At 43.2% G+C, this 109719-nt stretch overlaps 1 protein-coding gene across 11 annotated transcripts; it reads left to right on the forward strand.

Annotated features, from left to right (window-relative positions):
* Positions 1-3789: 3789 nt before the first annotated feature.
* On the forward strand, positions 3790-75958 carry N4bp2 (NEDD4 binding protein 2). Of its 11 annotated transcripts, XM_052735013.1 has the most exons (22): positions 4458-4580; positions 11064-11127; positions 15609-15686; positions 24494-24562; positions 26352-26700; positions 30783-31033; positions 31136-31941; positions 34872-34996; positions 36206-36294; positions 42245-42321; positions 43630-43719; positions 46826-46981; positions 49180-51503; positions 52113-52198; positions 52510-52555; positions 54447-54634; positions 57158-57276; positions 59421-59559; positions 63256-63444; positions 65468-65636; positions 71180-71303; positions 72600-75958. In XM_052735013.1, exons 5-22 carry the CDS (start codon positions 26472-26474, stop codon positions 72643-72645), a joined length of 5253 nt encoding a protein of 1750 aa, XP_052590973.1. In that variant the 5' UTR covers positions 4458-4580; positions 11064-11127; positions 15609-15686; positions 24494-24562; positions 26352-26471; the 3' UTR covers positions 72646-75958. The 11 variants fall into 11 exon arrangements, with proteins under 11 accessions (XP_052590970.1, XP_052590973.1, XP_052590967.1 ...); XM_052735010.1 differs by lacking the exon at positions 4458-4580 and adding an exon at positions 3790-3808 and having other exon boundaries at positions 30783-31941; XM_052735007.1 differs by having other exon boundaries at positions 30783-31941.
* The last annotated feature ends 33761 nt before the right edge of the window (positions 75959-109719 follow it).

The following is a 109719-nucleotide window of genomic DNA, read 5'->3' on the forward strand; positions in this document are numbered from 1 at the left end:
AAGAAAATAAACAAGAAAACAAAAATCTCTTCCGGTAGATGCCCGTGGTGCTCAGTCCTTCACGTGGGACATTTTTTCTTTTCTTGCATTGTATGAGGGAGTGTGTGTGGTGGGCACGTGTATACACAGGACCAAAACTGACCTTGATCCCTCTCACTCTATTTAACAAGGCTCTTGAACCCAGAACTCAGTTGGGCTAGTCTGGCCTGCTGAGTACTGGGATCACAGAGGGATGCCACATCTACCCAGTTTTTATGTAGGTTTTGGGAACCTGAACTCTGTTCTTCTTTTTTTTTTTTTTTTTTGGTTTTTTTCGAGACAGGGTTTCTCTGTGTAGCTTTGCGCCTGTCCTGGAACTCGCTTTGGAGACCAGGCTGGCCTCGAACTCACAGAGATCCGCCTGGCTCTGCCTCCCGAGTGCTGGGATTAAAGGCGTGCGCCACCACCGCCCGGCTAAACTCTGTTCTTTATGCTGGCAGAGCAAGCACTTTATCCACTCAGCCATCTTTAGCCCGTTTACTGACTTTCCAAAGTTAATTTTGTAGGTGAGGATATAAAGTAATGGGATTCATCATGCTCTTTTCTGATTTGCATGTGGCCTCGTGTGCATGTTCACAGTTGTGTGGGTGCATGCGTGTTTGCAGCTAGACGCCGACAGGAGGCATCTTCATTCCTCTGCACTGCATGTATTCCAGGATCTCTCACTTGAACCTAAAGCTCGCTGATGTGGCTATTTACAGAAGGGAACATAGCTCCACCTTCCAAATGATCTGATTATAAGGAGGCTGCCACACCCACCATTTATCTACGTCCCGGGGATCTGAACTCTGGCCCTGACACTTTCATGGCAAACACTTTACCCACTGAGCCATATGTGTCCCCAACCTCTGACAGCTTTACGTGATTCTACCTGCCTTTTTTTTGGAAACAGCTTTCTCTATGTAACAGCTCTGGCTGTCCTAGAATTCGCTCTGTAAACTAGGCTGGCCCCAAACTCACAGAGATCCGCCTGTCTCTGCCTCCCGAGGGCTGGGATTAAAGGCGTGTGCCACCACTGCCTGACGAACTCTACCTGCCTTTTATAGATTAAATAATTGTAGAAAATTATACCTTCTTCATGACTGAGCCCACTCATAACTTCTAACGTGTTCATTATTTAATCAATCAAAGAGTAGATACTATGAGTGTCATCTGAAAGATGAGGAAACTGAGTTTGGAGAACTGAAGCAATTCTCCAAGGTCCCAGAACTACCATCGTCCGAGTGTGGTGCGGAAGTCTGACACAAATCCACTAAAACTCATTTACTTTAGATAACAGCAGTAGCATCTTCTATCCTGTTTCCACAGGACTTGTTTAATTTCTGTAGTGCCGAGGCTTCACACACTAAGCAAGAGCAGGGTGTTTGTCACTGAACTACAACCCCAGCCCTTCTGAGACCTGAAATAAGACACAGGCTTTCTGTGTATGCTCTACTTTCTCTTAATAACATCCTAGCAACAATTCCAAGTGTAATTGGGAATGAAAACAATTGATCAGCTATCATGTAAGAAAAAACCCCAGACATATTTTCCTTTGGTTTACCATCTGCTGTCATAGGGCACGCTTACTCCAGCTTTCACTCGGCACACTGCTTATTTTGTACAAGTATCTGGGTTTGGCAGTGAGGAATATAAGGCCGGGCGGGGAACAACCTATCTTCCAGGAATTGATAATCAGGGAAATCACATATATATAAATAGCTAGAATTAGCCAGAATGCTGTAGATCAGAACCAAAGGCAGAGGAATATTAAGGTGCCACAGATTACTTTTGTTGGAATGAAATCATACTTAGATTCTAAATGCAAATATAAACAAGCAGGTTTAGAATTTATCCGTTACATATGTTCAAAATAGCTCTAGATAAGTAACAGATTTGTGATGCCTTGGCAATTTTATTCACAAAAACCGATGTCATTTTGGCAAAACATTTACAAATTTTCACTATTTCCTTAAAGGTTAGTTTCTTATCTAAAATTTGAGGACTTACCTCATTAATAAAAAGATAGTAGGCATTTTGCCAATCTTCACATTCACCCGGTATTTTAAAGAAATATTACTTTCACATAATTGATTATAACCAATTATACTATAGTCAACTGGAAGACTTTAGAAGGTGTGTATGTCATGAGGAGTAGCATCCATCAATAATTCTTACATTTCTTCTTTGAAATGACAGGACACACGAGCTTGGAAGAGAACGTGATAAACAATCCATTTATTCCAATGCTGTCTCCCCCTTTGAAAGATGTGTTGTACTTTTCCTATTGGCTTAGAATGTGAACCAATAAGGAACCAGGAGCCTTGTAACTGTTCATCAAGCCAGCCTGGCATTGTGAACGCTGGTAGAGATTGCTTTGTTCTTTGCCTCTGACTTTCAGCATTTTATGGGGTTGACATTTTTTCTTTTGAAATAGTAAGCAAAAATAATTCAGCTTGGGTGGTGTTTGCCTTGAAATATATTCTCTAATGTTAATTCCTTTTTTATTGTTCAGACTTAAGATGTGATAAATCCTTAACAGATGTTCAAAAGAAAATCAAGAACTTAAATACAAGTTTTTATTATCGTGTTGAACATACTTCAGGTGAACAAAATTAATATAGGTTTGCTAGATTTGTTTGAAGTTTATAATTACTAAGGTTCTTTCATTTCAAAAGTGGCATATATTAGTTAGTTATTAGCCTCCTAATAGCTGCCTAGAAGCAGAGTTAATGTTAGGTTCTCAGCAATAGCTATTTATGCTTGGGATTCTGGATTATTACATTTTTTGTTTATGATATTTAGAAAAAGCCTTAATAAAGGCGTTTGCGTAGTAATTTTTTTAAACACTGAAACTCAACATCTCTAAAAAGACAAAAAATTTCCTTTTATATTCTTTTCTGTGTGGGAGATTTTTCAGAAAATTTACCACCCTACGGTCTCTGCTTAAATGTACTAGTTTCTAAAACAAAAACAAAAACAAAAAACAAAAAAACCACTAGACCATTTTCTCAGAGTGTGAGAGTGTTTCAAACCAGACCCGAAGGAAGGGAAACATTTTTTCACTTGTATTCTCTCCAAATCTACATTCAGTTTAAGTAATTGCCGTAACAGCACTGACAGTTAATCTGTCTCTTTGATGTAGGCGAATACTTTATCACGAGGTTATTTTACTGCGGCGGGGGGTTGGGGGGGTGGGGCAGTGAAAGAATACAAAGTAATTACAAAGAGAGAGCAAACTCCCGAAGAAGACAGAAAAGAAAAAAAGAAAAGGCGCACCGTCCAGTATCATCATTCATCAGAAGGCTAGCGTGAGACACTTTTGTACTCTGAAAAGCACCGATCATTAAACAGGGAAGTCAGAGTCCAGCACGAAAAACATGGAGCGGGCTTAGGGGACGGGCTAATACTCCGGGATCCTCAGAGGGAAGGGAACACTGTTGCTTTTTCTTGGCACCTGGAAACTCCCGCTCCGCGGGGGCAAAGGCCGCAGCTGCCCTGGGCTCGGGCCAGCGTGTTCCGACCGCACGTTGGCGGCGCGGGCCGGGTAGCGGCCGGCAGCCTCCGCCCGGGTCGCTGCGGCCGCGGGCCCTTTGTTTCCCCGCGGGGGCGCCTCCGCCTGCCTGCCCCGAGCGAGCGGGGGGCCCCCGTGGGGCCCCCGCGGGCCCCATCGCCTCGCCCCGCCGACCTCGCAGCTGCAGCCCGGCCCGCCCCAGCTCCCAGTTCCTCCCTCGCCGCCCGGGCCAAAAAAAACGACCTTGTTTGTGCTTTTGCGGGTTCGGGGAGAGAGGTGAGGGCTTTGACCCGGTCGCGGCGCCCCGGGACCAGCACTAAGCGGGCCCCGCGGTCCCGCCAAAGGGACCCGCGCCCGCCTTTTTTTTTTTGCCCAGAGCCCGAGGGGACGAGGGAAGCGCGCCGCAAGCTTCCGGGAGAGCCCCGGGGCGCGGGGACCCTCCGCGGGTCCCAGGCTGCTCCGCCCGCCCCTCCGCCCGCCGGGCCCGGGACTCGCTTCCCTTAAGGGAGCCCGCGAGTGGCCAGCACCGGTGGGCTCGGGTCGCCGGGCCGGTCCTTGGGGCGTGCGTGGGCCGACGCACCCTGGAGGGAGCCCGGGGGTAGGGTGGGGTGGGGTGGGGGACGGAGTGACCGAGGTCACGGCCCCGAGCCGGGGCGGGGGCGGAGGGCGGCGATCCACCTGGCTACGTGGCAGCCATTGCGGCGGCCGCGAGACCCCTCCCCACGCGGCCGCCCACCCGCCCTCTCGCGGCGGCGGCGGCGGCGGCGGGCTCCGGAGAGGCTGCTGCTCTTCCCGGGTCGGACGGAGAGCGGCAGTGTGTCCCCGCTCCGCACGCTCGTTCCCTCGCTCGCTGCGTCTCTTCTCCCCCCCCCCCGCCACACCGCCCTCCCTCCCCGCGGCCACAGCTGCTCGCCAGCCCCGCGCCGCGCCGCGCCGGAGAGCGCAGCAGCAGCAGCAGCAGCGGCGGGAAAGGGTTGCGGACCCGCGGCGCTCCCTCGACGACGCGGCCCCCCCCCCGGGGCCCTCGACGGCCCGCTCCCCGGAGCAGGTAAAGACGGAGAGTTGTTGCGGCGGCGGCGGGGGGCCGGGGGGGGGGCAGGAGAAGCAGGCGACGGGACCCGGGGAGAAGGGGGAGCCAAGCGAGGAAGAAGAGGATGGAGAGGTTGCGCGCGCGGGGTTGGAGTGTGTGTGTGTGTGTGGGGGGGGGAGATCCCGGGAACGCGGAGCCCCGGAGGAGAGGGCCGGAGGCGGGCGGGCGGGCGGGCGGGCGGCGAGCGACGCGGAGACCCGGGCAAGCGCGGGCCGGGCGCCGGGCGGAAGGGGAGTGAGGCGTCGCGGGAGGCGGGCCCTGGCGCGCGGCCCGGGGGAGCCGGGGGAAGGCGGGCGGGCGGGCGGGCGCCGCGGCCGCGGCTTCCCGGGCCTCCAGCGCCTGGCGGGCCTCCAGGCCGCGACACACCCCTCCCGCCCCCGGGGCTCTCCCGGTGCCTCCTCGCCCCGACTTGACCTCGCGCCCCCGCGAGCCTTCCGCCGTTTTCCCAGGCCGAGCCTTCTGGGAACTTGGGCCGCCTGCCCGGGCACGTAGTGCTAGTAGAGGTGTTTATTTACTACCCTTCCAAACCACACACACACACACACACACACACACACACACACGCACACGCACGCACGCTCGCTCGCTCGCTCGCTCTACCCCCGGCACGCTTGCCTCCCTCCGGGCGTGTGCGCCTGCCACCCTGGCCCCTTTCCCACCCCTAACTTTCCTTCCCGCTCTCCCGGACCCAGTGCGAGCTCTCTGGATACCGGGCTGCGAGAGAATGAGTCATACCGAGGGCAGAGTTTATCCCGTATGCGCTTTTGGTTACGACACTTCGATTCCCCCAGAAAAGAGAGCCCGAGGGGTTTTTTTTTTTTAAGTCGAAGCCACCTCTGAGCTAGGGGGCCCCGCTGGCTTTAGAGATTCCTTCCGCAACTATCTTTAGGGGTAGCAGCCGAGATTCGCGGCACCGACAGGTTTGTACACATTCTTGCCATGCAGTGGTTGTAATGTCTCCATAGCACAGTTCTGACTTGGGGAAGGATTGGCTGCTTTTTCTACTCGATCCCTCCGAGCCAATCAGGAAGCGCGGCTTGCCTGGAGACTGGTTAACTCAGAAAAGGTGGGGATTGGTTGAGCTCCGAGGAGAAAATCCCGCAGATAACCTGGCCTTTTAGAAAACAATGACTGATTTGCCGCCGCCTCTCCGTTCCCACTTATTTATTTATTTCAATACGTTGTCCTTTGATAACAATGACCGCCTTTTCAGCCCTTTAAAAAAGATCACTTCCACTGTTGTCTTTCACATTAGCTCTCGAACTGCAACTCCTTTGAACTCCTGTGGTTCAGTTTCCGCAGAGATAATTCTTACGTATTTTAAGAAATACGAACATGCGTTTTGTGCCTTGACAGGTGTGGTTCAGTTTTCTTTCAGCCGATCTTTGTTGTTGTTGTTCTTAAGGGTCAGAAATGAAGTCTATTTTCCGTTACTATGCCAACGCATTATTTAAATGTTCTCTGAGGATGGGGGGCTACAGTGGTGGCGATGGGGGCAAGAATGAGAAAGAAATGGCTGCTGCTTCTCTGCAGAGAGATCGCGATTTAGTTAACGAGGAAAACAACAACAACAAACAACAAACAGCAACAACAAAGCAACCCATCCTGAAAAGGCTTAGTAGACCTGCCTTTCCTGCAAATCAGCACACAGTACTGTACTCAGCGGGTCTGTGCACCTGTTGGCTTTAGTCGCCGTGAAGGGGAAACAGTGGCAGTACTGAACTTCATAGAAAAACAGCATGTTGTGGTAAAGGCGTGTATCTTGTACACAATTAGAGGCTAACTACTATCATTGTAGATGTATTTTTTTAAATGTCTCTTTTTAAACCTTCATTATTAATCCTGATTATCCTTGCCTTTTGATATACAAAGGAAGCTTCATTTTATTTTTTGAGATAGGGTCTCCATCTATAACCTTGGCTGGCCTGGAACTTCCTACAGGTTGGCCTCCTACATGTCATTGATTGTAGGGTCAAATGCCAACATGTGCAAATATGTCTTATGTGGATGAAATAAGATGTACTGGAGCCTCACCTGGACATTTTTCCCTCTGACATTTTCGTTTCCCATGTATAAGGATACATATTTTTAAATGGTTAAGGATTTTGGTTATTGGATTTAGTTGTATCCTCCTGCCTGTCCTCACAGAGGTCTTCAGCCTAGGGTAGGTTTTGCGGTGGTTAGAAGGAAGGCCTTATGAAAGCTGGGAGTACTTTCCTCCTTGTCCCAGAGCTCAGAGCTCATTGCCTTCTAGTGATGATTAGTACACCTAGACTACAGTTAATCGATTCTATCTGAACACATAGAACTTAACAGATTAAAAGAGTACTTCATTGATTTCTTTGAGACATTAAATTGATGAGTCAGCTGGATTTTCATGACTACTAATCAATGAATAACTAGTCAGAAATTCCACATTGTTGCTCCTACTGAAGCTGGTTAGTGTGGGCCAGGTTCACTAAAACTTCCTAGGCTGGGGGTCGACAGGTCATTGTTTTAAGTATGGCTTGTTGGTTTCTACCCTTTTATTTTTTTGACACAGTGTTGTGTAGCCTTGACTGACCTTGAATTTAGTATGTGGCTGAGGATGGTCTTGGGTCTTATTCTTGTTAAAGCTGCTTTGTATTAAATGTGGACCTGCCAAAGCCCCAATAGATGATAAAAAGAACCACAGTGAGAAGTCTAAAGTCTAGAAAGAATTCTTTCAGAACTTAAATGTAATTAAAATAGGACTTCTAAACCAGAAATAAGCCAAGAGTGGTGGTTCTCACCTGTCATCTCAGGACTTGGGAAGCTGAGGCAGGAAGACTGCCACAAATAAGTTCAGGGTTAGCCTGGGCTACATAATGAGTTCCAGGCCAGTCTGAGCTAGAAATCCTACCTCAAAAAGCCAGAAAAGGACGTTGGAGAGATAGCTCAGCAGTTAAGAGCACTGGCTCCTCTTCCAGAGGACCTGGGTTTGATTCCCAGCACCCACATGGCTGCTCAGCAGTCTGTAACTCTAGTCCCAGGAGACCTGACATCTTCCTTTCGCCTCCATAGGTACCAAGTATACATGTGGTGTGCAGACATACACACAGGCGAGACATCCACATACATTTAAAAAAAGAGAACAATGAGGAGAGGGCTTGAGGAAGAAAGGCAGTAAGCTGGTTATTAAATTTTATCTTATTATTTTTTGAGACTGTCTCTCTCTACATAGCCCCCGGCTGTCCTGGAACTCAGCTGTCCAGGTGGCCTCAAGTTCACAAAGATTCCCCTGCCTCTGCCTCCCATGTGCTAGGATTAAAGACATGCACCACCATGCCTGATCCCCAATCCATATCTTTTAAATAAGATATTTAATAAGTGCTTTCTGTTAATTAAATTGAGGAATGAGTTTGGGAGATTGATATGAATAGTACTTGGTTTTTTGCTGTTATTTCAAAGTGGGCACTAAAAATTCCTCTTCTAGATGGGCAAGGTCTCTAGTCTGTTATCCTAGAACTGGGGAGACAGAGGCAGGGGGTCACTGCAAGTTCAAGGCCAGCCTGGTTTGCACAGTGATTTTGAGGTTAGCTAGGGCTGTATAGTGAGATCCTATCTCAAAAACAAAACAAAACAAAAACCCCAAACAGCAACAATAACCCTTCGTTTCCACCCCCCTCCCCCATTCTGCTGACACAGCTTTGGGATGTAGATGGTATTTACGGTAAAGTTATCTTCATTTCCGCCCCACACTACTGTACTGAGTAACAGTCCTCCGTAGACTAGAGAGTGCTGGAAGGCTGGCATTGAATCTTAGTATTTTGGGCTTAATACCATTCCCAACACCCTAGATCAGTGGTTCTCAACCTTCCTAATGCTGTGACCCTTTAATGCAGTATTTATGTTATGGTGACCTGCCCCCCTCCAAGCATAAATTTTTTTTTTTTTAGACCAGGTTTCTCTGTAACTTTGGAGCCTATCCTGGACTAGCTCTGTAGACCAGGCTGGCCTCGAACTCACAGAGATCCACCTGCCTCTGCCTCCCGAGTGCTGGGATTACAGGCGTGCGCCGCCGCCGCCGCCGCCGCCGCCGCCGCCGCCGCCGCCGCCGCCACCACCACCCAGCGCATAAAATTATTTTGTTGCTACTTCATAACTGTAATTTTGCTACTGTTATGAATTTTAATGTAAATATCTAATATGTAGGGTATTTTATATGCGACCTACAGGTTGAGAACCACTGCCCTAAAAAGAATGTGGGTATTACAGCACTCGGGAGGCAGAGCCAGGCGGATCTCTGTGAGTTCGAGGCCAGCCTGGGCTACCAGGTGAGTTCCAGGAAAGACGCAAAGCTACACAGAGAAACCCTGTCTCGAAAAACCAAAAAAAAAAAAAAAGAGAAAAAAAAAAAGAATGTGGGTATTAAATAACTTTTAGTATGAATGACAGATACTTTTTTTTTTTGTTTGTTTAATTCCCCAGACAGAGTTTCTCTGTGTAGCAGCCCTGGCTGTCCTGGAACTCACTTTGTAGACCAGACTGACTTCAAACTCACAGAGATATGCCTGCCTCTGCCTCCCAAGTGCTGGGATTAAAGACGTGCTCCATCACCATCTGGCCAGGATTTTCTGCTTTTACCTTGTATGTACTGATAATTGTGTAACTCTTTACCCAGAGCTCTTTTCCGGTAACTGGACATCTGTCTTAGTGACATGCCCATTGGCTATTCTTTCAGGTGATTCATACTCTGCATATTCCAAAGCTGTAGTCATCAGCAGCTGTCCCATCTTCAGACCAAACTGTCCCTTTTCCATCTCATCTCTCTGGGAAGATTAAACTAGGTAGTGCATAGGTGTGTACACTCCTTGGCAGAAAGAGAAGCTCTTCCTTGCATTCCTTTTCATTTTACTTGTGATCCATTGCCGAGCCTCATTAGATTACTTCTCCGATAATCTCTTGGATATATTATCCTTAATGTTACAGTTGTGTTCTCCGGTTAGCATCATCTCAGCCTGAGTGCTTTAATGGCTTCTTCACTGGCCTTCCGTTGGTTTTTGTGTGTTTACACTGTAGCCAGAGTTGTCGTTCTGACACATTTGAGCTGAGCAGGTAACTTGGTTGTGGGATTTTTTTGTTTTGTTTTTAGTTTTTGTTTTTTTGGAGATGGGTTTCTCTGTGTAGCATTGGCTGTCCTGGAACTCACTCTGTAGACCAGGCTGGCCTCGAACTCAGAGATCTGCCTGCCTCTGCCTCCTGAGGGCTGAGAATAGAGGTGTGCGCCACCACTGCCTTGCTGGTTGTGGGGTTTATTTTATTTTATTTTATTTTTTCTTCAAGACAGGGTTTCTCTGTGTAGCTTTGCGCCTTTTCTGGAACTCGCTTTGGAGATCAGGCTGGCCTTGAACTCACAGAGATCCGCCTGCCTCTGCCTCCCGAGTGCTGGGATTAAAGGCGTGTGACACCACCGCCCGGCTGGTTGTGGGATTTTTTACTTTTTCCTCTTCAATGCTCGTGAGCTAGATTTGACTTTCAGGATCCTTAGGATTTGACTTCAGAATCACTTCCTCCTCCTGTGCCTTCCCTTCCCCTCAGTGAGCGAGGCAGACTCTCACTTTTCCTTCACCACGCTGAGTTCTTTAAATCTAGGCATTGTTCCAGAAGCCTGTGTCTGTCTTGAATGTCTCCTTACTTCCCTGGTTACCTCCACTTTGGTTTGCTAAGTCAGACTTGTCTGCCCTGTCTCAGTGTGGGCGATAGTCTACTGAGGATCTCTTTGACACAGACTGGGTAACACAAGCCCGTGTTTCCTCGGTACTCCGTGTTCTCTCAGTCACACTGTAATTGCTTGTTTACTTGTCATCTCACCATGCACTGGTTTAAGGTATAACAAAATGTCTAAAAAAATAGGATCTGAGTTGCATTGAAATATAATAAAAAAGCAATTAAATAGTAATTTGGGAGCTCACTTAGTAGAGAAAGAACAGAGACATTGGTTCTGATAGATGAACATTTTCTAAGCCTGAATGTAAAATATTCTTTGACATCTAATTTCCATCTATTCGGTTTTTTGTTATTCGTTAGGCATTTTGGAGTTCAAATTCTGGAAGTGGCCTGTGGGGGTGGGTGTTATTGGCTTATATGACAATATAATAGAAATTGTCTGATGAAGGTGGCCATAAGGGTGGGGACTTGACCGTAGCTGGGCCTTTCCTGTACTTAAAATGCCTGTGGGCTTCATTTCGCCTTGTGCTAAGGATGGACCTGGTTCCTATCTGCACAGGCTTGTTTACTTAGAGTCTCATGTTAGTGGCGCTCTGTGTGATTTGATGACACTTACATAGCCTGTGTTCTCTGACAGGAAGCTGACCCCCGATAGAGTAGGGGATGAGGAAGGAGTTCTGGGCAGATGTAAAGAATGTCCGTTGCCATTCTTAGTTCCTTGTCTCATTATGAATTGTGAATTTGTTTTTGTAGGTGCTTTATTTGTCGGAAAGAGATGCTCTGTATTATGGACCTGAGTATTCCAGGTGCTGAAATGGTAAGTCTACTGTTTTAAAGGAACTAGCAGTGTTTTTGGCTTATACTAGCATATAGGATATTTATGGAGTTTTTGTTTGCTAAATAATACACATATCTGCTTTCATAATAATAGTCTAAAGTAAATACAAAGGTGTCAAGGTAAAGGTGTGCCTAGGATGCAGTGGGAGTTGAGTTGAACTCAGAGTGGATGACTTTTCTGAAAGAAAGTTAATTGAGGAGCTGGAGAGATGGCTCAGAGGTTAAGAGCACTGGCTGTTCTTGCAGAGGTCCTGAGTTCAATTCCCAGCAACCACATGGTGGCTCACAACCATCTGTAGTGAGATCTGACACCCTCTTCTGGCATACAGGCAGAACACTGTATACATAATAAATAAATCTTAAAAAAAAAAAAGAAAGTTAATTGAGCTAGGAAGTATTGCTTTGGTGGGGTGATGTAGAGGGACCTCTGGGTTGAGCATGTCTGAGGCAGAGGTACGTGGTACTGGCTCACCTCCTGATAGAAGCAAGTGTGCAGATACAGATGGAATAGAGAATACGTGAACTGGGGGAAGAGATGCCTTGTTAAGGTGAGGGGCCGGGTCATAAAAGTCCTTGAATGCATTACCAAGGAAGTGGAACTTGATGTTGAAAGCCATAGAATCGTGAAAAATCTTTTACGTTGAAGTACCCATAGAATATTCATGTGGTAATTAACTATAGCATTTGAGAGAGAATTCCTTAATAGAGTCAGTTATAGCTGTTGAAGCTGTGAGCTTGGATGAACCTAGACAGAGTGAGTGGTAGAACAGAAGGCTGGTGATGTGACACAACCCAGGAGGAACAGTGGCAGGAGACCTGTGAGCAGGAGAGAAGTCTGTGAATGAGACTGAGTGCTAGCTAAAGAAACAAGTGGAGCAATCCCATCATGCACTGGGGAAACCTCAGATCATACCAACCTGTGGATGTGTTATGTTTATTAAAAGGTCCCATGCACAAAGCACTCTTCTGATGTTTTGTTGTATATAAAATATCATCTCAAAGTCTAATTGGGGAATAAATAATGGATGAATAAGAAGAAAGGGACCAGCAAGATGGTTTAGGGGGTGAAGGCGCTTCTGTCGAGGCTGATGACTTGAGTTTAGTACCCAGATCTTATATGATGGGAAAAGAGAATAGATTGCTGTAAGATTGTACAGCATGGAATGCATACACCCACATCCATGCATCATATGTGCACATGAAATAAACAAAAATAGGAAAAAACCTTAAAAGAAGGACAGGAGAAAGCAAGAAGTTGGAGATGTGGTTTGAGGCGGAAGAAATCAGAGTACGTCTGTACGAGAGAGGGTAACGTTAGATGACGGCTTCAAAGAGGGTCACAGTCCTGAAAGTGAGGAACCGCAGGGTGGCAGGTACCGCTTAGGCCTTTAATCCCAGCACTCTGGAGGTGGAGGCCAGCCTGGTCTGCAGGGCTAGTCCCGGGACAGCCATGGCTACACAAAGAAAAAAAAAAAGAAATCAAGGGTTATTTTTGCTAACTAGAAGGCTTGAGCAATTGGGGAGTGGAAGTACTTTATGAGATTGAGAATATTCCTGAAGGCAGAGGTGTAAACAATGCATTGTGAAACATAAACTCTGAGATGTAGTACATTAGGAATCTGACCAGAGGCAGGGCCTTATGACATGCGTGTGGAATCCCTTCTAGCACTTGCGAGGTGGAGGCAGGAAGAGCCTGTCTGCTACTTAGCAAGTTTTAGGCCAGCCTGAACTACATAAAACTTTGTCAGAGAGGGAGACGGAGAGGGAACAAGAGTACATATCTAAGTTCCAGGTTCAGTCCTCAGTACCACTACAAATAAAAATACATAAACAAAAGCCTGAGTGGAAGTATAACTACAGATACCCATGTAGAAATAATACATATTGTTCAAGAAAAAAAGCCTTGGACTGGAGGTCTGGCCCTGGTAGAATACTTCCTAGCATGTCTTCTTATGTATAGACATACCTACAATAAAGTGTAATTTATGAATTAGGCACAGCAAGAGATGAACAACAACAGTGAATAATAAAATAGACAATGGTAGAACTATTCTGAAATTCTGAACAATATACTGGAATAAAAGGTATATGAGGCCAGCCTGGTCTACAGAGAAAGTTCCAGGATGGTCAGGATTACACAGAGAAACCTTGTCTTGAAAAACCAAAAAAAAAAAAAAAAAAAAAAAGAAAAAGAAAAAGGTATATGAATGTGGTCTTTCAAATTATAATGTTGGGGCTGGAAAGATGGCTCAGTGGTTAAGAATATTGGCTACTCTTCCAGAGGACCTAGGTTCAATTACCAGAACCCACACAGCGGCTTATAACCATCTATGACTCCAGTTCCAGGAGATCCAGTGCCCTCTTTGGGTCTCTGTGGGCATCAGACATTCCTGTGGTACATAGACATGCATATAGACAAAACACTCATACACATAAAAAACCCAAACGATTGAAGGCTCACACTGGACTACTTCTTGTGATAGAGGGTCACACAGTGCCTCATGAGAGGAGATGAAGTCAGGTGAGAGCAGTCGGCACTCTTGAGGCGGCAGTGGGCTGCCTCTGTGTGGAAGAGCTCTCTTTAATAAAAGTTTCTGGAGATAGGGTCTGACTATGTAGCCCCCTGGCTTGTCTAGGACTCTTTCGAGCATTTTGGCTTCAAACTTGCAGTGATCCTCTTGCCTCTGTCTCTGAGTGCCTGGATTACAGATGTATAGTGTGTCTGGCTTCCAGAGGACCATTGGGAATAGGGAGGAAGGATTTATTATGTTTGGCTTGTGGTTTCCAAGGTTTTAGCTGGCCCAGTTGCTGTGGCCTATGATGAGACCCGGCATAAGGTGGCTGCAGTATGGGGCCAAACATAGTTGCTCACTTCATATCAGTCAGGAGGCAGAAAGAGATGGAGAGGCGCCTAGAGACAAGATACCCTTCATGTCTCCAGTAACCTGCTTCCTAAAGTTTCTACCACCTCCCCAAAATAGCACCAGCTGGGGACCAGCCCTTCAACATGTGAGCCCATGGGGGATATTTTCTATTCAAAACCCTGGTACTCCTAAGTTTTTTGAGTTTTGTGGTAATGGAGATCAAACACAGGCCTTGTACATGCTAGGTAAACACTACCACTGAGCCACTTGAAAGAACGTTATGATAAATAGTGCCTAAAATGAAATGTATCATTCTGTCATTTTAACACCTCTCCTCCTTTTTTGTGGATAAAGATTGAGATAGTCTCACTCTGTAGCCCAGGCTGGTCTAAACTTGCTATGAACTCTGCCTTCATCTCTTGTGTGCTGTGATTACAGGCGTGGACCACCACACCTGGCTGTACAAGGTCAAGTTCTATCAGCCTTTCACCTAACAATGGGTTTTAGTATTGATTAGTGAATTTTTCTTTTAGGTTTTTTTTTTTTTTAATTTATCTTGCAGAGGACCTAGGTTCTGTTTACAGCACTCACACAGCAGCTCACAACAATCTGTAACTCCAGTTTCAGGGGATCTGATGCCCTCTTCTAGTCTCTGTGGGCCACAGGCATTCATGTGGTAGACAGACATACATGCAGGAAAAACACTCACACACATAAAAATGAAACTAAAGGCAAAATTAATTTTTTAAAGTGAAAACTGCCACACATTAAAAAAATTGATTTTTTTTTTCTCATTTTGTTTTCAGTGTCTTGACTAATGTAAAGACAGTAGTCAGGGGTAGGCCTGGGGGCAGGCTGGACAGTGGCTAGCCAGAGCGAGGATAGACGAGCAGCCAGAGAAGGGAAGCTAAGTCCTTGGATTAGGGATGGGGAAAGGGCAGTCAAGACCATTACCTGATCCAAGGACTATTCAGCTCAAACTAAAACAAGCAGAGTGAATCCCTGACTGCTGTTTGCTCTTCACTGATAATCTGGGAGAGTATTCTACTTAGAGGAATAAATGCTTAGTTCTTTCTCTTTATAAAAATATTGTCAAAGTGTCATAGTCACTTCCAGTGGTGTCAAGTGAGGTCTTTATGTTTTCTATAGCTTTCTATTGACAATATCATGTACTTCTAAATGTTCGATCTCTTTTGGATTTTTTTTCCGGAGTGGGGGGCCTGCCTGCTTTCTCGGTGTAACAAACAGCTCTGGCCGTCCTGTAACTCACTCTGTAGCCCAGGCTGGCCTCAGACTCAGAGATCTGCCTGCCTCTGCCTCCCAAGTGCTGGGATTAAAGGCGTGCACCACCACCGCCCTGTTCTTTTTTGGATTTTTATTCATTTAAAATTATAATTGAATGCTGGGCATGGTGGCACACACATGCTTTTAATCCCAGCACTTGGGAGACAGAGGCAGATGGATCTCTGAATTCCAGGACAGCCTAGAATAAGTTTGGGAGCTATATAGTGATACCCCATGCCCCCCAAAAGATTGTAATTTGATATGAATGTGCCTTTTAAGTATATTTAACATTTCATTTTATTATATTTTCTAGTAAGAAGACAGCTTTAGAGTTGCAGATGTCGACTGTGGCCTTCCTAAGCACATTGGTATTGTCAGTGCCAGCCAGACAGTAAGTACTACTAAAACCATAGGGGATGAATATTTACATGTGAGTTTTCAAGCTTCCATTTACTTATTTGAGCCATTAAGAGAAAAATCATGAGAAAGCAGATATCAGAAATTTTTGTTACTAGACTATATGGAAGAGCTGGTGTTGTTGATGTTGTAAAACAGTGTTGACTTTGACAACTGTATTATGCCCCCAGTTTTTCCATTTAATGAGTGTTTTAGTCTCTCTATCCCTAAAATTTCTCGTCTTGATCTTTCATATTTTACTCATTGTTAGCCATCTACACATATCTTTCATATGTCTGTCTTATGTACGGAACCATGTTAAGAGCTTTAGGTCATGATCCATGTTCTCAAAAAAAATATGCTCATCAGGAAGATCAGCATCTCCAGATGAAACTGAAAGTCACTTTTGGTGTGGATACCCTGGTCAATCAATTTCTCCAGGTTCCGTCGAAGGTGGTGTAGGGAGCATAGTGCTCTGTGTGACGTGCTACAGTGCCTTCCCAGTGTTGAAGATGAAAATGAGCTTTTTGTGGGTCAGCACTGTGGATTCTGCGGGACAGTGACGGAGAAGACGGATCATGTCTAAAACATGTTTAAAAATATTACAGCAAATACAAGTTAGTGAACTAACAGTGGAGAGCCCTGAAACAGGCAAGATGAATATTGCAGTAGGAAAGGAGTGCAGGAAGCGTTGGAGGGTTGTAGAGAGGTATACCTTGCCTGTTCCTGGAACGAGGGCCGAATGCTGCCCAGCCCCTGGCTCAGCCATAACGGGGTGTCTCCAGAATACTCTATTTTTAATTGCTGTGTAATACTTAGTGGGTATTGTTGCCATAATTTAACCATTCTGTCTTCTGCTGATAGTCAGGATGTCTTCAGTTATCAGTTATTGTAGTTTTTATGATAGGGAGGTGCATGTTAAAGGTAATTGGTTTTATTTTCTATAAATTTTGTCTGTTTTGGTGACATACCCTTGGTATTTCCATGAGACTTTAGTATCTACCTTATCCTTAATCGTATTGTACACATATTTTTTAGAAAGGATTTACTAAGTAGCCCAGGTTGGATTTGAGTTCACAATCCTTTCTGCCTAAGCTTTGAGTGCTGGCATTACAAGTATATGCCGTATAGAATGCTTGAAATCATCTTTTAGGTGACATAATCTTAAGGAAAGAATGTATTTGGTTTTTTTTTGTCCCCTCCTCCCCTGCCAGACAGGGTCTCACTATGTAGATCTGGCTGTCCTGGAACTGGCTCTGTAGACCAGGCTGTCCAAGAACTCAGAGAGATCTGCCTGCCTCTGTCTCTGGAAGGCCTGGACTAAAGACATGTACTACCATGCCCAGTGAACTTCTGATGCTCCTGGCTCTGCCTCCCTAGTGCTGGGATTACAGGCATGTGCCACCACACCCAGTTTTGTGTAGTGCAGGCATCAAGCCCAGAGTTGTGTGTACGTTAGGTGAGTACTCTGTCAGCAAGTCCCAGTACTTTAGCTCTTTCAAATCATTTAAAAACGGGGCATTTAGGACTCTGGTATAGGATGATGAAAGTTCAAGGCCAGCTTAGTCTACATAGTAAGTTCAAGGCTAACCTACATAGTGAAGCCCTGTGATACACAAAGATTGTCCGATTAAAATTGAATATTAAGGTTGAAGTTTTGGGTACATATATATGAAATTTATGTTTATAGTGTTATTAATAATTGTTTTGCTTTTTGTTTTTTCAAGACAGAGTTTCTTTGTGTGACAGCTCTGGCTGTCCTGGAACTCGCTTTGTAGACCAGGCTGGCCTAGAACTCACAGAGATCCACCTGCCTCTGTCTCCTGAGTGCTGGGATTAAAGGCGTGCACCACCACCACCACCACCACCACCACCACCACCACCACCACCACCACCACCGCCCAACAATTGTTTATTTGAAAAAGCCAATCTTTTCACATTTCCCCATAGCACATCAAACCTTATCTATCCTTATTTCTGTATCTTTTTAGAATATATTCTCTTATTTAAGACAGGTCTGTTTGTGAACAAACTACAACTTTCTTCAACTCATGTCTTTAAAAGGCTCTCATGGAGAAAGGAAGACAAGACGTATGAGGTTAGATACTAATTAGTGAAATATAAGTCACTTACAGTACAATAAATGAGACTGATGTAAATTGGATACATAAAGTAAAGCGGATAGTTGAGATATTCTGCTGTATTTTTATTTATCAGAATTTCCCAATTGTACATTCAGTCTTCTTACATGATGATGTTTTTCCATATATCTGGACACGAAAAAGGAAAAGAGATATTTGTAAGCTGGATAAGTATAGAGGGAAGATAAGATTTACATTTGTATGAGATGATAGTAACCCCCAGTCTGAAAAAATTCATGTATTATATTATATTTGGAAAACGTAAAAGTAGTACATAACAAAGTAATGTATAAAATATAGGATCACTTATAATCCTTTGCCCTTTTTGATTCTCATTCTAATCCCGTTTTATTTGGGTGGCTATATAGATTATTTTTAGTTTGTGTCTTATTTTCTTTTTTAACATTGTAATTTTAAAAAACAAAACAAAAAACCTCCCTTAAATATTATCTAAAATCTTGACTTCAGCATCTTGGGTGGCCAAAGCAGGAGAATTGGAAGTTCAAGGCCTCCCTCTACTTGAGTGATTTTAAGACCAGCTTGGGAAACTTAATGATGTTCTGTCTCAAAATAAGAAAAATAAAAAGAGGCCTGAGAATATAGTTCAGTAGTAGAGCATTTGTCTAGCGTGCGTGAGGCCCTAGGTTTAACTCCTAGTGCTACAATAAACAAATAAACAAACAAACAAACAAATCCAAAGTATAGTCTTTAATTTTTTTCCCCTCTGTGTAGCCCTGGCTTTCCTGGAACTCTGTATACCAGGCTGGCCTTGAATGCAGAGCTGTCTTCCTGCCTCTGCCTTCCCAGTGCTGAGATTAAAGGTATGTGCCACTACCACCTCTCTTATTCTTTAAATTAATTTCTTGCTGTGTAGCCCATACTGGTCTTGAACTTTTGTACTTGAGTAATTCTTGTGCTTTGTGTCCACAGTAATCTGGACTATAGCTATCCTCTCGTACATTCATCTCAAAACATAGTTTTTAGTGACTGCCTGTCTTAGTCACTGTCCTGTTGGTGTAAGTAAACAGCATGACCAAGGCAACTCTTATACAAGAAACCATTTAATCGGGAACTTGACAGTTTCAGAGGCTTAGTTCATTATCATGGCAGGGAGCATGGCTTTGGGCAGGGTGGTGATGGAGAAGCAGCTGAGAGTTACGTCCTAATCTGCCAGCAGGGAGGGAGAGGGGCTGAGGTGGGGATAGAAACAGCCTGCTGGGCCCAGTCTACACCTCCTAACCCTCTAATCCTTTTCAGATCGGGCCACTCCCTAGTGACTACAGCATTCAAATATTTGAGCCTGTGCAGGTGCATTCTTATTCAGACCACCACATTGCCTAAAATTCTCTCTTACTGAGTAGAATGAGGAACCTTGTTTCTGCTTAGCAGTAAAACAACTCAATTTTTTTTTTTTTTTTTTGGTTTTTCGAGACAGGGTTTCTCTGTGTAGCTTTGTGCCTTTTCCTGGAACTCGCTTGGTAGTCCAGGCTGGCCTCGAACTCACAGAGATCCGCCTGGCTCTGCCTCCCGAGTGCTGGGATTAAAGGCGTGCGCCACCACCGCCCGGCAAAACAACTCAATTTTAAAAGGAGCAAGCTCCCAGCACTCGGGAGGCAGAGGCAGGCGGATCTCTGTGAGTTCCAGGCCAGCCTGGGCTACGGAGTGAGTTCTAGGAAAGGGGCAAAGCTACACAGAGAAACCCTGTCTCAAAAAACCAAAAAAAAAAAAAAAAAAAAAAAAAGAGGATCAAGTAATGCAAATGGACGTTGCTTCAAAGAAGATCCACAATCGGTAATGTACATATAACCTTGAACACATTAAGCCAGACTAGGTAAATCTAAATAAAATTGCTGTAGTTGAAAAGAAGAGCAGTAACGGGTCCTGGTGAGAGTGTAGTGAAGTTGGAGCCCTTGGACATTGCCAGGGGATGGCAGTGACGCACCTCCAGGAAAAATAGTCCAGTGGTTCCTCAAAGGGCACTTACCATCTGACTCAGAATTCCATTTTCAGAAATATGAAAACATGTAACTACAAAACTAGTATTCAGGAAGGTTTAGAAGGGGGCTGGAGAGATGGCTCAGTGGTTAAAAGCACTGGCTGCTCTTCCAGAGGACTCAGATTAATCCAAGCACCTACATGTTGGCTAACAACTGTCTCTAATTCCAGTTACTGGGACTTCTAGCCTCCTTGGGCACTGTACACATGTGGTACACTTACGAACTTGCAGGCAAACACCCATGCACATAAAATAAATATTTAAAAAAGAATGCTTAGAGTAAGAATATGTATTATAATCAAAAAGGTATTCAAATATCCATCCTTTGGAAAGTTGTTAAATAAGATACAGTGTGTTTGGACCATAGCCTGTTGCTTAGCAACAAAGTCAATGAAGTGCTGCTGTCATAGGCTATAACTTGGGTGAAGTTTGAAAATGTAAAGCGAAACAGCACGCAAACGTGATGAAAAGCCATACTGCGTGGCTCCATTTACACAGTGTCCCTGAGTGGCAGTCTCCATAAACAGATTTGTGGTTGACAGGGGTGAGTGGGGAATGGGATGGAGTGCTCATGGGTGAGGCTATGTTAGGAATGTTCTGGAATTAGGTTGTCGTGGCAATTGTACAGTTCCGTAAATATACTGAAAAACCTGAATTGTGTGCTTCCAATTCCAATGGTAAATTTTAGACTAGTGGAGTTGCTGAGTGGTAGAGCACCTGCCTAGTATATGTGAGGCCCTGGGTTTAATCCTTTGCACCACAAACACCAAAAACCCAAGCAATAAATTAGAAAGAAGAAAGAGGCTACAGAGGTGTATCTCAGCAGTTACCAGTACTTGCTGCTCTTGCAGAGACTCTGGGTTTGGCTCCCAGCACTATTCTGTGCAGTTTACAACCACCTCTATCTCTAGTTTAAGGAGTTCTGACACACTCTTCTGGCTTCTGAGGGCACCTGCACATGTGTGGTACACACATAGACAACTAAGCGCAAACACACACTCACAGGTGTAAACAGAAAGAAAAATACCCCTAAATTAGTGGTTCTCAACCCATGGATCATGACCCCCTTGGAGATCGAATGACCTTTTCCGACGGACCATTGGAAAACACAGATATTTACATTAAGATTCATAACAGTAGCAAAATTACAGTTATGAGGTAGCAACAAAATAATTTTATGGTTGGGGTCACCACAACATGAAGAACTGTATTAAAGTGTCATAGCATTAGGAAGGTTGAGAACCACTAGCTAGTGAATTTTATGATACATATATTATGTTTTAATAAAGATGATATAATAATAGGTAATTGGGAGCCCACACACTTAAAAGTATGTCCAGATAAGAGGGTGCTATCTTTAATCCAGGTGGAGATAATGAGAATTGGTTGGATTACCAAATGTACCTTTTCTTTTTTACATGTTTTTTCGAGATAGGGTCTCACTATGTAGCCCTGGCTGTCCTGGAACTCACTACGTAGACCAGGCTGGCCTCAAACTCACAGATACCCCTGCCTCTGCCTCCTGAGTACTGGGATCAAAGGTGTTAGCCATTGTGCCCAGCTACCAAACATATTTTGAATTTTGAATTAGCAGGTTTTGCAAAGTGCTTGAGATATGAATTGTGAGGGAAAAGGGAGTCAGGAGCTGCTCGTGTGGTACCAGCTTCCAGTCCCAGCACTCTGCTAGGAGGAAGCCAGTTGGGCCTGTGGAGTAAGATACTGTCTTAAAACAACAACAAAATGACTATTACATTTTGTTTTCAGCAACTGGCATTATACTTAGCTGAGATTTACACATGCCTGGCTTGGATGTTTATTGAATACTGTGTATCTCTGAACTAGAGGAGAGAGTTTAAGGGAGGAAGGATTTCTGCTGCTCCTTGTTTCAGAGGTTTCTATCAGCACACTGGCTCTTTTGCTTGTGGGCGCTCGGGTGAGGCACAAAACCATGGCTGGAGCATGTGGAGAGCAGAGCAGTTTTCTCCCTGGAGTTGGGTGAATCAGATAGGGAGACAGGAAGAACCAGGGCCAGACAGACTCTTTATGTTACACCTGGTGGAGTGACCTACTTCTGCTTCCTCCAAACAAGTTCCACCTCCAGGCCCACTGTCCAATTGTTCATCCATCCGTGTGTTGGTCTTGATTAGGTCAGAGCTCTTGTGATCTCATCACATCTCAACCATCAGATCTACCAGCTGAGGATCAAACTCAGGGGAGAGTTTGATGTCAGAGCCAGGAAGAGTTGCTTGTTAAATTAGAGCATGGTAATTTGTTAGCATGTTGCTTGGGTTTTAGGCAATTAGGTTGAATGAATCCACCTAAGAGTAGATGAGGCAGACAAAAAGAGGTCTGAAGAAGCCTTGGCCACTCCATTGTTTCAAGGGGAGAGATAAGAAAACCCCGAGAGTGGTAGTGTCCTCTAGGAGACTGATCTCAGGATGAGTGGATCAGCTGTGAAAAGGTAAGGACTGAGAAATGAACTTGAGATCTAGATTTTCCTGACTTTTCCTCTCCCTCTGCTCGCTGCTTCTCCTCCCCGCTTTGATACTTGGGATAGAACCCAGAGCAGCCTCATGAACCACTGAGCTATATTCCTAGCTAAATCCTCTTTCTACTGGTTGCTAACATACAGAAATATAGGTGGAGCATTGTTCTGCAAGCCTGAAGGTCTGAATTGGATCTGTGGAACTCATGTAAGGTGGAGGGAGATAAACTAACTCCACATGTGGACCGTGGCACACCCACCCCTACCCCCACGTCTCAAGCACACATGATAGTAACAACAACAATGTAGTTATCAAAACATGCCATCAACCTTGCTAAATTACCTGATGAATTCAGTGCTCTATAATGATAGTTCTGTATACGTATTTCTTTTCCTTAGAACATTTTAATTTTTTCCTGGCTTTTTGAGACATAGCCTAGCTGTCCTGGAATTCACTATGTAGACCAGGCTGGCCTGGAACTCACAGAGATCTGGCCTGTCACACCTGGCTTTTTCCCCCAAGAACTTTTATTTCCTTTCCAGCCTGCATGCTGCCTGTGACCTCTGGTACAGTGTAGTAAGGAAGTGAGCGTAGCAAGCATCTGCTTTTCTGTTTGCAGAAGGAAAGTGTCAGCAGTTTACAGCTCAGTGGAGGCATTGTAAGTGCCCTCATCAGTTCCTTCTACTTCCGGTTTGTTCGAGTTAGTGTGAGCACCTGTGGGTGTTTTTTTCAGGTCGGTGCTCTGTGCACAGTGAGTTGATTGTGTCATTTTTTCCCTTTGTTTTGTTAATACCAGAATGGTATTGATTGAATTTTCAAACATTAAAAGAGTCATAGTAATAAATTGGTGCCTTGCATTTGTATGTCACTAATGTAACTGAAGTGGTTGAAGTTTGCATATAAAGTGTTCAGAGGGCTCTCGTGTTAAAGGCCTCGTCCCTAGCTGGTGGACATGGACTTAGAGAGGTGATTGCATCACAACAGCTTTGATGTAGTCAATGGATCTGTTCACTGGTCAATTCATAATTTGGCATTAATTAAAAAGGGTGGAAACCAGGAAGTGGGTCCTGGTTGGAGGAAGTAGGTGCTGAGCAGGGAGGCAGCATCCCTGTGAAGGTTGTCCCCGCACTTCTCACCTTCTCCTCCAGGAGCTGGCAGGAAGCAGCCTCCCTGTCACTGTCATGCCTCTCTGATCTGCCTCATCCTAGGGGCCATAGCTATGGAGCCATTCGACAGAAGCTAAACCCCGACACCATGACTCAAAATAAATAATTTCTCTCTCAGTTTATTGCAAGTATTTTGTCACAGTGACCAAAAAGAGCAGCGTATCTGTTACTGTCTCTATATGTTTGCTTTAGTGAGATAATCCTATAATTTACTAGTGTAGTGTCTTTGCGGGTTTCATTTTCATGGCTTGGCTCACTGGCCAGTGAGCCCCAGGGCGCTCTCTTCTCTTTCCTTCTCTGCTCTGGGATTTTAAGCAACTATACTATGCCTAGCTTTTTATGGGGTTCTGGGGACTGAAGTCAGGTCCTTATGCTGGTGCCTCAAGCTTTTTTCAGATTGAACTATCTTCCCCAGCTCCAGGACTTGGTCTTGTTGACTTATTGATCAGTTAAAAAAGCATGTTGTTCAGGTTCCAAGTGTTTGAAGGTTCTCCTGTTGTCTTTCGTACTGATTTCTGGTTTGTTTCTTTGCAGTTAGAGAGCATACAGACTCTCAGTTCTTTGAAGCTCGTTAAGACTTGTTATGTCTTGTAGGTTATGGTTTATCGTGGTAAACTTCTGTGTGTGTTTGAAGGAATGTCTGTTCTGCCACTGTGGAGAGGAATGTTCCATGAATGTTGTTGACTAGATCCCTAATTGTCTGTGGTGTTGGGCTCTGTATTCTTGGGTACTGTCTAGTTGTTCTACAGACTTCTGATAGTGTGGTACTGAGATCTTGACTAATGTGAAACTTGTTTTCCTTTTAGTTCTGTCAGTTTTTATCTTTGCTGTTTGTAGTTACGTTTTTGATGCATACACATTTAGTGTTGTTATATTTTTTCTGGTGGATTAGTCCTGATTATTACACAATGACCTCTTTTTTGCCCTCTGATAATCTTTGCTCTAAATTCTACTTATATCTGATATAATATATAAAAAGTAATTTTCTTTAATTTTAATTAATTTAAATTTAGGCACATGTGGCTGGTGGCTGTCATATTACTGGAAGGTGGAGGCAGCTATGACACAAATTTAATGAAAAGGTAAATTTTATAGTATGTTAAAGATGTCAAGGGCAGTGAGTTGGTTAGCTGGAAAGGGGAGATTGAGACAGACGGACGGACGGAGTGGGATAGTTGGCTTTGAATTGGATAGTCAGGAAAGAGATTCTTGAATATGACACCTGAAAAGAGAACACACATTTTAGAGTGAGAATCACCAATGCTTATATCTTATGGGAAGAATATTTCAAGGCTGGCAGGGAGGCAGGCCATTGAATGAACTTGAGCTTTTACTCTGAATGTAAAATCCTGATCCACGCTGACTGGGTTTTGTGAAGATTACTGTGGCTGATATGTTGAAAATAGACTCTAGGGACTGTGCTGCAGTGGGGACAAGTGGGGAGAGGAATGTGGGAGCAAGCTAGGGTAGATTTTGGGGAAAATATCAAGGCATTTAGTTTCGGAGGTTTTAAAGAGATGATTAATTTTAGAGATGATATGTTGGAGCTGTTTATTAGACATATCCAAGCAGAGAAAACAAGTAGACTGTGGATGTATTCCAGATCCACAAGTCCCTCCCCTTGTGGAACTTAATCCTACGGGATAGGATAGTAGACACATTGGTAAATAAACGCAGTAAGCGAATAACATACTGGAAGATAACAAACACGTAGGAAGAAAATCCAAGGAAGAAATGAAGTATGGTTTTAAGGGGAGTGCGGATGCAGCTCAGTTAGTAGAGTGTTTGCCTAGCATACACAAAGCCCCGGGGTTTGATCCTGGCACCACATAAAACTGGAGGTGGAGGCAGGAGGATCAGAGGTTCAAAGTCATTCTTGGATGTATAGGGAGTTCAGGGTCACCTGGGCTACATGAAAAGATTTGTTGTACTGAATTCACAATATGGTCACATTTGCGTACTAATAAGGTGGTGAGAAAACCCATTTATAGATACCTGGTAGAAAAGTGGGTAGAGGGAGCCGGAGGGTAAAGGGTCCCAGGTCGGAGCATGGCTGAAACGTTTGAAGAGGAGCAAAAGAGCCAGGAGGCTGAATGTGCTTCAGGTGGCAAGTCAGGGGCGGTTAGGGGATGGGGGACCCTGATGGCAAGGGTCTGCATGATGGACTCCTTTAGTGGCGCTCCATCCTGAGTGAGCTGGGAAGTCAGGGACAGTTAGCAGAAGGAAGGTGTCACCCAGCCTGTGAATTAGCTGTCACTGCCAGTGTTAAGTCGATTGAAAGAAAAAGAACGGAAGCGGAGTGATTGGTTAGTCTGGTAGTGTGATCTAGTGGAAAGGCTATGATGTTAAGTCTGGGGTGACAGCAGTGGGTGGAGGGGGAGCACATTTGAGGAACTGCATTGCCAGGTTGTCTTTCCACCTGGACGAGCGGCAAGGGTTATTCCAAGATTTTGGAAGCATCTAGAAGGTTAGAGTTACACTCACTGAGATGGAAGAACCAGGAGAGCCGATTTGAAGGGGTGATTGGGGGCTCAGTCTCGGACAGGTCGAGTTTAGGATACCTATTAGATATCTGAGTAGAGGTGTTCAATGGGTGTACTGGTCATGTTTATGGGCCCTTTTATGCCTAAGAGATTAAATAATGATATTAAAACAGTACATTATTATTTAAAACTGTTAGGCTATATTGTGATTTTAGTTTTTAGCGTGTCCAACCCTGACAAAACTGGAGTGCTTTGGGGATAAACTGGCGTGTTTTGGCCTTGCTGCCAGAGTCAGTGGTACTTAAGAGTTACACAGAGATGTCATTCCATCTTAGAAGTGGAAATATAACTATGTAGTCTGAGTATTTTTACTTGCTTTCTATTTTAGGTCCTATTACTACTGGATTTGCAAGATTTTTAATACAATTTTTTCTTTGAATTATGATTTAAATGTCAAAAACCTTTAAATTTTTTTAAAAAGGGCAATATTTTAGTTTTGGAAGTCAGAATGCCAAGGAAAAGGAAAAATCTTGGGGGCAATCCTTTTCGGAAGACTGCAAACTCTCAGGAAATTGTCGTATCCCGTGTTGCTAGTCATGAGGAGCCAACCACTACTCTTCCTTCCAAGTGTGAGACAAAAATTGATCAGGAAGAACTCTTCACCAGTATCTCAGAGATGTTTTCTGCTCTGGATCCTGATGTAGTGTATTTGATGCTTTCTGAATGTGATTTTAAAGGTGAGAAAAGTTTAGTTTGAATCCTTTGCATCTTATAAGAAGACTTCATGTTCTATACCATGATGAATAGCAATGCAGAAAAATGATATTTTGTTTATCGTATGTTAAGTATCTCCCATAGACAAAGGTATTAAGTTTGGTATCACTGGAGACATGAAAAATAAAGATGCTTTCCACTGTAAAGAAATGTACTGTTGTAAGAGGTACGAATACAAGTAGAATCTACACTTCATTCTCTCTTATCTCTAGACAGGTTGGTGCTATTATCATCTTTGAGTTTGTTTGCCTTATTTGTTAATGAGAAATAATAGTATGTATCATATAGGGTAGGACTTTTTTGGTGAGGATTAAAGGTTTATTTTGTTGTTTGGTTTTGGTAAAGACTTCAGTATAGTGTACTATAAATACCTGTAATAAATTGTTTAGAAGTATGTTTGTAGGCCTGAGTGGATAAAAGTTAATATTGGTTTTGGCTATGGTTATTATAAGATAAGATCATTCTAGATTTGAAGGTCTTGCTAATGCCTGGTAAACTGACATTCTACATCTTTGTGTGAGCTGCGATGTGAGCATGTCTCTCCTGTTATGTTGTGTACCAAAACCCAGGGTTCATTTGGTGCTCAGAAATGATAGCAGGTAGTGTGCTGTAACTAATATACTTATTTCCTAATTTTGTTGTCTTTAAATTTTATCTGTAGAACATACATGTATAAGGCAGTGGGGAATTACAACCATATTATTCTATGTCCTAACAGACTCATTTCTCTCGTTCAGGATCTCCTGTAGACCTTCTTTGTAAACACTTGATGTTATGAATACTTTGAATAATAGCATTGGCATTTTATAGTCTGCCTTTTAAAACTTAGTATAAAGAGAGAGTTTTCAGTGCTCTTATACATTTCTCTATAACAAGCTTTATATGTCTCTTTGGGTGGCTTCCCAGTGCTCCAGTGAGTTGTATTCTAATTTATTTATTTCTATCTAAGTTTCTCATGAATCGTATTACAAAGAACATTTCAGTGAAAGTGTCCTTTTGTTTCCTTTCACTTCTCTTCTTAGACCCAAAGCTTTATTTCTGGCACCACAGGTTAAGAATAATTTTCTGGCCAGGTGGTGGTGCTGCACGCCTTTAATCCCAGCACTCTGGAGGCAGAGCCAGGCGGATCTCTGTGAGTTCGAGGCCAGCCTGGTCTACAGAGCGAGATCAAGGACAGTCAGGACTACACAGAGAAACCCTGTCTCGAAAAACCAAAAAAAAAAAAAAAGTTTTCTGGGGCTAGAGAGATGGCTCTGTGGTTAAGAACTCTGACTGCTCTTCCAGAGGACCTGGGTTCAATTCCTAGCACCCACATGGCAGCTCACAACTGTCGGTAACCCCAGTTCCAGGGAACCTGATACCCATGGCAAAACACCAATGTACTTAAAATAAAAATTAATATATTAAAAAAAAGAATAGTTTTCTGGTCTTGGAAATATACTGCTAAATACCTACCAGTGAGGTATGCCGGTATGTAACACCACCACAGCCTTCTCAGCATTGTGAATAATTATTTTAAGGTCTTCATAGGAATAAAATTGTGCCTTTTCTTAATTTTTAAAATAAAGAATAATGTTGAATATTTTTATATTTGAGGTTTTCTCATATTTTATATAAATTATTCATTTAGTTTTTAAGATTGTTTTTATATCATAGTTTTAGATTTTCTAGCAGTCTGTTTAAGACTTCTTTCTAATGATAATTACCTCTTGGTATCTTGGTATTGTACTTTATACTGCTGTTCTATATAAATATGCTAGTTCTCTGGTTGGTCATTTTTGGTTTATCTGCTGTGTAGGGTTTTGGCTTTTCTTCCGTTTGCTTTTTCAACCCTGTACTTTGTTCCGGTGTTTCGGCTTCTTGTCTTTGCAGTTTTGCTCTGTGCTCCTAACTGACCTCTCCGCCAGGCTTGCCCTCCAACCCTCTTTGTTTTCTCTTAAGGGAACATTAATTGGGTGCTTGCTAGGTGCCAGTCCTTGGGCACGGCACTTTTCATGGATTATCTCATTTAACCCCACAACAACCCATGAGGTAGGTGTTTTTATTGTCCCCGCATTACAAACAAGGTCAGCTTAGGGAGGTTAGCCAGCTTGTTTGAAGGGTCATACCGAGCACGTAGAGATTGAATGATGGTGTTCTGACTCCACAACAGAGCTGGGTCCTGTGTACTATGCTTTTTCCATGTTTATCTTCTTTTAGACAAAACAGTACAAAAGGGAAACAAAATGAAAAAGACCTCCAAATTTCACTTAAAGATTACTTTTTTCTTTTCTTTTCTTTTTTTACTTTGAGACAGGGTTTCTCTGTGTAGCTTTGGAACCTGTCCTGGAACTCACTCTGTAGCCCAGGCTGGCCTCGAACTCACAGAGATCCGCCTGCCCCTGCCTCCCGAGTGCTAGGATTAAAGGTGTGCGCCACCACCACCACCGGGCAAGATTCCTTTGTTCTTGTGGTGCCTGTTGTCAAACCCGGGGCCTCAAGCACTCTGACCAGCGCTCTGCTGCTGAGCAGCATCCCTAGCTCTCCGTGTGGAAACCTTACAGCGCTCCGACTGTCTTACAGCAAGAGCTCAGCACTGGAGTCAGACCCCGCGGCCTGCTCTGTTGCCCTGTCACTGCGTCCCTTGGGTCCAGTTCCTAATGCTTCGTTGAGCCTCAGTTCCTTTATGCTTTCTAGGATGATAGGTCTTCAGTGTTAATGGAAGACTCAGTGAGGTGATCTGTAACGCTCCGTGCCCAAATGCTGTGGCTGGTAGTTTTCCTTCCTACATTCCCTTAGAAAACCAAGTGTGCCATCCAGGACCCTCTCAGTTCTACTCAGTCTCCTCCAGTTTTTTCTCCCTCCTTTATCCACTGCACAGAACCCTGGGAGCTAACTCTCCGCCCAACTTCTGCGAGTACTTGAAACAGGTTTTATATTTTCTTTTTGAGACAAGGTCTCACTGTGTAGCCCTCTGCTGTCCTGGATCTCTCTATGTAGACCAGGCTGGCTCACAGAGATCCGCCTGCCTCTGCCTTCCGAGTGCTGGGACTAAAGGTGGTTTTGTATTTTCAAGCTTGGCTTTAACTTTTGCCCTGTTTGGCAATTTGATTTTTAATCTTCTAAGTGCCAGATCATATATTACTTTATGTGAAATCTTTCCTGTTCTCCTGTCACTATAATATTTCTACGTTATTAGAAGTATACACTGCTTAATTTATATTATGATATATTTTAATGTACATGTCTTTATAGTCCATTTGAATTTTATAAAGTCCTTTGTATTAAAAATATGTCTTCATTTTTGTGCAAAGTTTTTCTGATGCATATTTTTTTTTTTTTTTTTTTTTTTGGTTTTTCGAGACAGGGTTTCTCTGTGTAGCTTTGCGCCTTTCCTGGTACTCGCTTTGGAGACCAGGCTGGCCTCGAACTCACAGAGATCCACCTGGCTCTGCCTCCCGAGTGCTGGGATTAAAGGCGTGCGCCACCACCGCCCGGCGCGATGCATATATTTTTGTTGTTGTTGTTTGTTTTTCGAGACAGGGTTCTCTGTGTAGCTTTGCGCCTTTCCTGGAACTCGCTTTGTAGACCAGGCTGGCCTCGAACTCACAGAGATCCACCTGCCTCTGCCTCCCGAGTGCTGGGATTAAAGGTGTGCGCCACCACCGCCCGGCTTGCATATATTTTTTATATTGTGAAAAACATAGTGTGGACCATGTAAATTAATAGATTTACTAAGAGAATACATATTTAAAATATTTTATCCTTAATAGGACATCCAGTAGGTAAATAATTGTTGAATGAATCAGCTGACTTTAGGACCTTTATAAATGACCTTAATATATATAGTCTTTGTTTATACTCATTAAACTGATCAAAGATTTTTAGTTGATAGTAGTTTATTACAGTTTGAAAGAACACTATTCCATGACTCTGTCTCTGATACTTACCTAACATAGATTTTGATTTCCTAGAGTAGTGTTAATTTTCCAAAGATGACCTGGATACTGATACATTTTCAGTGTGTATATGCATTTTTGCTGTTACTCTCATTGTTCTCATGCAGTTGAAAATGCCATGGACTGTCTGTTAGAGTTATCTGCAGCGGATGCCAAGATGGAAGACTCCCCTTCACCAACGGCTGCTTGTGAGGACAAGCCAGGCGCGTCAGGCCGTGCGGTGATGGAGATGCAGCCTCCTGCAGGGGAGAGTGAAGACTCAAAACTGGATTCATTTTTGGATATGCAGCTAACTGAAGACTTGGATTCCTTAATACAGAATGCTTTTGAGAAATTGAATTCTTCCCCTGATGACCAAGTATATTCATTTTTGCCTTTGCAAGATGCTAAGAGTTTTAATGACCCTTCTACCTTTATGAATTCAGATTCAAGTGGTATGCCTTCCGTTCTTTCTGTACAGAATACGGGGTCAAACAGTGAAATTCTCCAGAGTTCGGCTGCTTCGCTAGGTTCAAACCCACTAACTTCGCCTTCAGTTTTGAAGGAGCCTGAAAGTTGTCCACAGGGGAGCACGCTGGCATTAGAAGGGAGCTTCCCCGAAGACTCTCCTCTCACTAGCTCTTTAAATCCAGCAAATGGCTCTGGTGGGGGTTGTGGCAATTTTAACCAAAGACCAAAAGACCTTTTAGAACCCGAGTGTCCTAGTGCACAGCGTTCTCAAGCCCTGGTAGATTTGGGTTCCAGTGAACCTCAGGTTCCTTCAAATCTTCCTCTGCAAAGTCCAGGGTGTGACTTACCAGGTGCAGATGGGGACCAAAAGTCTGCTTCTGTGCCTGATGTTTTTGTGCCCTCTGAAGGATTTGGTTTCAAGCCACACAAACATCCTGAACTGCCACCGAAGGGGAAGGACATGAATTACTGCCCAGTCCTCACCCCTCTCCCTTTGCTCCTCCCCCCTCCGCCGCCTCCACCTATCTGGAATCCCATGATTCCTGCTTTTGACCTCTTTCAAGGCAACCATGGCTTCGTAGCGCCTGTTGTGACCACAGCTGCACACTGGAGACCTGTCAACTACACGTTCCCACCCTCCATTATCTCCCACACTTCCCCCACGAAGGTGTGGAGGAACAGTGAGGGAGCCAGCGCTTACCAAGTGCAGGAGGCCCCCGTGGCCCAGCCCGCCAGGAAGAAGACCACGGCCTACGTGGGCTTAGTGCTCGTGCTTCTCAGAGGGCTACCCGGCTCGGGGAAGTCCTTTCTGGCAAGGTAGGAAGTTTGATTGGCATCTTCTCGAAAGAATAATGCATGAATTTGTACAGCTAATGTGAATATACAGAATACTTTGTAAACAGGTGGTTAATAACGCAAGTATTTTTTCGTTGCCATTTCTTCTAAGATAATATTCGTTAGCTGGGTAGTGGTGTTGCATGCCTGTGATCCCAGCACTTGGGAGGTAGAGGTAGACAGATAGACTCTGAGTTTGAGGCCAGCCTGATCTACATACTGAGTTCCAGGACAGCTAGGGATGTTACACAGAGAAATTCTGTCTTGAAAAACAAAACCAAAAAATACTCTTTTCTAAAAGTTGTTATTGAAATCTTTTCTCAGAACATCTTTGACAGACAAAAGAAAAAAATTAAAGATAGTTTTAAGATCCTGAGACTATGAAATACCTTTCTGTGGATGAGAGCTAATTTGAATGGGAGAAAGATGAGTTTAACTTTGTTTATGGGGTATAAAAGCCAGACTTGAAAACTAAGAAAAATTGTCAGGCGTGGCAGCGCACACCTTTAATCCTAGCACAAATTTCAATCCCAACACTCAGGAGGCAGAGACAGTAAGATACCTGGGTTCAAGGCCAGCCTGGTCTACAGAGCAAGTTCTATGCATAGAAACCCTGTCTCAAAAACAAAAACAAAACAAAAAAACAAACCAATAAAACAACAAAAATAAAATGCCTCACAAAAAACAAACGAAACATGATTATAAGGGAGAGAGATGAATAGTAGTTATCACACAACCCAAGGATTTTAAACTTTTTACTTTTGATTTTTGAGACAGGGTCTTACTCACTGTGTAGTCTTGACTAACCAGGATCTTAGTATACAGACCAGGCTGGCCTTGAACTCACAGAGTTCTGTCTCTGACTCCAGAGTGTTCAAATTAAAGCTTTATTTTGTTGGAAATACAATTCCTTTGCTGAAGTTTTCCTGCCAGTTTTGTAGTTTGCATAGGTTGCTAGTGCTTTGATGTGGGAGACCGGAATCGAGGTTAGAAATAGCCCTGTAATTATGGCTTCAAAGGTGGTCGTTAATAGTATTACTTCCTTAGTTCCTCTCCAGAGCCCTTGGCCCTTAAACTTTAAGATATATTTGCTTTTTTTCCTCCTGAATTGGAATTTATTTTTGTAGCCATTGACTTTTTTCTTTGATTTAGCAATAGCATGGGAGGGGTGTGTGTGTGTGTTTTGAGATAGAGGGTCTTGTATCCCAGTCTGTTCTCAAACTCACAGGTACTGTAGCCAAGGTCATGCATTTCTGTACTCCTGCCTCTAAACTCTCAAGGGCTGGGATTATAGGTGTGTGCCATCATAGCTGACTCATGTGGTAATAGGGATCAAACCCAGGACCCTGTGCATGGTAGGAAAGCATTCTACCAATTGAGCTACATCTCTAGCCCCAATAATAGCAATATAAAGTAATTTAATGTTACCTTTTTTCTTTCTTCGAGACAGGGTTTCTCTGTGAAACAGTCCTGGCTGTCCTAGAACTCACTCTGTAGACCAGGTTGGCCTTGAACTCACAGAGATCTTCCTGACTCTGCCTCCCAGGTGCTGGGTTTAAAGGCTGTGCCACCACCGCCCGGCTGTTACTTACATTTTGTATTAAAATATTAATATAAAGTCAGTTATGGCAGTTGTTTGTGAAATGAATGGGAATGAAAGTAGTACTTTGAAAGGTGATAGATCGTAGAGCTAGGTTTCAGGGTCAAAGCCAAAGTGTGGTTTTGAGAGAGGGAACAGAAGTTTTTGCCATAAAATAGGAGCTGTCTATCAGTTTATAGAAATAAGTAGGATTATGGTCCATAACATTAAGTTAGCATTAGCATGTGACATGAGGAGACCTGATGGAACAGCACGGTTTTTGGATTTATTGGAAAGGTCATGGATGGATATCTCTCTCTCTTTTTTTTTTTTAATGTAATTTCCTTATACTGTAAGTGTAGAAGACAGAGGCTAAGAATTGATTCTGGACGTTGAGAAAAGCTGAAAGGGACCCACAGTGTGGTTTCACCTTTTTTCTCTTAGGTATGTGTGTGTTTGCGTAAGTGTAGGTCTGTGTGTATTTGCAAGTACATGTGTGGGCATGTGTGGAAGCCCAAGGTTAATTTTGGGTGTCTTCCTTAATTGCGTTCCCCCTTTTTCATTGAGTCAGGGTCTCTCAGTTGAACCCAGAGCTTGCTGTGCAAGTCTGGCTAGCTAGCTTGCTCCAGGCATCTCCCGTCTCCATCTTCGCAGCCCTGGACTTACTGGGAGGCTGCCGTACCCACGCAGCACTTTTCCATAGGTCCTGGACATCTGAGCAGCCTTCATGCTGCGTGACCCGTAGTTCATACAGCTGTAGTCCAGAGAGCTCAGACCGTGCATGTTGCAAAGGAGAAGAGCACCACTGTGCTGACCATGCCTGCCGTCTCAGCACTGGCGAGGTGAAGGCTGCAAGATCAGGTGTTCAGGCTCACCCTTGGTTAGGTCGTAAGTTTGAGGCCAGCCTGGGATGCGTGAGACCTGTTTCATAAAACCAAACCAAACTGTATTCTGAGTAATTTGTATAAAGCAAAAAAGACCTATCTTGGCTTAGTTTTTTTTTTTCTTTCCAAGAGTTGAACTTTTTTTTTTGATTTTTCGAGACAGGGTTTCTCTGTGTAGCTTTGCGCCTTTTCCTGGAATTCACTTGGTAGCCCAGGCTGGCCTCGAACTCACAGAGATCCGCCTGGCTCTGCCTCCCGAGTGCTGGGATTAAAGGCGTGCGCCACCACCGCCCGGCGAGTTGAACTTTTGCTTAGAGAATTTCCAGTGTAATTTGTTTGAATTTATTGTTCCTTTAAATATTATTACTTAAATTTCTATTTGAAGTATGACCATAAAAGAGAATTTTGGAAGGAAAATTAATGAAAATAATCCCTTTTGTCATTCATAGGACTTTGCAAGAAGATAACCCAAGTGGAGTCATTCTTAGTACTGATGATTATTTTTATATAAATGGACAGTACCAGTTTGATGTAAAGTACTTAGGAGAAGCCCATGAATGGAACCAGAATCGAGGTAAGAGCAGGTGTTAGGGTCTGCATAATGTTAAAAGTAGGTTGTATAAAGAGAAAGTTTTCTTAGGATTGTTTTTTGAGAGACACAGCACTTTCAAAAACTTTGTTTCCTCATGACTTGTGGTATTTAACACAGGCCACACAAGTGTGCTGTCTCTGAGCTATGGCCAACCCCAGCCCTAAAGAATTTGTAATTAGCCAGGTGTGGTGGTGCATGCCTTCAATTCCAGCACTTCAGAGGTAGAGGTGGGAGGACCTCTGAGAGGCCAGCCTGGTCTACAGAGTGAGTTCCAGGGGCTACACAGAGAAACCCTGTCTCAAAAAAACCAAAAAAAAAAAAAACAAAACAAAAAACCCCAAAAAAAGAAACAATAAAATTTTGGGGCAGGAGGACATGTGTTCAATTCTCAGCCCCCACAGAAAAGTCAGCCCTGGCAGTGTGTGCTTGTCATCTTAGTGCTGGGGAGGTGGGGACGAGGAGGCCCGGGGGCTGGCTGGGCAGGCAGTCTAGCCAGATGGGTGGGTGCCAGGTTTATTGAGAGAGCCTGCCTCAAAAGTAAGGACAGCACCTGAGCTGGGCAGGGCTGACACATGCACTGGGAGGCAGAGCAGGTGGAGCTCTGTGAGTTCAAAGCCAGCCTGGGCTACAGGTCTACAGAGAGACCCATGTCAACCTCACACTCCTGTGTGACACACACACACACACACACACACGCACGCACGCACGCACGCACGCACGCGCACACACACACACACACACACACACACACACGCACGCACACACACACAGGTCTCCCTCTCTTCATTCCCCTCCATAAAGTAATAAATAAAGTTGAATTTTGTGGAGAGGATTGGAATGTTTAGGTTTCATGTAAGCAGTGGGGATCTTGTCGGAAATCCGTCTTCTCTTCTAGTGTCTCAGTAGTAAAGAAAATGACAAGTTGTCCATGCGTTCTGGTCTGCCCTCTTCCTCTAGGTTGTCTCCTCCCCACCCTCTGATCTCCACACAAGCTTTATTTGTCAGAACACAAACAAAGTATCACACAACACTGGCCATCTTGGAAATTGGTGACCTTTATTTTTATTACCTAGCCATGGCCCCTCTCTGTCTGTCTGCCTACCAGGAAGTCTAATGTCTAGACTTTCACCACCGTGCCCACTCTGTATTTAATATTATTACAATGACAACATTTTGTATTGTATTTTTCAGCAAAAGAAGCATTTGAGAAGAAGGTATCTCCAGTAATCATAGATAATACAAACCTCCAAGCATGGGAAATGAAGCCATATGTTGCTTTGGTTTGTACCATAATTTTGTAATACTGGGTTTGGAGTCACTGAAGGGGTGTTAATCTCGCCAGTGATTCTCAAGTACTTGAGACTATCTTGGTTTGCCCTGGTTTGGTCTTTGGTGAAATGAGGAGAGGAAGACAACCGGTTTGACTGAGCTTTTCTGTCCAGCTAGGTTCACCCAGCCTGAAAATTCCGATGTTCAAATGTTACCTTCCCTCCTTCCTCCCCTCCCTTCCATTGCATCTTCTAGGTGTGCCGCTGTGCTTGGTATACAGTAACTTTATTGACTACAGCTGATAAATGAAGCTTTTATTATAGTTCCTTTTTGGGGGGTGATGCAGTCCTCCATTACTAGCACATGCCTTGAACATGGAAGTGGAATTTATGCTTCCTTAGTTGAATGCATACTGCAGTTCCTTTTTACGTCCTTAACATCCAGGCTGTTGTTCATCTCATTTGTTTTGCTAACAAAAGGGTCTGCAGTCACTCAGAGATTCACCAGTCTGGCAGCTAATAGATTTGAACAAAAAGAGGCTTTATTAAGTAATAGCCAGGACCATGGATACTGGCCAGGTCTATATCTGAGACTCATGCTTAGAATGTGGCTCCAGATTACATTAGTCAGGGGTTTATAAAGGCAAAGCTCACAAGGGTACTTACTTCCTGCCTTCCTGTAGTCAGAGGTAAGACACATTCTTGTGTATTTCCTGCCTCTGTGTGATGAAGCACACATCTGTGCATTTGGGGCAACCATACTTGTTTACAGAAGTGAAAACAAGTGGCTTGATATCTTACATGAACAACAGCCCCCAGCATTTTAGAAAGTTATCTGTTCTTGGGCAAGTGGGGCTTACAGGTTAGACGCATTTTTGTTTTATAGATCTCTTAAACACAGTAATATAAACTTAAAATGTAACACTAGGCATCATGTTTAATGCACTTGAACTATTTTTTAAGTATAGTTCTTCACCTTTCAGGGAAAAAAAATGTCTTGAAAAAAAAAATCATAATTTTAGCTGGGTGGTGGTGGCGCACGCCTTTAATCCCAGCACTCGGGAGGCAGAGCCAGGCGGATCTCTGTGAGTTCGAGGCTAGCCTGGGCTACCAAGTGAGTCCCAGGAAAGGCGCAAAGCTACACAGAGAAACCCTGTCTTGAAAAACCAAAAAAAAAAAAAAAAATGTCTTGAAAGCTGTGCATGGTATTGCACACCTTTAATCCCAGAGCTAAGGGAGGCAGAGGCAGGTGGATCTCTGAGTTCAAGAGCAGCTTGGTCAACATAGGGAGTTCCAGGAGAGCCAGGGCTACATAGAGAGACCATGTGTCAAATGCCCCTGCCTCACCTTCCCCCTCCCCCAATGTATTTCACTATAGGAGCAGTAGATTTGATTTTAGTTCATTGGGAGTTGAAATATACTTTGCTTTTTAGCTGTTGACTAAAATACTCAGTGTTGGGGTAGGCTGTCTGAGTCTTACAAGACTCCTCTGTAGTCTTCCTGTATTTTCTGTTGTCCTCTTAGAAAGCTGGTGATACTGTCTTTTCTTACTTATTTGTTCATGTGCATCATCTGCGGGTAGCAGCCCGCAGAGTCCAGAAGAGGGTATTGGACCTCATGGCACTGGCGTGGCAAGTGGTTGTGAGCCACCATGTGGGCACTGAATTGAACCTGAGTCATCTACAAGACAGCCTGTTCTCGTAACTGCTGAGCCATTGATCCAGCCCTAACACTTAATTTTCTTAAGTAGAAAATAAAGGGTTCCCATTGCTTTGTTTCTGATATTCTAACTCTTTTGTCTTCTGTAATTTTTTTTTTTTATCACTTTGTAACCCAGGCAGCCTTGAACTCTTACTTTGTCTGTTCTAGCCTCTTAAGTGCTGGAAGTGCAGGTGTGCTCTGCTATACACAGCTTCCTTTTTTCTTTCTTTCTTTCTTGTTTATTTTTTAAATATGAAGTTTTTATTTATTTAAGATTTATTTATTTATTATGTATACAGTATTCTGCCTACATGTGTCCCTGCAGGCCAGAAGAGGGCACCAGATCTCATGACAGATGGTTGTGAGCCACCATGTGGTTGCTGGGGATTGAACTCAGGACCTTTGGAAGAGCAGTCGGTGCTCTTAACCACTGAGCCATCTCTCCAGCCTTTTTTTTTTTTTTTCTTTCAAGACAGGGTTTCCCTGTGTGGCCCTGGCTGTCCTGGATCACTCTCTGTAGCCCAGGCTGGCTTCAGACTCATAGATCTGCCTGCCTCTGCCTCCTGAGTGATGGGATTAAAGGTGTGCGCCACCACCGCCCTGCTTCCTTTTTTCTTATATGATTGAAAATATTAAAACACTTTTCCATATCAGGCGTTACACAGAGAAACCCTGTTTCAAAAAAACCAAACCCAAACCCAAACCCTACTTTTCCAGTATTGATTTCTTGGGTCTCCCTAACTGTACTCAGACGTATATAAGAGACCCTGCTTCTCACAGAGTGTCAAACTCATTTATTTCTTCATGAACACTTGGATACAAGGAGATCAGGCTAGGTCTAAAGTGTTAGATTGAAGACCAAGTCTCATGCACTGCATTTTTTTTTTTTTTTAGGTTTTTCGAGACAGGGTTTCTCTGTGTAGCTTTGCGCCTTTCCTGGAAATCACTTTGTAGTCCAGGCTGGTCTCGAACTCACAGAGATCCGCCTGGCTCTGCCTCCCGAGTGCTGGGATTAAAGGCGTGCGCCACTACCGCCCGGCAAGGCACTGCATTTTGAGTAGAGGTATGGATGAAAAGGAAGGTCTAGCATTACAAAACAAACTGAACAACCTGACGAGAATACCTGCCCGCTGGGTGGGGCAGACACAAGCGTGCGTGATGGAGAAAGAGCAGGGAAGCGGAGCGGTGCACTGACAGCCACAGCAGTGGGCGTCGGCATCGGCCAGTTTGTGGTGGGATGGCCGTCCGTTCGGGAGGGCTGGAGAGAGACTAAAGAAGAAACTGGTGAGTCTTGGAGACTTTCTGAGACAGGGTTTCTCTGTGTAGCCCTGGCTGTCTTGGAACTCACTGTGTAGACCAGGCAGACTTTGAACTCACAGAGATCTGCCTGCCTCTGCCTCCCAAGTGCTGGGATTAAAGGCGTGCGCCACCACCCCTTGGCCATAGACTTTTACAAAAGGAATCTGGTAACTAGCTGGTGCATGGAAAGTAGAAGATGAGACAGATAAGTGGATGGTATTTATATATCATGGAATGAAGTCAAAGGAAGAGAAAGATGCACAATGTCTGAGAGAAGAAGGAATGGGTCCAGTGTAAAAGTGCAGTGGTTGATGGGTGTACTATAACCACACTAGAGTGCTGAGACATGGGAGAAGCAGTTGTTGGCCACAGATTTTTTTTTTCCCTCTTTTTACTCCATGTGGTTGCTGGGAATTGAACTCAGGACCTTTGGAAGAGCAAGCAGTGCTCTTAACCTCTGAGCCATCTCTCCAGCCCTGGCCACAGGTTTTAAATTATAACAACACTGAATAAAAATGAGGATAGTATCGATCCGTGGTATGGTTGAGGAAAAGGTTTCATTGTAGATATGAGGAAGAGAACAGCCAGAGGCATCTGGAAGAGTCCAGACTGAACATGGCCAGCAGAATAGACCAGGGCCCTGAGAAGAGAAGAGAGGAAGAAAGAGGGGCATCTAGCCAAAATGGATGAGTTCATAGGAATTAGAAGGGAAGCCTGGCCTCTGGGTTGGAGAGGTTTAGGGTAGGGGGTGGGGTGAGAATTGCTGGGAGGAGCCACAGGTACTGAGTGAGTCTTGTCCTGGTTTCTTTGGTCTTTGATGGGTCAATGCATATCTGATAAATATCCAAACTTTAAAACAGTGCCTAAAGTCCCCTTTTCTAGAGAGAAGTACTTTTAATACTGTTTTTGAGAATCTTTCCAGGTGTTTTCTGTGCATGTACAAATGTGTGAATAATTCCTTTTTCTCCCAAAAGAAAATTGTTTGTTGCCGGGCAGTGGTGGCGTATGCCTTTAATCCCAGCACTCAGGAGGCAGAGGCAGGCGGATCTCTGTGAGTTCGAGGCCAGCCTGGTCTACAGAGCGAGATCCAGGAAAGGCACAAAGCTACACAGAGGAAACCCTGTCTTGAAAAACTAAAAAAAAAAAAAAAAAAAAAAAAAATTTGTCTTACTTCTCATCAGTTTAAAGGATGATTCTTTTTCTTTCATTTTAATATAGAATTTTAAAAGTGATGTTTTTGGGGATTGGAGAGGTGGCTCAGCGGTTAAGAGCACTTGACTGCTCTTTCAGAGGTCCTGAGTTCAATTCCCAACAACCACAGTATGGCTCACAACCATCTGTAAATGGGATCTGATTCCCTCTTCTGGTGTGTGTGAAGACATTATATATAAAATACATGAATAAACAAGTCTTTAAGATGACTTGGTGGTGGTACATGACACACCTTTAATCCCAGCACTTAGGAGCCAGAGACAGGCAGATCACTGAGTTATGAGGCCAGTCTGGTCTACAGAGTGAGTTCCAGGGCTACACATAGAGACCCTGTCTTCAAACAAACAAACAAACAACAAGAACCCCAAAAAGCATTAAACAAAAGTTTTTATTTTATGTGTATATCCTCATTTATTTAGATAAATTCATATTAATAGTCTGACCTTTCTGTTCTTTTGCTATTACAAATAATAGTCAACTAAAGTATCTTGGCATGCATATGTATTTGTTTATGTCTATCCATGTTTGTTCTCTTTATACAACTATCAGTAACGTAACATTTTGGAAGTAAATCGCTGGGTCAGGGAGACTGTAAAATTGCATTTCTTCTTATTCCAATTTATTCCAGTTTTTTAATTCTGACCTACTTTAGCTGTCTAGGGTAGTGTCTTAGTTAGAATTTCAATTGCTGTGAAAAGATACCATGACCACGGCAACTCTTACAAAGGAAAACTTGTAATTGAATTGATGGCTTACAGTTCAGAGGTTCAGTCCATTATCATCATGGTGTTGTGCGGGCAGACACAGTGCTGGAAAAGTAGCTGAGAGTCCTATATCTTGCAGGCAACAGGAAATGGATTGAGACACTGGGTGTTATCTTGAGCATATAAGAGATCTCAAAGCCCACTTCCACAGTGACACACTTCCTCATAAGATCACACCTACGCCAGCAAAGCCACCCCTCCTAATAGTGCCACTCCCTTTTCGGGCCATTTTCTTTCAAACCGCCACGGGTAACTTTAACTAGGGCTGTGAAGTGAGCCCGGAAGCCTGGGAAGAGGATCCGAGTTTAGATAGGACTCCTAGATTGAATTTTCGATGTTTGTTCTTGGTTTTTGTGACTGTGCTCGCTGATGTTTGCTAAGAAAAATGAATTATGACAAAGTAGAGGCTAGGAGCTGCTTCCAGCCCTGGTGAACCCCGCCTCCTACTCTTTCTTTAAGTAGAATCTTCTGCCTTTCAAAATGCATGTGTCCCCTTCTCAGGAAGAGCCAGTGTGAGGGTGCTTACTAGGAATTCCAGCTCTTCTACAAAGCAAATTCACGGCCAATCCAGGCTACTTGAGACTTTATCTCAAAACAAACACCCCCAAAACAGCAGGTTAGCGGGAGTACAAACCCTCCCAATAATCCTTGCCAGCTCTCTAAGGGAGCAGAGAGATTGTTTTTAAAGATTCACTTATTTTTTATATACACTGGGGTTTTGCCTGCACGTATGTCTGTGCACGGATACCAGATCCCCAGGAGTGAACTGCCATGGGGCTGCTGGGAATTGACCTCGGGTCCTTTGGAAGAGCAGCCAGTGCTCCTAACCACTGAGCCGTCTCTCCACCCCTAGCAGACAGATTCTTTATCTGCGGACCAGGTCGCCTGTGAGGGGCTTTCATTTCTAATGTGATACGATTTGCAAACATCGCATTTCATTTCATGGAAAAATTATTCACATGTTCTTTTGTCTTTTCTGTATGTAGTCTCAGAAGCATAAATATAAGGTCCTTTTCCGGGAACCAGACACGTGGTGGAAGTTCAAACCAAAGGAACTTGCAAGGTAAAACTTGAAGGTTTTCTGACATAGCTTTTTATTCCACAGCAGTGATTAAAAGTTTATCTAGATTTTTTTTCCTTTATAAATGATTGAGTAAAACAAAACTGATTAGGTTTTGACTTGTCTATTTGAAAATTGGTATCATTTTATGTTGTGTATGTTTTATCTCATTTCAAAATCATTATTTTAAAAATGTTTATTTGTGTGTGCGGGTGTGTATGTATGAATGAGTACAGGCACTCATATGTCATGTCACGTGTGAGAAGGTCGGAGGAGAACTTTGGGGTCAGTTCTCTTCTGTCCCAGGGGTAAACTCATACCCTCAGGCCTTCAAGCAAGCCTGTGCCCACTGAGCCAGCTTATGGGTCCTTACCCCTACTTTGATGATAAGTCGGGAGATTCACAATACATGGCTGAGAAATCTCCAGTTGTCTTGTGTGGTCGGCTGTGTATTTCCTTGTATAACATGCTAGTATCCAAAGCTAGGACAGCACCTGGGAGTTGGCACCCGTCAGCCATGTGCTGGAGCTTCTAGAACACTGGAAAGTGGGAGGGAAAGGCTGCAGTTATTTCTCTCCTGCCCCTGCCCTTTGGTTGCTTTTCTTGAATTTTATTTAAGAGATGAACATTCAGGCCGGTTGGTGGTGGTGCACGCCTTTAATCCCAGCACTCGGGAGGCAGAGGCAGGCAGGTGGATCTCTGTGAGTTCGAGGCCAGCCTGGTCTATAGAGTGAGTTCCAGGACAGTCAGAGCTGTTACACAGAGAAACCCTGTCTTGAAAAACCAAACCAAACCAACCAACCAACCAAACAAACAAACAAACAAAAAGATGAGCATTCATTGTTTTTTCCTTTATGATGTGTATTCTTTTAGAAGATTTAACTCAATTTCAGAATAGTTTCTTTGTAATAATTTCAATACTAACTAGAACAGTCTGACTTTAATATATTCACAGTGTTGTATGACCATCACCACTGTCTAATTTGGAAACATTTTTTTTTTTTCCACAAAGAAATGTACCCCAGCAGTTCCTTCTCCTTTGGCAACCCCTACTGCTTTCTCTCTGGGGGTTTTCCTCTTCTGGATCCTGTTACACATCTTACACTTACAGTGTTTGCACAGTTTATCATGTTGCAGCATGTCATACTCAATTTCTTTTTGTTGTCTTTTGATATGTAGTGGACCTGCTTTCCTGTGTTGTGTTTGGAATTTTTCCATCTGTGTAGATGAGTGGGGTTAACAATCAACTTTCCCCTCCCTGACCTGCCTTGCCTGGTTTTGGTACCATAAACTGAGTATTTCCTTTTTCAGTTGGAATTTCCTCTATCCTACCAGTCCTCGTGGCCCGGAACTGCGTGACTCTGCCCACCCCCCACCCCCTGCTGAGCTCTGGGGTTTGAGGTCTGTGTCCCCACAACCAGCCCCGTTGTCACTTCTTAAGTGCTCCACACTTGCTTCATGAGCATGTGCACTGGGGGCTTGTGAAAGGGCTCAGTGGGCAAAGGCACCTGCTCCCAAGCTTGAGGACTTGAATTTGATCCCCAGGGTTCGCACGGTGGAGGGAGAGAACCAGCTCCAGCAAGCTGTCCTCTGACCCCCACATGGGTGCAGTGGCGTGTGTGCACTCACACACATACAACACACATGCATGTGAAACCCCACAGTGTACTGGTCCTGCTCTGGTACTGTGGACTCAGCCTTCATTCCTGCTGTCATATAGATTGCTGTAGTGCTTGCTTTTCTCTTGGTTGCTCTGGTTGGGTAATTTTTGGCAATGGGTGGTGAACTCTTCTGATGTGAGATAGTGTGCTGAACTTCCTCTGTTATATTGTCCATCAGTTTCTCTCTGTCAACCCACCTGTGTTTGCTTTAGATATTTGGAGGGTAGTTGCTGAAATTCCTAAGAGCTTATCATTTTTGATGTTACTCTAACTAACTGGCTTTTATCCCTTCCCAGGGATTTTTTTCTTTTGTCTTTAAGATTTTCACACTTTTGCTGTGAAGTCTGGTTTCTACTTAATAAAGCTATACCAGCATCCTTTCAGTTAATATTTGAGAATTTTTTCTTTTTATACTTTTACTTTCAACATTTTGATATCCTTAATGTTTATGTATTTATTGTACCTAGCATGGCTGGGCTGTAAACTTTTTTCTCTGTCTACCTTGGCTTTTTCTTGTGTGTGTGTGTTGGGGGGGGGGTAGTGGTGGTGCACAGTGGTTTGGAGGGGGTCTTCTGTAGCCCAGGCTAGCCTTGAACTCCTGATCCTCCTGCCTCAACCTCTCAAGTGTTAGATTTCAGGCAAATACCGTAGTACTCAGTCCCATCTTGGCTCCAGATGATGAAACAGCTCTTTATGGATGTTTTGTTATTGGCCACCTTCTGTCTCAATGTGCTTTAGTTTGTTTTTTGAGACAAGGTCTCACTGTGGAGCCTTGGCTGACCTGGAACTCACTATGTAGACCAGGCTGGCCTTGAACTTAGAGATCCACCAGCTTCTGCCTGCCAAGTGATGGGATTAAAGCCTGTGCCACCATGCCCGGCTTCTATGATTGTTGTTATTTTTTAAAAAAGTTATCCATGTGGAGTTTTTCTCTCATCATGTTTTAGAAATTTGGATGAAATTTAAGTCTGTTTCCTTCTATAGTAATTTCTAAATTATATATGCTTTGTTGATATTCTTTTAGTGGCCACCTTACATGTTTCACTCTGCAAAGCTCAAGTCTAAGTTAAACCACTTTTCTTAGCCTTCCTCCTCACAAACACAAGGACTTATTTGAAAACACTTCCTGTGGTAGTGCCCATTAGCTTCCATGGTACCATCCTGCGGTTTATCCACGAGGGGTGGGTTTGCTCAAGTCTTTCCTTGTGCTTCGGTTCCCATTGCAGCATAGTTCTTTCTTTAATCGGAGTCTGTCTGCCAGTGTTTACCTTTAAACTTTTCTTTACAGTAAGGGTCTGTGTGTGTACAACTATTGCTTTTTAAATTTTCATTTGAAATCTTTTTATCATCCCCCTTCTTATAAGACATTTGCTATATATATTCTGGGGTATCAGCCAGTGTCTGTTATTGGCAGTAACATTTATGTTTTATTTCTATTACTACTGTTAAATCTTCTCATTCCAATCATTAGTTCCTGTTTTTATGACTAGCTTTTTCTTTAATTTTTAGCTTAATGTCTCTTCACTTTTCTTTGGTGAGTGACAATTTTAGCATATGTTTCTAGTTATGGATTTATCTTGTTTGACTCCTGAAATCGGGACATTTGTGTCATCAGTTCTAGAAAATTCTCAGCATTATCTTTAAATTGCTTTTGTTCATCCCTCTTCTCTTCTTCAGACTTGAATCAGTGGTGTATGAGACCAGTTGTTTGCTCTGGCCTCTATGTCTATGTTTCTTAACCTCTCTCATATTTTCTATCTCTTTGCTTCTCTGTGGTATGAAACCAGACAAGATCGAGGTAGGTAAATATGAAAGCCAGATTTACTCAAGAGGCAAACACTAATATTAGCCTTGAAATTCAGATATAAAGCCTTGAATCTAGACCAAGTTAAGAGAGTCACGACTGAGGTGTTTTCATTAAGAAACCAACTCAAGAGGGACCGAAGATAACACCCCACCTCCTGGCTGTGCAAATCCAGAAAGTACCCTCAGTTGAGACCAACGATTCCCATGTTAGGGTTAACCAACTGCGAATTCATTAACAAAAGCACTCCAGTATTCGAGCAAGACTGGAAACACAAATAATAAATTTCATATTTGGCCATCCAGAGACTTAATATGCTAGGAATTTAAAATATTGTTTGAACTTAAAATGTAATAAAATGTGTTTGTTTTGATTTAGCTGGGACATGGTTTTATTATAACAGGAAGGCACTTTGGGACATTTACTCAGAGTCACTATAGTGAGATTACTATTGCTCAGAGTTAATAATGACAGTCATTGTTTTATGAGACTTTTAAATTTATTTATTTATTTTTTGCAGAGCTTTAGAACAACTTCTTTTTAAGGTTATTGAAGCCTTCTTTCGCCTGAATTAGTAGAGGATACCTGGGACAAATTGTGTAGGATGATTGATAAAATGACAATTCAAGAGAGCCTGACTAGGCTGGGTGTGGTGGTGGAATCCCAACACCCAAAGTCTGAGGCAGGAGGATCCCAAGTTTCAGGTCAGCAGCCCAGGCTTCATAGCAAGACCACACCTTAAAATAAATGAACACAAACCTCCTGAAACAAAATGAGACTAAAAAAATTAGGACTAGATAGTACATATTAGGTAAGAAGTTTTGCTATTCTTATATCATCACACATTAGCAATGTGCCGTTAATGGTGCTAGGGATAGAGCTCTGTGGTCAAGTGTTTATATCGAATGCATAAGACCCTGAGTTCAATCCCCAGTGCCGAATAAAAAGAAATGTACTGTTCTCTTGGAGTTTGTGTGTTCTTTTTTTTCCCCCCCTTGGTTGCCAACATTCTTCCCACCTTTCTGTTCCCTGGAATTTTCAGGCGTAATATTCATGGAGTAAGCAAGGAGAAAATCGCGAGAATGCTGGAGCACTACCAGCGTTTTGTTTCGGTGCCCATAATCCTGAGTTCTTCAGACCCAGAGAAAATGGAGCGGATTGAGCTGTGTGCGTACTCTTGTGAGGACAGAAGCGCTGGGTAGGTGTTATAAATATATATATAAAGTGTGTTCTATAGAAAACATTCACTTTGAAGCTCTGCTTCGTTGTTTGTTTGGTTTTTTTTGGTTTTTCCAGACAGGGTTTCTCTGTGTAGTTTTACGCCTTTCCTAGAACTCACTTTGTAGTCCAGGCTGGCCTCGAACTCACAGAGATCCGCCTGCCTCTGCCACAACCTGCTTTGTTTTTTAATGATAACTTTGAAGACTTTTGAAATCCCTTCTATCCGAACAGTTTCACCTGGAGTCAGCAGGGGATGTTAGCAGGAGAAATAAAAATTCATGTGAAAGATGAAAGTTTTTTCCCTTTGAGCTGAGAGTTTGGATCTGTGGTTATACAACGAATACACCTGTATTTTTATTTTTATTTTATTTAGTATTTTCCTTTTTCTCTTAATTGTTTTTGTATATATCCATATTACTTTCATTTTTTTTTTTTAGGTTTTAGTGAACGTACTCTTACATTTCCCATAGAGAATTCCGTTAATGTTAGGTAAAGCTTAATAGGAGAGTTGGGACTTTGAGAATTCATAAGATAAAGGAAGATGAGCTGAAAAAAGAATAATTTTGGAAATTATTTTGGAATGACAAGGAAAAGTCATGGAAGTTGAGAGTGTCCAGAGTGTCCAAGATGATTCTTAAACATTTAACAGATGACATCTTTTTTTTTTTTTTTTTTTTTTTTTTGGTTTTTCGAGGCAGGGTTTCTCTGTGTAGCTTTGCGCCTTTCCTGGAACTCACTTGGTAGTCCAGGCTGGCCTCGAACTCACAGAGATCCGCCTGGCTCTGCCTCCTGAGTGCTGGGATTAAAGGCGTGCGCCACCACCGCCCGGCCCAACAGATGACATCTTAAATGAGAGCTTCCTTATATCATCTGTTTCTGTAATGCCATCACACCCAGCTTCTTTAGTTTTTCTTAATCACACAAATTATGTTGTATTACCGCTCTAGTTGGTGGAGTGAACCTGGGAGAGAGGAGCCTAAAAATGGGGAGACTAAAGTCTCTGCAATAGCCACCTTTGTCCAGGGCGTCAGAAGGTTGATATTCTGAGGACGTTCTGAGGGCTAAGCCAGGTCATGTGAGCAAAGTTTACTTTAGTTCAAGTTGGATACAGTTGCCAGGGCAAGGTCACATGAGTTTAGGCTGTACACAGTCAGGACAACCTATACTTGGAAACATCTGAATAATAATAGTAATATTATGGGTAATCTGAAGTAAACCCACTCTTATTTATTACACCTGGGAGGGCCTGACGCACATTCCAAGAACAGCCTGTGTTATGGAGAAACATAGGTTACAAGACTCTTGCCTTGTTTACTTGGTAATTTTTCACAAGATCTCAGAAATATGCTCACACAGCTTCATTCATGTTCTGACAGCGTTGGTTTTGTGACCCTGTAAATCAGTGGTTCTCAACCTTCCTAATGCTCAACTCTTTAATACAGTTCCTCATATTGTGGTGACCTCCCCAACCATAAAGTTATTTTCATTGCTACTTCATAACTGTAATTTTGCTATTGTTATGAATTGCAATATAAATGTCTGTGTTTTTCGATGATCTTAGGTGACCCCCGTGAAAAGGTGGTTTGACCCCCCAAAGGGGTCATGACCCACAGGTTGAGAAGCAGTTCTGTCAATGAAGCTTCCTCTAATAAATCCATAAATGACAGATGGACATAGGATAGATCTCTATGCTGCAAACTAATGCTAAGCTGTGGGTGTGAAGAAGCTAGTGTGGTAATGTCCTCTCATGTGAACACATCTAGAACCTTCCCCGTAATAATCAGCACAGCACTTTGACGACACCCCAGGTGACTGTCCAACTCAGGTTTGCTTTGTGTGTGCTGCTTGTAATGCCAGGTGCTGGCCCTGCGATAAAGGATTGTGGTTCTGATATTCTAGGGAAAGGTTAAGATTAGCTCTTCAACTGTTTCTTCCACTAGTCTGGGGATTGAAATCAAGGACTGGGGTCACATTTGTTGGGCAGGTGCCCTGCCTCTGAGCAGTACTACTGACTTATATCCCCATTCCAGCTTTTATAATTTTTGTGTAATTTACTTTTGAATATTTAGAATAAATGCTAAATGCTGTCTGGTTGCATGCTTCTTTAATTTAAATCACAATATTAATGGTACTGTGAAGAGACTTTCTTATCACACTTCAAAAAATGTCTTGTAGCCCAAGAGACAATGGAGCTCTTACCTCTGAAAAGGAAGAAAATGTCTTACCCACATCTGTGAAGCACTCAGAGTTAATGGAGGAGAAGACACTTGAAGCGGCCAAAGAAGCGATATTACCCGAGAGTGCTCCCCCCGTCCCTCAGGCCAGTTCCAGCCGAGGAAGAAAGGAGATGAGTGTTGTCGGTCATGGTGGACACAGCCCCTTCTTGCAGGAAACCCTAAACACCTGTTTTCCTCACTCTGAAAGCAAAGTTCAAGCCACAGACAAGAGTGAGAAAGAGCAAGAGACATGGAAAGGGCGTGTTGAAGCAGATGCTTGGAGCCCTGCAGAGGGAGCATCCCCAAGTAGTTACTGTGCTGAGGACAATCAAGAATCGGGTGAGCTTGCAAGTGCTGGGACCCTTCAGAGTGAGAACCCCCCACCTCCTGAAATACTGGAAGAAAGAACAGTGGGAAAGAAAAAGACCATTGGAAAACAAAAAAGCAAATCATCTTTGGAAAAGTTCCCAAAACATGAGCCATCAAATTTTGTTGGTGATTGGCCAGTTGATAAGACAATTAGTCAGAGGACCAAAAGGAACCGGAAAACTGAGAAAGGTTTATCTGTACAAGGTGACAAAAAATGTAATCGCCCTCAGTCGCACAAAGTATCAGATGCTAGGGTATCTATGAATACAGATCATATCCAGCAGCGAGGATCTCCACATGGAATCGATGATCTTTCAGAAGTGCCCAGTAGCTGTCATGATACTTACAAAGGTACTGAGCAAACCTCATTCAGCATTGTGGGTGACTGGCCCTCATCTGCTTCTTTAGCTCAGAGAGAGCACAGGTCGAGAATACCAAAAGCTGGCTTAAATGAAGCCAACTTAGAATTTGGAACTAATGGCAACATGAGTGAAATACCCCTGTATCCCACGCATGAGGCCTATTGGGGCACAAGCCCTGAAGAACTGAAGTCTCTTGGTTCCACTCTGCGAAGTTCTGAAATGCTGCCTAGTAAAACAGCTCATGAAGCTCAGACTTCCCTGAGTAAAACGGTTCCTAGCCAACACGCACTGCCCCTTCCCTTTTCCAGTAGTGCAGTAGCTCCGCCTGGAGTCATGGGGCCTCAGTCTCTAGCAGTCGGAGTGTCTCGGGTTGTCTCTGGGATAGATACAAGCGCATGTGCCCAGACTGAGCCCCAAGATTTTGCTCTCTTGTGGAAACTAGAAAAGAATAAAATCAGTGTTTCAGATTCTGTCAGAGTGCTAACAGGAAAATTAGATGGATTTAAGCCAAAAGATTTCACTATTAATACAAAATTAAATGTTCAAGAAGCAATTCCATACAGAGTCATGCATGATAAAAGTACATATGTTGAAGAAAGTGAGCTTACCAGTGCTGATGAGTCTGAAAATCTTAACATCCTTTGTAAACTATTTGGATCATTTTCCTTAGAAGCCCTGAAAGATTTATATGAGAGATGTAATAAAGATATTATTTGGGCCACAAGCCTTTTGTTGGATTCCGAGACTAAATTATGTGAGGATACTGAGGTTGAGAATCCCCCCAAATCGTATGATGAGTCACAAGTTGGGCCATTTTCTATGGGGTTGGATTTGAAGGAAATTATTAGCCACAGAGGAACTTCAGAAGATTTGAATTTTGTGTCAGAATTTAACCCTGGTATCAGGAACACTAATGCACAGTCTGCTGGTGAGACAGAAAAAGGGAACTCAAAGCAGGAAGAGATAAGAGCTACAAATCCTGAAAACCCTGAATTACTAAGCAGACTGTTTCCTAACGCTGCTATCAATGTAAAGAGCAATAATGCAATTGTTTCTAACCCTGGGACTGATTTGTCAGGCGCCCACAGCTTTAACGGGTCTTTTCCACTTACTCCAAAATCTAACGTCCTCAAAGATGTCAGTGAAGTGGAGAAAAATCTAGTAGCCACACAGACTGGAGGCAACATTCATTCTTTTTTAAATTTGTCTGATATCATAAACTCTGCAACAAGCACTTCAAATCCTGAATTAAATGAAGAAGTTTATCTTACTGGCTCTTTGGAAGTAAGGAAAAATGAGACTCTTCCTAAGGATTATGTGAAATTTGGAAACATGGAAGAATTTATCAATGAAGATAAACAGGAAATGGAGAAAATTCTAATGCCAGGAACTAGTTTGTCAGCTGGAGTTAGTGAAGAGGATAAAACCGAGGTATTGAATCCCCCACCAGTAATGGCCAAATCTCTGACCATAGACTGTCTGGAGCTGGCATTACCCCCTGAGCTGGCTTTCCAACTTAATGAATTATTTGGCCCAGTTGGTATTGATTCAGGTAAGGAAAAAGTAAATTATCTCTGTGTGTGTGTGTGTGTGTGTGTGTGTGTGTGTGTAAATAGCATATACAAGTTTCTGTTTCAGTTGCAAATTATTTCGTTTGCTGAATGTCAGTAATTTATGTCACATAATTTTACATAGTACCTTATTTTTGTCATGACACCTTTTTAAGGGATGTAAAACAATTAATTTGAAGTGGAGAATATTTACAAAGAATTTTATATCTCAATATATTCATGAATATGTTGAAAGTTTCTCTAGTTTTTACCTGACATTTGCAGACATGAACTATGTGTCTTTTGGTGTTATTTCAGATATATTTAAGGCAGGAAGTAATTTCCTAGAACACACTTATGGAAAGGAATGCACTGTTGTTAAGGCATGGAGATGCAAACAACTGAAATAGATTGTTATGAAGCTTTGCATGTTGCAGCAGCCAAGTATGAAAACCATGACATAGAACATAGAAACATTTCAAGGAATCAGAAATGTGTTCGTGACTAATGACAAAATGTAGTTTTATGCATATGATAGTTGAGTGCGTTCTCTGCAAATACATGATGAGTAATGATGATATTTTCTCTCTTTTTTTCCTTCCCTTCACAAGGGTCTCTAACAGTTGAAGATTGTGTGGTTCATATAGATCTGAATCTGGCTAAAGTGATTCATGAGAAATGGAGAGACTCTGTAATGGTTGGTAGCTTCCTTATATGAAGAGCTAGTTCCTGTGTGTGTTTTGCACATACCCACATGTAGACTTACACACATGCATGAAATTTTAAAAAATAATGAAAGTAAATCTTAAAAAATAGAACTTTGTAAGTTGGGAAAATATGTATAAATGTAGCTATCCTTAATAATTTCACTTACATAGTTTCACTTAATTTTAATAATGCTTTATAACTCACAAGAAGAGCTGATTTCTAGAGAGAACTGATAGAATTTTGTAGCTTTGTTCCCAGCACCCCGTCCTTTGCCAATCTTTGTTCTGCCTTTGTGTGCAGGAGCGACAGAGACAGGCCGAGGTGTCTTGCGGCAAGTGCAGTCAAGGTAAAGGATGCATTCTGACTCTCACTTTGTCCTGATGTTCAAACGGGCAGTGTGCATCTTTTTTTTTCCCTTCGGTTTTTCGAGACGGTTTCTCTGTGTAGCTCTGGCTGTCCTGGAACTCTTTTTAGACCAGACTGGCCTGGAACTCAGAGATCCCCTGCCTCTGTCTCCTGAGTGCTGGGATTAAAGGTGTGCTCCACCATCGCTGGCTTGAGTGTGCATGTCTTAACTCATTTTAAATGTACTTCACAAAATATGTTACCCAGCGATTTCTAAAATTACATAAGTGTGTGTGTGTGCATGCGTGTGTGAGTGCGCGCGGGCGCGCTTGTGTGTGAGTGAGGTGGTGTATATGTTCAGAGGACAGTGTAGGTGTCTCCACCATGTTGATCCTGGGGCTTGAACTCAGGTTGTCAGGTTTGGCAGTGGGTACCTTTACTCATGAGCCATGTCCCCAAGAATTTTGATTTGCAAATGAAAAAAATCCTTTTTTTAAACTTGTCTTTTTGTTTGTTTATTTATTGAGAAAGTCTTATTCTGTAGCCAAGGCTGGTCTCGAATCACAATGCTTTCTTCATAAGCCTTTTGATTGCTGGGATCACACCATGCCTAGCTACAAATAAAGGTTCTCTCAAAAAAAAAAAAAAATCCCGTTGCCTCTTGATGCGGAAGAGAAACTTAGAGGAAAATGAGACTGCACACTGTGTTTGTCATGACTGCTGTGGAGTGTGCGCTGATGCATGCTGTCAAAGTGCTCTTCAGAAGCCTTGACTCTGTATTGAGAACAACTACTTGGGTTCACTTTCTTGATACCATTGTAGGATTATTACTTGGCTGTTCAAATTTTTATTGCTATCAGTATCTTAGAGTAAAAGGTAAACCTGCTTTTATGGTAAATCCTGCCAACTTGAAGGTCCTTGATTCCAGATGACATCGTCTCCAGTGATTTCTGTCAGGACAGGTCTGGTGAGAAGGCCCCCCTCTTGTAAAGGAGCATTGATAATACTTCTTTTATGCACTCCACACTGCAGCCAAGGCAAGGACCTTCAGCTGAAGAGGCTTGGGCTCCACTTTATTTCAGACCTAGCCACACACCTAAGAGTGTGTAGGCAGCCCTCATAAGGATTGATGGGCTTAAAAAATGAAAGACAGGGGTTGGGGATTTAGCTCAGTGGTAGAGCGCTTGCCTAGCAAGCACAAGGTCCTGGGTTCGGTCCTCAGCTGGGGGTGGGGGAGACATACATTTTGGTCCATCTGGGATAGGGAGTGGGTCTGGGAGGAGATGGGAGAGGGAGATGAATATGATCAAAAATAATGTATGAAATTTTCAAAGAATGAATAAAAATATTTAAACAGAGATAAAGCTGGCTGAGGATAGAAGTGACTGGATCATGTTGTAGTTCTATAAATGCAAATGACTGCAGTGGCTGCCATTTCTTCACTCCCCCGGAGACAGGACTAGATCAGAATGTGCCTGTACCCCTTAGAGGTGTTGACTGCCATCACTTGAACTGTGTGGTTTGCCCCTTATTTTCAATATAGTTTACTCCGTATTTACAGCATGCCTCTGGTCTGTTAGTATTCGTCAGCACGGCGTTGATTAGTTGACACCTTGTTAGGAAGGGAAGTGGGTGGGGTCAAAGTTATAGGGAAGAGAGTGGGAAGCGCTGAGCTGATTGGTAGTTACACTAGGTCATTGCTCATTTGAAATAGTCCTGTGTTATCGTTTCTTCCTTGTAGTTATGTGAAGGGTTATTTTGAAGTTTCAAAGTCGTGTTATATTTACAAGCTGAAAAGCATTTTAAAATCCCATGTTTCTTTTGTCTTGTGACTAATTCTTAATTTGTACATCAATTGCTGAGTACATGACACTACTTTATTACTCCTATAGATCCTTCGATGGCTGGGACTGCTGTTCTTGATAATTCTGAACAAAAATCATCTCAGAAAACAGGCAAAAAATTATTGAAGACTTTACCAGCACCCGAGACACTGGATCCATGGAACACTCAAACAAAAAAAGTTTCACTGAGAGAAATAATGTCAGAAGAAATCGCCTTACAAGAGAAACATGATTTGGTATGGGTTGGCACAGATATTAGTCCGTGGTCTCCGACTGCGGTGTTGTTTAGCATGTGATTTTCATTTAATTCTGTGCATCCTGGTCTTGACTTCATACTTAACTTGTCTCAAGCCAATATTAAAACTGAAAAATGTTTTCAATAGCGTGTGGTTGAGGCTTTGCTTCTAGCTGCTTGGTACTCTGACATACATAGGTCATCTGTGTTAAGTATGTGTTTGTAAGCTGTATTGTTGTTGTTTTTGTTTTTTCGAGACAGGGTTTCTCTGTGTGTAGCCCTGGTGAGCCTGAAACTCACTCTGTAGACCGGGCCTGCCTCTGCCTCCCAAGTGCTGGGATTAAAGGCATGCGCCACCACCTCCTGGCTTGCATTTTTTTTTTCTATCAGTAATTTTCCCTTTCCTTTTTTTTTTTTTTTTTTTAAAAAAACAAATTGAGTAATAGAAGACAAGAGCTGGTTGGTGGTGCACACCTTTACTCCCTGAGCTCAGGAGGCAGAGGCAGGCAGATCTCCGAGTTTGAGGCCAACCTGGGCTACAGAGTGAGTTCCAGAACAGCCAGGGCTACACAAAGAAACCCTGTATCAAAAAACAAACAAACAAAAAAAAAAAAAAAAGAAAGAAAGAAAGTAGACAACTTGGTCCAGAGAATACTCTTTTTAAAAGCATCCATACTTTAAATGAAGCCTCAGTAAGAGAGTCTCTTGATGTTTCATTTTCATTGGTCCCAAAGGAGAGAAAAAAGCAGACTTCACATATACTAACCACTAAAGCGCAAACATGCATTGTAGGATGATAAGGTCTTGAGTTGATAGTCTGTCCGTGTTAGAATTCATAGTTTAGAAACGTGATGGCCTGTTGGGTCACTAGGAACTCAGTAGCACTGAGGATTGTTTTGGGGGTAGTGGTGTAAAGTCAGGCTATAGAGCATATGTGAAATATTTTATTCTTTGTTTTTTATTTTATTGTTATTCGAGATAAGGTTTCTCCATGTCGTTTTGGTGCCTGTCCGGGAACTTACTTTGTAGCCCAGGCTGGCCTCAGACTCACAGAGATCTGCCTGCCTCTGCTTCCCAAGTGCCGGGATTAAAGGCATGTGCCACTATTGCCTGGCTACTTTAAGAATCTTTATCCTAATCTTAGTTTAGAATTTGAAAGAATTCTAAGGACTAGGGAGATGGCTCAGGGAGTCAGAATACTTGCTGCCAAGCATGAGTACTTGAGTTCAAATCTCCCAACACCATCATAAAATGTTTTTTAAAAATTGGGTGGGCTACGACCTGAGCTTTTGGAGGTGGAGACAGGAAGATCACTGTGGAGAGCCTGTCTAAAAGTGGTAGAGATTCCACAGGGGGCATGCAGTGCATGCTACTAAGTGTCACGAAGATGGGGGTGGGTGGACAGAAAAAGGTTGTATTTTAGGAAAGTTCATTTAGTCTGACAGTTTGACTTTATTTACTTATTTAGTTAAATTTTAACTTTTTGTACTAGGATCTCAATTTATACCCCAGACTGCCCATATGCAACTCTGCCTGGCAGGAGTAGTAGTTCTGGATAGGTAGCTTTATGGATTGTGAAAAATATTAATACTCACATTGTTATTTTTGAGTAAATGTATTTGTGAAAAAAATTTAAGTAATTAGGAGTTCTAAGATTTCCGGTCCCCCTGAATTTGTGACATTTATACATTGTAGTTTCTGCCCATTGAGGAGAACATGTTTTTGAGGACGTTCACAGCATCACACACTGTCCCTTGATGAGTACTCAGGGGAGACGTTTCTCTCGGATTTCAGTCCCAGAGAAGCTAGACTGCTCCTGAGTGACTTGTTTGTTTTACATTTATGGACACTGAGGCACTTCCTCCCCCTTTGCTTTGGCCACTAAGGGCTCAGAACTTAATTGTAGCAACTGTACAGGATTCTGTGGCATGGACTTACATACTAATTTTACTTGCTGGTTTTATCCTGTATTCTTGCCTTTATTTTCTCTAATCTTTGACTTCATTTATTTATATCCCGTTTTTTAATAGACAGTTACATTGATTAAAGATGAACGATATCCCAAATAAAGCATCATTAGCTGATTTGTTGTGTGAATATCATAGTGTATTTACACCAGCCTAGTAGGGCTTACTGCACACCTAGGTAGGCTATATGGTACAGCATATACCAGTATATGTGTGGCTCCTCATTTTCTGAAACAGTGTTATGTGGTTCATGACTTTCTATGTCGCTTCATCCTTGTTAAACCATGTAATAGACTGTGTTGGGTTTGTATATGTGTATGTATATATGTGATTATATGTATTTATGAATTCCCTCAAATACTTGACAAAAATGGGATATAAATAAATAGTGTAAGAATACTTATATTACTAACCTCAGTCTTTGATCAGTGAGGAAAGTCTGTGATTGCTTATAAATCATTGGTCTTTTTGCAACAAAATAATTAGGCTTTTGTTCAGTATTGTCTGGCTTATAAATTTCTTCTTAAGGGTGATTTTTTTTTTCTGTTTCCTTTTAGAAAAGGGAGACACTTATGTTTGAAAAAGACTGTGCCACCAAACTAAAGGAGAAGCAGCTCTTTAAAATATTTCCAGCCATTAACCAAAATTTCCTGGTGGACATCTTCAAAGATCACAAGTGAGTGCTAGAAGGACTGGCTGGGATTTCCACTCCGATGTCACTGGTGGTGGTATATCCCAAACAATCTCTAGTGTTCATCTTTCTGATTAAATGTAATATAAATAATTAAATTTAGATTAAATATATATAATACAGAAAGTGAAATTTTCTAGCTTTGTATTATTCCATGTTACTTTTTTCTTTAATTTTTTTGTTACCTTTTTCCCATGAGAAACTAACAGGGCAGCTACCGTGGGGTGGAGGGGTAGACAGTGCTGTGCTTCCCTTTTTAAACCAGAACCTCATGGTGTTGAGTAGAGTTTGTTATAGTACAAATATCGACATGGAGGTGTTTATCTGCATTGGATTTTGGAAGGAAATTGAAACTATGTATAGATCCCAAAAAGACTTATGGGATATAGATGATGCAATTAAAAGAAACAGTGTAGCTAATATTCCTCAAATAAGGCCAGGAACTCAGCATGGAGGCTACAGGCATGCTGCAAGTTCTTGACCAGCAAGGCCTACATAGCCTGACTCCAAAATAAATAGTTAAAAGTATTAGAAATTGAGTTATCAGCATTACCTCCTACTACTACTTTGGTACTTACACGGATTGAACCCAGGACCCCACACTTTCTTGTTTTATTAAAATAAACTAATGGTCTCGTGTCCCAGGCTGTCCTTACACTTGCTGTGTAGCTAAGAATGACCTTGAACTTCTGACCTTTTTGCCTCAAGGGCTAGGATTACAGGTATCTGCCATCATGGCCAGTTCTATACAGTTCTGGGGATCAAACCCAGGCTTCCTGCATGTTAGACAAGCCCTCTACCAGCTGGGCCCCAGCCCCAGCCCAGTGAATTTTGACTGGTATGTAACACACAATTATGCATATTAATGAGTCATACAGTTTTGATGAGTGTGTACATTGTATAGTGTTCAATTAGGTTAAACGTGTTTTCCAGACACCTGAATTTTTCACTTGTTCGTTCGTTCACTTATTTATTATGTGTGCAGTCAGTAAGGTGTAAGTGTGCAGGTCAGAAGACAACATGTGAGACCTGGCTTTCCCTTTTCAACAAGTGGATCCTGGGGATCAAACTCAGGGCATCAGGTATGGCAGCAAGAACCTTTACCTGTTGAGCTGTTATACCTGCCCATGATGATGATGATGATGATGATGATGATGATTAAAAACCTTCAGAGTCTTAGACTAGAGAGGTGGCTGAGTGGGTCAGAGTGGAGGCCGAACTTCAGAGGACCAGAGTTAGATCCCTATCACCCACATGGAGGCCGCACTTCAGAGGACCAGAGTTAGATCCCTAACACCCACATGGAGGCCGCACTTCAGAGGACCAGAGTTAGATCCCTAACACCCACATGGAGGCCGCACTTCAGAGGACCAGAGTTAGATCCCTAACACCCGCATGGAGGCCGCACTTCAGAGGACCAGAGTTAGATCCCTAACACCCGCATGGAGGCCGCACTTCAGAGGACCAGAGTTAGATCACTAACACCCGCATGGGGGCTTACAGTTGTCGGCAGCTCCAGTTCCAGGAAGCCTGATGCCTCTTCTGGCATCCTCAGGTACCAGGCATGCGTGTGGTACACACACAGGCAGGTGAAACATCCATACATGGAAGACAGATCCTTAGTATTATTTAAAAAAAAAAGTTGTTTTGTTTTGTTTTGTTTTTTTGACTGCATTAAGGAGACAGAGACAGGCAGATGTCTGTGAGTTCAGGTCAGCCTGGTCTTTGTAGCAAGTTCCAAAGCAGCCAGGACTATATTGTGAGACCTATCTTAACAAAAAAAAAAAAAAAATTGAGACCCAATTACTCATTATTTTTCCTGAGATTTCCCAGAGGTCATTCTTGAATCTATCTTATACTTAAAATTTTTTTCAGTATTATTTTTTATTTTATGTATATGAGTGTTTGCCTACATGTATGTATGTATGTGCACCCCATGTGTGTCTGAGGCTCTCAGTAGGCAGAAGAGGGCATTAGATCCCTTGGAACCAAGAGTCACAGACTGTTGGGAAAACCTGGGTTCCCTGCAGAAACAGCCAGGGTCTCAACCACTGAGCCATCTCCACACTTAGAAATTGCTTGAATTTGTGCCACAGAACTTTCATTTTCTTAACGTTATGTTTAAACAGCTATTCACTGGAACACACAGTGCAGTTTCTAAACTGTGTTCTTGAAGGAGACCCCGTGAAAACAGTGGTAGCTCAGGAGTGTGTTCACCAAAATGAGAACATCACTTCTCATCCTGCACAGAAATCAAAAGAGAAAAAGGTACGGAGTGATTTGATCTTTTATTCTGTTGGCAAATAAATGTGTATAAAATATAGTTTGCTTATTGAGTATAATAGTTAAGTGATTGCTTTTCACCCTTTTGACTATGTTGAAAGTTTAATGACCAATAACATACTTGGTTTAGAATATCTGTGTACTCCAAAGAATGAATTTATACTTAATATGTTTTTGTTGAATATATTGATTCCATGATAAGCATTTAAATTCCTGTAGGTTATGTGTAGACTTTCCTAGGTAGACACAGTAAGTGTGAGGCCTACTTGAGTAGCTGTGGTTTTTATTGTACCCTAGATCTCAGAATCTAAATATGTGGGCAGAAACATTTAACCTTGAGTGCCAAACTTTTTCTTAAGTGGTTTCTCTATTTTACCTTGAAATTGTTTTATTTATGTTTGGATTACTCATAATAAATGATAGAAATATAATTGATTTTTACGTATTAATCTTGTATCAGTATTAAAACTTTTTGTTGTTGCTTTTTTATTTTTATTTTATGTATTTGGGTATTCTACCTGCATGTATATGTATGTGTGTGTGTGTGTGTGTATGTGTGTGTGTGTGTGTGTGTGTGTGTGTGTGTGTATATATATATATATATATATATATTTGTTCACCATGTATGTGCAGGGCTTCTAGTTACAAAAGGTGGTGAGCCTCCATGTGGGTGCCAGGAATCAAACCCCAGGGCCTTTGCGAGAGCATCAAGTCCTCTTAACCATTGAACCATCTCTACAGCACATTTTGTTTGTTTTCGAGACAGGGGTTTCTCTGTGTAGCCCTGGCTAGCCTGGACTCTCTATGTAGACCAGGCTGGCCTCAAACTCAGAGATCTGTCTCTGTCCCCCAAGTGCTGGGATTAAAGGCACGTCAGCCACTATGCCTGACTCATAATTAAGTTTTTTGAAGAGCATGGTGATGTCTATTATTTCAAGTCTCTACAGTCTCAGGATCTAAGCAAAGTATTAGTGAGGAAATTATGTAACCAACTGTTAATTTGTGTATTAGGTCAGTTTTTGTAAATCTTTCTTCCCTTATTTTTATCAATTAGAGATATATGTGTATTATATAGTACATATAATATTTTTATAGTATTACTGTAAATTAAATGATAGACTTTTAAGATTTTAAACCTATGTGTCATTAAAGATTAGAGTATATTATAAATGTAATTCTTGGTAATATTTCTAAGCAAAATGGTATTTTCCAGCTTGTTAAATTCTAGTAAGTAACCTCAATCAAGTAATTATATCAATAAAAGCATTTTTTAAAGTATTGAAAATTGCCGGGCGGTGGTGGCGCACGCCTTTAATCCCAGCACTCGGGAGGCAGAGGCGGGCGGATCTTTGTGAGTTCGAGGCCAGCCTGGTCTCCAAAGCGAGTTCCAGGAAAGGCGCAAAGCTACACAGAGAAACCCTGTCTCGAAAAAACCAAAAAAAAAAAAGTATTGAAAATTATGATTCTGTTTGGTTTTGGTTTTGAATACACATAAAATGTTTATTAAATTACGTAGTAGGACATGTGTGACTTACAATACTTTTAAGGTATCAAAGAAATTAATTGAAAACATACCTATTAAGATGAAGTTAAGATGATAAATAGTGGCACACATCTTTTTTTTTTTTTTTTTTTTGGTTTTTCGAGACAGGGTTTCTCTGTGTAGCTTTGCGCCTTTCCTGGAACTCACTTGGTAGTCCAGGCTGGCCTCGAACTCACAGAGATCCGCCTGGCTCTGCCTCCCGAGTGCTGGGATTAAAGGCGTGCGCCACCACCGCCCGGCATGGCACACATCTTTAATCCTAGCACTCAGGAAGCAGAGGCAGGAGGATCTCTGTGAGACAGAGGCCAGCCTGGGCTACAGAGCGAGTTCTAGGATGGTCAGGGATACACAGAGAATTCATGTCTTGAAAAACCAAAACAAGAAAAAAAAAAAAAAGATAAAGCTAAGACATAGATTGCTGTTTGCAAGCAGTTCTCTGCAAACAGTAACTTTGAAGAAGAGAATTAATGAAAGCTAGGTTGACTTAGAGATTACTATATTTCATTTTTTAAACATTAGCTTTTGATATTCTAAAGACATTTGGATATACTGTCTGAGACTATTATCTAAAAAATACAGTTTTCTTACTTAATGGAAAGCATATGGACAGTTTGCATAATTATCATTTATCTTTTGTTTTACATTAGAGAATTCTCTAAGAACATGTTTTAGATAATAATTATATCACATATACCTGTGGGTGCATACACACAAACACACTTTGTTGCTGTGTTTGGTTTCTGAGAGAGAATCTTGCCATGTAGCTTATACTGTTCTCAGTCAGATTGGTTGGCCTCCATGATACTGGGATTGTGAGGGACAGGGTTGATTCTAAAAGGTTACTGAATTTCTCTAACTGACCATGGTGGCTAATGGTAGGTTGAAACTGACCCATAAGTGTATTTATGATTTTTTTTTTTTTTTTTTTTTTTTTTTTTTTTTTTGGTTTTTCGAGACAGGGTTTCTCTGTGTAGCTTTGCGCCTGTCCTGGAACTCACTTGGCAGCCCAGGCTGGCCTCGAACTCACAGAGATCCACCTGGCTCTGCCTCCCGAGTGCTGGGATTAAAGGCGTGCGCCACCACCGCCCGGCTTGTATTTATGATTTTTACTATCAGCCATGATAACTACACGAGGTATTCTGTTGATTTTTAACTATTTGTTTTTCATTGGCTTTTAAAAACCATAAGTTGAAAATGCTCATTGTTACCACGAAACTTTTTGTTTGTTTGTTTAAAGCAAGACATTATATATCTCTGGCTGGCTTTATACTCCCTGTGTAAGCAAGAGTATATGCCTTGAACCTTGAAGAATGACCTGCCTCTGCCCTTGAGTACTGGGATGATAGGTGTGCAACACTATCCAAGGCGTGAAACTTTTGAATAGGCTTAACAACAAACCAAAACTTGGATTTCTGTGCTGAATACATTCATACTGCTCTCTGACTATCATACCTTCTATCTTTTGGCTTGATTTATGATCTGATTATATTTTAATGATTTTGAAGAATATTTCAGTGTCTCCTAAAAGTGGTTAAGGAAGGGGTAGTGTTACTAACTTGAAAAAGTGAATGGTAGTGCGTGCTTGACTTACAATGTAGACACCAAGGAAATCTCTTCTGAGAAGAAAGAGATGCATCTATTTCGTTGGCTTTTTCTTTTCTTTTTCTGGGTGTGTGTGTGTGTGTGTGTGTGTGTGTGTGTGTGTATGTTTTTTTTTTTTTTTTTTTTGAGACAGTGTTTCTCCGTGTAGTCCTGGCTGTCTTGAAACTCTCTGTAGACCAAGTTGGATTGTGTTGGCTTTGAACTCAGAGATTTGACTGTCTTTGCCTCCCAAGATTAAAGGTCTGCATGCAGCACCATTCCTGACTGATTTTTCCTTTTGTTTAGTCTTGTATGTCCAGACTGGCTTCCAGTTACTGTGTAGCCAAGGCTGTCCTGATTGTCCTTTCTGTTTATGATCATACCACCCTCAACACATCTGATTGTCTGATCTTCCTGCTTTTCTTTCTAGCTAAGTACCAGGATTACAGGCACATGCCACCACCCTGGCTCACAGACTGGTTTGTATATGCGTTTTCTGGTGGTAAGACATCCATTTTTCAATCTTTTTCTGTGTATTACATGCTGTGTTCTTCTAGGCAAAGAAATCAAGAGAGAGTGATGATCCCACAGGTGACGCGTCTTTCCAGGATTTTGAGTACCCTGAGTATGATGACTATAGGGCAGAGGCGTTCCTGCACCAGCAGAAGAGGATGGAGTGCTACAGCAAGGCCAAGGAGGCCTACCGCATGGGCAAGAAGAATGTGGCCACCTTCTACGCTCAGCAGGTGAAGTGGGGACTGATCACAGTTTGTTTATCAATTTAAGTAGTCTGAAGTACATGATGCTTACTTTGAGTTTTGGCTTAATGATTGTTTGGGGAGGAATTTAGAGATTATGTAGGTGACATAGAGAGTGGCCCAGTCTGAGAGAGTCCCATGACTGTGAGGACTTCGGCTGCTTTCTCGGCCGTCACTGCTTCTGTGTGTGTGTAGTTCACGAATTACAGTGTCTTGGATGTATTTTCCTTTAGAGTAAATCAAATCACCTAGTGGTCCCCTGAGTAGTCTATTGTTCAGTAGCATGTCTGAGCGGATAGAAGTTTCCTGGAGGAAGCCTGGCTGGCGGTGGTGGCGCACGCCTTTAATCCCAGCACTCGGGAGGCAGAGCCAGGCGGATCTCTGTGAGTTCGAGGCCAGCCTGGGCTACCAAGTGAGTTCCAGGAAAGGCGCAAAGCTACACAGAGAAACCCTGTCTCGAAAAACCAAAAAAAAAAAAAAAAAAAAAAAAAATTTCCTGGAGGAAAGAAAGCAGAAAAGTTTGTCTTAGACTGGAGTCTTACATTGTCTATAATGTTTGGATTTTTAATAAGGTGCTTTATTCATTTACGTGTGTGTGTGTGTGTGTGTGGTGTTTTGTGTGTGTATTTGGCACATGCACAGGAGTGTGGGAGTGCATGTCCTTGTGCACTCAGGCCAGAAGAATATAGCGGGTATCCTCCACTGTCACTTCCCATTTACTTCCGTAAGGCAGGCAGTGAGGAAATACTAAACCTGAAGCTCACCCTTTCAGCTTCCGGGGTCTACCTGTCTCTTCCCCTCATGCTGGGGTTAAGGCACATACAGGTATGCCCCGCTTTTTACATTGACATGAACTCAAGTCGGAAGCTTGCACAGCAGGTGTTCCTAACCACTGAGCCTCCAAGCATCACTTTTATGTTCACAAAGAAGAAAAGTTTATTACTATTTCTCAAGAGAATAAAATTTCTTGCTGGGCTCATTGTGCATGGTAATGTAAGAAGTACCCTTTTCGCTGGGCGGTGGTGGCGCACACCTTTAATCCCAGCACTCGGGAGGCAGAGCCAGGCGGATCTCTTTGAGTTCGAGGCCAGCCTGGACTACCAAGTGAGTTCCAGGAAAGGCGCAAAGCTACACAGAGAAACCCTATCTCGAAAAACCAAAAAAAAAAAAAAAAAAAAAAAAAGAAGTACCCTTTTCATTTTTGTGACCCCACACGCTCACTCTTTGGTTACTAACAGAAGTGTCCAACAGTACAGCTCTAGGAGACCCAACAACAGCCCTTGGGGTGGGTAACTAGAGAAGATGCTTGAAGAGATCGTCAAGCTGAGGCCCAGGATTATCAAAGAATACACTTGTATTAATCAAGCATTAAACCAGTTGGTTCTTGAGCCAAATATTATTGTTTCCTTTTATGATTTTTGTTAAAGAATTTTTTTTTTTTTTTTTTTTTTTTTTTTTGGTTTTTCGAGACAGGGTTTCTCTGTGTAGCTTTGCGCCTTTCCTGGAACTCGCTTTGGAGACCAGGCTGGCCTCGAACTCACAGAGATCCGCCTGGCTCTGCCTCCCAAGTGCTGGGATTAAAGGCGTGCGCCACCACCGCCCGGCGAATTTTTTATTTTTACTTTACAAACTATGATTGAGTAGTTTAAGAACAGTATTATTTAGTTACTGAAATTTCCCAAAGTTTGGTTCATCCTTGTCTTTTAGCTTGTTACATCAAGATGTTAGATGTAGTGTTCTGGCTTTTATTTAGGGCACTTTTGCTTCTTGATTGTCAGTAGCTCTCAACCTGTGGGTCGCAAATGGAGCCTGCATATCAGATCTCCTGCATATCAGATATTTACATTATGACTCCTGACAGTAGCAGAATTACGGTTCTGAGGTAGCAAAGAAATACATTTATGACGGGGTGAGGCGCTATAGTAAAGGGCCGCAGCACAGGGACGGCTGGGGACCACTGGACTAGGTGGCGACTATTGAAAGTGGCCGCTGTGTTGTCTTGTGGTTAAAGGGCAGTCTCCACGAGCAGAAGATGAAAGAGGCCAATCACCTGGCTGCCGTGGAGATCTTCGAGAAAGTCAACGCCTCTCTGCTGCCACAGAACGTCCTCGACCTCCATGGGCTGCATGTGGATGAAGCTATAGAGCATTTGACGACTGTTTTACAGCAGAAAACGGAAGGTAGGAGTGTGCTGATGACCTTGATATTGATGACCTTGCCAAATGCAGACTCTGCCTGCCTGTGCAGACTGAGCCTGTCTGCCTCATTTGTAGACCTTCCTGTGAGTCATTCTTCAAAGGATTTTCATGGGTGTGACATTAAGATTTCCTTACTGGAATTATTTGTATCTCTTTGTTCTGTCTGTTAAAGAATGAGGTACTGTGTCATGTGGGAGTCCTCTGTGACTTACAAAAGCGACTTGCCTAGAATATTGTCTCCAGTAGGTGTTTGCTCAGATACAAAAGTAAGTAAGGTGACAGGAGGTTTGCAGAACTGCTCCCAAGGCAGACTTCCTAGGTGCCTGCAGTGTGTCCTTGCTCTTCCTCCTGCTGGTACCTAGTCACATGGTCAGTAAGAAAGGTCACACCTGCAGTCTCCTAAATTCTGCATCTTCCCAGGACCTTCAGCTGGAGCTTTTTCTAGACTTCATTCAGTGTCATGCATTTCACATGCGTTAAGTGTCTTGTTGGTATAACGTCTTGCTTCATTTTCATCATCAATTGGTAGTGTTCCATAGAAAGGTCAACCTGTTTTCGTAATCTCAGACACTGATGCTGGAGGTCATCTGTTTGTTCTGACTGGAGAAGTTTGGAATTATAAAGATGCCCTGCCTTATCATTCTTATATATACATTTACCAATTCAGTTCATACCACTTGTGATGAAATAGGGCTGATATGTAAGGTTGAAAATTCATCTGCTTATTCTGAAACATTGCAACTATGTTGAAGAGGTTAAAGAATAATATAAAAAATGCCCATGGACCAGTGAATCCAGTAACAAAAGTGCAGACATTTTACTGTTTCTCAGTTTTAAAATGCTTCCCATTACACTTATCTCCAATCTCTCTCTTCCTTTCTTCTCTAATGGAAAGCAACGTCATAAAGTCTATTCTATATCCTTCCTGCCCATTAAAAATATCTTCACTGGTGGCGCACGCCTTTAATCCCAGCACTCGGGAGGCAGAGGCAGGTGGATCTCTGTGAGTTTGAGGCCAGCCTGGGCTACAGAGTGAGTTCCAGGACAGGTGCCAAAGCTACACAGAGAAACCCTGTCTTGAAAACAAACAAACAGTAATAATACTGTCTTCACTGTATATGCACATACTATATATGCACGTTCCTCTCTGTTCAGTATATGAGACTCCTTTTTGTTTCCTCTGCCTTATGTTTTGATGGGGGGGTCTCTTACTGAACCTGGACCTTGTTGACTTGATGGACTGACTGACCAGCAAACCTAGGGTCCCTCCTGTTCATCTTCCCAGTGCTGACGTGACAGTCAGGCACCACTCCTGAGCTTTACATGGATGCTGGGTATTGAGTTCAGGTCTTTGTGTTTGTGTGACAGGACTGTGTTTTATTTTTTAAAGATTTATATATTTTATGTGCATTGGTGTTTGCCTGCATGTATATGATATCTGGAACTGGAGTTGCAGACAGTTGTGAGCTGCCATGCGGGTGCTGGGAATTGAACCCAGGTCCTCTGGAAAAGCAGCCAGTACTGCTAAACCATTTCTCCAGCCCCAAAGCTTTTTTTTTGAGACAGAGTTTCTCTGTCTATCCCTGGCTGTCCTGGACACTCTATATAGACCAGGCTGTCCTCAAACTCACAGAGATCCACTTGTCTCTGCCTCTGAATGGAATGCTAGGATCAAAAGGTATATGCACCACACTTGGCAGTACCGGTACTTTAAAACAGTTATCTCCCCAGCCCCTGAAAAGTTGCTTTTTTGCTGAACCACTTGAAAATAAGTTGTAGATGTTGTGGTGATTTAATTCTAAATACCTCTGCAGGTATAACTCTTGAGGGTAGATTCATTCTCCTCTCTAGCCATTACTCTCTTATTTTGACGACCCTGAACATCAGTAGTGACATTTTGTCTAGCACACAGGCCATACTGTCTTACATAGCTGTGTCTTTCCTCTTTCTCTGTGGGATCTAGTCAGGTAGAGCATGTTTTAGTTGATTATCCTAAATACTTTGCTATAATATGAAATAGTTTGTTTTTTCTTACTTTTTTTTTTTTTTTTTCTCTCGAGACAGGGTTTCTCTGTGTAGCTTTGCGCCTTTCCTGGAACTCGCCATGGAGACCAGGCTGGCCTAGAACTCACAGAGATCAGTCTGACTCTGCCTCCCGAGTGCTGGGATTAAAGGTGTGTGCCACCATGCCCATCAAGTTATAATTTTTTTTTTGTTTTGTTTTTCGAGGCAGGGTTTCTCTGTGTAGCTTTGCACCTTTCCTGGAACTCACTTGGTAGCCCAGGCTGGCCTCGAACTCAAAGAGATCCGCCTGGCTCTGCCTCCCGAGTGCTGGGATTAAAGGCGTGCGCTACCACCGCCTGGCAAGTTATAATTTTTTTTAAAAATTATCTGAAATTGTTTTTACAGATCTTATTACCCCAGTACTTAAAATTTTTTAAATTTATTATATGTGTATGAATATTTTGCTTGCATGAATATCTATGTACTATTTGTTTGCCTGGTCAGAAGGGGACACTGGATCCCCTTGAGTTAGAATTATGGATGATTGTGAGCCTCTGTGTGTGGAGCCGAACTTGGGTCCTCTGTAAGAGCAGTGATTGCTTGTAACTGCTGAGCCATCTCTCCAGTTCAGTACCTCAGTACTTTTAAAAGCTAGACTCTTGGTGTCAGGAGATGATGTTGTGTGATACTGGGAGATAGAAACAAATGCTCAGTCCAGATAAAGAATCCATGACAGAAAAGCTGACACCACTGCAGGATAACTTGGTGAACTAGTGAGTTTATGGATGTGATGATTTGGATGAGAATGACCCCTATACGCTTATGTAGTTGAGTCTCCAGTTGGTGGAACTGTTTGGGAAGGATTAGGAGGTGTGGCCTTGTTGGAGGAGATGTGTCTGTGGGAGGGCTTTGAGGTTTCAGAAGCCCCGACCATTCCTAGTTAGCTCTCTGCCTCATACTGTTGGATAATGATATAAGCTCCAGGCTACTGCTCAGCACTGTGTCTGTGCTACCTGTCAGGATGGTCATGGACTGACTGTAACCTTCTGGAACTGTAAGCTCTCAATAAACATCCTTCCATAAGTTGCCATGGTTACAGTGTTTCTGTGCAGCAGTGGAAAAGTGACTAAGACAATGCATGGGTGAGGAGTTACTTTTTAGAGGAAAGCGGCCTGCACTGTAGGAAGGACTTACCACTTACACAGTGCAGCAGTGTTGACAGCTGCCATGCTGTGCTTTAGATCTCAGAACTTCATCCCACAGCTGAAAATGGATGCCTTGACCACATCATTCTATTTTACTGTCTTTACCACTTTACTGTCTTTCGATGAGTTTCACCTTTCAGATTCCACATGTGACATCATGTAATCTTTTCTTTCAGTCTGGCTAATTCCACTTAGCGGAATGCCTTCTAGGTTCAACCCTGTTTGTCCCTGGGTGTGTGTGCGCGTGCATACGTGCGTGCGTGCAGGCAGGCAGAATGTAGTAGATCTAATTAATGGGGTTTTACTTGTCCATGAAGATGGAGTTCTCATACATGGATGGACTTGCAAGAACGCTATATTTAGAAGAAGGCCACTACAGAAAGTGGCATTTATGTGAAATGTCCTTAGAGACAGAAAGTAGATAGTGATTGCTGGGGCTGGAACTGGTGATATGAAGTAAGTGCTGACAGGCACATGGTTCTTTTTGGGAGGAGGGAGTGCTGAGAGCAAGTGTTGATTGTGTAGCTGTGGCGCCAAAACAGCCAACACTACTAAATAGTAAGGATTTTTTGTTTTGAGACAAGATGTCACTAAGTTGCCCAGGCTGGTGTACTCCAGGTTGACCTTGTACTTGAGAGTATCCTGCCTCAGCCTCCCAAGTAACTGTGAGTAAGACTTTCATCACCAGGCTCAGCTGAACTGTAAATTTTTAAAATGGAGAATATTATGCTATGTGAACTTTATATTAATAAAAATTTATAGAAAAAAAGAATTCAGTAACTTGCCCAGGGTAGCATTTGTTCAGACCCAAGGTGCAAATGGTTTTCTGAAGCCAAAGCCATCGTGTGTATGCTTGTGGTAGCTGTCTTCCGCTTACCACCAGATGGCAGGAGTGCTGAATAGAAGTGTTTGGGGGAGGGGAGGAATCTGGGGGTATCCTTGCACTAGTTTTAGTCCTAACATAAAAGCACTCTCACAGCTGAGGATGACTAGAGATGTCTGGGTCCTGTGTGCCGTGGGAGTGAAGTGCATACGCCCCTGTGAAGTATTTCTGCCCTCAGATAAACGGGAGAGTCAAGAGTTTGGATGCAGTTAGTAATAGGGATTCACAGGGGATAGAGGGACAAGTTCAGTGTTATTACGAAGATACAATCAGCAAAATAAAGACTGAAAATCTAGGATATGTAGCTATTTTTAAGAAGTAGAAATAAAGAAAAATGAAGGAAAACCTTTGGATTTATAGCTGCCCAAAACATACATCAGACTGGCACAGTGGCCACACCTTTAATCCCAGCACTCAGAAGGCAGAGGCAGGTGGATCTCTGAGTTTGAGGATGCCTGGTCTACAGAGTGAGTTCCAGGACAGCCAGGGCTATATAGTAAGACCCTGTCTCAAAAATAAAACAAACAAATATATCAATCTCAGCACTTGGTAGGGTGAGATAGCAGAATCACTATGAGTTTAAGGCCAGTCGGGGGGCTGCAGAGTAAGACCCTATATGAAAAAAACAAAACAAAACAAAACAACAACAAAACAAGTAAATCAGCTGAATGAAATGTTATTTCAACTCCAATTTAAAAAAAAAAATCACTCCATAACCACGTTTCAGGTAATTGGGGAACTGTGATTAATAAGATGAAAATTGAGGGCTTTTTGTTTTTTTATTTTTCATTTTTGAGACAGAGTTTCTCTATGTAGCTCTGGGTGACCTGGAACTCACTAGGTAGATCAGGCTGGCTTTGAACTTACAGAGATCTGCTTGCCTCTACCTCCCAGGTGGTAGAGTTAAAGGTGTGCACTACTGCCTGGCTTGTTAGAATTTTTTAGAGAAGTCCTTTTTGAAAATCATTTGAGCATTTGTAGTTTAAAATTATTAGCAGTCTGGGATGTGTTTAATACTAAATTAAACAGTTGTTTCAAAGGTGATAAATACCAGGAGCTGTGTGTAATTTTAAACTTGTAGAGAAGGGAAATTGGTCTCCTAACTTGAGCCTTATTATTTCCGTTCCTGGTGCAGTCTCCCTACATACTGACTTCAAGCTCACCTTGTAACCCTGGCTGACTCCAAGTCTGCGTCCTTGTCTCTCAGCCTGCTACCAAGCCTGTGCTGCTAGGCCTAGTCCTTAAGTCTCTCAGTGGATAAATTGCTTTGAGGCTCTGTGTGCTTTCAAAACAACGTTTCCCTTTAGGGGAATCTAAATTTTAATTGTTTAAATCTCTAAAACACCATGAAAGTCATTTCATATGCTTTTGAGTAGACTTTGTGTTGAGATGTCGGAAATGACTTTTAACTGTCCCTGTTCCTATTCTAATAGACTTTAAGCAGAACGGCGGTAAGCCCTATCTTTCCGTGATTACGGGGAGAGGAAACCACAGCCAGGGAGGAGTTGCTCGCATCAAGCCAGCTGTCATTAAATACCTCACCAGCCACAGCTTCAGGTGAGTGGAGACTCAGCTACTGCAGTCCTGCCATCCCATTTCAGCCACCTCTCGGTGGGTAAAGGATAACTTTTCTTGGTAGGTTTTGTTGTCTGGTAAATGAGAAATCAAAGGAAACTATGGCTTTTGTCAGTGCTGATCTGCTAAGACTTTCTATCATAAATGTAAAATTATAAAAATGAGATCTCCTTGTATTCCTTTGTAATGAGCTACCCCGCAGAACTAGATACATGAGAGAGTCTTAAGATTTGCTCATTTTGAGCTGGGTAGTGGTGGCGCACACCTTTAATCCCAGCACTCAGGAGGCAGAGCCAGGCGGATCTCTGTGAGCTCGAGGCCAGCCTGGGCTACAGAGCGAGATCCAGGACGGGTTCCAAAACTACACAGAGAAACTCTGTCTTAGGGGAGAAATGGTTCATTTTGAAAGACAGAGTGTATCTGTGGACCTTTGGCTGAAAGAGTTATAATTTGGATGTGTTTCAACTTTAGCAGAAGTCCTAAATAAATTTTATGTCCTCATAAGTTAAGTGCATTAATGATTTGTTGACAGATGCCAATCATCCTTTCCACTGTAGTCAGTAATAGAAACTGATAGGGGAAATTCCGGGAATAAAGCTTTGTTGCTGAATAGATTCTTCGAGAATACCAATCCTTCAGTCTCTCCTCATCCTCCCAGGCTTCCAGTTTCAGTTAGTGTAGCACTTGTGTATATGCCATGCAGTGAGATATTACTTGATTCCTTTGGGAAAATAGCAGCATTACTTTTGTACTGCCTTTGTGAGTGAAAGTTAGAAGCCTCTCGGGACTGGTTTTACAGTTGGGTTGGGTAGCTTACAGCTTTGTCATGGAATGGGCCGTCTTAGCTCCTGATGTGCCTGTTGAAATTGACACAGGACAGCTTCAAGCCTTGCGTGGCCAGATGAATGAGACCTGTCTGCTACGTCAGAGGTTTCTCCATGGTGCTTTCTTGATGTACAGAAACAATGTAATACACCATCTTATCTTTCATATAGCAGACTCTTCTTCATGAAGGTCAAATTCAGGCTTGAGAAGTTTTGAAAAATTGTAAATTATATTGACTGGTGATCTAGGAGGAACTTGCAGCTTTAGGGCTGTATTTGCTTTGACAATAAATCAGGGGGTTTGAAAACGTAGATATTGGTCCTGAACCTTAATAAAGGATGCAATGTTAGTAATAAATATTAAGTATAGGTCATTTGAATTGATTACAAGATATGTTTCTTAAGTAGTTTGAAATGTGTACATTTTCAATAACTCTTTTTCTCATTTCTACAGGTTCTCTGAAATTAAGCCAGGGTGCTTGAAGGTCATGCTAAAGTGAAATTTAGAAGCCCTTGACTTAGAGGCGTGAAGGTTTACAGACTGAAATTGGTTTTTTTCTGCAGTAATTCTGTCAATTCTACTCTCAAATGTGTTTTTTATTAGGAATATAAAACAAGGAAAGTGTTTTTCAGAATTCAAGGAAAGTTTTTTTTACTGGATCAAATGCCAGTCTTTTACTTGTTAAAACATTAAAAGGAATTTTTATTGATTACAAAATGTCTAAAAAACAAGTTACCACCTGCAGTTTAAAAGTCTTAAGTGCTCTAGTTCGTTTTTTAGGAAAAAAACCCAAAACAGCAACAACAAATCCACTGCCTTTGTATTACCTGTTTCCCATTTAGAAAAGTCTTGCAGCTGTCTGCAAGGGGCAGCATGCTTTGAACCCTGGTTCCCGGCCCTGAAGGACTGTCCCGGAGTGGTGAAGGAGGATGGTGATGAGCAGAACACGGGTTCCTTGTGTTTTTGAAGCCTGTCACAGAGTCACTTGGTGTTGCGTGTCGTGCAGATAGATGGGCAACTTTCCTGTGTCTCTGATCTCGATCCCTTCCATCTGTGCTGTTCTGTGCTGTGCGTTTGCTGGGAGGAGAGTTGGCTCGAGACTAACTTAAGGTCTCTTAGCTTCCATAGATAGGAAACCTTTCAGAGAAGGAGACATGGTCACAGGGCTGCTTGTGGAACTGTCTGTGAGTGGCTCCAGACAGTGCTAAATGGCCTGTTTTATACTTGAGACATCATTTCTAAGCTATGTGAGTCAAAAATCCTATTGACTTCAGTGTAAAAACTGTTTTTGGTATAACTGTAAAAGAAACCCTTGTAATTAGAAAGATTTTTTTACCTTTATTTTGAAAAGGAGCCAACTTTGTGAAAGAAAAGTCTCACTGACTTCTCTTGGGCCAGTGTCCTGATCGTATGTAAATTCTGACTTCCTTTATACAGACTTAGTTTGGTGAAGTGTAACTTTTCTATAACCAGACTGTAGGTAAAATACATCTAACTTTGGATATACAGAGTATTTTCAACATATACAGTGTTTACAGACAATTATGTTGCTTTTTCTTTAGCTTACAAAATCACCTTCATCAAGAACGAGGCGGCATTGCCCTGCACTGAAAGGGTACTGACAGACAGAATGAGCCCCCAGAGAGCAGAGAAGCTAATGGGAATGACACTCAGAACCACGCTCATACATCTGAGGAATCATGCTTTTCAAATACGAGCCTACCATTGGATTTTATTGCCATAAAAACAAAATATCTATGTTTATTACCTGCAAATGGTTAGTGATTACTGATACTCAAGTAGTTATATTTTTAGACTTGTGATAATTCGTTTTAAAAATTGCAGTAGTGTCTCACACTGCTTTTGGTAATGCTCAGAAGTGTTATATATATATTAAAAATAAAGCAGTTCCCTTGTACAACTAAGTACAAAACCCACAATCAGTAGTTAATGAAGTAAGCGTATTCCTGTTTCCAAGGTAGTATGATTTAAACAATGAGAAACAATACTAAACCTGGAATTATGGAGTGTGTACAGCTGCACACTCATTTTCTGTGTTGTATGTTTTCTCACCTTTTAAAAAAAAATCACATTTGAGTACTTAGACTTCTTATATTACTGTGATTATTATTAATAAGGGAACAATGAAAAGAAGTCCAATGTGGTGCTCCGTGCTTGGAGGGCAAGGGAAGGCAGCTGCTTTATTGCTGTGCCCGGCCTGATTCTGAGAAGTCTGCTGGCACTTCTGTGTGATGGAGTGACCTAATGGAGACCTTGAACCAAGCTGGCCACAAACTCGCCATCCTTCCGCCTTCCCTCCTTAGTTGAGATTATAGGTGTGCTTAGCCATGCTGGCTTTGTAGTCCTTCGTTATTATCTATACTATGTATACATACACAAAGTTTGAACATTATATATATTTATAGTCCCCAAATGCCTTCCCACCCTACTATCTGGTATTGTTTAAGCAGTTACAATTATGAAAGAACATTCTCTGATCTTTCTTTTGCCAATCTCTAAATCTCATGTCCCAGCCAGAGGTAGAGATACTTTGGGGATTATCAGGTATTTTTCTTTTGCCCACTTCTAAATTTTGTATGTCAGAGTAAAGATGGTTTAGAAATGATCCAGGTTAGAGGAACTCTTTGTAAGCCTAGTATTTTAATGCATTTTAAAAGTATAGCATTTCTTCCAAAATATTAGAAGATCTCAGTAGCAGTTATATACATCTAATAGTCTGTTATTGGTATCAACCCAGTGAAAAAAAGAGAATTGATAGGAACACCACAAAGTGTGCAGCAGGGCCAGGGCCCTCACGACCATTTTCAGCCCATTTCCTGATTCTTCTGACCTTTATTAGCTGTTCATATATTGCTGTTATTTTCGAGTTGAAGTTTTCTTCTGTTGATTAGTATTCCCACACTACTTACTCTCCTGTTGTTTTTCAGTATCATCCACATTAAATGGTGGAAACTGGCTGAAATGATTTGTATTCTAACATAGGAGAAGAAAAGCTTCCCATTCTTTTGGGTGGTTTCCTGACCTTTGTTTTGGTCTTTTTCTCTTTAAATTCAGGTGTTCTGTTTGCTTTAGAAGGACATATGTAATGACAAGGTTAGTTATTTCTGAGCTGGAAATTCAAGAAATTGTTCTGACAATGTTTTAACTGCTCTCAAGAAAACGTATGAAACAGACAAAAATAACGTGTGCTGTTTTTTCCAAGTGCTTTTCTGTAGTGCAATGAGGTGACATTTGATAATGCTCTGTGCTGTGCTTAAATGTTACTTATTTTTAATTACTTGTAAAGAAAACAGATTTAAATGTCTGTGTGGCCAAAACCAAGTGCCATTTAAAAGGAAAAGTAAGTCGATGTAGAATGTATGTTACTGGTGCTCATTTTTAAGGTGTAATTTAAGTTTACAGTATTACTTGATGCCTCTTCACAGAAGGGACTAGAGAAGCAGGGCTAGAACATCTGTGTCCTGACGCCTCATGACCTCAGTTCCTCCATTGTGTCCTCACAGTTGACTTCCGCCGTCAGTGATGAACCTGTTGTTACTGTTGTTGTTGTTGTTGTTTACCCTGAGACGTCTCAGTAACGTGCCACATTGCAGCTAGCAGTTGAAGAATAGACTATAAGCTGCTCGGACAGTATATCAGAAGCAAATGTTTTTATTTGTACTATAAAAACGTGATTTTTTGCTGTCAACTCTGTACTTTTTTATTGAAAATGTTTATAACATTGCTTTTAAAATTTCTTATGAAACCATTTGCAAATTACACACTTAATTTAATAAAATGCTCTAGTCACAGTTCAGTGTGAGGAAATCCTTCATTTGATGTGGTAGGTTTAGTGGCTTAAATCTTAAAGGATATTGTTGCCTGTGTCTTTGTGGTTCTCTGGGAACAGTGTCATCAAGTTTCCACTGCTGCACAACTGTGCCAGCTTGTGTTGCTTTTGTGAGTGGGTTCACCTCTGGCCTTCTCTCTTCACATCCTTGCTGTGTCTGACTGACATCAAAATTAGGACTTACCATTTATCCCTCAAAAAAGCAGAATAATTTGTTAATTATCGAAGATGTTAAAGTATTTATTCAACGAATGTCTATTGAGCACTTGTTACTAAAGATGCAGTGTTAAGACAGCTTCCTCCCACAGGTAGCTTATATTCTTACCAGTTAGTATGTGTATAGTGATTTATATTGCCTAATGCTTTCACATTTATTTACTGTGACTCTCTAAGGGATCTTCTTACATGGATAGTGCTACCCCAATTCAATGGATAGAGACATACAGGACCAGAAAAGTTAACTGGTACAACTCCAACCTAGATTATCTGATCCCTAGTGTGTAAGGCTACAGATGACCTTAAAAAGGGAGAGATGAGCTGGGTGAGGTGGTGCACACCTTTAATCCAGCACTCAGGATGTAGCACAGGTAGGTGGATCTCAATGAGTCTAAGGTTAGCCTGGTCTATAGCTCGTTCCAGAACAGACGGAGCTGTAGTGAGACTCCGTCTCAAATAAGAACAATTAAAACAAACAAACAAAAAACAAAATGGCAGGGGTGGCTGGTTAGCATGTTTGAAAATCTCCCATTTATAAAGTTGCCTTTGTCCTTTATCCAAAGAAAGCCAGTATTTAGGGGGCACCAAGTACTATGGCTAAAACATAATGATTTATTTCTCTCTTGATATTAGGTGACAGAGATAAAGATCTAGGATTGATGTGAATGCTCTTTTTGGAGGATTTAAGGTCCTTTTAGTTTCCTGCTATACCCAGGCCTCTAATGACTGTAGACGAAATTCTAAACAGTCTTATTAAATCAGAAACACAGAGCCAAATACAGAGTTAAAGCCTAAGAGATCAGAGCAATAGCCACGACTACCTTTAGCTTACCACTCACTGGTGTCCTTCCCCTGAGAGAGAGACCTTCTTACTGTGTGACTTTTTTTATTGCCTTTCTCTTCTGCCTTCTCATTTACTCTAAACTTGACTCCCTCGTCACTGCCTATCTATACAGACCTCCAGGTCTCTATGGTTGGTACTGGGATTAAAGACTCAAGGGTCACCACTCTTGGCTGTGTCCTTGACCACACAGAGACTCTGCCTGCCATGTGATCGGCATTGTGGGCGTGGGCTACCACCACCTGACTTCTATTCCTGGCTCGATATGACCTCTGATCTCCAGACAAACTTTATTTGTTAACATACAAATAAAATCACATTTCAGCACAATTAAAATATCACCACAAACGACTTCTTTTTGTTGGAAGAAGGACAGGAAGGTGGCAGTAGGTAGTGGCAGCACTATGAGAAGTACTTCTGGGAGTTGCTGTAGGACATTTCTGTTTACGTCTGATTAGCCAAAATGTAGCTATGGTGTCACATGTACCTACAAGAAAGGCTGCAAAGTTGCCTGCTTCAGATGGCCCTGTATTTAAGTTTTGAGTGTTCTCTTGAAAGAAAGAAAATGGATGTGAGGGGAATGAATAGCAGTCTCTGCCTTACCATTTTTACTATGATATATAAATATGTAGAAATTAGGTCTTAATGTATTCCTTTAGCAGGTGTCTGATAATTTCTAAATACTAAAGAGTAATAAAGAAACCCCACTATGTTACGTGTTTTGATAGTCAATATGGCCGAGGAAATGGATTTCAGGTTCATAATTTAACTGCTAACAGGATCACTTTTGATTTGACAACTTGATGAGGCCTGTAGGTTATTTCTTGTGATAATGCTTCGTTAGTCCATTTGCATATTACCTTATGCCTCCCTTGTTACTACATCCATGTCCAAGAGCTCAGTATTTAGTGCTGTGATTTACAACAAGTCAAACAGGCTAGGAGACAGGACTCTGCCTGTCTCTGAGGACCAGCCTGCAAGAAAAGGGTTGAAACATTTGGAAGTCCACATCTTAGTCTTTGGGTGAGCTCACAGACTTTGTACCTTGTCTCTGCTGAGGTTCTAGAGTTCTCACAGTAACCCCAGCTTCTTTCATTTGTTAGAAATCATGTAGTTTTAATAGCTAACGAAATCCCATTTCTTTGAAATTACTGGTGTCACAGTATAGGCATGTTCACTACCTAAGGGATAGAACAGTGACTGGCCGTGACCCATTGGTGGTCTGTCTTCTGTCAGGGGCAGGGACAGCTGCAGTGCGAGCAAGAAGCTGGTAGAGTGCCAGTGGAAGGTAGCAAGCACTCAATACACGTTCTTCCGCATGGCATCCCAGCAGCATTCTTGTAAACGTGTCCAAGAAACCCGTTTGCTTTTGAATGCATCTTCAGGGGTGTATCTTGCATTTCTATCAGTGATCTAACTAGTGAAGTTCTATCAGAATGACATTCTAAAGTGTCCATATTTAAAAAAAAAAATCTGAGAAATGTAGGATGCCCTCTAAAGAAAACAAAACGTATTCATAGTCTTTAACTGTGGGAACAAGTCCTGCTCGCAGCATGAGGGGACCTTTGGGGACTGTAGCCTTGTGTTCTTTAGGAAAGGACTAAATGACATGGCTTTCACTTCGTGCTCCTTGAAGGACACTTAAGGCTAATCTGGGATTGCTTGCTACACCAGTGTGACCTGTCTAATGAAGTATGTGAGTGTTTTGTACATACTTGGACTGATGCATTGTGGGGGTTGAGAAAACCACAAATTCTGAGTGAAAGTATTAACACTGACCATCGCATAGTTGACAAGTTGTTAGGGTTATGCCAAACCCAGGGAAAGCACCCTTTGCAAACGGGGCCTCTGATCGCAACTCAGTTTGAGTTTGGGGCATGAGACCAGAGACAAAGCCCAGAACACTTGGGACCAATAAGAGACACCCTGTAAAACTAGCACTCTAAAGGACTTCATCCTTGAAGGGATGAGAATAAACGAGATGCTTTTGTCTTCCTACCCCAGAAGGCTGCAAGGAATATTGTCTTGGCCATGAGCAGAGGTTTTCCTCTTTGGTGGCCTGAAGTCACATAACCCACGCTAGTCAGAAAGCAACGAACCCACTTTCCTCCCCCAGACTGCTAATGCCATCGTTAGCTACCTGGCAGAGGCTGATGCAGATCTCACCTTCATCCTGGAGAATGAAGCCTAATGAAGCTTTTGTACCCAGCAACTTATGGGAATTACAGAAGACTGAAGTACAAACTACCAAACCATCGGGCACAGCCACCAAAATACAGAGTGGGTACAAAGCAATTTCAGAAAGAGTAACACCCAGATTAAGGGAGGATTTAGACATTAAGGCTTGAAATGTGTAAACTGCTTGTAATCTGTGGGCTTTATTTGGGTACTGGCTTGGCAAAACAAAGCAAGTTGTACTACAATAAAAGACGATTAACAGTGTGAACACTGAGTGGATGCATAATTACACTGAACTTTTGAAAGAGTACTGCTTTAAACATGCGTGCTAAAAATGATTCGGTTGGGGTTTGTTTCAAAATAGGTGGTGGGCAGATAACTGGGCTATGCTATGGCCCAGTGGTAGAGCGCTTGCCTAGCATGAATTGGATTTGGTTCCCAGGCAGAGGTGAGGGAATGGAGAAGAGGGGGGGGCGGGGATACTTACGAACCAAGATTGAACACAGGCTGATGTGGCATTCACTATAATTCTAGCACTTAAGAGGCAGAGAGACAGGAGGATCATGAATTTGGAGTTACCCTGAGCTATAGAGGGAGATCCTGTCTCAAAAACAAAATCAGTTTGGGCATAAGTAACTGTTGAAGATAGCATGGGCATTGTCTATAATGTCTACTTTTGAATACATTTAAAAATGTACAGACATTTTTTGGTCGTGATGGGATTTTTGTTGGTTTTGGTTTGTCCTGTCTTAGGAGACATGGTCTTACTAGGTAGCCCAGACGTTCCCCTCCCATTTCAGCCTTCATATATGGGAACTGCAGATACGTTCCACTATGTCCCACTGAAAACTTTATTATCTTTTAAGTTAGTGGACTATTTAAAGAAGTGGACTACAGGCTTATCTCTGGGAATGAGATCTTGAACACTGCAGAATTGACCTGCCTAGTAACTACCACCTCTGCCAAATTTAAAGAAGAGACAACAGGAAGGAGGCTGTTAAGGCATCACCACCACAGCTGTTCCTCAGCCTCCCCAGAGTAACTGTTAGAAAACCCAGATATCTCCTACGTGACTTCTCAGCAGAGTGAGCAGTAGCAATGGATAGGTGCCCTGTACCTTACATCCAGACCTCAGGAGGTCTGTCCTGCATAGAGAATTGCATCTGCAAGCATGGTCCGGGAGACTATCCAGCCCTGCAGTACAGAAAGCTTACTAGACGTGGAGCAGGAGGAGGACAGTGTCCCTATTTGCTACATGGTAAGACTTGTCAACCCATACACTAGAAATAAGACCGACTGGGGGGCAGTTGTATGTCTCTTTAGTCCCAGGCACTTGGGAGGTCTTGGGGGAAATCCTTGAGCCCACAACTCTAAGATCAGCTTGTGCCAAAGCTGGCAAAGGGGGAAAGGGGAGCGGTTCTGACTCCCAGGTGTGGCATTGGGGGTGCGGCCGCTGGTCACCGCATCCACAGTGAAGAAGCAGAGGCGGATGAATGCTGGTGTCCAACATACTCCTTTTTATTCAGTCAGGACCTCAGAACATGGGAAGGGGTGACCCACAGTTAAGGTGAATCTTTAGCCCCCCACCCCCACCCCGTTGAACCTTGACACCCTCACAGCCATTCCCAGAAGTGGTTTTTCCGGGGTGATTGCAATCAAGTTGACAATGAGGATTAATCATGGCAACTGGGATATCCAGGAGTATGCCAGGGAGCTGGGGGAGGTGCACACTGGCAGTCTCGGCATTGGGGGGTGGGGGTGGGAAGAGTGGAGGCAGAAGAATCAGGAATTCAAGCTCATTCAGGAATTTAAGGTCTTCAGCAAAAATATTCAAGGAAGCGACCTAGCTCCAGGATGTATTTAACATTCCTGCCCCCCCCCCAGTAGCATCATTTTATTCAGCAGCAGATGATACACAGTATTATTTGATAAAACAAAAATAGGTATATTAGGAAGAGTCATAAAATTTACTCTGATTTTTAGTGTAAAAAGAGTAGGACTCAAAAAAGTCTTTTAAAAAATAGAACACTGGAGCAGGGAGGGAGGAAAAAAAAAATAGAACACTGGGCGGTGGTGGTGCACGCCTTTAGTCCCAGCACTTGAGAAGCAGATGCAGGAGGATCTTTGAGTTCGAGGCCAGCCAGGGCTGTTAACAGAGAAACTTTGTCTTAAAAAACTAAAACAAAAAACCAAACCAAAACAAAAAAAAAAACTAAAATTACTTTTCCTCAGAGTAATTGTTCTCAAGCTGTATACACAAGAACTATAGACTGTTTTGTTCAAAATGCAGATTTCTACCCTCAGATTGGGCCCTGCATTTTTTTTTTTTTTTTTTTTTTTTTGGTTTTTCGAGACAGGGTTTCTCTGTGTAGCTTTGCGCCTTTCCTGGTACTCGCTTTGGAGACCAGGCTGGCCTCGAACTCACAGAGATCGGGCCCTGCATTTTTTAAAAAGATGTTTATTTATTTATTATGTATACAGAAGAGGGCGCCAGATCTCATTACAGATGGTTGTAAGCCACCATGCGGTTGCTGAGAATTGAACTCAGGACCTCTGGAAGAGCAGTCGGTGCTCTTAACCTCTGAGCCATCTCTCCAGCCCCTGGGCCCTGCATTTTAAGTCAACTTGCAAGACACTTAAGAGGAACAGTGCCCACCAAAGACTTCATCCTTGGCTCCTACCAAGTCCTGGCTTCTGTACCCTCTTAATGTGTACGTGCAGTACCTTATGGAGTGCGGAGTGCGGGAAGCGGGGAGGAACTGAGGCACAAAGGTTAGCACCTTGTCTAAGAAGTGATGGGACCAGGGTTCAAACTGAGGCAGGCAGGCAGGCTCAAAGCCTGCTTGGCGCATTTCAGCATTGGTCTTAAGTTGTTAAAACTTGTTGCCGGGCGGTGGTGGCGCACGCCTTTAATCCCAGCACTCGGGAGGCAGAGCCAGGCGGATCTCTGTGAGTTCGAGGCCAGCTTGGTCTCCAAAGCGAGTTCCAGGAAAGGCGCAAAGCTACACAGAGAAACCCTGTCTCGAAAAACAAAAAAAAAAACAAAAAACAAAAACAAAAACAAAAAAAAAAAACAAAAAAAACTTGCAGTTAAGGGAAAACCAGGACTCAAAGACATGCTGTTAACATGACTTACTGGCCTCATGAGTTTCCCTGACTAGTCTTAAGACTTCTACTCGTTTCTTGACGTCATCCAGCTCTGTCCACTTCCAAGTTCAAAACTCCCATCAGCGTATGTGTGTACACACGCAGATGCGTGCAAAAGCCGGAGGAGGAGTGTCTTCCTTTGTTACTTTCCACCTTTCTTTTTGAGACAGAGTCTCCTTGACCCTGAAGCTCACTGTTTTAGCTAGGCTGGCTGGTCAGAAAATTCCTAAGATTCCCCTATCTCTGCCCCCAGGGCTTGGGTTATAGGCAGTGTTAGATCAGGATTGAACATGGAAATAAAAGAGGAGACCAACCTCTTTAGAAGCAGTTGGTCCTTTAATCAGAACAGTGAAGGGCAGAGGAGGCTTGGGGGGTTTATAGGGCAGAAAGGGGAACTTTGGGCATGGAAGATTCCGCCTGCTGGTCTGTTCCCTTGCAGTTTCAAGGTGCAGAGGTTGGCATGTTGATCTTACCAGAAGCTTCCTGGATCCTAACAGCCTGGAGGTGTTATCACTCGAGTCATGTTTCCTGGCCCAACTTTCTCAGTCCAGCTGGGGCCTTTAGGCCACTAACCCTCCTGACATGCGTGCATACCCATGCTTGGCTGGCATGGGTCCTGGGAATGCAAACTTAGGCCTTCATGCTTGCATAACAAACATTCTTACCCATTGAGCCATCTCTCCAGCCCCTCTCACATTTTTAAGTCTTCAGTTTTATTAAGGTAATGACAAAAATGTGCCTAAGGCATTCATTGTTGCTGGATCCTAACAGCTCCCTCGGGGGAGGGGGTGAGAAGGTGCAGCATCAATGGCCCAGACACCAGGAGTCAGTTGAAGGCAAACAACAAACTCCTTTATTTAATAACAGGGAAGGCCTTATACACCCTACTCCCAGCACCCAGTCTATGTCACAATCTGGTGGCATTATGTGGTTGTCCCCCATTGGCTGGGCACAATCAGGAACTCTGACAGCTCCTGTTGCTAAGCCACAGGCAGACTCCAGGTTGGCTCATAAGGAAGTATGTTATGTGCATGCCTTGGCAACTAGTTTGAGCCAATATCCTCGACCCTATGTGCCTGTCCTACTACAAGGCATAAACTTCATGATTTGATGTACACATGCATTAACTGTTATATTATACACATTTGTATACTCGCCACCACACCCAGCCTATTTAGCGTATTCATCACTCCTCCTGGTTCACCTCCTGACCTGAGACAAAAACCTGGTAGCTTAAAACAAAGGCCTAGGCAAGCTTTTGTTCCTATCATTAGCCACTCCAATCCTTTTGAATGAACTTAAGAAGTTCAAAGCCAGATCAGAGCATGTTTGCCCTAACGTTGTGGGCTATTAGTTTCCCTGTCTCTCAGTCCCCTTGGACTTCGGCTCCTGGAGTACCTGCCTTGCAGATGGTCTTTACATGCCTTGCTGTGCTAACGAAAGGCTTTCTTTCCAGGCTGACTCCGCTGTGTCTCAAGATTTCTCCTGCAGTTTGCCCTCACTTTAACTGGCAGAGCAAACAAACCCTATCAGGACCCATGGATGTAACAGCTTTATAAGCCAGCCTGCTTTTCTGAATTGCCCAGGAAAGCCCACGTTCCCTTCTAGCTGTTTAAAGCATGATTTCCTTAAATGCTCTGGGCTTCCTTTAAAGTCTCTCTCCCACCATACTGTTGCTGGTCCACCATGCAGCTGACCTCCATGCTGACTTAAAATGGCATGGCTTTGACCCCCCTCCTCCACTCTCCTATGGGAAGCTGCTGAGATTTACAGTTTATTGCTCTGGGAGTTTCCTCCTGAGTGCTAATAAAAGTCTCCTCAAGCTCGAGCTTCCATTTGAGTCCATTCTTAAATTATTTTTAATAAACCCCGGGAAGGGACTCCATTCCCGTGGTATCATCTGCTGAACAAGGGATTCCCCCACATTTCTAGTAACAGGAGCAATTCAGGGTGCTCTATGTCTAAGGGTGAAGTGGCTGGCTGGTTGAAACAGGCTGGCCGAGGCATCAAGTGGGATACAGGGAAGTGGAATTGAGTCCTGAAGACAAAGAACAGCTTCAGAAAGGCAGAGTCTGAAGGAAAGAGGAAGGAGAGAATCTCAGAGTTTTGACTTGTGGCATATCACAGAGATGGCTGTCGTCAGGGTAGAGAAGGTCAGAGAACTAATACCAGACTTCTGGGTCATCCGCTCCATACACATTATCCAGGAAGGTGACAGGCAGTGTGGTCCAGTGCAAGACCGAAAGCCTGCTGGGAGGATGGGTGAATTAAAAAATGTTTTCTTTATTCGTACGGTCCCCATATTTCACACTGATAGGGTCTGACTCAATGCCGTGACGCTCGGAGGAAGGATTTGTTGGGATCATTCTTTACTCCGCTGTTTTGTCTTCACTGGAGGGAGGAGATGGATAGAGCGACTGGAGAAACTGAAAGGATCGTGAGAAATGGATGTGCCCCGGGTCTTTCTGAGTCACTTTGAGTGGGACTTCACTGTTTGAAGTTCCTTCTTCCCTGCTTATTTTCCCATCCAAATTTATGAAAAATCAGTAAAATACACTTTAAATAGAGCTGGTGGGATGGCTCAGTGCATGGAGACGCTTGCTGGCCCATAATGCAAACCTGGTAGTCTGAGTTTGATTTCTGGAACCCACTTAAAGGTGGAAGGGGAGATCCGACTCCACTAAGTATCCTCTGACCTTTACACATGAGCCACTCTTTCCTCCACATCTCACACACATGCACACACATGCACACAGGCACACACACACACACACACATGCACACAGGCACACACACACACACACACACGCGTGCACAGTTACACATGCACACAATTTAAAAGATGATGCACTAATTTGTAGTGCTGCCGTTTTACTACAGAGAAAAATTGAAGGTTCATGTCGACTCCCTTAGTCTCTTGCTAAGATTTGGAAGTGGTTGAGTTTGCATAGCAAGAAGAACTCAGTAGCTTTTTAGGCTCAGGGGCAGTTTTGTTCTAGATTTCATTTCATTTATTGTTAGTGTGTGGGACATTCCTCAGCACACATGTGGGGACCAGAGGACAACTTTTGGGTGTGGGTTCTCGCCTGTCTTTTGGGATCAGGGCTATCTTCTGCTGCTGTGCTACTTATCCCAGGCTAGCCCACTGTCATTGAGCTGCTGTGAAGTTTTCCCATCTCCACTTCCCATCTCAAGCACGGGTGCTGGGGTTACAGGTGCGAGCCACCACGAATGACTTTTTGTGGGTCCCGGGGATCAGACTTAGGCAGCAAGTATTTTCACCCACTCAGCCCTGATCTGTTTTTTCTTGGGCAAAATTTCTTGGGCAAAATTAATTTATTTTCCTTAAAAATAATTCCCAACAGTTAGCACTTAGGAATCCATTTTTAAAGTACCTTATTAATTTTGTATTATATTATGGAAATATTAGCTAACATTTCTGCATATAGTTTCTCCCTTGACTTTTTTATGTCTTGGTTCCTATCCTTGGAGTCCGAAGTCAACAAGCCTTTGATTTTATTTAAGCTAACTCAGATTCTTTTTTGGGGGGGAAGTAAACAGCTCAAATCTGTATTTTTGAGGGGAATAGAAGCCAGGCTGGGGAAATGGCTCAGTGTGTAAAGCCCTTACCGTGCAAGCATGAAGACAAAAATCCAGTCCTCCAGAACTCATAGAAAGGCTGGGCAGCAGGGCAGCTACCTGTAATTTCAGAAACAGTGGATCTCCAAGGCAAACCCAGGCTCAGTAGGAGACCCCATCTCAATAAATAAAGTGCAAGGACCTCCAAGTGTGTAAGTACACACACGTGCCAACACATATGCACATGCAAAAAAAAAATTAAGCAAGATACAAAAGACTACTCACAATGTAATCCCGTTTTTAAGACAGGAAATATGGGAGCAGGGGTCTGGAGAGGTGGCTCAGTGGTTAAGAACATTTGCTATTCTTCCAGAGAACCAGACAGAGCTCAAGTCCCAGCACCCACATCAGGCGGCTCACAGCTGTGTGTGACTTCAGCTCCAGGAAATATAATACCTCTGGCTTCTGCAGGCACCTACGCTCATGTATACATCCACATGCATACACACATCTACACATATTTAAAACTGTTAAAATAAATCTTTAAAAAACAGAAAATATGTTGCTAGGTCATCTTGTATACTTCTATAAATACATACTGTGTGTGTGTGTGTGTGTGTGTGTGTGTGTGTGTGTGTGTGTGTGTGTGTGTGTGGTGTATACAGTGTGAACACACACATAAAGTGAATAGAATAGAGTGTAATTTGGCTGGAGAGGTGGTTGAGGAGTAAGAGGGCATACTGATTTGAGAGGACCTGAGTTTGGTTCCCAGCACCCAAGTCAAGCAGCTCACAATTCCTGTTAAGTCTAACTCCAGCGGAATCTGGTGCTCTGGCCTCCACAGACTCCTACACTCATGTGCTATGCACACGCAGATATGGACACACACACTTAATTAAAACAATCCTTTACAGAGTCCCTTGATCATTATCTGGGCTCCTTGGTGGCCTTACATGAACCCTTGGGCTCTGTGTAACAACAGGTACAGACAGAAGACGGAATCCTTCGTTGAGTTCCCACAGCCTTCTTTTCTCACACTTTCTCCTCTCTTGTAGATACCCCAAAGTTTCTCTTTCCACATTTCACCAAGCTCTGACATCTCTGCCTTTTCCTTTGCATTCTTCACCTCTGGGGTGCATAATTCCAGGTCTTGGGGTTCCAAACCTTCTCTACTGAGGTCTTTAACTCCTTCTTGCGCTCCTCCCTTTGCATTTCCCCTGTCTGATGATAAGCCAGCAGGGAGGTGGTGCTATAGACAGGAAGTGAGCAGGGTACAAGTGTCAGAGGAGGAAGGAAACTGAACACTTCCACAGCGACAATTCTTGTTTTTGTTACACATGAAAAAATTCTGAAGACTTTAAGTAGTAACCTTGGGGGACGGCTGAGTGGGTCAGAGGAGGGAGGTTATTCTAATTTCATTGCCTGAATAGTTATTTTGTAAATGGTGTACATAGTTTTTAAAGCTATATACATTCCAAAAAGCGGGTACAATTAGTAGATGTATATTTTTTTTACAAATGTAAAAAAATCATTTGTATTTTTTCTGAAATAAATTCTGTCTATTTATTATTTTTTTTTAAGACAGGGTTTTCCTGTGTAACCCTGGATGTCCTGGAACTCACTCTTTAGACCAGCCTGGCCTCTAACTCAGAGATCCACCTGCCTCTGCCTCCCAAGTGCTGGGATTAAAACTGTGCACCACCACTACCTGGCTAAATACATTTTATTTTTAATAGGTACATGGTGAGTGTACATATTTATAAAGTGCAAAGTGAGACATTTCAATATACACATGCTAGAACCAGGCTAAATTGTCTGCATTTTATTTTATTTCATTCCAGGCTGCTTTATAATATCAGATACCAGCTAACAGGGCTAGTGTCTGGGAAGATGCAGTATTTTCAGGCAAAGCATCATCTCCCTTTCAGTCTTCATTTGAGGCTGTAGTTGATGCTAGCAAAGGGAAGGAGGGCAGGCCCTGAGGTCTAAGACCTACAGCTGTTCCAGGGAGAATAAGGGAAAAGCCAGACAGAAGCATGTTTTCTGAGTTGAATAAAACCTTGCACTTGCAGGTTGTAAGTGTTCATTCAATTGTAGGCAAGTTGTGGGAGAAGAGTATACATGTAAACGTTTGGCAAAATTCCTGCATGTCAGAGAAAATCTTCATGTTTCCAGATAGGAGAAAAAAAAGGACGTGAAATAGTTGGGCCATAGCTATACAACTAAGAGAGCCAGGAAGTGACTCGGAGTCTTTCTCGGTGTCCCAGTGAGGGACACCATGACCACGACAACTCTTATAAAGGAGAACATTTAACTGTGGTGCTCGCTTACAGTGCAGAGGTTCAGTTTACTGTGGTCATGGCGGGAAGCAAGGCAGCATGCAGGCCGACATGGTGCTGGAGAAGGAGTTGAGAGTTCTTACGTCTTGACTCGCAACAGGAAGTGGTCTGAGACACTGGGTGATATCTTGAGCATATAGTAGTCTCAAAGCCCACCTCCATAGTGACACACTTCCTCCAACAAGGCCACACCTACCCCAACAAGGCCACACCTTCTAATAGTGCCGCTTTCTTTGGGGGCCATTTTCTTTCAAACCACCACACTCAGTGAAGCATCATTCACCTGCCAGTGTGAATGACAGAAATGTAAAGATTCTAAGGACAGGCCTGCACACTTGCCTGTGTGCAGAAAGGATGAAAAGTCTCTGACTAAAAGGCAAATTATGAGAAAAGAGATTTAAAGAAAGGAGAGAAGTCCAAAGGCAAAGGATGGGTAAGTAATGAGACAGGATTAGTGTGTGTGTGTGTGTGTGTGTGTGTGTGTGTGTACATACTGTTAGGGTTTCTGTTGCTGTGAAGAGACACCATGACCATGGCAACTCTTACAAAGGAAAACATTTCGTTGTAGTGGCTTATAGTTTCAGAGGTTCAGTCCATTATCATCATGGTGTGACAGGGTGCTATGCAGGCAGACATGGTGCTGGAGAAGTGGCTGAGTGCCCTACATCTTGACTTGCAAGCAGCAGGAAGTGGTCTGATACACTGGGTGTGGCTTGAGCATATACCAGACCCCAAAATCCACCCTCATAGTGACACACTTCCTTCAACAAAGCCACACCCATTCCAACAAAGACACGCCTCCTAATAATGCCACTCCCTTTGGGGGCCATTTTCTTTCAAACCACCACACATACGTACATACATATAAACACACACACACATATAAATACACACATATTATATGCAAGGTATTACACACGGATGATGATGCTATGACTGGAAATATGCAGGATACATGTTAAATAAAAACTCTTAAGATAATTGAGACTTAAGGAAAATCTGGAAGTAAAAGTTACAGAATTTCTCAGCAAAATCCAAGAGGTAGAGTTATTGGAAAGGATTTAAGAAAAAACATTCTAGGGGACTGCTGTGTAACAATTAAGACCTGAGTTTGGAATCAGGCAGTGGTGGAGCATGCCTTTAATCCCAGCACTTGGGAGGCAGAGGCAGGTGGATCTCTGAGTTTGAGGGCAGCCTGGTTGACAGAGTGAGTTCCAGGACAGCCAGAGCTGTTACACAGAGAAACCATGTCGGGTGTGTGTGTGTGGGGGGGAGACCTGAGTTTGGATCCCAGTCCCCAGCCCTCTTTACTGTTGACTGAGCTCTCTAGCCCCTTAAGTCATTTATCTTCAAGGATGTGTATTGCAATAATTGATGTTCTCAGTAGCGAGAATCGAGAACAAGGGGCATCCTCGATTAGGTGATACTGTACAGTCACTTGAAAGCATGAACTAATTTTGTTCCAGTTATCTATTGCCATATAATAAAGTTCCCAATAACCCACTGTCATAAAATAAAAATTTTATACGTTCATAGATTCTGTGTGTCTGGAATTTGGATAAGACACATGAGACTGTAAGCACAGTGGGAGTAATTCATCTGTTCTCAATGGTGGGAAGATGAAAACTGAGGACTTGGGGCAGGCTCTAGAATTACCCGAAGAGTCACATATCAGTAAGTGTAGCTGTTGGCCCAAGACCTTAGCCCAAGCCACCTTCCAGGACTCCCATACCTGAGTACCCAGTGTAGCCAGAGTTCCCTACAACATGGTAGCTGGAAGAGGATGAGAGAAGGTGACAGAATTGTTTTTTCTGATATGGTCACACAGTTTCTGTTTCATTCTGCAATGATGGGGACTGACCTTTCCAGCTTCCAGAAGAGGGCAACTCAATGCCGCATGCTTGCTGGAATGTTGCTGGTCCCTGAAGAATGTGAAACAGGACACTTGGTGATTGTCTCTGGATGCAGACTCTCCTGTAGATCTGGGCCAGTTCACTTGAGGACGTTGCAGGGTGCATTAGTATTAAGTAAACGAACACACCAAAGGCCAGAAGATGCATCCACTGCTATTCTGTGAAACAATCAATGGCAACTACTCACGACTTTAAAAAGAGGACGAGAGGTCTGCAGAGGTCAATGGCAGGTAGGTAACGTGGACTAAGGGTGTCCACAGGCCAATACTCACGACTTTAAAAAGAGGACGAGAGGTCTGCCGAGGTCAATGGCAGGTAGGTAACGTGGACTAAGGGTGTCCACAGGCCAGAGGGCAGTGCCGGGTCTGGAGGTGAGGCGACTGTTCAGAAGCCTCCTCTCTCCTTCCACCGTGGGGTCCTGGGTGTTAGGCTTTCGTGACAAATACTCACCTCACTGAGTCACTTATTGTCCCCTTCCTCTATTTCAGGAGGTAGGGTCTCATGTAGCCCAGGCTTGCCTCAAACTCACTGCATAGCCAAGGATAGCCTTGAACCTTTGGTCCTCCTACCTTCACCTCCGGAGGGCTGGTTTATAGGCATGTACTACCACATCCGGTTTATGAGGTATTGGGGATCAAACCCAGGCCTTCATGCATGCTAGGCAAGCACTCTGCCAGCTACACCCCTAGCGCCCAGGGTTTAGCTCCCCGAGGCTGTCTTGGACCCTTTGGCAAATCCCTCCAGGCCACAGGGCTAGGGCATGTTATCATAATGGTGGGGGACAGTCTACATGTAACCTCGTCAGAAAAGCAGCTAAAGGTTGTCTGAAGAAATCTGGTCCGAGCTTCAGAGTATCTCATCAATCTAGATGGATGTTAGGGGTAGAATCCTGTGTCTCCCCAGATTCATCTGTGGAAACCCCACAGCAATTTTAGAATGTGATCTGAGGGAGGCGAGGGCCCTGTGTGCTCACTGGGGGAGCTTGCGCAGCGCACTAAATGTCCTGCTCATCCCCCCTCTGCCTTTCTCAGCATTCACTGCCTCCTCTCTGGCCCCTTTCCTTTCCCGTTCGTCCTTTCTCACTTCTTCTTTCCTCTCTCCAGAAACAAGGACAAGAAACGCAAAGCACAGATTTGTGGTTCTGAGCCACTGGCCCCTTCACTTATTTATGATTATGAAAGCAGTAAGTGATTGCAGGGGAAGACATTGAGTGATACAAAAATACCAGGAGACTGGGTGTGGTGGATTATAGGTGGGGCACACCTGTAATCCGGCACTTGGGGAGCCGAGGCAGGAGGACCCGGAGTTCCAGGCAGCCTGAGCTACAGAGTGAGAACCTGTCCCCCAAACCAAGTCAAATAATGCCTCCCCTACTGCTTCAAAGGAGCAAGGAATACCAAGGGTTGGAGAGGGGGAGGGAAAAGGAAGCCCTTGGACACCATTTGTGGGACTGTAGATCTGGCCAGTTATTAGGAAAAACAGTTGTAGGCATCTAAAGAAACTTAAAATATGATTCCCATCGGACCCAGCCGTCCCTCTTTCTTCTGGGCATATTCCCAAAGTTAATGAGATCACCACTCTGCGAAGACATCTGCATTCCCATCTCACTGCAGCGGGCTAACATATGGAAACAATCTAAGTGTCTGTCAGCGAATGGAGATGGAGACACGGAAAAAGAAAGTTGTAAATATGTAACGGAATATTATGCAGTGTTCTAAAAAGAGGAGCCCTTTGCCACAACGCGGGTGAGCCTGGAGCCATTAGGCTAAATGAAACAGACCAGAAAGAAAAACACTGTACCATCTCAATGATGTGTGGAGCTAAGGGGGGGGGGGGGAGTGAGATTTATAGAGACGGAGAATAAAGCAGTGTTGCCATGGATGGGGTGGAGGAAAGGGAGAAATATAGGCCAAAGGACACAAACCACAGAAATACAGGATGAGCTAATGTATACCACGGGTCTGTGGTTAATAGCATGTGCTGTGATCAGGATAAAACAAACCCCCTGAGCCAGCGATTAATGTTTTGCTTCATATTTTTGCGCACATAAAGTGTTTGATTTTTAATAGTAAATAATTAAAATTGTGAATATTAATTTATTAGATGCAATTGTCTTTACTTTTGTAATGAATATTAAATAATACATTTAATTTTTTTTTTTTTTTTTTAAGATTTATTTATTTATTATGTATACAGCATGTATGACAGCAGGCCAGAAGAGGGCACCAGATTTCATCACAGATGGTTGTGAGCCACCATGTGGTTGCTGGGAATTGAACTCAGGACCTCTGGAAGAGCAGTCAGTGCTCTTAACCTCTGAGCCATCTCTCCAGCCCCCATTTAATTTTTTTTTTTTTTTGTGTGTGTGTGTGTGTGTGTGTGTGCACTCAGAAGTCAGAGGACAACTTTGTGAGGTCAGTTCCCTCCTTCCACCTTTACATGGATTCCAGGGATAGAACTCAGGTCTTCAGGATTGTGTGGCAAGGGCTTTACCTGCTGACCCATCTCACTGGCCCTAAATGCTCTTTTCTGATGTTTGTAAAAGTGATTGTAATGGTTACAAATATCCTCTTTAATATGTATCATAATGTACTAGCTGGTTTTGTGTGTCTACTTGACACAAGCTAGAGTCATCAGAAATGCCTCCATGAGATCCAGCTGTAAGGCATTTTCTCAATTAGTGATCAATGGGGGAGGGCCCAGGCTATGGTGGGTGGGGCCACCCCTGGCCTGGTGGTCCTGGGTTCTATAGGAAAGCAGACTGAGCAAGCCATGGAGAGCAAGTCAGTAAGCAGCACCCCTCCATGGCCTCTGCATCAGCTCCTGCCTCCAGGTTCCTGCCCTGCTTGAGCTCCTGTTCTAACTTCCTCCAGTGATGAAGTATGATCTGGAAATGTAACCCAGATAAACCCTCTCCTCCCCAGCTTGCTTTTTGGTCATGGTGTTTTGTTGCAGCAACAGAAGCTTTGACTAAGACACATAACAACATTTGGTTTTTGCTGGACAATCTTGCTTATTCAGGTTCTCGTTGATAATGTGATGAACATCTGTCCTTATTATTTCCAGAACTGGTTCTTAGATTCCTTTTTATATTTATATGTTTTTTCCTTTGTTTGGATCATTGTTCAGCATCTAAGCAGTGAGAGCATGAAGCTCTGAAAACATTTCCAAGGTGAATCTAAAAAGCACAGCTCCCTCTTCAACTCTAGTCAAAGACAGAAGGATTCATCAATGAATCATGGTAGCCACTGGTAGAAGACACAGGTGGGAACGTCACAGAGGCCTGAGTAATTAAGACTTTCACTTTTTTCCCACAGAGTGAACTTTTTGCGTTCCCCGTGGTGGGCTTGCATCTAAAATCCCCAGTCAGTGCAGATGCTACATTATATTTCTACAGCAGGCCACAGGGAAGGCTGGTCCTCTCCTCTGCCTCCCAGAACTTTTCTTCAGGGCCAGTCTGGTCAGGAGGAAGGGGTCTGGGCCGTGTCTAGCTGGTGCTCAGTGTTGAATTCAAATCAAATTGCCTCTAATAAATGAAATGAGAGGAAGGGAAAAGAAAATGATTAAGCATTTAATTTATAACAACATTTAACTTGTAAACTTATAAATAACTTACAATAAGTATTTACAAAAGTATAATACAAAGTAGTGTGAGGTGAAATATTTGTTCAGAAATATGTGCAACTGTTAGACCGGGTGTAGGCCTGTAATCCCAGCTACTGAGGAGACTGAGGCAGGAGGACCACAAGTTTGAGGCATGGGCTATGTAAGGAATTTAAGCCTAGCCTGGGTAACTTGGGGAAACTCTGTCAAGAAGATCCAAAAAATAAACCTGCAAACGAACAAAACTGAAAAAAAGCCTGTCTCAAAACAAAAACAATAAACCCCAAAAGCCCAAACCTCCCGGCCTTCTGTACAAGAGAGGGCCAACACTCTGGAAGAACTAGAAGAAGTAAGAAGAATTCATGGTTCTGAGGGGCGGCACATGCTTTTCTGATGGGTTTCAATGATTGTTACCATGACACAGACACGTTTCCTCATCGTGAAAATGATGAGCAATCTTCCTGTGCTACTGTTGCTCCACAAGGACCAAGCTCTTGGGGTAACAGCATAAAGCCACCCAAGACTAATCTCAGATTCACTGAGGTCAGCAGGGGCTCCCTGAGGCCTGCCCCAGGGCTGGGAGCCCACTGACTTCTAACAGGAACAGCAGATTTGTGAGGTGGGATCAGATGGGTTTGCTCCTTTGCTGCTTGGGAGCTGCAGTAGGGCAAGGCTTACGAAGAGCCAGAATTCTTTGCTTGTGATCTCCTATTTGCTTACAGTCTGTTGAGTGTCTGCAGCTGGCACTTCGGTTTGATTTCCTGTGTGACACTCTTCCCTTCTCATTGGCAGCCTTCATTTTCTGTCTGCAGATGGAGAGTAGCAGCCTTCATTTTCTGTCGGCAGATGGAGAGTTTCACATCTATCGAGATGGGCAGGTGATGGGGAGCTTGGGCCCATTTGTGAGGGCTGTGTACATGAAGTGAGGGACTTGTTTAAGGGTTATTTAAATACAAAAGCATTTTGGAAAACTGTCATTAAAATTACCAAAATAGTAGTCCAAACAGTAGCTACTATTTATTGAAATATTGAGTTGCAAAGGGGGTGGTTGGTATGCACTAATTCATTAATCCTCTCAATAATATGTCGGGTACTCCATTTCCAGTTGAGGAAACCAAGGCATGTAAATAAAACCAGGTTTCCACAGGAATGCTTCTCATGCACAATTCCATTCAAGCATTACACTGTTTTGTACATGTACAATGCTTCATAATAGCCAAAAACTGAGTTGACATTGTGGTAGACCAGGTAAATGAATTCAACTTTCCCACCGTGGGATACTATGAAACTCAACGGATGTGCTGAGTCAGTTTTCCAGAACTGGAGAGATTTCTGCATTGTACCAAGTGGTTAAAATAAAATAAAACTAAACTGTAAAACACTGTGTGTTGTATGATTCTCTCTCTGGAATAAAACGCTACGTGCAAAACCAGATGTGGCATGGGCTGTAGGGACTCCACTTGCTTGTTATCAATTCTCTGAAGTTTTTGTGGTTTTCACTTCATGGTCCAAGGTTATTGCTCAAACTTGACCTCCAAAGGAGGATGGTAGGGAGGGGAGAATAGTGCTCTCATGGGAGACGCCCCTGGCAGTTGCTTGAGGCGGGGTTGTGGGAGGAGGAGTGGGGGAGGTTGCTGGGGGTGGAGGGCGTGAGTGGGGTGGGGGTGGGGTGTGTTCCTTCCTCCCTGTTGTAATTCCAGACCTGTGCCATGTGGCGGCTTCACCCTGAGCTCTGTGCGCCTGGTTAAAAATAATGTGCTATGGCTAAGGAAAGGGAGTTAAACATGTATATGAGGGGGTGGATAATTTCTTCTTAAATCGCACATTTGACGAGGCACTGTTTTTGCTAAGATGACTGATTATATTATTATTTTGCTCATCTGCCCACTGCGTGTCTAATGTTCGTAATTACAAAATGGAGCAATGCACTTGCTGGCGCTTGAAGCTGTCCTTATGGTGTCACAGTGCCAGGCACAGCTTTTCACCCTGGGCACCAGGCCTTCTATGCTGTCCCATAAGGCAGCTTTGATGCTGGAGCTTTTGCCAGGGTCCTCAGGGACTCCATCGTGTTATTGCTCACAGTCTTGCCATGGCGCGTCAAGCCAACCTTTGGCGTCTAAGTAGTTTGCAGACAGAATAAACTCAAAAGTGCTCCTTGCTCAGCTTTAGGGAATTCTTGCTCCTCCAGGGGATGCCAATGTCCTCAGCTCTTCCCTTTGTTCTCACCGTCCTCAGAGGGGCAGGTCGCCCGTGTGGTGGGTGCTCTCCCAAACTGCCTTTCCTTAGTATTGCTGCATTAATATTTGGTAGAGAAACTAGGTCATCATCTCCTTCACCCCCTATTCCAAGTCTCCCAACGTGATCTGTGTGGTCGCGGTGTGTTTGGTCGTATCATTAACTGTCTCTCCATCAGAACTCTGCAACTTAATCAAAGACATGGCTCTTGGTCTCAAGAAGACGGAAGGCCGGAAGCTGACGGGATACATATAAGAAGAGAAAGGCAGAGGATGGGTTGCGGCTAAATTGATTTTAAATTGATACATACAATATTTAAAATGTGCATATTAATGGGGGTAGCATGCAGTACTTCAACACATGCACACAATTGTGCTAAGTATAGTAATCAAGCATGCATCCTTTCTTTATGATGGACATGTTCGGACTCTTTTCTTCTAGCTTTTGAATCGCTCTGAAGGCGAGGCCTTTTAAGCTGTGCCAAGAACCTGCACAGAGGCAAGAAAAAGTGTGTTTGAAGTGGCTGTGATAGTATGTGTGGTGGAGGATCAAGCAGAAAACATGGGCTGAGAAGTTTGGCGTTGTCTTGTAGGTAGGAGGGAGCGAAACATTGCTTAAATTTGATCAAAATTTTTCTAGGGATTTAAAAAGGGATTTTTGTCTATCAGAGTTACTTTATTCTAAACATAGATATGTATACATATTTTTGTTTTGTTGTTTGAGACAGGATCTCATTCTGTATCCCAGACTGGCCTAGAATTCTCTATATAGCCCAGACTGGTCATGAACTCATGGTGATCCTACTGCCTCAGCCTCCTAAGTGCTGGAATTACAGGAGCCATCATGCCCAGTTATTTGATACTTTTTAATGTAAAAAATGCAGCCTCACCTAAATGGCTCACCATTTAGAAAATGGAGTGATGGATGAAACAGGCAATGGGCAACCAATCCTATCTCCCGACACAGTTCCTTTAGTGGTTTCTTGAAAGTTCTGAAAACATTGTCATTGCAGGGAAACGTGATCTCAGACATGTCTCCTTTTATGTTTTGACTTTTCCATGTCGTCTCATTTTCCAAGCAGCTCTTATAAGGCATATGATTTTTCTTAACTATTGTGATGGTTTTTTATTATCTATTATTATTATTATCTGTGGTACTGGGATCAAACCCTTGCACATGTTAGGAAGGGTCTGTACTACTGAGCTTGACTAACTGTACTACTTAGCACCTGAATATTATTTTTAGATGCTTATACATGGGCTGGGATGTAGCTCAGTTGGCAGGGAGCTTGCCTAGAATACACGAAGTCCTGGGTTCGATCCCCAGCATTAGATAAAACCAGATGGGATGGCACATGAATAGAATCCCAGTACTCAGGAGGTAGAAGCAGGAGGATCAGAAGTCCAAGGCCATCCTTGACTATGAGTTCAAAACAAGCCTGGGCTGCATGAGACCCCAACTCCAAACAAAACAACCAAACCTACCTGTACAATGACCCAGTAAAATAATCTAACCATTTCTAAACATCATTCTACATTGTTGGTTATTTAGGCTGGGGTTTGGCTAAGTTCTTATTATCTTTTGTAAGATATTGATAGCATTAACTTCAAATCTTTATTTGTTTTTTTTGTTATTTTTTTGCTATTATAACTACATCATTAAAAGGCATTCAGTTTCAATTATGAGAACAAGGAAACATGGTTTAGATAATTGAGCTGTTTTATCATCTCACATACAAAAGAATAAGAGGTGGTATACAGGTCAGCAATGCCAGCCTTCTGCTGGGTCTCTACAGTACGCTTGTCCTTCCAGCCCTTGGAACCTCACATCTCACTTAGCCCTCATAGCAAGAAGAAGAAAAAAAAAAAAAAAAGAAAAGAAAAGAAAGGGCCTCCTGCCCATATCTCCTGGGTTCTACTGGTTAGGAAGCAAGCAAGAAGATTTCCCCCAACATTTTATTGTCTCAAAGTGGGTGACATTGACACTCCTAGCTGCAAGGGAAGCTGGGAAGCCAAGAAGGAGAGGATTCTTTTTATCATCTTTGACTGGACAACATGATTCAACTCCTGATATGGGGCATTTTTCACATCTTTAAATAGAGTTTCTTTTAGCAAGAAAAAGAAGAAATTAGGACTGGGCAGGTGGTATACCGTGTTAAACATTAAGGTGGTGTGGAGGTGATGAGAACCACAAAAATGAATTTTGGGGATTGAGTTCTCAAAAAACCTACCCTACATGCTATGTGGGCCAGAATGGAAAAACACATTCTATAAATACTGCACTGCTGATTTCACAGTCATTTTTTTATTTTTTAACTTTTAATGATTTAGTTTTATGTGCATTGGTGTTTTGTCTGCATGTGTGTCTGTGTGAGTGTGGAGTTACAGACAAATTGAGCTGCCATGTGGGGTGCTGGGAATTGAACCTGGATCCCCTGGAAGAGTAGCCAGTGCTCTTAACCGCTGAGCCATCTCTCCAGCCCCAAGTTTTTGTTTTTTTCTTTCTTTTTTTATTTTTATTTTTTTACATTGAAACCACACCTGCCTTTTTGAAAAAAAGAAAATTCCCAGGTTGGGTAGCAGGGACACCCCACAAAACCAAACCAAAAACCAAAAGAAAGAAGTGAAATGAAATACAGTAATACAGTAATCACAGAGAGAACGAGGTAGATGCAGACAGCACTAAATTAAACACAGACTCCAACATTTGTCTTTCTTGTTGTGGAGTTTGTTCTCACTGATTTACCAAAAGTATGCAGAGTCCACAAAACTAAGGAGAAAAAAATGAAATGATCTCCAATGTTACGTATTGCTGTTTTGTGTAATTATTCTTAGCCTTCAGACATGTAGATGCATTTTTACTTCCACATATAATTAGGGGTCAGGGGCTGGAGAAATGGCTCAACAGTTATGAGCATGTGCTGTTCTTCCATGATTGGTCTGCTGTTCTGCCTATGACTCCACTTCAATGCGATCCAATGCCTCCCACCCCCCCCCCCCACGTGCACACACACACAGGGACACACATGCATGCATGCACATGCACAGACACACAAATAAAAATCAAAACAAATCTTTAAAAAATTTGGATTTTACTGAACAGGTAACTTCATAACTTACCTTTATACAATAAGTCTATGATATCTGTCAAAGAGGTCAAAGTTCAGTTTGCATCTCTCTTTCCTATTCAGTGTGACCTCTTGTGCTATAAAGAGATGGCTCAGAGGCTAAGAGCAATGGCTGCTTTTCTGGAGGTCCTGAGTTTAATTCCCAGTAACTACATGGTGGCTCACAACCATCTGTAATGAGATCTGGTGCCCTCTTCTGGCATGTAGGCATACATGGCGGCAGAAAACTGGATGCATAAGAAATAAATGAATCTTTAAAAAAAAAAAATAAAGAGCTAATTTGGAAAAGTCGTTTGGTTTGAGGAGGGCAGACATGATAGGAGTCAAGTGATCCTGGCGTCCCTCTCTCTTTGGCTGAGTGGTCTTGTGTAAGTTGCTCAGCCTCTCTGAGTTTCAGATTTCTCATTTACAAAACAAAGATCAGAGGATGAGAATAGTTTTCACCATTTTTATGGTGATCTTGTCAGGTGATCAATTCTGGTGATATTTATAAAAATGAACTATAAATTGAAAAGGAAAATTTAAAGTAAGCTAAAATAAAACTTAGGAGTGTTAATATAATCCTTTCAAAGTACCTGTAAGAAATGTAAAATATTTTATAATTAAAAGATGAAAAGACCGGAATTAGCAAAAAAAAAACCCCACTATATTTGGGATAATGAACATCATATCGATAGGTTGTTCAAATGGGAAAGACTGGTTTGTTTTTTGATACACATTGAAGAAATAAAAAGTCTTATTTGGAAAAGCCATTTTTTAATAGCAATTTCAAAAAAAGATTTATGCTGTTAAAGAAATAAAGTGGACAGGTATTTTTGACTATTCTTGAAATTTTAAATGCAATTTAAGCAGTGCCCATTTATGAGAATTACGAGAATACTTCTTTTTCTTCTAAATGATGAAATATGCCCAGTCACAGTAACTTAGGTAATAATAGTAAGTAAGAAGCGGGTTTAGTTTGAAGTCCTATCGTGCCATGGTTGGCTGCACCTGCCACAAACATGTTTTTCCTTAATGAGCATCAAGCATTTCCCACTACCTCTTTCTTTCTGAGCTCAGACACTGAATTAATTTCCCGAAAACCTCGCTCTCTTCTTTCTGAATGCTTCTTCATCTTCCCAGAAGAAGATACTGGTAGGACAGTCCAGGACAGTTTGCCAGCTGTGACTCCCGTCTGAAGGGAAAGCTAAGGCCGGATTTTTAATAGGTTTAACCCCCGCACCTCTGGCGTTTCCCACCGAGGGAGGGTCTGTCTGGGAGCTGCCATTCACATCTGTTTGGAGTCACATAACCATGACCCTAGAGAGGCTGAAGAACAGGAAGATGACTTTGCTGTGCTCTGCTGTGGTTCAGAGATTTTCTTCTGAGAATCAACGGCCATAAAATCGCTAGTTACGCAAACCATGTCGGGGATGAAGCAACACTGAGGTGTTTCAGAAGAAACCTAGGTAGACTTGCTCAATGGAGTTATACAAAATAAAAAAGGGTTAGCTGGCATTTGTTTCCCTCAACAGTGCCTTGTGTACACACCCGTCTGTCGCTAAAGATATATTCTGTGATATACCGAGTTGATAGTGTCTACTTGGGAGTGAGGCAATAGCGGTAAAGACTGAGATGCGTATCTTCCAGAAGAAAGCAGAGGCCACTGCTCTAAGAGGCTTGCTCCTTGAGCCCTTGACTGTCCCCAAAAGTTGGATGACATGCTGCTCTGTTTTACTTGTTTATGTGTTTTATCTACAGGCTGAACTGCAATTTATAAAAAAGTACAGATGTTCTGGTACATATTTCTCTCCACAATGGCTATATCCCCAAGAAAGAGAATAGATTTCACACACTTACCAAAATGACGTGCCTTGTATGCACAAGGCCTTGGTAGATGCCCCGCGCTGAATTTTAAGAAGCAAATTGAGCCAGGCGGTGGTGGCACACACCTTTAATCCCAGCACCCAGGAGTCTACAGAGCGAGATCCAGGACAGGCACCAAAACTACACAGAGAAACCCTGTCTCGAAAGACCAAAAAAAAAAAAAAGAAGAAGAAGCAGCAAACTGATTACAAATAAAAAATAAAAGCCAGGCGATGGTGGTGCATGCCTTTAATCCCAGCACTCGAGAGGTAGAGGCAGGTGGATTTCTGTGAGTTTGAGGCCAGCCTAGTCTACAAAGCAAGTTCCAAGACAGCCAGGGGAAAAATAAGAATAAAAAGAATGGGTAGGTTGATCTGAACTCAGTTGTCTGAGGCCATAGGCTGTTCCAGATTGACAAGCAGGTCAGACAGAAACCGTTTCCTGAAGCAAACAGAGTCGAAGGAGCCAGCTGCCTGCTAGGGAGAAGAGTTTATCAACCGTTTTAATTCAAACAAAGCCTACATTCATGCAGGGCCTAAAATCTATACATATTCTGAATATTTGTGCAAAAAATACTTTTAGGGCCCCACAGTGGTGGCACACACCTTTAATCTCAGTACTGGGGAGAGCCAGGTGGATCTCTGTGAGTTCGAGGCCAGCCTGGTCTACAGAGCAAGATCTAGGACAGGAACCAAAACTACACAGAGAAATCCTGTCTTGAAAAACCAAAAACCAAAAACCAAAAAAAACAAAAACAAAACAAATAAACAAAAAAACCTTTTAGGCTAGCTACATGTACTTAAAATACAGCCAGGTGTGGTGGTGCACACCTTCAGTACCAGCACTCCCAAGGCAGAGGCAGATGGATCTCTATGAGTTCGAGGCCAGCCTGGTCTATACTTCAAGTTCCAAGGACAGCTAGGGATACACAGAGAAACCCTGTCTCAAACAAACAAACAAACACACAACAGAAAACCAAATAAAAATGCTATTTTCAACTCAGGATGTACTCTGATTTCCTTGTGTTTTAGTTTATAAGTAAACACAGACGTCTCTGGAGAGATTTCTCTCCTTGAAGGTTACATGTGTAAGAAAGGGAATTCATTTTTTTATTTAAGTGATTCAATATTTATCATTTATATTAACCAAGTGGGCATTTCTTTCAAGACATTTTTATATTGTGTGTGTGTGTGTGTGTGTGTGTGTGTGCCTAAGAGGCCAAAAGAGGTCATATCCCTTCGCGCTGTAGTTACAGGTGGGTGAGCTGCTTGATGCTCACCTGGCATTGGGAACCGAACTCAGGACTTCTGAAAGAGCAGTCAAAGCTCTAAACCACCGAGCCGTCTCTCCACCTCCCAGCTAGTGGATATTTCTAAGACAAGAAATTAACCAGGGGCAGGAGATTCATATGAGATGCATTTTATTCACATGAGAACTCTACCCGTTCAGATTATGAGTCGACAGTCCACAGGGGTTCTACTCTCGTGTGACTTTTAGAGGCAGTGGCATGCCTTGTGTGTGAATCAATGCATGCTGTAGGCATCCAGAACTTCTTCAAGAGTGTAGAAGAAGCTATTTTCACACAGCAGAACTACCTGGTCGTACGTGAAACTTCTCATGCTTGGCTCCATAGGGACAACAGTTCATCAAAATAGCACCTAAAAATGCGCATGTCTGAACATTGTGCTCTGTATGCTTAAGCAGGAAATGAGAGGCATTAGGACCGGGGAGGAGAGGGAGGGCAAGGCAGGGAGAGAGGGAGGGAAGGAGCTACTTAAAGGGGCGATGGAAACTCCTGTCTCTCAGTGATGAGAATAGTGTTTTTGTTTTTGGTTTTTGAGACAGGGCTTTGCTGCATAGCCCATGTTAGCTTCAAATTCTCCATCCTTCTGCCTCAGACTCTCCAGTCTTGGGATTACAGGCATGAGGCATGAGGCGGGCCTATAGTAGTAGTTTTAAAGTTTAAAATCGATCCCCACAAGCCATTTTGAATTCAGGATGAGACCCACAAATTTGGGAGGTGGAGGTAGCCATCCGAGGCGGGAGAATTAACAACGTTTAAAGGATATGGCTGTGTCCTGTAGTCAAGGGCATGGCAGACTGTAGACAAATTCAAAGTGCGAGTCACTTAAGCCCCCGTTCCTCAGTTTCTCCCTTTGTAAACACAGATAACTCTGATACGGTGCCCCTTCGTCGCTGTCGGGGTGATTAGGTAGGAAAACTCGTACAGGTTAGGTGATCAGCAAACACTACAGCAGTGGCCATTAACACTATTCTAAGAGACGGTGTGTCGAGCAAGCTGGGAAGAACGCAGCCTGTGCGCCTGGCTGGGAAGTGCTCACAAGGCGAGGCGCCTGAACCCTTGTTCTAGCTCCTCTAAACCAGGCACACTCCAGCAGTCCTGGAAAAAGACCTGGGGATTCATTCGGAGAAGAGACACAAGACAGGCCCAGAGCTTGGGAGAAGTGCAGTTCAGAGGGGGACGGGTGGGCGATGTGGGGTGAACCCGAGCTGGGCCCCCTGCCGCTGGGGAAGGGAGGCTATTCACAGCAGAGGGCCCAGAGGAAGTGACAGAAGAGGAGGCCAGTTCCTGTTGGCATGTGGAAAGCTAGCACACGGCCATGAAAATTACCTTTAATTTAGGGATTGACGCTGATGTCAGGGAACCGCTTAATCAGAAGAGGGCACGAGCTGGCTCCTAAAAGACTTTGCCTTCCTCCCCACAAGGACTCCCTCGACTGTCCCGTTGACGTGTGCAATCAACCTCTTTCCTTATGTGCTTTATTTTCTGTCCTAGTCATCAGCACACTGTTCCATAAAGCATCACTGAATCACACATGTATAGTGTCCAATAAACAGCCAAGCACAATATTCAGCAAGAATTTGCCCCATGAGAGAAACAGTATTCTAAGCATTCGTCGTAGTGTGATGACATCCGGAGATACTCTTGAATGTTCCGTGACGTTCAGATTACGTGTAAGAGATTTCATCATAGCATTTATGAAAGTTAATTTGAAAGTTTCTGGGCCCCTTTAGCCCTGGGACCGTGGAGACACAACATTGCAATTTTGTTTGTGATGTATAGGCCTGTGTGAATCTATCCTCTCCAGGATTTGGGGACTGCCAAAATTTCTCCAATCCTACAGTTCAACAGTTGTTATTTAAGGTGGGGTAAAGAGGGGAGTCAAAGGGCTCCAGGAAGTAAAACACTGAAAACAAGAACGGCAGCACCCATGGAGTGTGCAGCCGCCATATCCCAAGTGCTATGTAGCTTCAGCTAATTAATTTGTTACGAGATGGTCTCACCATGTAAATAAGGGCCTGGACCGAACTACCCACATCAGCCTCCCTATTGCTGGGATTTGGGGATTGTAGGCATCGCCCACTGAACCTGGCTAGTCACATTTTTTATTTTTATTGTTTTTTGTACAGTCTGTCCAGGCGTGGTAGGAATCTACCTGTTTCGATGATGGACGGTCAGGACCTTGTTCTTAGTCAGGGTGGAGTTGAGACTTGAAAACCTGTCTCGTTTGAACCCAAACTTACCCCTTCTCTGCACTTCCAAACTGCCCTTGTGCATGCTTCAAGCTGTTCCCTCCAGAACCGCACCAAGATCAGTCACTCTGAGACTGACAGGCAAGGGAGTGCTCCGCCCTGTAACTGAAATGCCTGCAGCCCGGGCTCTGAGCAGATGTGCCGGCTTGCAGTTACCCTGTGATGTGTGTGCCCAAACTGAAGATCCCTATCAAGGCAATGGGTTCAGTGGGAGCGTGAGAAGAGGCAGAAGAGGCAGAGGAGGCCTCCTCTTCATCTTCCTCCTGTATAGACAAATCCAACCGACTGCACCAGTGCCCATGGCATGCTTTTTCAGTAGTGTCTTGGGCTTTCATGCACTGGACCCCCAAATACTGCTCTAACTCTCCTCACGTTTCGTCTTTTCTCTTGTGGATTTGCTCTCAGGACCTGCAGCCTCTTCTTTAAAGAGGTCGCCAGTGTTTATCTTTATAGACAGGATTTGATTTTCCCAGTCATGGGCTGCCCTATCCAGTGAGGAAGGTGGGTGAACAATTGGCTATTTTGTGTCGAAACCAAGTAGCGCGTCGAATGTAGAGATCCTGGCTTTGTCTGCAGCCGGCCTAGCTGTCCCTGAAGGATTTTGTAAGGGCTCTAAAAACTGTTGATTAATATCTGCAATGTGAGGAGAGAGCATCTGGGGCTGCTGTGAGGAGGAGAGGTCATTTGACTACATCGGCTCTACTTGACAGACAGCCTCACAGAAAGAGGCGAACCCTGCCTGTGCAGCCCTTGCTTCAATGACCCCTCTGGGTGCCTTCATCTTCTGCAACTAGACTACATTGCTGTGAAGAGAGCTTTGCAATCAAAAGAATCACGATGTAAATATTTGCTTGATAAATGCAGATATATGAGGCAAACAGACTAGAGTAAAAAAAATGGCAGCGGAGAATCCTGAGAACCTAATAGTCACAGGAACAAAAAAAGCAATGTTATGCTATGTTACGCTAAAACCTTAATGTAAACATCGATGATGAGAATAACAGCGGGGGGAAACGATGGTTTTACGGTTCTGTCTGTAAGAGGGAAATGAGACAGTGTTGGAAATGATATTCTTATCTGGTCAGGGAGCCTGTGGTTTGTAATGAATTAGAAATGGCACAGAGGAAGTCATTCGTGAGATTTCTAGCCTACGGCAATTTTAAGATATTTTTAATATTTAGGATTTTAAAGAGTATTTTGTGTGAGTATAATTTTATGTTGAAAATGACACATCATAATTTAGATCTTTTTCTCTGAAGTAGAGCTAACATTTTATAGTCCCTATCATAAAAATCTCCCAATCAGAAGGAATGGGTATTTTGTCTTAATACCGTCACTTGGGGAGTTGCAGTGGAACAATTCCAGGATGGCTAATGCCCAGACTGGAAACTCAGATCGTTAAGACAAGATTCAGGGCATATTTCCCACCTTCAGGAAGCTGTTTCATCAGGTGGGGACTTAACAAGCATCATTTGGTGTGAACAAACACCCCCCCCCGCTGAACCAAAATAATTTTGGGTAACACAGTAATGTTAAGAAAAAGAGGTATTACATAAACACAGGGTCAAAATAGCTCAGTAAATGACTCCTGCCGAAGGTTTCCAAAGTTTAGAGTTCATCACAAACTGTGGTTGTTATGTATAAGGCCTCTCTGCTACAGTGGGTCGCAAGCCTATGCAAGAGCACACTTCCGCAGGAGTTCAGGGTACAGAGTTGGATGGCACATTATTTAAACACTCTGAAGGAAAGAGGTCCTCATGCTTGGAGGCCACTGAAGAAACACTAAGACCTCCTTTGGTCCTATCTGAGAGCATTTAAAATCGATTGAAGGTGTTTTTGAGACAGTCTTTGGCTTTTTGGGGGGGTGGGGCAGGGCCTCCTGTATCTTGGGTTGGCTGTAAACTCATTGTGCAATCTAGGATGACTTTGAAATGTTTTCATTTAAATTAACTACTTAATTTTTATTGTTTGTTTATTTAGCAGGTTTGTGTGGTGGTGGGCACATGTATGGAGGGCTGTGTGGTGGTGGGCATGTGTATGGAGGGCTGTGTGGTGGTGGGCACATGTATGGAGGGCTGTGTGGTGGTGGGCACATGTATGGAGGGCTATGTGGTGGTGGGCACGTGTATGGAGGGCTGTGTGGTGGTGGGCACGTGTATGGAGGGCTGTGTGGTGGTGGGCACGTGTATGGAGGGCTGTGTGGTGGTGGGCACATGTATGGAGGGCTATGTGGTGGTGGGCACGTGTATGGAGGGCTGTGTGGTGGTGGGCATGTGTATGGAGATGTATGTGGTGGTGGGCACATGTATGGAGGTCAGATGACAATGTGCAGGAGTCAGTTCTCTCCTTTAACCATGTGGGTTTCTGGGATCAAATTCAGCCGTCAGCCTTGGTGGAAGATGTCTACTTGCTCTGCCATCTCACTGGCCCAAGTCTTTGCTTCTTAACTGTACCACTTCCGACATTTGCCACAGGGGAGGGGTGCTTAAAACTAAGAAAATGGACCACTGGCGTTCTATTACTGACCATCCCTCCTTCCCGACTGTGGCCCAGCTCTGTCTGAAGTGGAAGACTTCCTGCTTGGCTGCCACTCAGAGCTCCCAGTGTTTCCCCCTACCTCTGTCTCCAGGCTGGACTACGGCAGGAGAAGTGATACCCAGAGAGGCTATGTGTGTGCATGTGTCTGTCATGTGTACATGTAAGTTATCGGCTTCCTCCGTTCTTCATCAGTCCCATTCAACTCCGTGAAAAGAACAGGAACGAGAGAGAGAGAGAGAGAGAGAGAGAGAGAGAGAGAGAGAGAGAGAGAGAGAGAAAGAGAGAGAGAAAGTGCCATTCCTCCAGGCAGAAAGAGCAGGTCTTTCAGAGAGGGATTGTGGTCAGCCAAGGAGCCCAGGGATGGAAAAGAGGAACCTGGTAGCCGGCTGTGGCTGTGCCTTCCCAGGTCCCTCCAGGCTGGGCAGAGGTGCTGGGGCCTGGGACATGCTCAACCCTGCCTGACCTGGGAGCATGGCCCCATGGGTGAAGACCATATGCAGAGGATGAGGCCTCGAGCTTCTGGGCCCCACTGCGGTACCTCTTTCTTTGTTTTCTAAAAGGCAGAAGCACCACACCTTCTCCTGGAGGTGGAGAGGTGGTCCATGAGGTTCACGACACTGTCCTACTCTCTTTCCTCCCAAGAGGAGGCACATCTCACGGGTAACATGAGAAAAACCACTGTTTCCCTCCCCCTCCCCCATAGGAGGATCATTTTGAACTCTGAAGCTTTGGAGTACCGAATCTTTTAGACACTGGGTGAGAAAAACCGTTGATGATGCCTTTCTCAAAGCAGAGTTGGAGTCTGTCTTCATTTCTGGATTGACCTGGAACAGCCTGGTGAGACACACATGATATACCAGTGCTCTGTCACAACTGTCCCTGTGGGCTCCCTAGGGTGTCGAGATGAAATCAGCCTGGTCCCGGAGAGACGGATGAGGACTCACCTCACAAAATGTGCTGTTTCCTGTTTAAGGATGGTGATGTCCTTCCTCCGTGATGTCTTCTTTTCGATAATCCAGAGGCAAAGCATCTATGTGGTCTTAGCACCCGGGAGCCAGGAGACCGTCATCTCCAGCTAGGTATCGAGTTTTGTTGGTTTGTTTTTGTGTTTTGGAAACAGTATCACTCTGTAGCCCAGGCTGGCCTTGAACTCATGGTGATTCTCCTACCTCAGCATCTCGAGTGCTGGGGTTACTATCTTGAGCATGGTTTTACATGCACATTTTTACCCAGTGCATGCCGAGTTTTCTGTGTGTGTTTCTCTGCTTCATACTGGCTGCCAGAACTCTTGGAACTACACTGCAGACACTTTCTGTTTTACCCTCACCAACCCCTTGCTTAAGCTGAATTTTTGTATTTGGTTTTTCTTGGCCTTGTTTCAACATAGGACCTTTCTTTATTTAATTTTGAGACAGGGTCTCATAAGCTGACCTGGCTTAGAAATGCTCTGTGTACCCCCGAGATGGACTTGCATTCCTGATCCTTCTCCTTCATCCTCCTGAGAGATGCCTTGTTTTTGACCCATTTCATCTGGCCAAGGTGTCTGGCTGCTCTCATCCTTAGTTACACAAACTTGGGGGCAAAGAAAGAAGCACCCACAAACCATTTGTGCCCTGCCTGACTAATAATATCCCAGCGGTGATTAAGCTTCCCACAGGGAGTTTTCTGGACAGAGGCCATGTGTTCATTAGAGGGGAATTGAGTCCTACTTCACTCTAGGTTGCTGCCTGGATCCCTTTAAGAGGCGTCTGTGTGTCCATCTGTAAGTCTGACCATGTTCGTCTCCTTTCTTCCTTCCATAACACACCTCAGATGCATTCACTTTCCTTCCTTCCTGTCTTTCTTTTCTTCTCCTTTTTTCCCTCTTGAGACAGGGTTTCTCTGTATAACAGCCCTGGCTGTCCTGGAACTCGCTTTGTAAACCAGGCTGGCCTCGAACTCAGAGATCTGCCAGCCTCTGCCTCCCAAGTGCTGGGATTAAAGGTGTGGACCAATTTCCAACTGGTAGTACTCCATCATTTTGCTTTTCCTGTCTTGTTCTCCCTTAGGGTCTCTGTGCTGTTTGCCTCTGTTTGGGACCCTCTCCCCCACCCCCCGCCCCCCAGCCTGCCTCTCTCTTATCCGTGACAGCCACAGCTGCACTTCTAAAGTACTGAGGGGTGGGCATGAAAAATAATGAGATCTTTGTAGGTGGCATCCTGGGACTGGTAGCTTAACAACAGCAACATCAACACCTCAGACATTTTAATTTTCAGTCAGAGTCGTGCCACAGTTTCAAGCTTTGCTTCCGGGTGAGCTGCTCACACCGTCTCTAGGATGCATCGATTGTCTTGTCATTGGGCTTGATTTCTCTGATTCCATTGTGATAGTTGCTATAATGTGGAATTTTTGATTCTGTCTGAATATTTTTGTTTGCCTTCCGAGCCTTCCTAGGGTTTTAGTGTTGTAAGGATAGAATCTGCCTGCCTGGGGTTTTGTGCATCGCCTCCCCCCCTCCCCCCCAGTATCAGGTCATAACAGTGTCCCAAAGTCCAGGTGTGCCCTTGGCTGCACCCTAGCACTGAATTTCCTTCTGTATTGTTGGCTCAAATGTCATTGGCTTTGTCC

The sequence above is a fragment of the Peromyscus californicus genome, unplaced genomic scaffold (assembly GCF_007827085.1).
Source record: "Peromyscus californicus insignis strain IS unplaced genomic scaffold, ASM782708v3 Scaffold_13__1_contigs__length_99412109, whole genome shotgun sequence".
Taxonomy (NCBI): domain Eukaryota; kingdom Metazoa; phylum Chordata; class Mammalia; order Rodentia; family Cricetidae; genus Peromyscus; species Peromyscus californicus.

Coding starts and splice junctions, on each gene's coding strand:
- N4bp2 (XM_052735010.1), top strand. CDS start 26,472: ATGCCAAGGAAAAGGAAAAATCTTGGGGGCAATCCTTTTCGGAAGACT. Junction 59,560..63,255: donor AGAAATCAAAAGAGAAAAAG/GTACGGAGTGAT, acceptor GTGTTCTTCTAG/GCAAAGAAATCAAGAGAGAG. Junction 71,304..72,599: donor CTCACCAGCCACAGCTTCAG/GTGAGTGGAGAC, acceptor TCATTTCTACAG/GTTCTCTGAAATTAAGCCAG.